At 35.4% G+C, this 111,997-nt stretch overlaps 2 protein-coding genes across 2 annotated transcripts; both read left to right on the top strand.

Annotated features, from left to right (window-relative positions):
- Window positions 1-11,585: 11,585 nt before the first annotated feature.
- Window positions 11,586-90,909, top strand: LOC148277647 (uncharacterized; the record flags this gene model as incomplete). The annotated part of the gene is made up of 30 exons (XM_088232601.1): window positions 11,586-11,802; window positions 13,375-13,590; window positions 16,780-16,962; window positions 20,557-20,717; window positions 21,381-21,516; window positions 22,697-22,876; window positions 23,084-23,199; window positions 23,976-24,189; window positions 25,465-25,599; window positions 25,983-26,186; window positions 29,702-29,832; window positions 32,731-32,859; window positions 34,588-34,734; window positions 35,127-35,278; window positions 36,621-36,730; window positions 38,222-38,461; window positions 41,894-41,983; window positions 42,141-42,277; window positions 44,232-44,379; window positions 51,145-51,292; window positions 53,363-53,577; window positions 54,701-54,857; window positions 70,870-70,998; window positions 73,110-73,216; window positions 74,300-74,447; window positions 75,210-75,353; window positions 78,474-78,596; window positions 81,379-81,522; window positions 82,605-82,793; window positions 83,894-90,909. Coding segments are annotated over 30 exons (4,690 nt in total), but the record flags the coding sequence as incomplete, so codon positions are not given.
- LOC148277648 (uncharacterized) lies at window positions 62,540-70,530 on the top strand. Its single transcript, XM_088232600.1, has 2 exons — window positions 62,540-67,223; window positions 70,526-70,530. Exons 1-2 carry the CDS (start codon window positions 63,782-63,784, stop codon window positions 70,528-70,530), a joined length of 3,447 nt encoding a protein of 1,148 aa, XP_088088726.1. The 5' UTR covers window positions 62,540-63,781.
- Window positions 90,910-111,997: the final 21,088 nt, after the last annotated feature.

Below are 111,997 nucleotides of genomic sequence, written 5' to 3' on the forward strand. Positions count from 1 at the left end.
TCGCTGGTTTAAAGAAGAGGCAACTTGGGTTTCCCTTCTTCTGAGGCATGCGCAGCACGTGTCTTAGCATGTTTTTAAGCATGTCGATAGTTATTTGTGATTGAGCTACAGGGCTACCGTTTTGCGCGTCCATCGTAAATATTTTCAGCCGTTCATTCTTATCTTTTGTTTTTTCTTAAGGAATTTAATTTACAATATTTTCAGTATGTTTGTCGAGAATGCTGGATTCCGCCCCCTATGGAGATCTCAAGATTGAAATTTTTTGCAACTACGAAAACATGTTTACTCTCAACAATATTTTGAGTTTTCCAAATGTTTTTAGTCTTCTCAGAATTTCCCCTTAGCTTTGCTAAACGCTGTATAAAACAAAATACGCAGCAGCGTTGGGAGGATCATTACCGCGCTTCTTCTGCAGGTAAAATCACTAAAATGTTTTTCGCAACGCTGGCTGATGCAGCAAACTTCCGTCATCATCACCAAAGTACTTTCGAAACGACCCAAGTTTTTACCGGACACGGAGCTATGAGAAGTTACCTATATAGGTTTAAATTAAGGAATGATGACTATTGTCCATGCGATGATATTTCTTCACTGAGTATAGAACATCTGTTATTTCAGTGCCCATTTTTCAGTTTGCAACGCCATAATCTTGAAGCAGAATGCAGGAAAGATGGAATATCCTTAACAGATATCCACACTGTAGTAAAAAGTAGTTATCACGCGCCATTGTTCTTGAACTTTGCAACAATGGTGATTGGACTCATAAAGGTAATAAACCAAAATCAGTGATCGAACAGCCCATTTCCAAGACAAACAAAAACGATTTTTTACGAGTACCTTAGCCTTGTACATGACACGTAAGGCTAATAAATACAGGGGTCCAAATATATAAAAAAAAAAAAAAAATGTTTTTAGTATTGGATTTCCGAACCACAATATTTTATTTGAAAAGATATTGAAAACTCAGTCAATTTAGAGACTTTTTATTTTTAAAATAGGTGCGAAGGCATAGAATTAAGAATAGTCCAGAAACCGCATACGCACATCAAACAGAAGGCGACTCAACTACTCATAAATGAGTAGGTTTACGTTTTGACCCATTCGTTTCTTTGTAGACGTCGCTCAGTACGCAACTCCTGATTTGAATTCAACTATGCCGTGTCGTGTCCTTTTAAAGTGTAGAAATACTGCAAGGACCTTAAAAAAACAGGATAAGATCAAATTTCACGTGTACTTAGCAAATGAATGTGTAAGTAGCAAATTAATTACTTAAAAACTGAATAATTTTTCCATCTGTCAGATTGTCGAAGAAACAAAATGGAAATTTCGTTAGTGTTGCCAGGGTAGTAATTTTTTTTACTCTACTTTGCTCATTTAATAAGAGAACTTATGAAAATTTGACCTCGGATTAAACAACTCTGTGGTGGACATTAGACCGACATTATCTTTAAAACATCAAATATTATTTAACATGATATAAAAATATCCGTTTTATGTCAAATAAAATTTGTTTTAAATTTTAAGTTTAAAGTTCATTAATTCAATTACTCTTATGGTGCTGTATAAGAAACTCATAATTGTTGTTTTTACATACCAAAAATGAAGATCCTCCAATTGTTGGTAAAATAAACATGCTCGTTGAATGCAGCCCTGGTTTAAACAAACAAACTCAGCAACTGTGGGTACGTTTTTACGTCACTACTTTTAAAAACATTTTTCTCTATGGGGTGCGTGTGTATTTATATTTATTTATTTATATATACGCCCAATGGGGCATAAGGGCATATTTATGCATAGAAAATTATTATTAAAAAAGAAGAAAGACTCAATGGTATATAGTAGACTTTGTGGGAATGGAAGCGGAAGAGAGGTGTTTATAATTAAATTTGATTCAGTGATCGTTTGAAAGAAGACAACTTGTTATTAAAGAAATCAAGACTGGTATGTTTGTTGGCAGACCTAAGAATTCTGGGCATAGGGGAATGAAAACCATAGTTAGTTCTATGGTTATCGGTATGAAAGAAAAATTTTTGTCTGAGGTTTCTAGTTGGGATATTTAATTTTACCAAGCTCAGTAGTTCAGGCGCACGAAAGAGTGAGTTGAGAATTTTACACAGGACTAGAAGGTTGGATTTATTTCGACGGTCTTGAAGAGAAGATATATTGAAGCTAGTTTCTAACTCATTATACGTGTATTGGTCTCTGGATAAGCCCAACCTCCAGCCTATCTTTCTCAAAAATCGATGTTGAACTGATTCAATATTCTTGATGTGAACATCATTATATGGAGTCCAGATAACAGAGGAATACTCTAGGTGCGGGCGAACTAGGGAACAGAAGAGAGTTTTAAGGGTATTGATATTTTTGAAGTCAGCTGTGCTTCTGTTAATACATCCAAGGAGTTTTAAGGATTTATTGATAACACGTTCAATATGAATTGTAAAAGAAATTTTAGTGTCAAGTATAATACCTAAATCTCGTATACTAGACACAGATGATAATATTTCATCGTTCAGTGAGTAGTCGTATATGATTGGATTTTCCAGACGAAAAAATCTCATACCCTTTCACTTACTTAAGTTGAGATGTAGATTATTGGATGAGCACCAGGTGCTAAAAGACAATAAGTCAGATTGTAATAGTGAACAATCGGAAGGGCTGTCAATCTGTTTGAGAATGTTAGTGTCATCAACAAACAGCCAAATTGATGAAGGAAGAACAGCATTTAAAAAAAATATTTTTATTTAAATTTCATTGATAAACCCTTACGGGTTACATACATTAAACAAAATATTTTCACTTTTAAAATTCACATTCTATTGTTAATAATAATATTTTCAACATCTTTTGTAAAGGTTGTCTGAGTCTTTTGTTTAGTTTTGTCTGGTAGTTTATTGTATAATTTCAGTCCATGGTTTATTAGACTTGATTGTCCTTTTCTCGTTTTAAAAGGTTGTATATGATATTTTTGTTATATTCTCGTATTGTGTCCATGTTTACTACAGTTTTTTTAAAGTTTTAATTCTTCGTCTACAATTACATCAGTGGCTAATTTATGAATAAATTTTAAGGATTCTAGTTTAAAGAGTTCAGTTACATTTGATTGTTTAGTTTGTTCAAAAAGTTCTTTAGTTGCTGTTAGATAGGGAAGGTCGTACACTAACTTTAATATTTTATTTTGCTGTCTTTGTAGAATGTTTGTCATTTTGATTTTCTGTTCCCCATAGTAGTTGCATATAACATATTTTAGTTTTTACATAGGCTTCATACATTTTTTTTTCCTTTATTGGAACAAAGTTTTTGATTTTAAAAAATTGACTCGATAAAGTCGCCACTTTGCTAATTAAATTGTTGATATGAATTGTCCATGTCAATTGTCTGTCTATTGTTAGTCCTAAGTATTTAACATGTTCAATTTCAGTTAGTCGTTCATTATTTATGTAAGCATTTACTTTGTATATATTATATATATTTATTTATATATATTTATTTTTCATATTTATTTATTTATTTATTTATTTATTTATTTATTTATTTATTAACGGACATTGTCCATGTATACAATTTATAAGGTTTAAATATTACAATAAAAGAATAGTTTAAAACATTTTTTTAAAAAAGATAGAAGCATTGACAAACATAAGGGAAATCGAGATAAGATCTGGACTATTTATTTAGTGCTCGTTTAAATCGTTGTAAACTTAAACCAAAAAAGTCCAGATCTTGTCTTGAGTTAACAATACGACAAAGGCGGGTCATTGGAGAATTTAGGCCATAGTTTGTTATATGCTGATCGATGAACAGTACTTCATTGTTTCTCAATCTACGAGTCGGAATATTGAATTTTACTTGTCCCAGTAATGATGGAACATCGATTATACCATTTAGTATGCCGAACATATGTATGGAGTCAATATTAGTTCTACGTTTTTGTAGACTAGAAAATAAAATATGCCAATTTGATAAAATGCTTGCGTAGCTTCGAAACCGGTCGCTGTTTAAATTTGAACTAAATCAGCAGTATCTTGAGTACGTCCTTATCCTCGTAGACGCGGCACTAAAGAAACTCCTTCGGTGTGCAGATTTCTAATCTTGCGTCTGGTGTCCCCAGGCACACACGCCAGTCGGCAGGTAATCCGTCCGCGGCGATAGCGGGACCTTGCCCCATATGTTGGGACCCGATGTCCTCAGGCGAGCGTGGTCTGATGTCGTCTCAGCGTGGGCTATCGTATTGACCTAGACTACATCGTCATGCTGTTGCTTTTTATTTGCATAGATTACGCAGAAGGAAGTGCATTGTTAGATTATGAGTAACCATAAAAGTTTGTTTGAAATGAGGAACTTTCGCCCTACGAGAAATAAGATACAAAACAGTGTGTATATATATGTATATGTATATATGTATATATATATGTATATATATATATATATATATATATATATATATATATATATATATATATATATATATATATATATATATATGTATGTATGTAAGAGAATTAATAGGCTTGATTCATGCTCTTCATTCATAATTCGTTTAATCATTAAATCAAATGCAATTTTCCACTCTCACTTTCCTTCAATCATCCTTTACCACTCCTTATCAATTGCCTTCTTTTCCTTTCCACTATCTCCTTGTTTTGTCCATATTTATCTTATTTTAATATATAGTATATTTATTATTTATATAGTTTAAACTTCAAGCCGTCGTCGCTTTATTACAGTATTATTTAGTGAATACATGTAATTGGATGGCAGGCCCTACTATGTATACATTTTATATATTTTTATTTTTTTTAAATATTCATTTAACCTGTACATCTGTTTGTATTCGAAATAAATAAAATAAAAAATAAAAAAAGTATATATACAACAGAGATGAAGAACATTTAAGAAAAGGTAATATGGAAGTCCTAGCATCTACAGGGCTTATGACCTGTCAATGGCTGGTTTAAGTGGCCGCTTTACACACTGTGTAACATTCACCATTCTGCCTATATTTGAACATCTATATTCCTTAAATTCTTTCATCTGTTGATGTTTGTGAAGTTAAAGAGCTGAAACCTTTATTTATGCGGGTGAGATTCATCTTATTGAATTATTTCACCTACATACTAGGCAACGCCTGAAAATGTTATTTTTTCAATTTCTATACTTCTTCATGGACCAGGTAATTTATCAACAATATTTTGAGTTTGTCCAAATTTTTGTATTTACAAATATTTGGACAACTTACATACTCAAATAAATACTAAATAATTACTACTTACATAAATATTTGGACACCTCAACAACCCTACAAAAATAATAAAGTAGACTCTTTTAACCTACTATCCAAAATTATTTTTAATGTCCCTTTTCACTTGACAAGAAATAAGTATTTATTCCATCTGCCAGTCTGTAGCACTAACTATGCACAACACTCTTTCCTCTATTGTTCTTGCTCTAACTATAATCCTTTTTTTTCATCTATTGATATATTTAACATGCCCATTAATTTATTTAAAAATAAATTAAGACTCATTCTTTCTGGCTGCGATACGATCCCACTTGCTATTTAATGATGCTCACACTTACACACACCTGAACACTTACTCTCACACAAATACACACCAACACTCCTCTGCACTTACTCTCATACAAATACACATAAAATTCTGAAATTCCAAAAGCGATTCGGATGATCAGTGATTCGGAATTCGGATAATTGGAGTTCTTCTGTTATATTAAGTGTAAAATACTTTATTTTAACCCTTGACAAAGGAACTTTTTTTTTCATTATTCCATGTCCGCTCCCTAGTTAGAGCATATGGTGTCCACAAAGATCCTCTAAGGATCTCTGTCGGCTGCCAGCTCCTGTGCATCCTCCGAAATCAGGTTCGTGTTCCGTAGTTTCGACACGAACTGCCTACCTGTTACTGTTTTGACACGAACTGTTGACTTTATCACCTCTGCTTGATGACAGTTGTCACCGGAGTTTGCTGCGTCTGTTCTCTTATTACTTAATTCCTCACAAAGTCAAACCACCGCACACCCAAGATTCTCAAAACTCAGAATTTTGCTGTTTTGGCCCCAGTGAGGTGTCACGATTCGCATCCGTAGAGGAGAATAGGTGTTATAAGAATAGGTGTTAGGCGTTATATATGCGGCATTTGGTTTTCACTGAGTAAATTTCCGATCTCCAGACAGCCTTCATACAGTTAAATGTGGCGCCTACTATTCCTAATCGCTCTCATAGTTCTTTTTGAAAGCTGCCATTTTCCGTAACATATACTCCCAGGGGTGGTATCCTGAACCACTCTCTTGGCACGAGAGAGCAGTTTTTCTCAAAAATACAAAACACACGAGATAAACAGTTTTCTCGTACCACGAGAGTGGTTCAGGATACCACCCCAGATATTTAAAACTCTCGACCCTTTCGATGTCTTGGTTTGACAGAGTCAGGGGATTTTGGGCATCGAGGCATGAAGTGTTACACAGTACATGGGTTTTTTTATTTTATTAATTTATAAATCATATAACACAAAGTATTTTACAAGTATAATACATTGAATTACATTCCCAGGAGTTACAACAACTCAATTCGGGACATAAATAATATTAACATTTAGAAAATAACACATATTGAGAACAACAAAGAAACAAAGCAAGTTTAGCACCTTTATAACGAAATATAGCACAACAATAATTACTTTTCTTACGCAAGCAGAATAAGTATATATATAAAAAAAACGCTTTTAAGAATACAAAAAAAGTAGTGAATCTACTAAGGGAGATAAGGTCACATGCCATGCAGATGATGCTGCCATAGTGATGATGAGAACATATCCATCTCAGTTAGTAAACATCTGGATGCCTAAGAAATGTCGTATAGTACAATGAACACATGATTATTGGAAACATAATTTGGATATACAAAACGTGTGTCAGACCAAATCATGGTGTATACAACAGAGGTGAGGATAGATAGAGAAAAAATAAAAAATACCAAACAACTGCTCAGAACGTCAGAGATGAAAGTACTAAAGGCAATCGCAAGGAAACCCAAAAGAAGCAGAATCTAGAGTCAAGAAGTTAGACTGATTTGCGATACTCATTGCATTGTAAATACGAGTATATTATGGAGAGATTACGTCAATAATTCTATAAATGGACAGCTCCAAAATCCCTCATACCATTGCCCACGAAATCCCGGCCGTTTGCCGTCTGCCCGGAAGACCACCGAGGAGAGGGAAGAACATCTGAAACTCAAAATCTCAGGAGTTAGCTTTTAGCTGATACCAAATTAATCGATCTTAACCGAGAAGAAGAAGAAGATTGAACTTTCAGAAATAATTTTTACTTACATTTTGCCAGATTTTTTGCAATAATATGCTATTGTATGACAAAGGAACAGACATGTTCTAAAACCGGTCCGCTGATTAAATGTAGTATTGATTTTACACAATGAATCTTCTTCTAACAAGTCGGTCCCTCAATGCTGAGGATCGTGATCACCATGAACACTTCTGATTAGTCTGTTCCACTCCAGTCTGTCCTCAGCCCGACGAACTGACTCATCAAATTTTAGCCCCGTAGCCTCCTTTATTTGGCCAGTCCATCTGCATGGGATCCTACCCCGGCTTTTCCTACCTTCAACTCGGCCAGACATTATTGCCTTCTCTAGATTGTTTGGCTCACGTCTAGCAACATGTCCAAAGAAAGACAGTATCCTCCTCAAACACACCACTGACAGACGAGTTGTAATATGGAGCTCTTCCAGTATCGATGCAATCGTCCTTCTGGCTGTTCAAGACACACGCAGCAGCCTTCTTCAACACCACATCTCAAATGCATCGATCCGCTTCTTCTCATAAGCACGCATTGTCCACGTTTCAGCTCAGTTATATTATTCAACATGAAAAAGCACTAAGTTAGTGCTTCAAATATTAATTTTAGAATAACAATTATCTTTTTACGCTGTCCAGATTTTACAAAAACGGCAAATCGATTGAAAAAAATAATAAAGCCATTTGCAATTTATGGCGTACGCCCATTTGACGAGGGCGCCGAAGTGTCTACAGCAGGCGACATGTAAAAAAAAACGAGTTATTGTTTTGTCGATAACAAAAGCCGTGTTTTTTCTCACTCCCCTTTTGACACTTTTCCAGCGTTCAACGCCTTGTGATAAATATTTATTGTCGCATAAGGTAATTTAGCTGCGTCTATATTGCGCAATTTTTCGCCAAGTCACAAGTCTTTCATTATATACAAATATGCGTATAAAGAAGGCAATGTATACACTTTTATACGATCTTTTGGCTCGGTATTTGTTTGGATATTTAAAAAAAGACGGAGAGCTCATTGGAGAAGGAAATTAGGCATTCACAAGGCAGACATGTTTTTTTTATGTACCGTAGAACGTAGAACTGCGATTGTCCATCCGGATTGGCAAATATCCGGCTAAAAAATGTTTCTTCGTCGAAGCTATTAACTTTTCTGGACACGTTCAACCCTCGAATGCCCAATTTTTTAAATTCTAACAAAAAAATTTTTTTTTGTATTTTTTTGATGCAACATACTGGGAAAAAAAAAAAAAAAACAACTTTTTTTTTTCAGTTTTATTTTCATTATTTAGGTATGTGGATGCTACATCATGCATCGAAAGGTTAAAAAATACAATAATGTAAAGAAAACAAAAAAAAATAATTATGAACATCTTTTTGTATAGTAATGAAAGAAACAAGTGTAACTTCAAATCTTAAAAAATAACATCAAAGTAATCACTACTACTACTACTACCATCACGCCATTACCCTGTAGGGGTAGGCAGAGAGAATAGACGTATGTGGACCGCCACACACGTCTATCCTGGCATACATTATTGGCTTCTTCCACATTCATCCATCTTGTCAAACATGCCCTTCGGTTCTGCCCGCTTTCGACATGACCAGACTTAAGATTTTGGTTTATCTGATCATGCAAGGAAGACCTCGGTCGTCCTCGTCTCACGTTATCGTTCATTTTTGCCATATATATACCTGTTTTACCATTCTTTTGTCGTCCATTCGTTCTACGTGACCAACACATCTTAGAGACCCTTTCTTAATCTTGTCAATTATACTTGACACAGATTTACACTCTCGCCTGATTTCATCATTTGTAACCCTGTCATACATTGATTTTCCACACATGCGTCTAAGAGATCGCATTTCAATTGCTTTCACTCAGCTATTAGCAATCACCATTTGGACTTGAACTAAATTACAATTTTGATATAATACGTACAACTGACTTTTTGTTTCAAACTTTATCAAAAAGTTTTTACACTTGTGGCGAATTTAAAAATAAATTATAATGGCTTGTATGTTTACAATATAAAAAACTATAGTCCTTAAAATATAGCTTGATTAGAATGACAGATGTTAACAAAAGTGACGACATAACTTTGTAGTAACGTCTAAGGAGTGATTTATATTGACACAAATTTTGATATCTGGTATGTTAATATATTTTTTTAATACAATGATTGACATATAAATCAACAATATTATATAAAATCAGCTTTAAAACTATAAAAAACTACAACAAACCTAATTATTAACGACGTTTATTTATTTTATTTATTTATTGACACTTTATATACATATACAATAAATATACATATAAGGGCGGGCATATTGCCTTAAGGCAATTTCTTCCTACCTACCCAAACCGTTCAGTTTGAGAAAATTATAAATACATGGACATATTGAATCTTACAATTTTATACAAAAATTAAAAGCAAAGATTAACAAAAATAAATATATGTATAAAAAAAAAAATACTTTACTATGAAGAGAGGAGAGGGGATGGGAAGGAAAGAAGAAGGATAAAGGAACAATTTAAATATTTAGATAGTGACATTTCAATCTCGACTTAAATGTAAATAAAGAAGGGGCGTCTCTAACATTAGTGGGTAGATTATTCCACAATCGAGAGGCTACTACTGTGAAAGAGGAGGCAAAAAAATTAGAGCGATGACAGGGTATTAAAAGGGTTCTCTCGTTACTAGAACGAAGAGATAGTCCGTGTTGTGAAAGAGGTTGGATGAGCTCTCTCAGATAAAGAGGCGAAGTGGGATTATTTAAAATATTGTGAAGAAGTGATAGAATGTGAATGTTTCTTCTATGCCTGATACTGAGCCAGTGTAGTTGCGTGCGATACTCGGTTATGTGGTCAAATTTGCGAAGATTAAAGATATAACGAATACAAATATTCTGCAATCGTTCTAACTTATCAAGCAATTCAGAGTTAGCATCTGGATAACATACATCCGCGTAGTCAAGGAGTGGAAGAAGTAAGCTCTGGACTAATGTTTGCTTACGTTCGCTTGACGTTCTTACGAGGTTACGTCATTTTGCAAAAATGTTAGAGATGGGACAAATTGATCAATGTAAATCGATTGAATTAAAAATAATTCATTTGTTGGTGTTATGGTTGTATTTAATGTCATATTTTTTAGTAAATAATTGTCAACAATATTTTGAGTTTGTCCAAATTTTTGTAGACAAGGACTGGATTCAACTCCCTGGGGAGCCGTTTATATCAATTTATATTATTATTACAACAGAGATGAAGAACATTTAAGAGAAGGTAATATAGAAGTCCTAGCATCTACAGGACTTACGAGTATGACCTGTCAATGGCTGGTTTAAGTGGCCACTTTACACACTGTGTAACATTCACCATTCTTTCTGCCTATATTTGAACATCTATATTCCTTCAATTCTTTCATCTGTTGATGTTTGTGAAGTTAAAGAGCTGAAACCTTTATTTATGCGGGTGAGATTAATCTAATTGAATTATTTCACCTACATACTAGGCAACGTCTGAAAATATATATTTTTTTCAATTTCTATACTTTTTCATGGACCAGGTAATTTATCAACAAAATATTTTGAGCTTGTCCAAATTTTTGTAGACAAGGACTGGATTCAACTCCCCGGGGAGCTGTTTATATTAACATACTACAACAGAGATGAAGAACATTTAAGATAAGGTAATATAGAAGTCCTAGCATCTACAGGGCTTATGACCTGTCAATGTAGGCAGAATGGTGAATGTTACACAGTGTGTAAAGTGGCCACTTAAACCAGCCATTGACAGGTCGTAAGCCCTGTAGATGCTAGGACTTCTATATTACCTTCTCTTCAATGTTCTTCATCTCGGTTGTAATATGTTAGTAAATAATTTTCTTTAACACACTATAATAGGCTTGTTTTTGCGTTTTTATATCAATTTTCGGAAACAGAGTCGCATGTTTGCTGCATGATATAACTGATAGAATCGATTTGATCGGTACATGATCACTCATCAGTAATTTCCTATCACTAGTAACATTAGTTTGACAGCTGTCATTTAATCAAGCTATATTTTAAGGACTATGATAAACATGTTTGAAATAACTTTTAGTGCACAGCACAACACAACAGCTGCGGGTGGATGGTGGGTTTAAGGATCTCCCTTCAATGTACCTCCTTTTTTGTTTACAGTACCTACTTTCTTAATTTGACATTTTTCTCCAACTCCGGTAAAATAAATAAATGTTTTTGTTCCCGCAGGTGCACCGTGGTGCTGTACAACACGCGCAAGAACCGCCAGAGCCACATCCTCAACGCGTCCCGCAAGACCATCACGTGCCTGGCCTTCTCCGGCTGCGGGCGCTACCTGGCCACGGGCGAGTGCGGCCACGCGCCGTGCGTGCGCATATGGGACCTGCACGACGCCGGCGCGCAGCTGGCCGAGTTCCCCTCGCACAAGTACGGGGTCAACTGCGTGGTGGGTGCCCTTTTGTTATTTTGGGAATTATACGTTATTTCGAATGAAGTTCGTTATTTTGAATAAATACGTTATTTTGTACGATATACGTTATTTTGTACGATATACGTTATTTTGTACAAAAATATATTATTTTAGAAAAAAATATGTTATTTTGTATAAAATACCTTATTTTGGAAAAATACGTCATTAATACGTTATTTTCGAAAAAATACGTCATTTTCGAAAAAATACCTTGTTTTTGAAAAAATACGTTATTTTGTGCAAAATACGTTCCTTTTTACAAAATGTTTCATTTTGTGCAAAATACGTTATTTTGTACAAAATGCGTTATTTTGGAAAAATACGCCATTATGGAAATAATACATTATTTTAGAAAAATATCTGTTATTTTTGAAAAAAATACCTTATTTTGGAAAAATACGTCATTAATACTTTATTTTAGAAAAAATACCTTGTTTTTGAAAAAATACGTTATTTTGTGCAAAATACGTTCCTTTGTACAAAATGTTTCATTTGGTGCAAAATACGTTATTTTGTACAAAATGCTTTATTTCGTTCGAAATACGTTATTTTGTACAAAAATGCGTTTTTTTTTTTTTTTTGAAAAAAAGAAATATTTGCGTTCTTATGATTTACCCAAATATTTAATTTTGAGGGCCATTCTCAACGAGTTGTAAATAACTCACTATTAGAAAATGGAATCAAGTTGGGGTAGAGTGGGATTCGAACGACGGACCTTTGGTCCGTGAGTCCGAGACACTAGCCACGGGACCACAACCCGAATAAACCCGTTGTTTTGTAAAAATACGCCATTATGGAAATAATACGTTATTTTAGAAAAATATCTGTTATTTTTGAAAAAATACCTTATTTTGGAAAAATACGTCATTGATAGGTTATTTTGGAAAAAAAAAATATTTTTATAAAAATACGTTATTTTTGATAAAATTTTATATGTAAAGGATAAAATGTTATTTTAGTAACCGGTTTATGATCGATAATTTGACAACCTGTTATTTTAGTTATTAAAAATCCAATTAAAATTAATGGTTATTTTTATGATCGATTATTTAATAACCGGTTATTTTAGAAATTGAATATCCAGTCAATATTGATGGTTATTTTTATAATCGATTATTTTAGAAATTTCATATCCAGTTAATATTAATGCTTATTTTTCTGATCGATTATTTGGTAATAGGATTTTTTAAAGGCTTAAAGAAAGAAATATTTGCCTTCTTACGATTTACCCAAGTATTTTGATTTCGGGGGCCATTTTCAACGAGTTGTAAATAACTCACTATTATAAAATGGGAATCAAGTTGTGGTACAGTGGGGTTCGAATCTCGGTCTTCTGATCCGCGAGACCACTGGGACCACTAACCGGTTTTTAAAGATCGATTATTTGATAATTATTGATTTTAGTATTTGAACTAAGTAACCTGTTTTTATAAATGAAATATCCATTTATCGGTTACTTGTTGAAGCTCGAAAAATGACATGTAACTCCATTTTTGACTTTTTTTCTCAAATTATGTCACTTAATTTGTCACGATGTATCTCTTCCAGTCGTTCTCGGTGAACTCCAAGTACCTGGTCTCCGTCGGCTCGCAGCACGACATGATAGTCAACGTCTGGGAGTGGCGGGCGGGACTGAAGCTGGCGTCCAACAAGGTGTCGTCCAAGGTCAAGGCCGTCAGCTTCGCAGAGGGAGGAGGCTACTTCGTCACCGTGGGCAATCGCCACGTTAAGTTCTGGTACCTCGAGTACTCCAGAGGAGCCAAGGTGAGGTCCATTCTACTCTACTCTATTCTTACAAATGGGATTCAGCTTATTGCTACTTTAAAAAAACCAAAATGCCTATCTCAAATCCGAACAGGGTTTAAATTTGGGTGTTTGGACTGTCGAGGTCTTGCTGTATGTTATTAATTATTTGACAACTTTTATTGACAGCTGATTCGGTCTGAAGGTAGACACGAACTCAATGTGCTCAGTGTTGCCAACTCGTCACGAGCAAATGTCGCTAAACGGAGGTTCAAAAGTCGCTAGAAGTCGCTAGATCTTAAGATGCTCGACGGAGGGAGTAATGGCGACGAGCGGAGGGCGGGGGTTGGTAATGGAAGGGGGCGCAAGGATTTTTGGCGGTAGTTTGCACGATTACCTTCAAGTATAATTAATTCTTTTTAGTAATGAGGAAGTTCAGTGTTTTTTTTTGAATTTTTTATTTGTTAATAGACTGTTAAACTAAGTCAAATTTTTTTTTTTTAAATTTTTATATATCGTATTATCGGCGCTACGATTTTTCAAAGTTTTGTATTTCTGAAATAACTCCGCGTGGTAACGTCAGAGGTTCATTTCCGCTTATTCTCATTCAGTTCTTCCTATTAGTCCAGAACCGACAAGCAGACCGGAAATCTTCCATAGCTCTCAGATCATAGGTTGATTCACATGAACCAGTGACGTCATTTAAAGTAGTGCGTTTTTATCAAAGTATTTTTTACTATTTTTTCTGTACATTTTCAAGAAACTTTGTAGTACAATTTAATGCTCTAATTTTTACCCCGCGTAAGAAAACATTTTTTGTATCCAATTTCCCGTAGGGCTGAAGTTCCTCATTGAAAAATAAAAATATGATTAGGTTTTTTTAAAAAGAAATTAAACAGATCAAAATATTGAATGTATATTTTCGGTGCTACTGATAAAAAAAAATAGTAATTAGTAAATGATTATTACCTCAATATTAATAACAAAATATTAAATTATGATGAAATATTCTAAAATAAAAAAAACAGACACCATATATTATATTATATTCTCCAAAAAAACATAAAAATACGGAACACCTTTTCCAAATACATAATTTTATTTTAATACCAGCGTAAAATAAAACAAAATAATTTTTCCTCTTATTAAAAGTTAATCATGTCACTTAATATCAAAAAACAAAAATTACTTTATTCTTAGTGCCCCTGAACAATGTTATAAGGAATTACATGTCAAATTAATGTCAAATTTTTTAAAATTTTAATAAAATAAACTTGAAATGTCTGTCTTCCTATTCCTTCCTATATTTTTAGGAGTAAAATTTCTTCATCACAAGTGGTTCCATTTTTACTATAACTTTTGACAGCTTGCTTAAAGGTAGCTAGAATTTATTTGTCGCTAAAAAAACAAAAAAAGTCGTTTTCAATGTCAAAATGTCGCTAAATTGGCAAAACTGAGTGTGCTCAGCACAAAAAATATAAAAGTAAGTTTTTATTACAAAATCCATCAACGGGCGCAGCCTGAAAAACCATAATAAGCTCATTAATGAACGTACAATGTAACTGAATAAATAAATTTATAGAACCGTGAGCAATGAAACTGGGATTTTATTCAATATTTAACCATCTCAGGCGTACGTGACACCTTTCCTATATTTCTCAACCCGACAAGTTTAGCCAGTGGTTTCGTTAGACGCCAGTAAAGTTGTCCTTTGACCGCACTACCTGTCGGCATTACCATACTGGAAACGCTTATCACTATAAAAATATCAAATATTTTGAAATCCACGCTAATTAATGCAAAGTATGCCGATTGCAATACGACTGAGGACACCGTGTAAAATTTAACAAGTCGTTCCTCTACGAGAACAGCAAAAATACATACCCAGATCGCCCAGCTCATCAGCAAGACAATATTATACCGTAGAACTCCAATAGGGTATTATCACTCGGGAGGAATATCGGATTTAACCTACTCTACAAATAAAAGATTTTTTAATGATCCTCCTAGTGTTTATATAAACCCTTATAATGAATATTTTCATTCATTAATTTCGTATCGAAAATAAGGTATTTTGAAAACGATCGTTTGGTAAGTTGGTAATAAATTTAGTCACAGAAGTTCACGAGTAATGCGTTCATTTTAATGCTGGTAATGCCACAGGCCACAGATATAAATATAAGGAGAGTTTTCTATGCATATTAACTAAAGCCCCCCCCTTATCCACTCCACATTCCAGTTCCAGGCACTGACAGATGAAAGTGAAAACGGATTACATCTTACATCTCAAATTAATTATTATTATTTTATGGTTTTCAACGTCTTCTAAATATTAATTTATTATGATAATGATAAATCACAATTAGTATCGTTTGATAAGTGACAGGACGCCGTAAAAGTAAACAAACGACACATTGAAAAAGGAAGCTATCTACAATACTCTATAAAATCCCTAGACATTGATGGAAAAAAATCCGATGACGTCACAAAACATCCGAAGACGTCATACTTGATGACGTCACGAATTGTTTGTTTTTGACACCATTCAAATGACTCGAATTTAATCCTTTATATCTCCCTTATTTCTTAACAGATTTTAATAAGAATAGAACCGGTCGGCTTGTGATTTTTTATATTAATTTATTAGCTAATAAAAAATCCATGATAATTGTCCATTGGGACCCGACCCCATTCGGATAGTTGGATGTTTTTCGAAGAGTCTTTTTTTAAATTTACTGTATGAATGTGCTCGATTGTGGAATCATCTACCCACTAATGTTAGAGACGCCCCTTCTTTATTTACATTTCAGTCAAGATTGAAATGTCACTATCTAAATATTTAAATTTTTCCTTTATCCTTCTTCTTTCCTTCCCATCACCTCTCTTCTCTTCCTAGTAGAGTGTTATTTTTTTTTATGTATTTATTTTTGTTAATCTTTGCTTTTAATTTTTGTATAAAATTGTAAGATTCAATATGTCCATGTATTTATAATTTTCTCAAACTGAACGGTTTGGGTAGGTAGGAAGAAATTGCCTTAAGGCAATATGCCCGCCCTTATATGTATATTTATTGTATATGTATATAAAGTTTCACATAAATAATTATGTTGAAAATGGGAGAAAAAAGTTTTTTTTGGAAAAAGATTTTATAGTTGAGTCGTTTTCGTCCTAAAGGTGCAATATGTGAATTTAATTTTTGATCCTTTTCAGTACAAGGAGCCGGTCCCCCTGATGGGCAGGTCCGCCATTCTGGGCGAGCAGAGGAACAACGACTTCTGTGACGTGGCTTGCGGCAGGGGCGCTTGTGCGGACTCCACGTACGCCATCACGCGCAGCGGTCTGCTGTGCGAGTTCAACAACCGCAGACTCTTGGACAAGTGGGTGGAACTGAGGGTAAGTCGAGGAACCAATATTACAATACAGTAAAACATCGTTTTTACGTTCCTCGATTTTACGTTTTCCGCTTTTTACACCGAAATATTTAGGTCCCATTTTTTTCCATACATTCTCATTCAAATATTCCCCCCAATTAACGTTTTTCATAACCCCGGTTTTACGTCGAAATTTTTTCATAACTCATTCGATCTGTCAAAAGACGAGCCGCGTGCCGCCGCGTGAATGGAAAATAAAATCGAGGTAAATAAACAAAAAGTGTAAATTATTGTCTTAAACTAAATTCAAAGTAGGTGCAGTGTATTTTTTTTACAATATACATAAGAGGTAAAACAGAGTTATAAAAAAATAAAGGATAATAATTTTATTTTTATCAAACAAAGAAAACATAGATAAACTAACTGTATTACAAAATAAAGCCTTTAGAATCATTTTGAAAAAAAACAGATACACGAGGGTAAAGTCGATGGTAAATGAAATGAAATTATTAACATATAAACAAAGAAAATATTACAATACAATGATATTTGTTCATAAAATTATAAACTCTAATAAAAAAACAGAATTTTGGAAAAAAATTGATCGGAACCAGCATGAACACGATCACAATATTAGAGAAAAGAACAAAATTAGACTTCCATTTAGGAAAAAGGCAAAGTCACAAAATTCCATTTTATTTAAAGCAAAAAAAAAATATTTATTAAAAAAAAAACATATCAAAATTAAAAATAATGGTCAAGACATATGTGATAAACAATTTATAAATTAAATATATTTGCAATGTTATTATTAGAACACACATAACAATATGTATGATATGTGTGCCCTACTTTCAGATTTAAATAAATAAATAATTACATAGCAATGAAATACATATTAACAGTAAAAATAGTAAACAAAAAATCCCACAAAGGCATAGCCTTTTCGTGGGTATACAAGAAATGTTTATGAACTTTTGCTCCTATAATAAATATACAGTTATTTATTTATACATTAACGGTTCAAAGAACCTTTTACAATAAAAAGTTTTACAGAAATAATCACAGCAGTGAACAATTCATTATGTAATATACAATATGAAATATAACCTTATAATTCAACTAAATAATTAAAACTAAACAAATTAGTTTTTTTTTTTTTTTCAAAACTGCAAAAAAGTAAAAAAAAAAACATACAAATATAAGATGACAAATCAAAGATAACAAAATTAAGTGAGAAAACCTTATGTTCTAAATATAAATTAAGAATAATTTAACATAAACATAAAGTGACTAGTATAATGAAAAAAATAAATAATGCTACAATAAGATTTTATAAATAATACGTTTTTTGGATCAATGTGAAAGCTTAAATAATCTTAATAACACCTTTATTTTATCAGTTGGTTGGAAGAAGTTGGAATTTGGCAATAAAAGTTATAATATTTTTATGTAAGAAAGAGAAAAATAAAATATTCTGTAAAGGATTATAAGGTATTTTCTTTTTTTTTGTCGTAATTAAAAAAGGAAATAAAAAATATAAAAGAACATAAAAATATTCCTTATTATTAAAGGGCAACAAAAATAAATCATAGAAAAAAAGAATTCGTATCTTTTGTTTGAATCCAGGATAGTGCGTGTTTTTCAAAAGAAGAATTGACCATTTTGTTCAAGTGTCTAATTTTGTCATTTTACTAAATAGTGACATGCCGTTGACGCATGTTTAGGAAGAATAAAGTCTTTTCATCAATAAATTACAATGCAGAAAGTTTAAAAATTTGGCAATATAAATATTATTTGATGTTATAAACATAACGTGAAAAGGAGAAAGTTTAAACAGTTATCATAAAAGTGTGAAGCAGTTTTGCCGCGATGTAAATGACAGTTGAAATTTTGTGGTGCCATACTAAAAAAAGTGATACCATTTAAATAAAATTTCCCAATATTTGGTGAAAAAATAGTTGTATGCGTTTTATGCTAATTCAAAATTTTATTTTCGTGTTTTCAAGGTTAAGTATCTAGATAAAATTATTGAAACATGTATTTTTTTAAATTATGTGTTTGTATTAGATACTCCGTATTATTTTTTTATAGTAAACGCCTGTTTTTCGCCAGTGAACTGTATTTATTTACGAGGAAAACAAAAAGCACACCGACACGAGCGTTGATTTAGAGATTATACACGCGCTGACTTATGACTGCGATAACTTAAGCATGTTCATTATTGTTCATTGTGATCACTCAAATGCTTAGCATGTTTTTAAGCACGTCGATAGTTACTTGGGTTTGAGCTACTGACGCCTTTATATCCATAGTGAAAACTTTTTGACTTAAAATTCGGGAAAACAGTACGAGCGTAGTTTCTCCGTCAACAATCCAAGCGCAACAAGACTGCTTTTGCTGTGCGCAAGATAACCTAACTTTGCGAGCATGCACGGACTGTTGTGTTGCTTCCAGTAAAAACACTCTTATGACGCATTTGTGCGCTGGTTTTTTATAAACGTTTGAAGACAACACCTAACCCTATTTTTGTCGTTGTAATTTACATATTCGGTCTTATGTGGGGCGGTATAATTTCAAAATTAAAAAAAAATCATAGCGATGATACTCGTAATCTTTATATATATGATTCTTCTGTACGTGTGATGTCACTGAACTCCTTCTAAACGGCTTAACCGATTTACGTGCGGTTTTCAGTGAAATGTAGATCTTTGCGCTGCGCGTGTTCGTAGATATTAAAATTTTCAATCGAATATGTAAAAAAAAAAGCTAGAAGCATAAATCTTTTTTTCATCGACCTACCAGGGTTGCAAACTCAAAAACACGAAGAATGTTGTTTTTTTCTGTTAAAAAAGGTTGTTTTTGAATGTTTACAAACAACATTCGCTTTTTATGGATCGCAATCAGGTTCTTTCATTACATTCCTTGTAATTTCTTCCCATTTATTTAATTTTATTGGCTTTTTGGTGGTACTAAAATAATATTGACTGACATTCTATACATTTTTGAAAATCGCATGAATAAAGTGCACCCCTGTTGGTGAGAAGAGCTGAGTTTGACATTTGAAAAAGAATTCTTTATTTGAAAATGAATTATTTTTAGTTTTGGAATTTTTATTTATTTTATTTTTATTTATTTAATGCACAAAATACACAATTTTACATAGACACAGTTATATGTTTTTATGTCCCGACTTGTTAGAAAATTCCGTGTTAAGTCGGGAGTCTTTTCGACATATAAATAAAAAATATTTATTTACAAATTAAAACAATATACAAGTAATCAAAACAATATGCAAAATAATCAAAACAATATACAAAATAATAATAGAAAAATATAAATAATAACAATTTATCATATTCATAATTCTAGACATAATTCAATCATAAACAAGTACCTAGGTACCTGCTTATCAATAAAAAGTCTTTTTCCAATGTAATAGCAGGCAAGCCAACGTTCTGGCAGGACAACGTCTGTCGAGTCCGCTTTATAATTATTTTGAAAAAATTGTCTAAGTTTGACAAATCTATTGACAAAAAAAAATTGTAAAACATTGGACTTCATAAAATTTATACCACTCTTCTAAATTTTTGATACGATTCAATTGTATTTCCAGACTCCTTCAGCCAACTGCATGTCCCTAGGAACAAACTACATATTCGTGGGCTGTGCGGATGGCATAGTCCGTTGCTTCAGCCCGTCGACCCTCCAGTTCGTTACGACTCTCCCCAGAACGCACTACCTCGGCGTCGATGTCAGCCAAGGTCTAAATATAAGGTCAGTTCGAACAATCTTTGTATATTTTGGCCCCAATTTAGCTAATGACTTGAAACTAAGATAGTGTATGGACTCACAGAACAAAGGTCCAAGGTTTGAACCCTGCTCTCCCATAACTTAATTCCCATTTTCTAATAGGGAGCTATTTACAACTCGTTAAAAATGGCTCCAAAATTGAAATGTTTGCGTGAATTATAGGAATGCAAATATTATTTTTCTCTCTCACACAGAGACAATTTAAACAAATAAAAAATAATACCACTTGCGGACAAAGGGATTTTGAGTATTATTCAATCAAAATCTATAACCTACTTCCGCTATGTATTAAAACAATTAGTAACGAGAAAATGTTCAAAAAGGCTATATAAAAATGGATAGTGGGGCTGGGTAGAAGTAAAATGGATTGTCTCATTCGCCCGAACCAATATTGAATCGAATGCTCCACAAGTGTATAGCTTATGTTATGTTTTTGTTCTTTCATTGTGCGTTTTGTAATATAAATAATATAGATGTACATCAGTTAATTATAAACATAAATATGTAGTGTTTAAAATCATAGTTTATAATGGAAAAAAATATGAATAAATAAAATGCAGTTGCTTTAAGAAATGTCAGTAAAGAAACTCAATCTCGAGGGAATATTGACGACGTTTTTTATTCCAGCCATATGTTCTCCCACCCGCCTAATGCCAAATATCCTGACGCCATAGCGCTCACATACGATGAGAAGCACCAGAGGCTGACTTGCGTCTACAACGATCACAGCCTCTACGTGTGGGACGTCCGGGACATCAAAAGGGTAAGAGCTATTCAGAATAATAATTATCAAGTCACCAGCCGTAATTGTCCCCTGGGGGGAATGCGTGAATTTAATTTGACTCCTATATCTGACGTGTCCACTGCAAAGAGTCGTTGTAATGCTCAGTGGGAATTGACTTTCATTGAGTTTCTATAAACTCCAAAATCTCTTTGGTACCATTGAACAAACCTCTCTAAGTCTAATTATGATTATTTGTTATAGGTAGGTAGCCTTTGCTAATGACAATTGTAAAAAAAAATTTTTTATTCTTCTTCCTTGCTATAATAGACCTATGTGGTCTGTTCTCCAGAGGGTCGTTTCTCCTGTGAGGTGGATTCCCAGCTGTCCTTCCATCTTTTGGGAGGTCTTCCACAAGGCCGAGTTCCGTGAGGCTGAAAATGCAGTGCAACATAAGGGAGTCTGGTGGTGTCCATTCTTTGGATATGACCGTATCAGTCCCTCCATCCCTGTCTACACCACCTTACAGTGTCCTCAGCTTCACATCTATCTTTTTCTGGTGTTCTTCACGCGATCTCTTAGAGTTTGCCTTCTATTATACTCAGAGTCTTCATTTCAGAAGTCTTCAATACTTGTTTAGTCCTGACTATGTCTGCCCTTGCATCAACGCCATATGTCATATTTAGTCTTACGCGTGCTTTGTAGATTCTCATCTTACTTTCAATGTCCATGTCTTTATTTTTCCATTTTGTTTATTTTAGAGCACCAGAGATTCTTCTTGACTTGGGAAATACAAGCCCAAGTCAACAAGGCAGCTGCCATCTCTGGTGTTCTAAAGGAGGAGGAAGAGCAGTCGATCACACAGATCGGCTCCTCCTACAAGGTCTATGCCTAAATATCTGAAGGTGCCGACCTGATCTATGGGTTTGAGCTACATCTTTTTGGCATTTTGGAGAAGGTCATTTTGTTTTTTCAATAGCTTTCTTGAATCATGTGTTGAACAAAGTCCTCTCATTTGGATCTCCACAATTTTTTCCTAAAAGGTGCTAGTGAAAGTTTCATTTTATGCCAAAAAATAATAACGTTTCTGCATTTTTTTAATATGACAATTTGCCGGGGATGATGACTCCTGCCATGAAATCTGTAGCGTATTTTTATTTCGGGCTGGTGGCTACTGCCCAAGGAGCTCAATGGGTTAATCTAAAATTATTTTATTATTCAGGTTGGCAAGTCTCACTCCTCTCTGTACCACTCGGCTTGCATCTGGGGCGTGGAGGCTCCCCCGGACGAGGGCCCTGAAGGCACCCTGCCCCCGGGGGCCTTCCTGACCTGTTCCAGTGACGACACGGTCCGGGTGTGGACGCTGCCCACTGGCAAGCAGACACCCAACATCTACAGCGACGTAAGCGATACTTTATTCTTGTAGATGGGGGTCAGTGCTATATAAGCTCCTGATGTCACTGCGAGGTGTGTACATCTATTGTGACGGATCCCTGTAAATTAGTTCTCACCCTCCAAGCAAGAGCCTGGCTTTGACTAAATCTCCCCCTCCAAGCCCAGATCCTTAAAGTATCTACTTTAACTATTTTTCTTTTTTAATTCCTTACAGGAACTTCAAAGGGTGTTGTACATGGATCCTGAGCTGACTTACTTGAAGGACGTGGATCTATCGTCAGCAGGGGAAAAGGATAAACCAGTATCGTACGATGGGAAGAATGGTGTCAGGTTAGATTTATTTACTAATAATACCAATGCATCCAAATTTTTGTAGATTGGGAAATCAGTCTCTTAGGATTTCATTTGAATACATTGATATCTCGGCAGAAAGAAAATAATTATCATTTATTGTCTCAAACAAGATGAAGGAATTATTAAGGATGTGAAATATAGGCACTAACTCCTAGTCACCGCAGATGGGTCCGATTACACCCAACAGTATTAAAAATTATCAACATATTCTGATAAAATAATATTGGGACACACAAAAAAATGACAGAAAGGCGACTTTTAAAACTGGGTCTTATATGACCCACCACGCCACACCACACAACGCACATATTTTTTCGAGCCAGCGGGCTTTAAGAGTTGACAAGCCCTAGATATTAGAGACAGGTAAGGCCCTGTCACCGAGAGGATACGTATTATTTGATCTGATCACCAAAGTTACAGGATCTTTTAAGTAGTTTAATTGAACTAATGTATCACTAGCACATTTGGCTCATTTAGGTATTTGTGTCTCCGTATCTTTCGCATCTTTGTATTAAACGACATGAAAGATACAAAAATACATTTAGTTTGGTGCCCTTTTTGTTCGCAAACTAGATGCTTTAAACCTGATGATGAGTAATTCAGAATACTCGAAACTAGTAGTTTTATTATGTTCAAAAGTTCACAAAGTAAATGCTGAATGAATAAATACTCGTATGTAATGACATTAAGCTTCTTTGAAAATATATGGCAAATTGTATGCCAACCTAACCCAACCTACTTATGTCTCTTAGATGTATCCGGGTTTCGTGTGACGGCCTGCACCTGGCTTCGGGGGACCGCGCTGGTAATGTACGCATCCACGATCTGCGCAGCATGAGGGAGACTTGCCGGCTAGAGGCCCACAACGCCGAGGTTCTCTGCCTCGAGTACTGCTCGGGAAACGGGAAGAGGCTGCTGGCTTCAGCCTCCAGAGACCGCCTCATACACGTCTTCCACGTCGACGAGGTAAGCAAAAAGTCCCGAGAAATTATCTGACAAATTAACTTTAGTCTAAATTTAATTTCAATCTAAGTTAATAACTATTGAGTTCAATTTTTCGTGCCAAGGTAAAATTAAGAACATAATTCGTGTGTGTCCTTCTGGACACAAAGTCAAACTTGGTAAAGATAACCAGATAACGGAGTTACCAAGAAGAATAGGGCTTAGTTGGGCTGTTTTCGACAAACTAAAATATATTTTTGAAAATAAAGAAGTCCCTATATGCTTAAAAAGACAAGTATATGAATCGTGCATATTGCCGGTGACAACATGCGGACTAGAAACCATGTCTGTATCACAGAAAAGTAGCTAGAAATTAAAATGCACGCAATGATCCATGGAAAGACAGATGCTCGGTGTATGTCTAAGAGACAGAGTAAGAAATGAAGAAATAAGGCGCCGAACCGGAGTCGTGGATATCATGGATTGTGCAGCGAAATTGAAATGGCAGTGGTCAGAACACTTGGCGAGAGAAAATGATGGCAGGTGGACACCCAGAATAATAAAGTGGAGACCATGGGCAAACAAAAGAAGTCTTGGAAGGCCACAGAAAAGATGGGTCGACGACATTGCCTCTATTGCCGGTAAAACGTGGATGATGAAAGCGGGTGATAGGAAGAAATGGATACGTTTGGAAGAGGCCTTTATCCAGCAGGGAAGAGAACAAGGCTGAAAAAGAAATGAAGAAAGTGTCTTGAAGGCGCTTCCGCGAATGAGTCCTGCTAGCAAGACTTATTTGTGGTATGGTTTGTATGACTGAAGGTCGTCCGGCTGGCAGTATCTAGACATCCACGCGTTTTCGCCATTTTGTTAGTAAAAAAATGAATCTTTGGCCCGTATGCGGTTACCATGTCTTATACTCACAGCCATTTTGGCTAGACTGGCCGTAGAAGCATGATTAAAATACTCGCTAAGAGAGAAAGAGACGCACTTCATATTAAATTAAACTGGATCCTGCTAGCAGGACTAGAAATCCCCATGTAACGAAACAGTGTGTGACTACCGGTAGGTCGCGAAGTCTCGGTGGTAGGACCTTGGACATTCTATCACTAAGAGTGTTTTCGACTTACCTATGTATAGTGCATTACTTGTCTGTTTTTATGATGTCGATAGCGATGTGACTAGTGTTTCGACTCGATACTGAGTTAGGATAAGTCCGCCTCCTTATACAGTGGTTAAATGGAGTCTGGTGTATGTAAATCATTCTTTGTTTGTTGTAAACATGTTTAATGTCTATTCCAGGATTACAACTTCATGCAGACATTAGATGACCACTCTTCTTCAATCACCGCCGTCAGATTCCTCACATCGGAGAACAGTTTACAGATGGTGTCTTGTGGCGCTGATAAGACCATACTCTTCAGGAGTCTTGTGGAGGTGAGTTTAAATCACAAGAATCGTAATGTGTCTTTAAACATTTATTTGTTAACTCTATGAATGAAGACACTATGCTCTGATACAAGCATATTCACCGAAAGGTCGTTGGTTCAAAAGGGTTGTCCTCAGTAAACAGAGAAAAATAAAACTTTTTCTAAGGCTCTTAATTGGGCCCATTGCTTTTTTCATTTTTCATTAACTACATCAAATGTGTTCATCCTTATGGCGTATTAGGTAAGACAGTTGCTTCACACACAAAGGGTTCTGGGTTCGATTCCCTGTGAGATCCTAATAATTCAATCTGGTTATTTTCAAGCCTTAGTGTTCTGCGCTGTGATTCACCACCGAGTATTCTGTACTTACTTGATCATGTTTTGTTTCAGTCCCCCAACGGCGGTCCCGGGCAGTTCGTCCGGGGGCACAACTGCTCCGCTCGCAGCACCCTGTACGACATGGAGGTGGACAGTGGGGGGCGCCACGTGCTGGCCGCGTGTCAGGACCGCGCCGTGCGCGTGTACAACACTCGCTCCGGGCGCCACACTAAGACCTTCCGCGCCAGCCTGGGCGACGAGGGCAGCCTCATCAAGGTGTGTCGGAAATATTAGTTTATTCCACTCTCCCGACTACTCCACCTGCAGCACCCTGCACAGCACTGTCCGATATGTAGGTGGACAGCGAGGGGCGCCACGTGCTGGCTGCGAATGTGGGAAACTCTTTTTATATTCCGGACCAAAAAAGTGATCTACAATCGCTTTGAAGTTGTAAAGTTGTTGTACCAGCAGAACATCACAGAATCTAAAATGTACACTTTCGCCTATAAGTTTTGCCTCTCTGGGTTACGCTAATAGGCGCCTGAAGCTCACCTCTCATCTCCTCATTATTTGCTGTGATCTGCGCCATGGGTATTTTCATAAATCGGTAATAACATTGAAAACATTAAATATTTAGAGCAGATTTTTACGATTCTAATGGTACAACTCATATAATCAATCTATACAAAACAAGTTTTCATGAATAATTTTCGGGTTTAAAACGACTCACAGTTGGCATCATGTCTTTTTGAAGTCACATCACCCGCCGAGTGCGCTTCTAAAAATCGTTGCGTACAAGTATGACACAGTAGAAGAGATTTTTACGGTTTCTCTTCATGAAGGAGAGCAGATATTATCCATGGTTTTATCCCACTGAGTTCCTCCAGGGTATGCTCAGTTACAGCAGTTTGAAGACCAGAATGAATGTGTATTAAACTACCCACTTCTTTTGATTGTTGTGCAGTATTATTCACAACCCTGAAATTAATTTATTTATTTATTTACACTGTTTATCAAAATACAATTCCATGTTCACTTTGCCCAGCTAACAAGGGTACATACCCCGTTCCAAGCTAGGCAATTACATTTTAATATATTAACATTTTACAACAGAGATGAAGAACATTTAAGAGAAGGTATATAGAAGTCTAGGCATCTACAGGGCTTATGACCTGTCAATGGCTGGTTTAAGTGGCCACTTTACACACTGTGTAACATTCACCATTCTGCCTATATTTGAACATCTATATTCCTTCAATTCTTTCATCTGTTGATGTTTGTGAAGTTAAAGAGCTGAAACCTTTATTTATGCGGGTGAGATTCATCTAATTGAATTATTTCACCTACATACTAGGCAACGCCTGAAAGTATTATTTTTTCAATTTCTATACTTCTTCGTGGACCAGGTAATTTATCAAAAATATTTTGAGTTTGTCCAAATCTTTGCAGACAAGGACTGGATTCAACTCCCCGGGGAGCTGTTTATATTACCACCCGCATAAATAAAGGTTTAGCTCTTTAACTTCACAAACATCAACAGGTGAAAGAATTGAAGGAATATAGATGTTCAAATATAGGCAGAATGATGAATGTTACACAGTGTGTAAAGTGGCCACTTAAACCAGCCATTGACAGGTCATAAGCCCTGTAGATGCCTAGACTTCTATATTACCTTCTTTTAAATGTTCTTCATCTCTGTTGTAAAATGTTAATATAAACAGCTCCCCAGGGAGTTGAATCCAGTCCTTGTCTGCAAAGATTTGGACAAACTCAAAATATTGTTTTAATATATTATAATAGTTGACAAATTTATATAGAGCACAGACAAACAAGATATAAACTTATTCGTATACTCATTTTGATACATATACATACAGACATACACATTTATACACACACACAGGCGGCCTCCGTGGTGTAGTGGTCAAGACGCTTGACTCACAGACGGAAGGTTCCGGGTTCGATTCTCGGTGAGAACACAAAAAATAAATAAATGTGATTTTTCTCAAGCCTGGGTGTTCTGTGATGTAATTCACCGCTGTTATTGGGCCTCCTGGCCTATTGTGGTGCAAAAATAAAAAATAAAATAAAAAAATATATATATACACATATATACACATGTACATACACACACACGTACATACATAAATTATGGGGAGCATTAGCTTTTATGTTCCGGATAATTATCTTAGACGGCGTCGGCATAGACTGTTTTATATTTCAATATATGTACATGACATGGCGGCCTCCGTGGTGCAGTGGTCGAGATGCTATACTCACACATGAAAGGTTCCGGGTTCGATTCCCGGTGAGAACACAAAAATTAAAATGTGATTTTTCTCAAGCCTGGGTGTTCTGTGATTTAATTTACCACTGTAATTGGGCTTCCTGGCCTGTTGTGGTGCAAAAATAAATAAATAAAATTAATAAATGACTATCCTACCGATGGAAGGGCTATCTCTATGTTGAACAATATTACTTTGGAAATTGTCATTTTTCATGTCTCTGAGGGGGTTTTTCATTACTAGATTCTCTTACTTTATTAACATGTTATTCTCTGGATATTATGTATACTTATGTGTTATTTATATATATATATATATATATATATATATATATATACCCAATTTTACCTTATTATTTTAATTATTTCTATATGTATAAATTAAGATAAAAATTAAATGGTAGCGTAATATTTATTTATTTATTAACGGACATTGTCCATGTATACAATTTATAAGGTTTAATTATTACAATAAAAGAATAGTTTAAAACATTTTTAAAATAAAGATAGAAGCATTGACAAACATAACGGACATCGAGACAAGATCTGGACTATTTATTTAGTGCTCGTTTAAATCGTTGTAAACTTAAACCAAAAAAGTACAGATCTTGTCTTGAGTTAACAATACGACAAAGACGGGTCATTGGAGAATTTAGGCCATAGTTTGTTCTATGCTGATCGATGAACAGTACTTCATTGTTTCTCAATCTACGAGTCGGAATATTGAATTTTACTTGTCCCAGTAATGATGGAACATCGATTATACCATTTAGTATGCCGAACATATATATGGAGTCAATATTAGTTCTACGTTTTTGTAGACTAGAAATATTTAGCATTGACTCTATTTCAGCATAAGAATAATTATCTCTCTCTAGTCCGAGCATCCACGCTATTTTTCGAAGCAAGCGATGTTGGACTGATTCAATGTGATTTATGCGATTGACATGGAATGGAGACCAGACCACGGAGGCATATTCTAGAAGAGGGCGAACAGTTGAGCAATACAGAGTTTTGATTGTACGGACATGAGTAAAATCAGAGGATATTCTGTTAATGAAGCCAAGTAATTTCAGTGATTTATTTACTGTATTATCTATATGCTCGTTGTATGTCAGTTTATAGTCCAAAACAACTCCTAAATCTCTGATGGACTTGACTACATCAATTTTGGAGTTTTCTAATAGGTACTCGAAGGAAATTGGTTGTTTTGTTCTATGAAATGACATTATTTTGCATTTTTTAATATTTAGTTCTAATTTGTAATATGTGCTGTTTGTCCCATAGGGCGTGAATTTCCTGTTTTCAGTTAATTTAAAATATGCGTATTTTAAACCATCGTTGAAAATATATCCAATATTGCGCGGAAGTAATAATACTACCTTTACCATCGTAATTTTTGCTTATGTAACAATAATATTTTTTAAAAGTAAAAAGTCCCTCTTTCACGAAGTGTATCCAGCCGCAAATATGGCTGTGCCAAATAATGATGAATGTGATTTTGCAGGTTGTTTTGGACAAGAGTGGCATATACGTGGCGACATCGTGCACCAACAAGTCTCTGAGCGTGTACGACTACTACTCGGGAGAGTGTATGGCCACAATGTACGGCCACTCGGAGCTGGTTACTGGACTAAGGTGAGAAGATGTAACGCAATTGCTGGAATTGACCCGGAGACACTTTACTTAAGCAGTTGGATTTTATTATTGTGGATAATTTATATAGTGCTGTATTTGGAGGATATCACCGCCGACCCAGCCAGAGAAGTCTATCTCATCCGAGATAGCCGGTCAATAGCAGCTGCAGAGCCACCCCTATCTACAGTTCAACTATACACACGGCGAGGTGTCGTGTATAAGCACCATTTTTTTTTTATATCACCTCAAGGGCGCTTTATAGTTAGATTGGCTTTAATTTTTTATCCCCGATATTGTTAATAAGAGGCTATAATTTTATAAATTTAACTTTTTATCAGGAGAATGTTTGATTTTTAAAAAAATGATTCCTTAGAATCGAGAATTTTTTCTTTTATGTTGGCAGAATTAAACCGAGCTCCCTTTGATTTTGTAGAAGGAGAAAGTGAGTTAGTTTCTGGGTTTAATGTAGTTTTTTGTTTGTTTGTAGTTTTCTTGTTTCAACTTTTTTTCTCCAAGCGGAATACATTCTCCGCTTTCTTATTTATTTACCTTTTTCATTGGGGTCTTCGAGTGAAAGAACTCCCCTCCTCATGCTTGAAAACAATATTGAAGACCGAGAATCTTCCTATCGGTTTTGCTCATATTAAAGAAACTCATTTTTTTGTCAAAAACTGTGTAACTATTTGTTTAACGATACCAACTTGTTGGAAAGAGTCCAAAGACGGACTACAAAGTCGCCAAGCCTGAAACAACTTTCGTATGCGGAGAGACTGGAAACTCTCGGTCGCACAACGCTGCAGGAACGGTGAAAAAGGGGTTACCTGATAGAGACATACGAGATACTTAAGTCACTATAGTTGCCCAAATTTGGATCCCACGGTCAAGCTCAAACGAGATGCTCGTCTTGATAAAATCAGATTAAATCTGAATGCACCGAAGCATTTCCTGAGCAATAGGGTCTTCGATGGTAGGAATATGGTCAAATTGGCATAAAAAATGAGTGCTTGTTGTTTTTTGAAAGTTACTTAGCAAATAAACTGCAATGCACCAGGATCGGAATTAACGTTAGTAATACCAAGACCGTTATACACGGAGTCCCACAAGGAACGGTTCTTGGCCCTTTGTTGTTTCTTATATATATATTAATGATCTTTGTAATATAGCTGTCCCTGGTAAATTAGTTTCTTATGCAGATGATACTGCAATATTTGTAAAAAGTGATACCTGGGATAATACTTTCAAAAAACCAATATATGTATAACTTGCTATGCTTGTTATTCCTTCTTTATTTTTTCTTTTTCCTCTGCTGCCATTGGCATGTTTTTTTACTTTTAAACTACTTTTAATTACTTATATTATATGTGTTAATAAAATCAATATATTGCTGCTTTTACTATAATGTGTCATTAATTTTGAAGATGTTTTTTAAATTGACCTAAATTTAAATTTATTGTCTTATATTTCACTTAAAGATTCTTCTCATCGTTTCTTTGAATCCCTTAAAATAAATATGTGTATATTTTGTTTTTCCTTTTAAAAAAAAATGATATTACTATTTTATTTTATTTTTACATCTGAGCATGTTTTTCATTCTTTATTTCCATTCTTAATTTTTAATTACTCTTACAAATTTTCTTCATTTTTAATATCATTTCCATTTGTAAATACTCACTACAAACTACAAACCTTAAAATATATTTTTTTCACTTAAATTTTAATTTTTAAACAACTTTCATTTATGTTTTCTTTTTCCTTCTCTTTTTTATACTTTCATAATTAACCTTACATATAATTGCTTTTTAATATGGAAACTTCACTGGTCCATTAGAATTAAGTCTAATTGTGTAAAATATTAAACTTTGTAACTGTACTGTATGTTTCCTGAATAAAAGAAAATAAATAAAAATAACCTCTCTCGCTAAATTGTAATAAAACACTGTTTATTCCATTTTACAACTCAAAATCATCTTCCCCTTCTTCTTCCCTTAAAGTAATGTTTCATAATAAATATTTATTTCCTTGTTTCATGACATATATACAAAAACCAAAAATGTCACCGATATGGATATTCGCTAATAAGCGGAATGGGGAATGTTGTAGAATTCTACATAAAAGTGGCCACTTGAACCCAACCTATGACAGGTCATAAGCCCTGTAAACGCTCGAATATCCATAATCTTGAAACAAAAATTCTACCCATCTCTGTAGTGATATAAATAATAATAAATATTGTCATCTTGACATATGAAATAACTGCGAAAACATGACGTTTACGTTAACGTTTGCCACTGACGGCCCGTTGTATCGCTGTAATCTGTAGCTAACTTTGTGCTCAATAATCATAGAATGGTTTTTCTCCTTATGGGCGGCTCTATTAGTTTATTAGTATTATCACTTATAAGACACGGGTAAAAACTTTATAATCCCAAGGGTCCAACAATATGATTCCCATGTTATTTCGCAACCGGTGGATTGGAACATTGAATGCCACCTGTTCCAGTAACGATGGCACATCAATTAAGCCATTCAGCAAATTTAACATAAATTTGGAGTCAATGTTATTTCTACGTTTTTGTAGACTTGAGATTTTGGCATTCAATAGTGTTTTCCCTTTAACAGACTTTACAAATAAATAAATATATCAATTTTGATGGACTCCATAGTGGGCAAAATCCAGTACAGACGTGTGGATACACTAAAATATTGTTATATTTTCAGGTCGTCCTATTGCATTGAGTAAAGATCTTTCTTCTTCTTCCATTTCAGACGTCCGCCCAGCTCCAACGGAGTTCCCTTAGATAGTGAGAGTGATCGTTGATCGATGATTCCCATTCAAATAAGTTATAGCTCCACCGACTAATGCAGAGAATCCTTTCAAAGTTTTAATTTCTTTTGTAGATTTACAGCCGACTGTCAGCACCTGATATCCGCCTCTGGTGACGGCTGCATATTTATATGGAAGGTCCCCCACGACATGGTGGTCACGATGAGAGCCAGATTAGCCCAACAAGCCATACGCCAAGGAAAGTAAGTTATACATATTTATTTACTTATTTACGGACTTATTGAGTCCATTTAACAATGGTAAATAGTCTAGGCATCTACAGGGCTTATGACCTGTCATTGGCTGGTTTAGGTGGCCTCTTTACGCACTGTGTAATATTCACCATTCTGCCCATATTTTATTTATTTATTAACGGACATTGTCCATGTATACAATTTATAAGGTTTAAATATTACAATAAAAGAATAGTTTAAAACATTTTAAAAAAAAAGAAAGAAGCATTGACAAACATAAGGGACATCGAGACAAGATCTGGACTATTTATTTAGTGCTCGTTTAAATCGTTGTAAACTTAAACCAAAAAAGTCCAGATCTTGTCTTGAGTTAACAATACGACAAAGACGGTTAGGCCATAGTTTGTTCTATGCTGATCGATGAACAGTACTTCATTGTTTCTCAATCTACGAGTCGGAATATTGAATTTTACTTGTCCCAGTAATGATGGAACATCGATTATACCATTTAGTATGCCGAACATATATATGGAGTCAATATTAGTTCTACGTTTTTGTAGACTAGAAATATTTAACATTGACTCTATTTCAGCATAAGAATAATTATCTCTCTCTAGTCCGAGCATCCACGCTATTTTCGAAGCAAGCGATGTTGGACTGATTCAATGTGATTTATGCGATTGACATGGAATGGAGACCAGACCACGGAGGCATATTCTATTTTAACGCCTATATTCCCTCAATTCTTTAGTCTGTTGATGTTTGTGAAGTTAAAGAGCTGAAACTGATGAGATTCATCTAATTGAATTATTTCACCTACAAAAATTTGGACAAACCCAAAATATTGTTGATAAATCCACCTGGTCCATGAAGAAGTATAGAAATTGAGAACAAATTTTCAGGCGTTGCCTAGTATGTAGGTGAAATAATTCCATGAAATGAATCTCACCTGCATAAATAAGGGTTTCAGCTCTTTAACTTCACAAACATCAACAGATGAAAGAATTGAAGGGATATAGATGTTCAACCATGAGCAGAATGATGAATGTTACACAGTGTGTAAAGTGGCCACTTAAACCAGCCAATGACAGGTCGAAAACCTTGTAGATGCCTAGACTTCTACACTTCTTTCTTTCTTTCTTTGTTGATAAATCCAGTCCTTGTCTCCAAAATTTGGACTAACTCAAAAAGTTGTTATACAGGTACAATTGAAATAAGATACAACTAAAGAAAATCAAAACTAGGTCTACAAATCTAATAATAATTACTACCTCAAGACAAGATCTGGTCGATCTTAGTGACTTTAAATCTAGAAAGACTTGCACCAAAAAAGTCCAGATCTTGTCTCGGGTTTATAATGCGACACAATAGGGACGTTGGTGCATGCAAGCCATAGTTTGTGCTGTTGATCGAGGAACAGCACATTATTATTTCGCAACCGGCGGATCGGAACATTGAATGCCACCTGCTCCAGTAACGATGGCACATCAATTAAGCCATTCAGCAAATTAAACATAAATATGGAGTCAATGTTACTTCTACGTTTTTGTAGACTTGAGATTTTGGCATTCAATAGTGTTTTCCCTTTAACAGACTTTACAAATAAATAAATATATCAATTTTGATGGACTTCATAGTGGGCAAAATCCAGTACAGACGTGTGGATACACTAAAATATTGTTCTATTTTCAGGTCGTCCTATTGCATTGAGTAAAGATCTTTCTTCTTCCATTTCAGACGTCCGCCCAGCTCCAACGGAGTTCCCTTAGATAGTGAGAGTGATCGCGCCGGTTCGCCCATGTTGCAGAGCCCTAGCATTGCAGAGGATCCCCTTGTGCTGGCCACCAGAGACACTCCATCCAAAGTGGCCATTCCACCTTTGGAGTAAGTTTTGATAATTTATTGCTTAAGTGGCCACAATTCAAGGAAGTTCTGATAATCACCTGCCAAAGTTGTCTGATCTTGACTGTTTTTCTTCTATTAACCTTGATTGTCTCTAGTCTGACTGTTGACCCATTTTTTTCCAGACTGATTAGTGATCTTGACTGTTTTTCTTCTATTAACCTTGATTGTCTCTAGTCTGACTGTTGACCTATTTTTTTCCAGACTGATTAGTGATCTTGACTGTTTTTCTTCTATTTACCTTGATTGTTTCCAATCTAGCTGTTTACCTGTTTTTTCAAGACTGACTGTTGATTTTAATTGTTTTTATCTTAATCATTTCCACTCTGACTTTGCTGGTTTCTAGTCTGATTACTGACCTTGCTTGTTTCCAGTCTGGGCCGACTGCCTCCTTGGGCGCAGAAGACCATCGGTGGAGAAGCAGCTTCAGCCGGAGCGCTCAGTCCACCTCAGGCTGTGGTGAGAGGCAAATGGGCTATGAGAGCTGAGAAGAATGACTACCTTCCTGACTACTATATGGAACCAGGTATAATTAAAACCATTTTAAAACCAGAATCCTGGACAAGAGTTTTCCAGACAGTGGCTACTCTTAGGTAAAAATCCTGAAAATAGAAATCGAGTGGAGATAATTCCATCTCGTAGTGTATTAGTTGACGCGTTCGCCTACCATGCTTGAGGTACCAGGTTCGATTCCTTGTAAGGTCGACATGAAATATTGGTTTAAAAGATGGTTTCACACTGCAATATTTCTCTGTCTTTGGACCGGCACCTGAAGAGTAAGCCTGATTGCCTTATCAACAGATGATCGAGATATGCTGCATTCGTTGTACTTATACGGTGCTGTGAATTTATTCTATCCATAGGCTAGTGCCACACTCAGTGGAAATTCCGCCACTGATTTTCCGTTGTGGGAAACCCGCAACCGAACAAGCAGCCACATTACGTATTCCGCCGTGGGTTATCAGTGAACTACCGAGCCTTATACGGTCGACACGAGATGTCCTCCAAATGCGATGCGTCCCATTAGAAAACATGCGATGCAGCATTACCGATTAGACGCTGTCGGAAGATCCGCACACAAAAAACGGAACAGACGCCGAAGTCCAGCGGTCTGCCCAGATTCTATCGTGGAAGATCGGCGATGGAATTTCTGCTGAAAGTGGCGCTAGCCTATTTTTTGTAAATGGGGTCAGTGCAAACAAGATCTCACTGTGACTTCTGTGTAGATCTATTGTAATGGATCTTAGTAAATTAATTCTTGCCCGCCAAGCCTATGTGCTTGAAAAGTTGCCCTACTCAGTGGAGGGCGAGTGCTCTTGTTTGGTCAGTTCAATGCCTTTCAGGCATTGAGCACTGATAACGGAGGGAATTAGAGTTAAGTGGACTGTATGAAAATTGTTACTCACTTTTAAAGTTCTTCCGATTGTTTCTAATATGGAGCACTTCACTTTTGATGCAGCATGGAAACTGGTATTGCGTAGATGTCTATGAACTGTATAATTTAGCTATTCATATAACACTAAACTTCACTTTGTACGAATATGCTGACGCAGTATATGATAAAGATTTATCAGAAAGGCAACTTTTCACACGTGACTCGCTAACAGGACGGTAGAAGCACAAGAATTTGAAATAGGAAGGATTTGGGAAGGAACGGGATATCTACAGTCTTATATGAGTTAACAGTATAGAAAATGTAAAATCAGTACTTAACAGCTCTCATATCTATTGCTTAATCTCCTCCTCCAAGCCTAATCATCCTTGGGTTTAACCTGTGGGCCCGAGGATGCGTATTCTTTTGTGATGTAATAGCTGATTTAATAAATAAATAATCTGTCTCACAGATATCTTCTGTTTTTTTCTCCCAGAACGTCCCCTGGAGTCCGATGGTTCTAAAGACAGTTCTCTTGACAGCGGTACTGATACGAGGATTTACTCCGATTCCAAGCAAAGCATGCTAGATTTGAACAACAAGCAGGTAAGAACAAATACGCTACTTGTCGCTGTAATCATTCTCAGGTACAAAATTTGGAGTTTCTGATTTCGAGGTAAAAGATTGTAAATCTGTTTTTCTATAACTGATTACTGACGACTGTTTCCACTCGATGGCAGCACCGGATCTAACGGGATCTAGCACCTCGTCACGTACTGAAAAAGGACTGGAATAAACAAGTTTGTAAATTAATACGAGCATATTATTCTCCTGTCCCTTGTTCACAAGTGTCTGGTTCTGTGTGCCAACTGAAACTGTGGTTGGTCCGGCTCTGCTCGGTGGTTGCTCTTGGATAAATGCACAATAAATGACAAGTCCGCCTCGTAGTGTAGTTGCTTGCGCGTTCGCCTATCGTGCTTGAGGTCTTGGGTTCGATTCCCAGCGAGATTGATTTCAAACACATATTTGAAATGGTGATTTGAATGAGACAAGATTGAATTCTACTTTTCCGCTTTTTATTTATGAGTTCTGTGTTAAAAATCGTTTTCGTTCTCTGCACTGTTTTTTTTTTTACTGTAAATAATATCATTTGACTGTTTTTATCTCGGAGTAATAAGGCGTCATTAAGTTAGCTATAGTTTATATCAAAGCAATGGGCCGGGGTACTCAGATTGAGATTGCAAATGCAAACTGAAACCGTCTGTTACGCGTTTGTTGCTAAACCAAAAATTTGCTACGCTCGTGTTCTATGCAATAGAGCAAAATGTCGTCTCTACAGCTGTGTCGCCTTATCACTCTGAGGTTTTTATTCATCAACTGTGAACACTGTGCTAATTATACAAGGACAAGAATAATTAGACAAGGACTGAATTCAACTCCCCGGGGAGCTGTTTATATTAACATATTACAACAGAGATGAAGAACATTTAAGAGAAGGTTATATAGAAGCCTAGGCATCTACAGGGCGTATGATCTTAATGTTAATGGGAATGTTACACGGTGTGTAAAGTGGCCACTTAAACCAGCCATTAACAGGTCATAAGTCCTGTAGATGCCTAGACCTCTATATTACCTTCTCTTAAATGTTCCTTTATTTATTGTCAATTTGCTGCATACCTTTGCTGTAATTTCTTGTTTCATTTTTCCTTATTTTCTGCTAATTTTATTTCATGTACATATGTACTATATTTTCTATTCTAGTTCAGGTGTTTTGTTTCACTATAATTGTTTTTCAATATTATTTTATACTTTGTCAAAGGCATAAGCCGTCGAAATAAATAATCCTTGTAAATGCCTAGACTCTTAATATTCCCTTCTCAAAAATGTTTTCCCTCTCTGTTGCAACAAATTGTAATATTTCTTAACACGCTGTTCACGGTTTCTTGTTTTTATTTCGCGAGTATTTTGCTTATCTTTTGTTTTTGTTTCTCTTCTCATTTGACTCCACCTAACCTTGTCCAATGGTGGCGGTCTTCCCAATAACACGCTGTAATCAATAACACAACGCGTGGACGAACGCGTCCCGGCACAAACAAGGTGCAACTGAGATGCGGCGACCGAAAAAGGTCAGAGAGACCCAAGTCGTTGAATCTGTCGATGCTCAGCGACATGAAAAGGCCGTTCGAGCCGAGGCTGGCGTTGCGATCGCCGTACTCCCCGCTTCGCAAAACTCCGAAGCCCATGAGAAACTTCGCGTTTGTCGAAGAAGCCATCGACTATCCTTGGCTTCCGAGAGATATTGTCAAGATGGCGCCGGCGGAGAAGGATTTCAATGAGGTTTTTCGCACTGTTTTGCTGTTTTGTTTGCGTGTGTTTTGCTAGTAACGCATGTATTTTGCCTTGCTTTTTTACGCAATTCATCCTGCTTATTACGTTTGTTAAGTTATATGCATTTTTATTTGATTATTTTTTTGGAACAATAACAGATTACCAGTAAATCTTACATAGACGCACAAAATAAAAGATTTCCAGGTCGTTAACTGTCCACAGCATGCGAGTATCAAGATAGATAAAAAATTAAGAAAATCTCACGAGGATTAATAATAAGATACGACGGGCGTTCAATATATTCTCAGTATGGGTATTTATTTATTTATTTATTATATAGACGGCCTAAGCCAATTACAACAGTTACATGAAGAAACATAAATGCAAGAAACTGAACAAAAAGAACATAAAACTATTTAGCAAAGACAAACAAGGGCAAAACAATAATTGTATACAATATATTCATAAAAACGAGCTAAACCATGCCAATCCAACTTCATCCCACACTGTTTAGTCGCGAAGAGATTTACGAAAAGCCGGAAGATCTATCCCAAAGAATTCCAAGTCGTGTGATGAATTGACTAATCTACACATTCTGGACATTGGGGCATAAAAACCAAAGTTGCTCTTAGAAAATTTTATAAATAGCAGATTTTGAGTTCCGGTGACACGGTTGGGAACATGAAAAGAAATTGATTGCAACAGAGATGGGACATCACTTATAGAATTAATTATTTTGAAAATGCATATAAGGTCCATCTCAGTTCTACGTCTCTCCAATGAAGACAGATTAAGAGATTGCTCTATTTCAAAATAGGAATAATTACCCCTTTGTAATCCGAGCAACCATGCCACTTTTCTTAGAAAACGGTGTTGGACAGACTCGATATGGTCAATATGAGTCCTGTAGAATGGAGACCAAATAGGAGAAGCGTATTCTAGATGGGGTCGAACTAGTGAGCAATAAAGAGTTTTGGTGGTATTAATATTTTTGAAGTCCGCCGTCACTCTATTGATAAAACCGAGAAGTTTGAGAGATTTGTATGAAGACTTAAATATCACACTGTTACAATATGGGAAAATATGACCAGCGTGGTTTCCCGTCGCCTTCTCTGGTGGATTTTTCTGTCGGTGTTACCTTCCCTTAGCTGGTCGATTTTGGTTTGGAGGCGCCAAAAACTCGCCTTTCATGAAACATAACACAGCACAAACTATGGCTCGCATGCACCAATGTCCCTATTGTGTCGCATTGTAAACTCGAGACAAGATCTGGACTTTTTTGGTGTAAGTCTTCATAGATTTAAAAAATCACTAAGATAGACCGGATCTTGTCTTGAGATAGTATTTATTTATTTTTTTGTTCTAGCTTTAATTTTATTCAGTTGTATTTTATTTTATTAGTGCCTGTATTTATTATGAGAAATTGTATTTACCATCGTTAGAATGGACTGCATAAGTCCGTCAAATAAATAAATAATACAGAGAAATATTGAAACATTAAAAAAAAGACATTACTTATTTTTCATCAATTACATGTAAACACTAATTAAATACATAATTAAATAAAACGGGCAAAATAAATCATTAAAATTGAAAAAAAATATTATAACAAATTTTAAATTTTAAAAAAATTGACAAAGTTGTACAAATTAATAATAAAATAAACATGAATAAAATACGCATTTAAATCAAATTAACAATATAAATTATTAAAATTAAATTATTTTTAAGAACTCATCCATTAATATAACAAACAACAAACAAACAAACCATCACGCCATTTCCCCGTAAGGGTTTCATGCCGTTTCCATTTTTCCAGGACAAGTTTTTTACGACTTTTAGGAAATGGTCTGAAAATGAAAATATTTATTTCAAACAACAAACAACAAATAAACCATCACGCCGTTTCCCCGTAAGGGTAGGCAGAGAGGATAGAACGCCACAACACTCTATCTTTGCATACAGATCTCGCTTCCTCTACATTCATACATCTTCTCATGCACGCGCGCCGATTATTCCGACTTTTGACATGTCCATCTTTAAGTATTTGTTGGATTTGGTCATGCCATGTCTTTCTCGGTCTTCCTCTATTTCTGCATCCATCAACATTCGCATTGTAAATATTCTTAGCCGTTCTCTCGCTGTCCATTCGTTCTACATGTCCAAACCAGCGCAGAGCTCCTTTCTTGATTTTGTCGATAATGCTTGTCTCTTAATGCTTGTCTTAATATATAACTAATTAAAACAATCCGTAAAATACTAATCAACAAAATATGCATCGAAACAAACCAGAAATGTAACCGATTAAAATTAAATGTAAAAAATAAATATATATTAACAATATAAAAACGCATTTTGTATACATTTCTTAAACCTAAACAATCCAGTGTCAAAAATGTCAATATCTACGTTTTCAATGGTGTTGTATAATCTGCGCATTCTTGACACTGGATTGAAGGACACATTATTCTTAAATGAATCTATGTGGAATGCTTTTGGGTTCCTTAAAATATGACCATTATGAACACACATTTTTTACTACTCAAAGAGCTTGAACTTTCCAATTTACCATTAACAATCTTATATAAATACATCAAGTCATTTACCTTTTTTCTAGTTTCTAACGTTTCGAAGTGAAAGAAGTCTCTTTTCGTAACTATTTAGTGTGGAACTCAATTGACATTTCTGTGATAAAAGTCTAGGAATTTTTTTGTTGTATAGATTCAGCAATACATATATATTTACCATAATGTAGATTCCAAATGGTTGATCCATGTTCCATTTTACTTCTTACCAGAGAGTTTTACAATGTTATAGATTGGTGGTTTTTCAATGGTTTTTTCTATGGACGAATCCCAACATTTTTAACAATTTATTTTTCATGTCAGTTATGTGATTATCAAACACAAATTTTGAGTCTAAGGTAATTCCCAGATCACGTATTGTCTCCACATTTTTTAACAGAAGATCTTTATATATATTTCTTCTGTACCGATTTATGTGCGGTTTTCAGCGAAATGTAGATTTTTGCGCTGCGCGTGTTCATAGATAAAATTTTTGATGGAATCTTAAAAAAATATGTTAGAAGCATAAATCTTTTTTTCATTGACCTACCAGGGTTGCATTCGTCGAGAATGCATATACAAAAACAATGGAAGGATGTTGTTTTTTGTGTTTAAAAAATGTTTGTTTTTGAATGTTTACGAACAACATTAGCTTTTTAGGGATCACAATCAGATTCTTACCTTACATCCCTTATAATTTCTTCTCATTTATTTTTTAAATTTTTTTATTGGTAGCACTGAACTTCTTCATTCACAATTTATTATAATTTTTGCACGATAAATTATTTTTTTTCCATTTTCCCGCCATTTGCATGCTTGTCGCTCATTTGTTTTATTTTTCGTTTGTTTTTATTTCTGTTCCCTTTTTGAAATCCAGAATGTGTCCAATGTGTCCAAACTGTCCCGCCGACTGGACAGGGTGCGCCATCACACGGACGATTCGTCGCTCGGCAGTTTTAAATACGAGGTAAATTGATAATCCCACAGTGTGTTTAGTCTCACTGACGTTGTAATTTGTTGGCCTTAGAAAATAATTGTTTTTTTTTAAATGGCGCTATTTAAGAACATGAACCCGAGGAACGAAAGATAGAGGCTTTACTGTATTTATAATTATTGTGTTACAGGATCACGAGTCCACAGAACATGACGGCGACATTGAAGACATTTCAGACGGCGAAAGGACATCGTCTTCAGACCACAACACTCAAGCATCGGACAGAATAATCTACTATCCGGACAACAATGATGACAATACTCCGAGGTAAGTGATACTCAGATGGTTCCAGATACATTTTTTTTAAAATCTGATGTATTTCCTTAAGGGGACATCGCCCCCCCGTGAGAAAATTTATTTCGTCAAAATGGTTCCCGGCTACTAACGCATACAATTGCAATTTTTTAACACACACTGTTTCACGTTGCACCGAGGGTCGCATATATATTTATCTGGAAAATGAATCATTTCTAACTCAGAATGAAATTGGACCCCACCCCTCAAGCGATGCTACAACATTGCTTTAGCTTCCTGGGCCGTGATTATAAAGGCTATCTTCATCGGTACATACCGAGACAGTATACTTAACTTCTGTACTATCTCTATCTACCTCGGTATGTTCTACCGACTTGTGATCTCGACATATCCCGAAAAAATTTAGTCCGCGTTCTTTACTTAATTAAAATTAAAAATATTTCTCATTTTTATTTATATATATACATATAAGCTTCTGTGATAAAAAGTGGCCACTTCAAAGCGATTATAATAATCTCCAATAAATCCAAGTTCAAGCAAAAAATGCTCACATAATTTTTATATGACCTTTGACAATTACCAGGACGGTATGTTAAACGATCGTCTGTATTTATCTACTGAGCGATTACAAAGCTGGCTCCTTTAACGTCTCGATACGTACACTCAGAAGATAGTAAAAGATAGTAAAAATGAACTGAATTTGTTTTTTATAGTGGCAACATTTTTACGCCTAGATGCTTTTATATGTTAATAGGGCAGAATCTAGCCACATTATCTGTGCATCTAGGCGTTCGTTTTCAAAACTGACAGTTATGTCAGAATTTAATTCGACTTCATATTACGACGACAACTTAAATTATTTCTTTCTCATATTTTTAATGGGTTTTTAAAAAAAACGTGCCAACCTCAGAACGATTAAAAATTTCAATAAATCGAAATTAAAAGAAAAATTGCTTGGTGGAGTCAAATTTTTGTCGTATCGAGGGGTACTAGACCTGTCGGTACATGCGAATCCGAATCTGAGGATGCACAGGAGCTGGCATCCGACTGAGATGCCTGGAGGATCTTTGTGAACACCATATGCTCCAACTAGGTAGCGGACATGGCATGATGATGATGACTTTTAATAGGTCAACTGTCAAATAATTAGTAAAAAGTTAGTGCAAATAGCGCTTTTCCGCTATTTTGATAAAATGTATTTGATGTTCAAACGTGTATCTTGGAAAGTATTGATCCTACGAAAAAAAAAAGTATTACGTTTTTTAAGTAAATTTATTTTCTCAGACTTTCGTATATTTTTTTCTATAAAATCTTCAGGGATGTAATTATTCACAATAAACTGATTTTAAGCACCATTTTTTCAAAATCGCGGCATGAGCGGTGGTCGTTCAAGGTCACAAACTTAAGGTTTTACCAAGGACCCTATGTCCACCGATCCTATTAAGTTTCAAAACATAATAACCTTTTTTTATAAAAAAAAGTAAAAAAAGTACATATTGAATGACCTTGAACGTCCCATACTTCTAATAAATCTCGACAACCACCCGATGGATCTAAACCTGGTTTTCGCAGCCATGTGAAGTGTCCTAAAACAAAGCTACTCGTATTTGTAATATCTTTGAAAAATAAAAATTAGTACGTCAAATTCGTTTTTTACCGAAAATTACCGTAAAATACCGTAAATTACGGTAAATTACGGTAAATTACGGTATTTTACCGCGACTTTTGGTAAAATTACGTAATTTTACACCCATAGTTATGATCCCGTAAATTTGTATTGAGGTTTGATTGATTGATCTCATGCAGAGGGCAGTCATAGTAACTATTGCGTATCTTATAAGTTTCTATCTAGTCCCCATACAAGGAACACTGTCCACCTTCCTGCACGGAACAGCCCCCGTGTAATAAGAAATACCGATGTATTCATATTGTAATCCATGGGAAAACGAACTGATTTGTTTTCTAGTGAATATACGGTGAACGCGATGGATGTAGAAGAGCTTCGGCAGTCGCAGAGGAAGGCCAAGAAGCCCGTGCTTCCCATTCCCCTGGTCACCGTGTCGGCCACTTCTGTCTCCGGCTCCGGCCAGGACTCGGACGAAGATGACGATGAGGTAAGGCACACAGTCTACAGAGATTTTTTTTTTTTTTTTTTTTGTAGTTGCAAATTATTTGTACCTTGCTTTTGTTATGTGCAAGGTTTTATCGAATACATTTATCTTTAAATTATATTTCGTTGACTTCAACATTTTTTACCGTAGACTTACAATAATAAAAATAAAGCAGAATCATAATAAACAAATAATTCTAGAAATATTACATTAACAAATAATAAAAAAGAAAAAATCGTAAAAGTTGGACACAAAAAAAAACAAATGGAGCTAGATACCACCATTGAATAACTTAGCCTGCTTGATCGTCCCTGTAATGAATTGAACAGTCTCTCTTCGTGTATCATTACAGTTCAGGAGCTCAGCTAGGTTATTAGTCGCAGCAATCCGAGTGTTTATTTTGCATTCAAGCTCCTACCTCGGCCTATCAAACATTGGACAGTATACAAGAAGATGTTCCACAGTCTGCTTAGTGATGCCATCACATGGACAGCAACTATCGTCTCGCAGCCCAAAGCGATGCAGATATTCCCTCATGCATCCATGTCCCGAGAGAGCCTGAGTTAATTCATATGTAGGCGTTTCATGCTTCCAAAATGTTTTGGCCTCGTCTGTGCTTCTCAAAAGTTGCTTGATCCACTTATTGGCAGTTTTTTCTTCATAAATTTTCCTCCACTCATTTAATTTATCTTTTGAAAGGGACCACCTTACATGGCTTATTGGGACTTCATCAAAGTTCGGCCTCACTTTTTTGACTGTAGCAGCCTTGGCTAGCTCATCTGCTCTCTCATTTCCGATTTCTCCAACATGAGCTCTAACCCAGCAGAATCGAACATATATGCCTTGTATGCTGAGAGCATAGTGAAGTTTTTGAATGTTGCTTATAATGGCATTCGTGGAGTAAACAGATTTGAGCGCGAGCAGTCCAGACATACTATCGCTGTGAATTGTGATAATTGCGGGACTAGTTATTTTTCTTTGTATCCATAATATTGCACTTTCAATACCAATCAGCTCTGCCTGGAAGACTGAACACTCATTTCCAAGTTTTAGTTTTCGCTGGTCTATCTCCTTTTGTTCCTTGTATACAACAAAGGCCGCTCCAACATGCCCATTCAGTTTGCTGCCATCAGTGTAAATATGGATAAGACTAGTTTGAGTAAGTGATAGCGTATTTGTATTTTCCACTAGATTCACTTGTATATTAGCACACTTAGCGGGATGTGGTAGTGAGCAATATTCAACTCGGCGCTGACATACACGGTCATTTGGAAGTAATTCGCTTACTCCACTACGTTTCGTTTCATCCAAAGACACGATTTCAGCAATTTTGAGATCTATGGGCTCAAGATCTGCAATTATCAGAGCTGCATAAAAAGATATCGTTCTATATCCCTTGCATATTTGTATAGCAAATAGTCTTTGTAAGGATCTGAGTTTTGAAATGTTTTTTTTACGTTTTATCGCAGAACCCCATACGGCAGCTGCGTACGTTATTACAGGAACTATTATCATATTATATATACATCTTAAAATATTCGGATTCAAACCCCAAGTAGATCTTGTTGCTCTTGTCAACCGCTGAAATAAATTTGTAGATTTGCATATAAGGTATTTAATATGTTCATTCCATGACAATTTTCTATCGATCTCGACTCCCAAGAATCTGAAGTTTGAGACCGTTTGTAACACTTGTCCTTGCATGTAAAACTTAGGCGTTATACCACATTGTCTCGTACAGATCATGACATTTGTTTTTTGCGGTGCAAAGTTTAGTCGAGCTCGATGTCCCCATTCAACTAATTTATTAAGAGTGTCATTACCCGCATATTCCAATTTGTCAGTGTCATTGCCAGATATGAGAATAATAATGTCGTCGGCATATGCCTGTATGTGAACATCTGGATTTTCACTGTTGACTTTCAAGGCTTTGTTAACTACGGCGTTCCATAGCAGTGGTCCGAGAACGGAGCCTTGAACACAACCTATATTATTTTTCTTAGAGCATACACTATCAGATATACTCAATGTGATATTACGATCCCCAAGGTAACTAATAATTATATTATACAAGTTTTTAGGAATTTGAGCTTCTTTCAATTGTTTAATAATGTAGGGCCACCAAGCATGGTCAAAGGCTCCTTGGATATCCAAAGATATCACAACAGTTAATATTTTGTTTTTTGTATTGCTATTTATTCGTGTAATCACCTCCATTAGTGCATCCGTTGTACTTTTTTGTGGCATAAATCCAAATTGGTATGATGAAATGAATTCTCTTTGATGGAAGTGCCATAAGATTCTTTTGGAAATGATTTTTTCAAAGATTTTCCCAAAAATTGATAATAGCCCAATAGGGCGATATGATTTCGGTTCGCTTGGGTCTTTTCCAGGTTTTTGGATAACGATGATTTTTGCGATTTTCCATTTTCTCGGAAAATATCCCAAAATCAGGCATTTATTAACAATACTGTGATAAATGGATAAATCCGTGTTGATGGCTCGATGGCAGATATCTGCAGTAAAGAAATCTTCTCCTGGTGCCTTTTTAGCATTGAAAGATGACACAGAGTTCGTGACTTCTAATTCTACAGAGATTACAAGTCTTGATATTAATACCTCTCTAGTTGTTTCACATAACGAAGTCGTATTTTGCTATGACAGGCCTAAATGGGGTAATATCATATACTATGAATATGCGAAATGGATTTAGAAAAATGAATTGTATTTTTAAAATCAATATGGATATTGTTGAAAAATGTTTTCATTCATAATTTTTAAAATTAAATTGTTAAAAAAATTCCTTATTATATGATTATTTTTATTAACTGTAGAAAATAGATTAATAACCCCGGTGGAAAGTTGACAATGACAGGTTTTAAGCTCTTGGAATGCCGAGACTTCCATTTTATTTTCTCCGTATACAAATTTGTATCTAAATACCAATTTTCAAAAATATTTTATATACGAGGTCTGTTTAAAAAGTATTGCGAATTTTGTGTTTTTTCATTTTTTTAAATTATTTATTCGTGAATATATATTTTGTCCCCTTTAAAGTGATCTCCACCAGATATTATACACTCGTGTCAGCGTTTTTTTCCAATCCTAGAAGCACTTCAAAAAATCATTTTTTGTGATCTTGTTCAGCTCCTCCTTCGATGCCATCTTTATCTCCTCAATCGCAGCGTAGTGTCGTCTTTTCATGGGCCTTTTCAGTTTCGGGAACAAGAGAAAGTCACTGGGGGCCAGATCTAGGGAATACGGTGGCTGCGGCATTATTGGTGTGTTGTTTTTGGCCAAAAATTCGCCCACAAGCAACGATGTGTGAGCCGGGGCGTAATCATGGTGCAAAAGACAATTTTTGTTCTTCCACAAATCCGGGTGTTTCTGGCATATAACTTGCAGGTAGTATTCCCTATTGACCGTTCTACCCTGTGGCAAGAACTCATCACACCACATACACGACGGCCCTGCAATGAGGAATTTCTGCCCAACCCGGAATTAAATTTTAAAAATGTTTTCGTGAATAGTATTCATTTTAAAATCGTAAATAATGACGCCACTCCTTATATCTACGTGTAGTATTTCCGGTTTCCGCTTTAAAGCCCCCGCACCTTGTAAGGAACGTTTTGACCATAGAAAAAAAAGAGTATAATTTGTGATTGGTGATTTGGCGGCGAATAATTCGATTACGATCTACGATCTACCTGAAATCCGGCAAATAATATTTTGTTGACATTTCAACCAGAGATTATGTCAACTTTCTAGGTTTTTCTAAATCGAAACGTTCGTAAAAACAACTATAGCATAGAAATGAGGAAATTACGATCAACTAAATGAAGTAATCAAAGCAATATTCCATAGATTCTTGTCAGGTCAGTGAAAGTAAGAACGCCAACCGTTTCATGACGTCACTACTGAAAAGTGACACACTGATTACAGTCATTTGGCGCGGTATTTGATAAATGTAACTTTAAAAAATCATATCTTTGTAAATAACGCACAAAAAAAAATATATATAAATATATATTTTTGCTTAGTTAAATAGTACGCTAATAGAAAATAAATAAATTAGAAAACAGTGGAATTCCTCATTGAAGAAAACTGTAAGCAAAACCTTCACATTCGACCAAACTTTGCGCGCTTTTTTCGGTCTTGGCTCGTGCGGCAGCTTCCATTAGGATGATTGAGCTTTGGTTTCCACGTCTTAACCATAAAGCCATGATTTGCCACCGGTTATGACCCTCTGGAGCAAATTTGGGTCGTCGCTGACAGAGTCCAATAGCTCCTGAGCAATGTTTTTGCAATGGTTTTTTGGTCGAAATTGAGCAATTTTTGTACAAATTTGGCGGCGACCCGTCTCATGTCCAAATCATTGGTAAAAATCGAATGGCACGAGCCAATCGATATGTTTAGGTCCTCAGCAATTTCTCTAACAGAGATTCGATGATTGGCCAATACTATTTTCTTCACTTCATCAATGTTTTTGTCTGTTTTTGACGTGCTCGGGCGTCCGGCCTGCTCTTCGTCGTTCACACCTTCTCGGTCCTTTGAGAACATTTCGTACCACCGATAAACGTTGCTTCGGTCCAAGGTAGCTTCACCATATGCCACAGTCAACATTCGAAATGCGTCCGCGCACTTAATTTCGTTTATCACACAAAATTTGATACAGACTCTTTGATCCATTTTTTGGAATAGGCAAAATCGAAGACGAGCCAAAACACGTACAAGCAAAGCAGCTGTCAAAAATTAACTGAACACTCAAAATGGCCAAACTTGTCGGCGTAAGTTCGACACAAAAAAAAACACAAAAAAATCGAAAATCGATTATGCGTACCCCGCGGAAATTCAAAATTTGCGACACTTTTTGAACAGACCTCGTACATATATGAGTTTTTTAATGTATTGTTTTTTTATGTTTTGATTTTATTTTCTTTGTTCATACTGAAGATGTGGATTTACCCGCGAGTTCATATTATGGTATTTAATTTTTTATTTTTTGTGTTCCAAACCTTCACCATTGATTTAGAAAATTTTCATTTGCTTTTAATCACTTATTTGTCATCACCGTTCCCCTATTCGCATACAATGGAGCATAGGGCACTGCATTAAAAATACCAATAGTTGCGTATTTCATCATGGGAATGAAGAATTCAACAAAAAAACAGTAAATAACGTATTCTCCTTCATTATTTTACAACAAATTAGTTAATAATGTATTACCCTTCATTATTTTACAACAAATCAGCCAATAATGTATTCTCCTTCATTATTTTACAACAAATCAGTCAATAATGTATTCTCCTTCATTATTTTACAACAAATTAGTTAATAATGTATTACCCTTCATTATTTTACAACAAATCAGCCAATAATGTATTCTCCTTCATTATTTTACAACAAATCAGTCAATAATGTATTCTCCTTCATTATTTTACAACAAATCAGTCAATAATGTATTCTCCTTCATTATTTTATAACAAATTAGTTAATAATGTATTCTCCTTCATTATTTTACAACAAATCAGTCAATAATGTATTCTCCTTCATTATTTTACAACAAATCAGTCAATAATGTATTCTCCTTCATTATTTTACAACAAATCAGTAAGTAATGTATTCTCCTTCATTATTTTACAACAAATCAGTCAATAATGTATTCTCCTTCATTATTTTACAACAAATCAGTAAGTAATGTATTCTCCTTCATTATTTTACAACAAATCAGTCAATAATGTATTCTCCTTCATTATTTTACAACAAATCAGTAAGTAATGTATTCTCCTTCATTATTTTACAACAAATCAGTCAATAATGTATTCTCCTTCATTATTTTACAACAAATCAGTAAGTAATGTATTCTCCTTCATTATTTTACAACAAATCAGTCAATAATGTATTCTCCTTCATTATTTTACAACAAATCAGTAAGTAATGTATTCTCCTTCATTATTTTACAACAAATCAGTCAATAATGTATTCTTCTTCATTCTTTTACAACAATAATGTATTCTCCTTGTTTGTTTCCTCCTTTATTAATTACATTAATTTACACAAGTAAAATAGTATGTGTAACGTAAAAGCAAACACAATGTCTTGTAGAGCAGAAAGTATTCTTTCAAGATTTTATTTTTGGTGCTTATTTTTGGAACAAAAGGGCACAAATTGTGTTAACTTCTACCAAAAATGGACACTATTCCTATTCATATTTTTTAATGGGGGTCGGTGCTATATACGCTCCTGACATCACTGTGACCTATGGGGATTTATTGTGACGGACCCCCAAAAATTAATTCTCGCCCTCCAAGAACAGGTCTTTAAAGCGCCTGACCACTGTGGGGAAGGCGAGAGTTCTCATTTTGCTAGATCTCCCCCTCCAAGCCTCTTGGCTTTTTAAAGCATCGGGCTATTAGGTAGGGGGCGAGTTCTCTAATACCCTCGGGTTAGCCGGAACTTTCACTAACTAACGTTTTTCATTAATCTTGTTTTGTATTAAAACTTATAGTATTAGAAATCAAACACTGATTTGAGTCTACGGAACACCTTATTTTAGTTTTACAAATATAAATTGTTTCGCCTTGTTAGGGCATTTTCAAACGAATGTAATTGTAATTGCAATTATTGTTTTTAAATTTTTTATATTCGTAAAAATAAAATAAAGCGTTCAGTAGACTCAAATCAGTGTTTGATTTCTAAAACTATAAGTTTAAATATGGAGTTCTACAAAACAAACACCAAATCAATCAATTGTTTTGTATTGTTAAGGTGTCCACTCCCAGCGGCGACAACAACGATAGGAACCCACTGTCTGGGAGCTGTGAGTCTCTAGAAAGGATCGCCCAGAGGACCAGCTTCCTCAAGTCTGCCTTCGAGAGCCTGAGCGGAGCGGAGATGGAGTCAAATAGTGCTGGAGGTAATATTTTACGTAGTACAATGAAACAAACGTACAATGTTTTACAAAATAAAAGAATTCCGAAAAAAATACCCGTGTACGATATCCGAAATTAAAGTCCATTTGACAGATTAAAAACAATAAGTACTATACACTTGTGGAGCGGTTGATTCAATATTGGTTTGGGCGGATGAGACAGTCCATTTTACTACTACCTAGCCCCACTATCCATTTTTTATAGCCTTTTTAAACATTTTATCGTTACTAATTGTTTTAATAGATAGTGGAAGATGGTTATAGATTTTAATTGAATAATACTCAAAATCCCTTTGTTCGAAAGTGGTATTAGTTTGTATTTGTTTAAGTTGTTTTTAAGTTGAGGATTTAGTGACAATATACTATAGTCCTTAAAATAAAGATTGATTAGAATGACAGCTGTCAAACTAATTTCATTAGTGATGGAAAATTACTGATCACTAATCAAATCGATTTTATCAGTTATTTTATGGATTCATGAAACTCTGTTTCCGAAAATTGATATAAAAAACGAAAAAACAAGCCTATTATAGTGTGTTTAACATAATTGTTCACCAAAAAATGAGACATTTATACTTTTTTCATGAACAACATCAAACAAAGAATTTTTTTATTCGATCAATTTGTCCCATCTCTAACATTTTTGCAAAATGATGTAACCTTGTAAGAACGTCGTTAATAATTAGGTTGATTTTAGTTTTTTTTTTAGTTTTAAAGCTGATTTTATGTATTAATGTTGATTTATGTTTCAAGCATTGTAATAAAAAAATAAATTAACACGCCAGATACAAATGACGTTACTACAAAGTTATGTCGTCACTTTTTCTGACAACTGTCATTCTAATCATGTTACATTTTAAGGACTATAAGTGCCATTTGACATTGAGATCGCAGCGCGACCTACCGCGTCCGATTGTGTCGTGAAAGCGTGCAAAAACTGTCCGGATTAAAGGAAAAAGAATTTTCATTAATAATTAGGTACCTAGGTACTTGTTTATGTTTGAATTCCAAAACATCAAATAAATATTTTTCAAATATGGAATTCTTTTAGCAAATGTCAAACTCAGCTCTTCTCACCAACAAGGGTGCACTCATGAAATAATACGATTTTTTTTAATGTATTGAATGTCAGATAATATTATTTTAGTACTAACAAAAATCCAGTAAAAAGAAATAAATGAGTAGAAATTATAAGGAGTTTAAGGAAAGAATCTGATTGGGATCCACAAAAATCTAATGGTGTTTGCAAACATTCAAAGACAAACTTTATTTATGTACAAAACACAATATCCTTCCATTTTTTTGTATGTGCGTTCTCCTCGAATGCAGCCCTGGTAGACCGATGAATAAAACATTCATGCTCCTAACTTATTTTTTTACTTATTAGATTGAAGATTTTAATATCTACGAACACGCGCAGCGCAAATATTTACATTTCTCTAAAAACTGCACGTAAATTGGTTAAGCCGTTTACGAGGAGTACGGTGACATCACACGTACCGACGAATTATATACAGGGGTTCTTTAAACCCTGTCACATCCAAATCCACGATGATCAGTATGGGCAAGAAGACATATTGGCATATTAAAAAAAATATTTATAATGAATAAAATTTGTAAAAATAAAATATTAAAAAGAACGAATGGTTGCTTACTTCTGCAGGGGAGAAGCGAGGGGGGCGTGGTCGCGCGGTTAACGGTGTGTGAGACTCCCTTCTCCTCGTTTCTCCCCTGCAGAAGTTAGCAACCATTTTTTTTTTAAATATTTTATTTAAAAAAAATTTGTTTGTTCTAAAAATTTATTTTAATTTGCCAATATGTCTTCTTGCTCATACTGATCATCGTGGTCTCGGATGTGACAGGGTTTAAAGAACACCTTGTATATAAAAATAAAGTTTGCGAAAAAAATTGAAAATAAAGTTAATCTGATTATTCTATTCTTCCAAAGGACACATTGGTTCGGAGAGCCTATCAAATGAGGCCCGAAAGGTTGAATCAACACTTTGTTATTTATACTGACAATATGCATTAATCCTGTAATGATTATCTTTCCAGGCAATACGTCCATAAGTTCTCAGCACCACAAGTCCGCCCCCCCCTTGTCCCTGCCCTCGCCGGCGAAGCCCCCCGGGCCCGGGGCGCCCGCCGTGCCGCCCCGGAACGCGGCCCTCATCAGCGCGGCCAAGCAGGCCCTCCACGACCCCGGCGCCCTCAACCGGAGGCAGGAGCTGACGAGGAGGATCGAGGAGACGAAGAAGCAGCTCGAGAGTGTAAGGGATCGATCAGATAATACTTTCGTGGTTTTGGTTCGATGACGAATGAGAAGCGGGATGAGGGTGAAATAAAGGAAACTGAGAAAGCAAGACAGACTTTTGTTAATAATGCGCCAAGCTATAGAGGAGCCCAAACGTAGGAAAACCATTCTATGACTATTGAGTATTAAGTTAGCTACAGTTTGCAGCAAAACAATAAGTCGTACTCAGGTCGAGAATTGCCAAATGGATATCAATTTGCATTGTAAATACGGTTAAATATGTTCCTGTGTATTTATTATTGCAGGGTTATTCCATTTTATTTTTCTATAATTCGCCTACATTTATTTTATAAAATTGAAAATACATGTGTGTAATTATTTTTTTATTTATTTATTAATTTTATTCACAATATACTTATGTTACATTTATTGAGTCAAAGTCCCGTGTTGAGTTTGTTTGTTTGTCCGTCACATCTCCGAAACGGCGAGTCGTAGCGCCCTGGAATTTGGCCCTGTTAGTTTAGATGCGATTTCAAGGTTAACGTAGCTATTTTCGAGTAAAATTTGAATAGAACTCTACTCGATAAAGACTCAAACATTATATGGATGCCTAGTGCAGCCCCAACATATTGCCCGTAATCAACTGTCATTATCAACAGTAAACATACTTTAATTCACAAATTTATCCCCTAAATTGAGAAAAAATAGTATCTGAAGTAAATATGTTGATATAAGGAAAGTTTTTAAGCAACATAATACACGTGTTGGGACAATAAATGCCAAAAGTCAATGTAAATCATGGGAAAATATTCAGAATCAATTACCTGTGAAAACTGATTCCTTTAACAGCTTTGACGCTCCTACTGCTGCAACCAAACATACTGCAATTTACCATGTCAATTTTTATTTATTATAACGTTAATATCCAAGTTATTTATAAACAAAGCCAAGCACAGCGACAAAAGCATCCGATAGAACCGTTATGCTTTTGTTGTCAAACAAAACAAAATGGCCGCCAATTTGTTGCTAACCAACATCGCTTCCGTTCTATGAAACATAGTGATAGGGCTTCTCTTTAGGTTGACGCATTATTACTCTGAGTTCTAGACGGTGTGATGTCATACGATTTCTCTTTCCAGGTTGGGTACCGATCGAAGCTGAAGGCCAGCCAGTCGACTATGGACCTCAGCTATAGGAATGGCGAACGAGATAATGATTCTAGGCCTCCGTCATCGCGCCAGAGACCGCTGTCGCAAAATATTACGCAGGGCGGGAACGCAAGAAGCTACGCCTCAGGTGAATATCGATCGAACCTGCTCATATTTTCTGTACGCAAAATGGCCGACAGAGATTGGTAACTCCATCAAATAAATGCATTGGTAATGGAACAAAGTAATGGAATTACGACTTTTTGACATATGATAATTTTCTTTTTTCCTTGACTGTATTTTATAGACCCTTACTACTTTAAAAATGTTTTTAAAAAAACTGATATTTCCCTATTTATTTAAAGACGAAATTATAATATTCTGTTTATTTTTTGTCAAACCTCGTAAATTAATAAAGTCATCTAATAAAAATAATAAATACTTTGGTACGAATTACCTATTATTTCATTTGTTGATGGAGTTATTATTCTTTTAATATGGTTTTTATGTGTTGTTTTTTAAAAAAATATTATTGTCAATGGTTTTGGGATATTTGAAATTATAAAAAAAAAAAAAAACCGAAAAAATCTCTACTCTACCAATTGAGTGCACTTAGTTACAATTCGTTATTAATTGCAGTAAAACCTCGTTTTTACGTTCCTCGATTTTACGTTTTCCGCTTTTTACACCGAAATATTTAGGTCCAATTTTTTCCATACATCCTCATTCAAATATTCCCCCCATTAACATTTTTTACGTTTTTCATAACCCCGGTTTTACGTCGAAATTTTTCATAACTCATTCGATCTGTCAAAAGACGAGCCGCGCGCCGCCGCGTGAATGGAGAATAAAATCGAGGTAAATAAAAAAATGCGTAAATTATTGTCGCAAACTAAATTCTAAGTAGGTGCAGTGTAATTGACCATTTTGTTAAAGTGTCTAATTTTGAAATTTTACTAAATTGTGACGTGCAGTTGATGCATGTTTAGGAAGAACAATGTTTTTACATCAATAAATTACGATGCAGAAAGTTAACATAACGTGAAAAGGAGATAATTTAAATAGTTATCATAAAGGTGTGAAACAGTTTTGCCGCGATGTAAATGACAGTTGAAGTTTTGTGGTGCCATACTAAAAAAAGTGATACCATATAAATAAAATTTTCCAATGTTCAGGGAAAAAATCGTTGTATGCATTTTATGCAAATTCAAATGTTTATTTATTGTTTTTAAGGTTTAGTACCAAGATAAAATTATTTATTCATGTATTTTTTTTAATTAAAAAAAAATAACACACTGTAGTATTGTTTGAAGAAATCATTGGTAAATATGAATAATCTCCAATTATGACAGATCTTACAATTTTTCTGCAGTATATTTAGTATAGTCTTGTACAATAATGATATTTTAATGAAATTTAATTTTTTTCATACAATTTTCATTTCCTCACTTTAAAGTTTTCCCCAGTTTTACACTTTTTTTGTTACCTTGAAAAACTTAAAATAGGGGTTTTACTGTATTATGAAATTATAAATTATCAATCTACTCATTACAGCAACATCTGCGGCCACAAAAAAAATGATACGAAAGTTAGGTAATTTAAAAAACCTACGAACTCTTTCAGTCTGCGTCTGGGCGGGTGAAGAAAACAGTTTTGTGTGTGTAGTGTAAGCAATGCCTCGTAGTGTAGTGGTTGGCGCGTTCGCCTACCGTGCTTGCGGTCCCGGGTTCGATTCCTAGAAATTTCGACCGGGACCGTTTCGATCGAGATACATTATATCGAGGTAAATCAACACCGTTAAATATTGCACTGAGGCTTATCAATAGAAAGCCGGGTAAATTTTTTTACTACCCTGGCAATACAAAAAAAAAATGTCCACCTTGTTTTATCTAACATTCTGACAGACGGTAAAATTATCGAATTCTTAAATAATATGCTACTACTGCTACTAACATCACGCCATTTCCCCTAAGGGGTAGGCAGAGATAATGGCCCGCCACACACGTCTATCCTGGCATACATTCCTAGCTCCTTCCACATTCATACATCTTGTCATACATGCCCTTCGGTTCTGTCCGCTTTTGACACGACCAGACTTAAGACTTTGGTATATCTGATCATGCCACGTCTTTCTCGGCCGTCCTCGTCTCACGTTACTTTTATTTGTGAATTTGCTACTTACACGTGATATGTGATCCCACCGTGCTCATTTTCAATTTCAGCAGTATTTTGACACTTACAAACGACTCAACACGGCATAATTGAATTTAAATCGACAGTTGCGTACTAAGCGACGTCTACATAGTAACTAATAGCAAAAACGTAGAACTACTCATTTATGAGTTGTTTAGTCGGCTTCTGTTTGATGCGCGTACGCGGTTTCTGGATCTTTATTTATTTTTAGATCTTTCTTATTTTAACTCTATGGTGAATTCTATTCGTCGATTTTGCCGGGTATCAAAAAGATATCGTTTTGAGTATTGGTAATCTTTTCTTTGTGGTCGCAGATAATTTTGTTACATTCCACTTCTATATGCACAGCTACGCACCGCTTTATGCTAAAGTTACTGTAGGTGGGTGATTTTAAAACAATAACTACCGATGAATCATATTGTTTTCAAGAAAATTTGCTATACCGAGTATAATTCTGGTCAATAACTAAGTTCTATAAAATAGTCTTGTAAAACAGGAATTTATTGATATTAAATTTGCACATTCCATTAAGGCTGTTGTCTGGCAAAACGCACGCAAAATGAGGAATACATACGATTTTGCCATTTTAAAACGATTTTTTTTTTTTAATCGCGCAGTAATAAAAAAATAAAAAAACATAAATTAGATAGAAACAATCATTTTTAAAGGCATTTCTGTTGTTATTTATCATAAAAACGTTAATAAGATATTGTTATAAATTTATTATTTAAAAAAAATAAAAAGAAAAAAAAATAGTATGTGTATTTATATATATTATTATATTTTTTTAAAAAACAACTTAACTTCTAAACACAGTTCTATATTTTATTACTTTATATTTTTTTAAATTTATGTTGTTAATACACTCATCTTTTTATTTTTATACCAACTTTACTTTTTTTTAATTTTTTTTTTATTAAATTGAAAACATATTATACATAATTATATACAATATTCCCAAGGAGTTTTTTAAAAAAAAAACTCATTTAGGGACATACAGATAGCAAATTTATTTAAAGACGTTTTTAAATTTTAAACTATAATATTATTTACAAAAGCAGAAAAATTAAAATTATGATATACTACAAATTAAAAAGGGTATGAAAAATACTTGAAAATAACAAAATAAACAGAATACTAGGCATGGAAATAAATTCAAAATAATGTTTACATTATGCAATCTGGGAAAGAAAATTGAAAAAGTTTAAAAATTACATGTTTGTATATATACATACTGAACTAGTACAAAATAAAATCATTTTTTTTAATTAACAAAATATGCGCACACCCAATACAGGTTAATTTTTTTTAATCAAAAACGTATTGAAATTATGTATACAAGCCAAAAAAAGTATTAAAAAAAAACACAAATAACATTTAAATAGTATTAAAAATTACATGTACAAGCAAAAACGGTAAAATATCAAAAGATATATGTTAAAGATGCGCATTCTCTGGATAAACTAACATTATTTATTCAAAGTACTTCTGGAAAAAATAATTCTTCGATTCGCACGTCCTGTTTCTATATTTTGAAATAGGTACTTTAAATTTTTGTGGCAATTTATTAAATTCCTTGAAACCTATGTATTGTAAAGATCTAGTACCAAACTTCGTAGACTTCACAGATCCAATATATAAATACTTCTAAATACTTCTAAACACTGTTCTATCTTTTGTTGCTTTATATTGTATTTTTTAAGTTTAATGTTGTTTATATACTTATATTTTATACAACTTTCATGTATGTTAAAGCCTTATGGGCGTGAAAAATTAATAAAATAAATAATACAACCAGAATTGAGGACTGTTTTAACAAAGCGAAATATTTGATTTGATTTAAGGTAATTTATAAACAAATACGTTTATTTATATTTTTATATATCTTTAGCTTTTTAATCTTTTTTTTTTCTATTGAATATGTTCAGTAACTTGAATTATAAAAAAAAAACTTTTATTTTATTGGTTGGTTAGAAGAAATCGCCATTTGGCAATAAGCCCGCCAATGTACAAATAACATTATGTACAAAAAGTTAAATAAATAAATACATATCTACAAAATGTTAATTTTTCATGTTAAAAATAAAACTATTACGATTTTAAATAAAATAAAAATTACATTTCATAGTTTATTATATAAATAAAACACGAGTGATACTTTAATCCGCAAATTTGGAATGTCCAGTGACCGGTTTCATCGCTTTCGCGACATCTTCGACACCAGTCTCGAAGATGTCGCGAAAGCGATGAAACCGGTCACTGGATATTCCAAATTTGTGGATTAAAGTATCACTCGTGTTTTATTTATATAATAAATTACAATGAACTTCCATCAAGAATTTTCACTTACAAACTTAAATGTTTTAAGTTATAATGAAAAAGAAAAATAATGCTACAATAAGATTTTATAAATAATTCGTTTTTTGGATCAATGGGAAAGCTTAAATAATCTTAATAACACCTTTATTTTATCGGTTGGTTGGAAGAAGTTGGAATTTGGCAATAAAAGTTATAAATTTGGAAAGAGAAAAGAAAATATTCTGTAAAAGATTATAAAGTATTTTCTTATATTTTTTATCGTAATTAAAAAAGGAAATAAAAAATATAAAAAACATAAAAATATTCATTATTATTAAAGGGCAACAAAAATAAATCATAGAAAAAAAGAATTCATATCTTTTGTTTGAATCCAGGATAGTGCGTGTTTTTCAAAAGAAGAATGGACCATTTTGTTCAAGTGTCTAATTTTGTCATTTTACTAAATAGTGACATGCCGTTGACGCATGTTTAGGAAGAATAAAGTCTTTTCATCAATAAATTACAATGCAGAAAGTTTAAAAACTTGGCAATAGAAATATTATTTGATGTTATAAACATAACGTGAAAAGGAGATAGTTTAAACAGTTATCATAAAAGTGTGAAGCAGTTTTGCTGCGATGTAAATGACAGTTGAAATTTTGTGGTGCCATACTAAAAAAAGTGATACCATGTAAATAAAATTTCCCAATATTTAGGGAAAAAATAGTTTTATGCCAATTCAAAATTTTATTTTCGTGTTTTTAAGGTTAAGTATCTAGAAAAAATTATTGAAACGTGTATTTTTTTTAATTATGCGTTTGTATTAGATACTCCGTATTATTTTTTTATAGTAAACGCCTGTTTTTCGATTTATAAAATCCTTACACATGTACTAAAAATCAACAGTGTAGAATCAGTAAAATTATTTATAAAAATGTTCTTAATTCACGAATTTTCAGAAAAAACAAATATTTACATATTTTTGTGATAGGAATCTATGGAAAATTGATTTATGTTTTGAATTAAATAAGTTTACTCTTGCATGAAATCATTTTAAACTGATTTTTGTAAAATTATATGTCCACTGACCTATCTAAGTACCTATGTAAATATACACATTAAGGTATTTAACTTTTCTTTTTACATATTTTTTTTTGCACTACAACAGGCCAGGAGGCCTAATTACAGTGGTGAATTACATCACAGAGCACCCAGGCTTGAGAAAAATCACATTTTAATTTTTGTGTTCTCACCGGGAATCGAATCCGGAACCTTCCGTGCGTGAGTCAAGCGTCTTGACCACTACACCACAGAGGCCGCCAATTTATTTATTTATTACGTATTTACCCCCTGTATATTTTTTCCATACATAATAGCACAAATAAAGTGAAAACAAAATATATTTCAAATAATATTATTTTATTTTTATTATTATACTTCTTTTTCTCGGCCGAAATCATGTTTTGTTTGTGATTTTTTTTCGATTTTAAAAAACTTAACACCACAAAAAATATGTAGATATTTCGCTTTGTGAAAACTCTATGTAGTGTAGTTATTTCGTTTTGTTGAAATTCCCGATGTTTGAACCGCTACAACTTTGCATAAATATCGTTTTGTTAAAGTTTCATTTCACCAATCGATAAAGCTCACACACAAAAGGGATGAAAATATAACTAAATGTGAGATCAGCGTGAACGGAGATATTCTGAATCAGGTAGAAGAATTTGTGTACCTGGGAAGTATGTTTACTAGGGACGGAAAGGCCGATAAAGATATTGAAAGGAGGGTGAGTGCCGGGAACAGGGTGAACGGTGCACTAAAATCTACTTTGGCAAACAAATGTTTATCGCAGGAGGCTAAACTAGCAGTTCACAACGGAGTTCTAGTTCCAACTCTAATGTATGGGAGCGAAGTATGGAATTGGAAGAATAATGATGAAAGTAGGTTGAATGCTGTCGAAATGCGATCCCTCAGGCGAATGTGTAGTAAAACGATGTATGATAGGTGCACAAATGTCGAGATCCGTGAAGTGTGTAAGGCTGAGACATGCATTATTGACAGAATCAAGAAAGGGGTGCTGCGTTGGTTCGGACATGTAGAGCGAATGGACAGCGAAAGAACGGCTAAAAGGATCTACGATGCAAATGTTGATGGATGCAGAAAACGAGGAAGACCGAGAAAAACATGGCACGATCAAGTCCATTAAATACTTGAAGATGGACATGTCAAAAGTAGGAATAATCGGCGTGCGTGCATAAGAAGATGTATGAATGTAGAGGAAGCGAGGTCTGTATGCCAAGATAGAGTGTTATGGCGTTCTACCCTCTCTGCCTACCCCTACGGGGAAACGGCGTGATGGTTTGTTGTTGTTGTTGTTGATGAAGCTCACATGGAAGAACCCATTTCAATAATAAAACACTTTTTTTTTTTTGTAGAAATTCCACTTTGTGAAAACGTTCCTCAATTATCTTCTTTAAAAAATAAGGAGAATACAATTCTACAAAAAATGGTTTCAACTAAAATATTTCAATAAATATATTTTTTTAAAGTATTACCGAAGGCAAAATTTTACGTAGAAATAAAGGAAAATGTCACAAAAATGTATGTGATTTAAAATGCTTGTATTTCTTTTCAAAAACAAAAAATTAAAATTTTGCATCGGCCATTTTCATGTTCAATCTATTATCTTCAAATTATTCCAACAAATTTTTGTTCAATACTTAGTCTTTATTGAGATCCCAGATACCTAAGTTTAGTCTAAATTTAAAATGGCGTAATCTGCCGGTCTAAAAGTAATTATATTTTAGTTATATAAAACTTAGTATATTTTTTGACAGAAATACCTTTAAAAAGAGTTTTTTTTTAAATCTAATTTATGTTATTTTATAATTTTTATTATTGCGCGATTAAAAAAAACATTCGTTTTAAAATGGCGAAATCGTATGATTTCCTCATTTTGCGTGCGTTTTACCAAACTACAGCCTTAAAAGTAAGTTTAAATCTCAAAGAAATTATACGCCACTCGCTTATAGAGCTGCCGATACGGACGAAAACTATTCTATGGTTATCTATCAATCACGAAGTTATTGCTACAGTTTACAGCAAAACAACGGGCCTTAGGTACTCAGATTGAGAAATGCGATCACAAACTGAAACAGTCTGTTACACGTTTGTTGTTAAACCAAACACCTAACCAAAAATTTGGTACGCTTTTGTTCCATGCTATAGAGCGAAAGGTCATCTCTACAAGCGGGTAGCGAATTATTGCTCTGGGGTTTAAATATTTGTATAATTTTTTTTTTCTTTAATGTAACTAAAATTTCTCGATTTTCAGACATCGTTGATGTGAAATACTCGTTTAAAAAAGTGTTGTTCATTAGAATATTTCACACTTCCTGGACTTGCTTACGTAGTGTAAGACTAAGACGCTTCGGTTGGTATATCAAAGCGGTGCCCTATGCACCATTAGGTGCAGAAAGGGAATGATAACGATTCTCTACTTGGTCAAAACTGAAATTAATCCAGCCGAATTTGTGAATATTTTTACGGTTTTTCTGTGCATGTTTTAACTGTGATAAATTGTGATTTAAAAATATTAAAAATGATTTAAGCAAATTTTTCTTGAAACAAATTGATCTTTTCTCTGTCTTGAATACGAAATTATTATAAAACTGAGAATATGTAAGAGATTCAAAATTTTCAGTTGGGCCAATTTATAATGTGCATGCGTATTATTTATATGTCCGTCACTTGTACTAGGATTGTTTGTCGACTAACTGAGGTTTTGGGTTTTCCTTCCCAGAAAACAATCCGAATAACATTCTCCACGCTTCCACTAACAATAACAAATACAATCGAAACCAACCGTTCAATAACAAAAAGCAAGAAACGTACTTAGACAGCTTGACCGCCGATATCAATAAAAACCAAAGACAAATTTCTAACTATTACGAATCGAAGTTCAAAAATCCTTACGATATTCCGGCTAATTCGAACCATAGACATTATGGGTTGAAACTCGACGATCTTAACTGCACGGCTTCCGAATTCATTAGAAAGAGACACGAACAATTTGAAAAGAATTACACAGATAAATCGGGCCAGTATGTTTCCAGTTATCAGTCAGATTATTCCAATAAAAATGTGGATGCTCAGAGAAGTATCAATAAAGACACGCAGTTTATTCCTAAGGCCAATAGAGGATTCGCTTTTTCTGTTGACTTCGGTAAAAATTCAGCGAATTCACAAGGCGACGAAAAGAAACCCAGTAAGGTGTTTGATAGGCTATTTCCTCATGCCAATAAAACTCCACAAAATAGAAATTTCTCTCTGAATCTCAATTCTAACCTCGACACCCAGAATAATTTAAAAGTCCCAGAGAGGGGACAAAATACTTCGAAATGTCTCAAGTCCAGGAGCATTTTAAAGAATTATAAATCTTGTCCCGTTTCACCGGTCAGCGAAGAATGCAAATGGGGAGACTCTACGCGAATCGTAGAGAGCAATCGAGAAGCTAAGGCCGACGCTAAATCCTCTTTTCCGAGAAGTCAAACCGTCAAAGACGTGAGGAAGCGAAATTCGATGAGCTATTTCATGGATTTCGAAACCAATTCGCATCTTATGAAGGACAATGGCAAAAGTTTGGTCGATTCCATCAAAAGTGATACGGAAAAGATGATTGCCGAAATAACAAAGAAATACGGTGATCTAGATGATTACGAGCCCAGTAGCGGCGCTTCCGATTATAAAGTCGACGAGAAGATGTTTGACAAGTTTGGCAAAGGCCAAGAAAAAAAGACGGAAGTCGTACCAAATCTGCCGCTTGATATCGAAAAGGACGATGGGAATTTCTCTTCCGATTCTCTGGAGGATTGCAGCCTAAGCCAAGAGGCGGGTAAAAATAAGGTGTACACTAAAAAGATCTGCAAAAAGCACCACAAAAACAACCCTCTTTCCTCCATCGCAAGGAGATGTGTCTCTGACTACGAAATATACGCGGGACTCGACGAGAGTAACGCGAACTACATTGCTCAAAATACGAATTACGTCGCTCAGATCAACGCTTACGTAGATAGAAATCAAAAGAGCTTTACTTTACCTAAAAACATGCCGTCCAATCTAGACGAGTACGCGGACGCGTACTATTCCAGTGTTAGCCAGGAACAGTTGAACAATGCCCAAAATAATAACGTACAAAGATGTTATAGCGCTTTGACCAAACGATGCGTTACTAGATCCAATGAATCTGTTCTAAGCGATGAAAATTCCAACTGTTCTAGCGTATCTAACGAAATATTTATGAAATATGGAGATCAGAATGCATTTTCCCAGCGGAAAATAACCGACAAACCATTCTTGGACAACTCTCAAAACTGTTCATTTGAAAATCTTTGCTACGAAACTGAAGCGGCATATTTAGAAAAGCATCGCCACAGCAGCGCGAGCTTCTTCCTTAACCAAAGGCAGTTCATGAAAGCGAGCGAGAGTCAAGAATCCGTCTTATCTGATGACCTTCTGCAATCCGATAGCGACAATCAGATGATGTCAAAGACCAATTGTAACTCTCTCGAAAGTATTTTATCCGACGATTCGGATTACACGAAGAGTGCTCCTTTAGAAATGTTGTTTGAACATCGGAAACACATTAGGAAACCAGAGCTCGCTTCCGGTAACCCGTCGGGGATTTGTATCCCCAAATCCAGTCAGAGTTGTTACGAGTTTGAAAACACCTCGAAAAGTTACGGATCCAGTCCGAACAACAACACGCCACTCGGAACTTACATGTATTATAACGCATTCCGGCAGAGTGAAGGTATGGGGTACGGTCCGCCGAGGCACGTGTCTGCTACACAACGAAATGCAAACGTCACGACTGGGTTCGATATCCCTAAAGAAGACGCTGCGCATAAAGCTGTCACTAGATCTATCAGCCTACAAGACTCTACGAATAACGCTTCTAACCCTAAACGAAACATCGCGTACTATTTCGACGGAAAAGAAATCAAAGAATACGGACAGCAGAATGCGGAGAATAGAAGAACCGACGAGATACCGAGCATGAAAAGTAAAAATGAGGAATACAAAAATAACCAACGGAGATCGCTTTCCACATATTGCGAAGACAAGTATAAATATGTCTGCTCTGTGGAAGGTATGGAGTCCAACTGTGTTAGCAAGTCTAAGAGTTGTAGCTTCGAAGTCTTGATGGAACCGGCCACTTTTGTGAAAAAACCGATACCGAAAAGACTAGCGGAGAAATCGCACGTCCAAAAGAATTTGGAAAAGTTCGAGAGTCAGATACGAAAACACGCTCAAAATAAAATGGACAAATCTCAAAACAACAGGCAAATTAATAACGGACATCACAAGCCCGCGGGGAAAGCGATCGCTACGAAAAGCTTGGAAAGGAATTCGGGTCTCGGTAGTAAAAATATCAACGGGAAACAAATCGTCGATTTCGTGCCTCACAAGCCGCCCAAACCTGTCAAAAGAACTTCATCCGTCAAACTTACAAATAGAAATCGCATCAAAAGCTGTATGGAGAAATATCCTAATCTAGATTCCGGACTGGGACCGACTGTCAGAGCGAAAATAGACGGGCTTCAGTTGAAGAGTTCAAACACATCGAAAAAGGTTCTCAACTATGGCGATTCCGATGAGAAAAGTTTCGAGGGGTATGTCGCTGAGAAAGAAGTGTCTGATAATAAATCCGAAATCCAAATGGACAGCTTAGAATATCCCAGTCCGAGGAGATCCGACAGAGCTTCCGATTTTAGTTTAGACTCCTTAGATAATGTCTTAGATGAAAGATCCCACGAAAATTTCGCCAAAGACTCGTTAAATTACGACAGTTACACAGACAGTCCGAAGTTTGATTCGAACAACAGTAATTTGACGGCGAATAACCATATAAAAAATAGTGTATCCGATAAGAATATGCCTTTTTTGAAGACGTCACCGAAAGACGGCGAAATTCCTTCCATCAGTGGTATGCACGCTCAACACGAAGGGAGTTTTAATTTAGGTTCTGTCGTCAGACCGGAAGATGTCAACATGTATAAAGACATAGAAAGGAAAATAGACATTCTCAACAAATTAGTCGAATTGGAAGAAAAAAAAATTCTCCACGAGAAATACTTGAAAGAGTGTCGCATGAGACCTTTGAAGGCCAATTTTAGTGACGGGAAAGGTACGGTTAAGATTCTTTCGAGGAATTTCGAGAAACTCGCTTCGAAACACCAAACAAAAGGAACCCTCGACGCCTCTGATTTTTTCAGCCTAACCTACGACGATTTCGAAAGCGACAAGGAAGATAATAGCGTGAAGTTAGCCATAAAGAGGAACCTCAGTCTGCCCGACGTATTGGACGCTGAAAATTTAAATTTAGATTTGGCGAATCTGACGCGAGACGAAACGAACGAAATTGAAAACGCCGCGTGCGAAACGAACGCCAATCAAGACGGCGATGAAGATCAGAATTGCAAAACCGTAGGATACTGCCACGTCGAAATAGACGCGGAGAAGACTGCCGTAATGTTGAATAACGCGAAACACAACGAAACAGACACGACGAAATGCTTCGACAAAAGTAAAGATCTCAAACAGCGCGTGTACAATATCACGGTCATTCCGAAAACCGATATACACATAGATAGCGAAAACTACGAATCGTCGACGACTAGCTCCAGCTGCACGAATTCTCCGAAGCGCCTCTTCGCCGCGAAGCACTGCGATCTGAAACCGAAGACGTCTAAAATATCGAGTCTCTTCCGCAACAAGTTCGACCGAGGCAGGATCCAGTCGGGCTTCCAGATCAGATCGAGCGCGCTGTCCGAAGCGAACGCTTGCAGCTCCATACCCGCCGTCCACACGAAGCCGGTCATCGCGTCGGAATCGTTCGGGAAAAATGTCGGTTCGTCGAACGGGAAGACCAGCACGTTGGCGAGAAAGCTCTTCATGCAACAGCCGCTGACGATCGTGAAGCTGGGGCCAGCTCAAGGTTCGGAGATCACGGCATGCTCATGTAAAATAAATACATGTGTAGAATTAAACTTATTTTCAACGTCTTTTGTTACATTGACGATTTTTAATCGCCGCTTTTTATTTGTCGTGTATTATTTCGTAGACATTTTTAATCATTTTTTTCAGCTGTTTTTTTAGTACTACGTAGTGTGAAGATGCCAAGTTATGAATAAATAAAATTCTCAAAACGAGGCAACATTTTCAACTGCAATCCGACCAACCGAAATTGGTGAACTGTCACTTTCAGCACTAGTTTTAGTTCGTATATTTTATAAGTAAAATGATACACTAGCGCCTTTACTGCTTCGCTGATTAGCATTGGTCGGACTGTGATTGTTCCATAAGTGTCACACGCTAAAAAATGATAAAACTATTCTTGACATTTCGTACTTTTTTTGATCAATTTTCTTACGTATTCTCGTAAATAATTAACTACATAAAATCACGTGTGGTTTTGGAAATTTTTGGTTTTCATAGAAATTACCACTGGAATATGAAACATGATTTTTTTAAAATGTATTAATTCGTATTGTGAGGCGTACTTTCATTTCAGTCATCTGTTCTATTCTTTGAAATGGGGTCAGTGCTACATAAGCTCCTCGCGACCTGCGAAGACCTATCGTGATGGGTTCTCGTATATTAATTCTCGCCCTCCAAGCCCAGATCTTTGAAGAGCCTGGCCGTTGCGTGGAGGGCGAGAGTCCTCATTTTGCTAAACCGGGATATCAGGTAGGAGGCGTATATAATCGATAAAATGATAAACAATCGCGGTGAGAAAATTTTATCGCGTCGGTCATCACCAACAAGTACGGCCATTTTGCTGGTGCAACTAGTTTTACCAGTGGCTTTCGAGGATGCGTCTTCTTTTACGATATAAAGCATCACTCTGACATAAAATGTTTATAGGTGTTTCCTTATCTGCACTGCAGAACCTACGTCTAGATTCCATCCATTATCTACACAATTTATAAATCCGTGTTCGACGAGTGTTTCGCACTCGACGGTGACCCTCGGGTGCGAATCTTGAAAGAGGAAATCGAGCGAAGATAAGTACGCCTCGTAGCGTAGTTGGAAAATGAGACCAAGTTGCGGCAGAGCAAGTTTGAACCTCGGACATTTGTTGCGTGAGTCAGCGACAGAACCACGGGACCACAACCGTCTTGTTGTTGTATAATTTTATGTTTCATATTTCAATGGTGGTTCAATATAGCCTTTTCAAAGAATCACGGTCACGTTTTGTTCTTAAATTATTGGTTTATTTTTAAACATTTTTGCATGGTTGTTTCATAGATGTTATTTGAATATGTTGTGTTCTGGTTTAGGATTTTTATAAATAATTTTTGATGTATTGCTTTTAAAAAATTTACTGTTCTGTGCATGCATTTTTTCTTGAGTAAATTATATTTTCTATATAACTCAAAGGACATGGCTAATTTTTAAAATTTTTCCATATATCTGCAAAATATTTAATAGCCCTATTAATAAGTGAATTCTGACTGTCATTTGTATGGCTTCTGACGCTTATTTAGTAAGTAACGCGCTATTCTGCGCTATAATTGTGTTCGGAATACCAGCCCCGGGTGCGTAAAACAGCGCGTGAGATCTCGCTCTAGTATAATAGGAAAATATGACTTTTTTAAAAACAATTTTTAATTTACAAGGGTCTATGAAATACTGTCGAGTAAAAACCAATTTTTTACTACTTATTAGTAGCATAAAATATATTTTTAAATTAATTAAAAATGTGTAAATATTTTTTTTCACATTATAAACAATAATTAATAATAAAAATAATATGACCTCACTGGGGGACTCTTTACAATATACTTTTAAAAAATATTTTAAACCCTTACGGATTACACATCTCTTTACATCATTATTTACACATCTCTACAGTCCTTAAAATATAGCTTGATTAGAATGACAGCTTTCAAACTAATTTCATTACTAACAATATTTTGAGTTTGTCCAAATTTTTGTAGACAAGGACTGAATTCAACTCCCTGGGGAGCTGTTTATATTAGCATATTACAACAGAGATGAAGAACATTTAAGAGAAGGTAATATATTAGTCTAGGCATCTACAGGGCTTATGACCTGTCAATGGCTGGTTTAAGTGGCCACTTTACACACTATGTAACATTCGCCATTCTGCCCATATTTGAACATCTATATTCCTTCTTTTTAGGTTTATTTCAGTTTTTCTTTTAGTTTTAAAGCTGATTTTCTATAATTATGTTGATTTATATGTCGGGCGTTGTATTAAAAAAATAAATTAACACGCCAGATACTAATGATTTTTCGTGTGTCAATATAAATCACTCCTTAGACGTTAGTTACTACAAAGTTGTGTCGTCACTTTTTCTGACAACTGTCATTCTAATCAAGCCATATTTTAAGGACTACAGGTAAGTGGTTATATACTAATATATACTGACATTAGTTATTATGTTTGACCACAAATTTAATGCTTTAAACACAAATAATATTATATAATTATTTAATATTTATTTCCCTTATTTATTTTCAAAAATCGTCATGAGTCCTGTGAACAGAGTAGAAATTCGGCCTTCAGGGTCTCGTTAATTGGCCCTTTGGGCCATATTCAACAAACTGTTGACCGGTTTTTTCATAGTCTCATTCCTTCCAAAGCAATATTTGAACCATAGAATTAAGAATAGTCCAGAAGGAGCGTAGAATCATATTTGAATACATCGGACTGTGTCCAATAATTCCCCCACTTGGACACACTTTCGCCGCGCGCATACTTGAAGTCACCGAGTAATATTGCCAGATCGCGAAGAATATAACCATAACACAAATGTAAGGTAAAAAAAAAAATCTGTTAATTTTTCTAAAATTTTATTCTGCGCGCGGAAACATTGATTGACACAACAGAGTAGATAAGTAAAGGGTCATTTAATAAGAGTAATTGAATTAATGAACTTTAAACTTAAAATATTAAATAAATTTTATTTTACATAAAACGGATATTTTTATATCATGTTAAATGATATTTTATGTTTTAAAAATAATGTCGGCCAAATGTCCACCACTGCGTTGTTTAATCCGAGGTTCAATTTTTATTATTTCTCTTATTATATGAGCAAAGTAGGGTAAAATTTTTTACTACCCTTGCAACACTAACGAAATTTCCATTTTGTTTCTTCGACAATCTGACAGATGGAAAAATAATTCAATTTTTAATTAATGCATTTGTGACAAATACTTTCATTTGCTAATTACACGTGAAATGTGATTGCATCCTGTTAGCAGTATTTCTACACTTTACTTTAAACTCAGGTTAAATTCACATTAGTTGCGTACTGAGCGACAATTACAAAGAAACTAATGGGTCAAAACGTAAAACTTATCTTTTAAGAGTAGTTTAGTCGCCTTCTGTGCGTTTGTGGTTTCTGGACTTTTCTTAATTCTATGATTTGAACCTTTTAAATTTGCACGTTTAAGAACATTTATTTAATATATATATTTTTTTCTTTTTTTTTCCGTTAACAACAATAACATACCCCAACGCGGCTACGCCTGGTGACTATACAAAATGTCCGTCCAAATTAAAATGGCCGCCGCCGTGTTCCCTTACCCGGCATGCTGCACGCCCATGACACGGTTGTGTCGTCGCGCTAAAGGTTCGAGGAATCGTTTAGCGCCGAACGACTTTAATTCGCTTATCGACGACGAAGGGTCCGGGCTGCGGCGAGCGATATCGCTATCCGATCTGGCGTTTAAGCCGAGCCCCTCGCCCAGAGCCAACATAGGTTTGTATATAAACATTTATTTTGTATCTTGTTCCACCCCAATTATAACAAATATTATTGTTGCAATGGAGAGGGAGAACATTTTTGAGAAGGGAGTATGGGAGTCTAGGCATTTACAGGGCTTATGACCTGTCGTTGGCTTGTTGAAATGGCCACTTAACACAATGTGTAACATTCACCATTCTGCCTATGTTTGAACGTCCAAATTTCCTGAAACTGAATGGTTTGTGTTGGTAGAAAAAAATTGCCTTAAGGCAAAATGCCCCCTATATATGTATGTAAAGTGTTAAATAAATAAACTTGATTCCTATTTTCTAACTGTGAGTTATTAACAACTCGTTTAAAATGGCCCTCACAATGAAATATTTGGGTAAATCGTAAAAATGCAAATATTTCTTTAAAAAAAAAAGTTGTGATAGTACGAAGTGTGAACCACAGACCCCTGATCCGTGATTCCGCGACGCTAACTACGGGACCGCTCGCGGTACCAATTATTGATCAAAATGAGATTATATAGAACTATTTAAATCTGTTGCGACAGAGAGGGAAAACATTTTTGAGAAGGGAATATGGAGGTCTAAGCATTTACAGGGCTTATGACCTGTCATCGGCTGGTTTAAGTGACCACTTTACACACTAACATTCACCAGTCTGCCAATGTGTGAACGTTCACATTTCCTCAACTCTTCCATCTGTTGACTTTTTCGAAGTAAAAGAGCTGAAACCTTTATCTCGTGGGTGAGATTCATCCGGCTGAACCAATTCACCTACTAGACAACGCCTGAAAACAATTTGCCAATTTTTTATACTTCTTCTTTTACCAGGTAGTTAGTTCAATGATGTTTTGAGTATGTCCAAATGCTTGCAGACTGGCTGGATTTTCTCCCTAGGGACTTGTTCATATTTAAAATTGTTGAAAAGTTGAGGAAATGTGGACGTTCAAACATATACAGAATAGTGAATGTTACACAGTGTGTAAAGTGGCTACTTAAACCAGCCAATGGCGGGTCATAAGCCCTGTAAATGCCTAGACTCCCATATTCCTTTCTCATAAATGTTTTTCCCCTCTGTTGCAACAAATTTAAATATGAATAACTCCCTAGAGAGGAAATCCAGCTAATCTGCAAGCATTTGGACATACTCAAAACATTGCTATATGCAACACTTTAACTAACCAAATACCTCCATTCTCTACATATTTTTTTTTTCTCAAAAAATAGGCAGATTTTGCGTCTCTGAAAAATCTGTCAGTATTGATATAATTAATTTTTATTTATATTAATATTTTATACAATATACATTTTTTATATTAAGTGACATTGAAAATATACTCCACTTAGTTCTGTATATTTTCAATGTAACTTTTATAATTTATTTTTTTGTTTGGCTTAGTTTATTCGTAATATGTTGTTTGTGTGTATTGATTTTGAATTTAATTAAGTTAGAATTTACAAGCATGAATTCAGTAGAGTTGTTTGGTAGTAATTTTAACATATTGAAATTCATTTTTGTATAAATATTAATTTTAAATTAACACATTTTAGTATCGATTTTTTAGAATTTAAATGTGGGTATAACTGATCACCTTATCCTCAACATCCGCTGCATTTAGTGCAACAATGCTGTGGCCTATGCACCACCCAGTGCGGATAGGTGTGTGCTGATTATGACGAAATAAGTTATTTACTCATAATCTCTGAACTTGTAATCAAAAAACGTCTTAAATTATGGTTTCTTAAGAGAGCGGTGCCCTTATCTAGCGACGCTATCTATCTATCTAAAGCTAGGGTTTCCTAGGACAGCGGTGCCCGTATTTTAACGGCCGTAGTGAACGGTGATGCAGTGGACAGCTGTCGTAACGGTGATTAGAGAGTGGTTTCCTAGGAAAACGGTGTTAAATGGTGTTGATAACACCGTTTTCTTAGAAAACCACACTCTAGTCACCTTTACGACGGCTGTCCACTGCATCACCGTTCACCACGGCCGTTAAAATGCGGGCACCGCTGTCCTAGGAAACCCTAGCTTAACGGCAACGCCTTTTTAGGAAACCACTCTCTGCTTAAATGTATAATTTTTTGTGTCTCGGCTAATAGTTTTATTTGTAACTCAAGGCGGAAGCAATGCGAAGCTGTCTGGAGCGCGCACACAGTCCGGGAGACACTCCAAACAGTTTTCTTCCAATATGACGAGGAGCAGCAGTGTCGGAGTACTGAACCAGGTTTGTGTCATGGTTCAATTATTTTCTATAGGGCGTGTTGTTGACGGTTGGTGCTCAACCCCCTTTGGAGACTGACAGAAGACAAGACGTTGGGGTTTAATGTTGGTGGTTTTTTTTATAAAATTTGTAATCAGACATATCTTGAACATCTTTTAAAAATGAAATTTAAAAAAAAAATCAAGTTATGATGTTGTGCCTTGAATCCGCAGCCTATATTATGCAGGTTGGTTAGGCCGATTGAAAATGTGCCACAGCGTAAATAAATTCCTATACCCGTCTCCTTTTCTCTCGCCCACTTGAATCCTGTCCCCTTTGCACCTTTACAGTCCTAATAACTATTGAGTTAACATATTACAACAGAGATGAAGAACATTTAAGAAAAGGTAATATAGAAGTCTAGGCATCTACAGGGCTTATGACCCGTCAATGGCTGGTTTAATTGGCCACTTTACACACTGTATAACATTCACCATTCTGCCTATATTTGAATATCTTTATTCCTTCGATTCTTTCATCTGTTGATGTTTGTGAAGTTAAAGAGCTGAAACCTTTATTTATGCGGGTGAGATTCATCTAATTGAATTATTTCACCTACATAACTAGGCAACGCCTGAAAATGTTAGTTTTTCAATTTCTATACTTCTTCATGGACCAGGTGGATTTATCAACAATATTTTGAGTTTGTCCAAATTTTGATGATGAATTTTAATGAATCTCATCCGCATAAATAAAGGAACGCTGTTATTCATGTCAGCGTACCCCGACATCTGCCCAGAACTTTGGTGTGAGGGAGTATATAAAGTCAGGCTATAAAAAATATTTGTCATTGTGTGAAAAGAATAGTCATATTTTTTTGCAAGTTAAAGGGAGATGTAAGTAAAGCGTTCGAAGTCGGGGAATGACGGGGAATCGAGGTAGTATTCTATTTCCCTGGCTGTCAGCGATTTGATATCCGCCATTTATTTTGCCATTAGTAATTTTGATTAGATATTGAGTGGCGACTATGCATTTTTGGGTGAGTCCCACATATTCAAACGCAGATTTGATTTCAAAGCGTGTCTTAAAAAAAAAATGATGTTTCAGAGTGATTCAGAGTCCGAAGCTGGGAACGCCAACGGGAGGAGTAATTCTTCTAGAATCGGTGGTCTGATGAGGCCGACTATCAGCTCGCAGAATAAGGTGGCTCCGGCAGCCGCTCGGAGACGAGGTGTCCAAGCGGCTTACAGCTCCGGTAATTTCTTTAACCCTCCCTTTCCCGGTGTCGAATTTGACTGTAACAGGCATCAAATGATTATCAAACATTTATTACTTTTGTTTTTTTATTTAAAATGAATCGGCGCATGGCCATAGTAGTGAAGCATTTGCGGCGCGGCGCGGGCGCGGTGCGTGGCGCATGGCCGCCATGTGATCAATCAAATACACATGGTCAGCACAATCACCTTTTTCTAATTTCCCAGTATGACAGTGAAGGAATACAGTGTTAGTTCCAAATTGAGGCCGCGGCCGCACGCTCCAGATCCCGCCTCGGAAAGGAAGAAGAATGTAGTAATACAAACAAATCAAACAACGACACAAAACCCAAATACATATAGGAAACATTAGAATGATTTGCCCTATACAACATGCACTCAAGCAACAGAAGAAAATCAATACGTATCTATACCAAATCACAGAGGAACATCAAATTATCAAGACGCTTACTGGCAAAATCTTAACACAGATCCTAAAATGATCCCTATCGAACTCAGGCGAAATTACTTCTCGTCATAGTACTGAATTCCTCGCAAAAACCATTATCCTAATACCAACAGTAGAAACAATCCTATGCTAAGACCCCAATCGTCCCAACAATCTCTCAGACCTTAGAGCAGACGACACGGGTCCTAAAGCATGGTCGGCGCGTGCTCCTCTCGAGTTAGTCTACTATTTAGATTTTAAAGACTACATTTTAGCACAGCCTTTTAACAGCCAACAATGTTTTGTTTGTATGCAGTGAACCTCTCCACCGTGGGTCAGGAGGATTCCAGCTCCGAGGAGGCGGGCGGGGAGGGCAGGGCGGGGGCGGGGGGCAAGCCCGCGGTCCCCCCCCGCCCCCCCAGATCCCTGGTCGACAGTGGCGCCGACAGGAGGAACGTTGGTCAGTGTGCTCTTCGAAATCAATAAATTACAACTAATTTTTTTATTCATTTTTTTATTATTTTTATTTATTAATTACATTATACATACATTTGTTAAGGACAGAGACACAGTTTATCGCGACACAATCAGGAACGACCCATGCCTGTGAACTTGCTCCGACTCGCTAGAAAATCCGTGTTGAGTCGGGGCACTTGTAATGCATTCATAAACATACATTCACACACATATATACATATATATATTCGCACATACATATTTATATTATATTTTATACATACATATATATTAAGTTTATACACATCATTGATACTTTATACATTATTACATTTTACAATAATTAATTAATTGATCTGCTTTCACCTTTATTTTTTCTTTGTAATAACAGTACGACCCCAGTTTTACGTTTTTCAAGGGAGCAATAAAAAAAGTGTAAAACTGAGGAAATGAAAAATGTATGGAAAAAATTAAATCTCATTAAAATATAATTATAGTACAAGACTAAGTATGCTGCAGAAAAATTGCAAAAACTGTCATGATCGGGAGTTATTCATAACTACCAATAATACATATAATTAAAAATATTTTGTATTTATTCAAACAATACTACAGTGTATTATTTTTAATTGAATTTAAAAAAATATATGCACAAATAATTTTATCAAAGTACTTAAAACACGAAAATAAAAATTGGAATTTGCATAAAATGATTGCAGTGATTTTTTCCTAAATATTGGAAAATTTTATTTATATGGTATCACTATTTTTAGTATGGCACCACTAAACTTCAACTGTCATTTACATCGCGGCAAAACTGTTCATACTTTGATGATAACTGTTTAAACTATCTCCTTTTCACGTTATGTTTATAACATCAAATAACATTTATATTGCCAAATTTTTAAACTTTCTGCATCGTAATTTATTGATGTAAAGACTCTATTCTTCGTAAACATCCGTCAACTGCATGCCACCATTTAGTAAAATATCAAAATTAGGCACTTAAACAAAATGGTTAATTACACTGCACCTACTTTGAATTTAGTTTGCGACAATAATTTACACATTTTTTTGTTTACCTCGATTTTATTCTCCATTTAAGCGGCGGCGCGCGGCTCGTCTTTTGACAGATCGAATGAGTTATGAAAAAATTTCGACGTAAAACCGGGGTTATGAAAAACGTAAAGAACTTTAATTGGGGGGAATATTTGAATGAGAATGTACGGGAAAAAAATGGGACCTAAATATTTCAGTCTAAAAAGTAGAACACGTAAAATCGATTAACGTAAAAACGAGGTTTTACTGTACTATAATGGCCGTAGGCTATTGCGATACAAGTAAATAAAGTTTTTGCAATATGGTCGTGAGGATGAATGACAATATCCGACACAAAGACCCTCCACGTATCTTGCTAAACTCGCTGTGAAAGTAGTAGAGTTAAATTTAATTAGAATGGACAATTATCATGGATTTTTTTTATTAGCTAATAAATTAATCTAAAAAATCGCAAGCCGATCGGTACTATTCTTATTAAAATCTGTTGAGAAATAAGGGAGATATAAAGGATTAAATTCTAGTCATTTGAATGGTGCCAAAAACAAACAATTCGTGACGTCATCAAGTATGACGTCTTCGGATGTTTTGTTACGTCATCGGATTGTTTTTCATCAATGTCTATGGATTTTATAGAGCATTGTAGATAGCTTCCTTTTTCTATGTGTCGCTTGTTTACATTTACGGCGTCCTGTCACTTATCAAACGCTACGAATTGTGATTTATAATTTTCATGATAAATTGATAATTCAATTTATCATTATCATAATAAATTAATATTTAGAATAGGTTGAAAACCATAAAATAATAAAAGAAATTCGAGATGTAAGATGCAGTCTGTTTTCACTTTCATCTGTCAGTGCCTGGAACTGGAGTGTGGAGCGGGTAAGGGGGGCTTAAGATAATATGCATAGACAACTCTCCTTATATTTCTATCTGCGGCCTGTGGCATTACCAACATTAAAATGAACGCATTACTCGTGAACTTCTGTGACAAAATTTATTACCAACTTACGAAACGATCGTTTTCGAAAGACCTTATTTTCGAAACGAAAATAATGAATGAAAATATTAATTATTAGGGTTTATATAAACACTAGGAGAACCTTTAAAAAATCTTTTATTTGTAGAGTAGGTTAAATCCGATATTCCTCCCGAGTGGTAATACCCTATTGCGATAAATGAAAGTGAAAATTTTGAAAGTCTAACTGGTTTATTGACAAAAAAACATTGCTTTTTTGTACGAGTGAAACCGGTCTTTAAAATAGTTTTGGGTATGTAGAGAAAGTACTTTCAGCAAAAGTTAAAAAAATTGTTTATGTATTTAATACTGTAAGAAACATTCTTGACAAATAACCTAAAATCAAGTATACTACTCAATGTGTCAAACCATTATAGATTACGGAATAATTGCATGGGGTGGAGCCAGCAAAAGTGCTATGCATACCTTGGAAATAGCACAAAAGCATGTACTCAAGGCTCTGCTTGAGGTCCCTGTCAGAACACCCACAACGGAGGTGTTTGAACGAGTAGGTGTTCTGGACGTCAGGCAACTGTACACTAGGGTACTTCTCGTTCACACACATAAAAATGGTGGCAGTAAATAGAATACAATCTATGAAACAAGATAAAAAAAGAGACAACTATTTGTGTCTCTTAAAATGGCAACATCGTTTGGTCAGAGGAGTCACATGTACCATGCTCCCAAAATTCTCTCCCTACCTCTTGATTTAAAATCGAATACAAATAAACAGAAATTCAAATTGTTAGTCAAAAAATGGCTTTTGGATTTGAATCCCGAGAACTGCCTCGAGATGGGCACCCCACCAAAACAGTAGTCTTTTTGAACTTGGAATTATTGTTGCATGTCTGCTATTTATATTTTATGTTTATATCCATACAGTGTTTTTTATTATATTATATTTATTTATTATGTATTAGAACATAATATAAAAATAATGTAAATGAATGCCTCGACACGGGTTATGCCCAGTGAGGTGTTCATATAGAAAAGAAAAAATATAAAGTTTTGTGAAATAAATAAAATAGTATTTCATGTTATTTTCAGGTCGAAGTGGCAGTGAAAGGGATTTGTCTTCTAAAGCGCGCGAAGTAACACACCGGCTGACGGCACCTTCTAGAAAGCACTCCGCGCCCTCATTACCTAGTATGGACCCTAATACTGGACAAGGTACCTTTTTACTTATATTCTATTCTAAAATATTAAAGTGACATCATCCGAGTTACAGAAAATAGCAGCTTTCAAAAATAGCTGGGAGTGCGGTTAGGAGTAGCAGGTGCCGCATTCAACAGTATGAAGGCTGTCTGGAGATCTATTCTCCTCTACGGATGCGAATCATGGCACCTCACTAGGGCCCAAAACAGCAAAATTCTGAGTTTTGAGGTGTCTCGGAAGAATCTCGGGTGTGCGGTAGTTTGACTGTGTGAGGAATGAAGTAATAAGAGAACGGACGCAGCAAACTCCAGTGACAACTGTCATCAAGCGGAGGCGATACGGCTGGCTAGGCTATGTGCTGCGGATGTCTCCTAAGAGCCTTAACCACGCTTGCCCACTTCTTAAGGCATCAGGTTCTCGACATTCTGGACGTCCACTGCTGACTGTTTGTCGGCAGTTTATGTCAGAATTTCAGTCCGAGAACCTGACTTGGGAGGTCGCAAAGGAGTTGGCAGCAGATAGAGATGCATGTTGGCTCTTCGTGGATACCAAATGCTCTAAATAGGGAGCGGACATGGAATGATGATGACATCCCCCATGTCACACCCAGTGGTGCATAGGACATTGCGTTAGTAAACCAAATGCGTACCTTATTTTTCGGACCATAAGATGCACTTTTTTACTCAAAATTCAACCGAAAATTGGGGTGCGTTTTATGATTTGATGAGTCTTATCGTCCGCAAAATACGGTAATTAATTTCCTGACGAAGAGACGGGTACGTTTCGAAACCGGATCGCAAATATTGAATTTCCGCGGGTCACGTATATTCAATTTTCGATTTTTTGTGGCATTATGTTGGTACTCATGTCTCTAACTTATGCCGACAAGTTCGGCCACTTTGAACGTTCAGTTAATTTTTGACAGCTGCTTTGCTTGCACGTGTTTTGGCTCATCTTCGATTTTTGCCTATTCCAAAAAATGGATCAAAGAGTCTGTATCAAATTTTGTGTGAAATACAAAATGAAGTACGCGGACAAATTTTGCGGAAAATTTGCTCCAGAGGGTCATAACTGGTGACGAATCATGGGTTTATGATGACGTAGAAACCAAAGGTCAATCATCCTAATGGAAGCTGCCGCACGAGCCAAGACCGAAAAAAGTGCGCCAAGCTCGGTCGAATGTGAAGGTTTTGCTTATAGTCTTCTTAGATCGCAGGGACGTGGTGCATCATGAGTTCTTGCCACAGGGTAGAACGGTCAATAAGGAATATTACCCGCAAGTTTTGCGCAATTTCCACGAAGCAATCCGCCAGAAACGCCCGGATTTGCGGAAGAACAATAATTGGCTTTTGCACCATGATTACGCCCCTGCTCACACATTGTTGCATGTGTTAAATAAATAACAGCATTTATCGATACTATTCCTGGCCGATTACTTTTCGTTCCCATCCTTATGGTACCTACCTACTATCAAGATAGAAGATATTCAAAATAAGAAGATTCGGACTTAGAACAAAAACCAAACAACATTTTTGACTACACATAAAATCGGATAAAAAAGTGGTTGGAATCGTCGCGCGTTGTGGAAAAAATTGTTATATTTTATAGTTTATTTTATCATTCAGTGCCAGAAATTGAAGAACATTCAGATCATATTAAAGGTAGGTTTCCATTCCATGTTCCTATCCTTTCTCAAATATTTCCCAATTCACACAACTGAATGAAATTCGATTTTCATTTACAGTCCAGTCCGCCTTTTCGTTAACAGCATGTGGGCGAAGTTTTGGCCAAAAACATCCCACTAATACTGTCGCAGCCCCCGTATTCCCCCAGATCTGGCCCCCTGTGACTTTTTCTTCTTCCCGAAACTGAAAAGGCCCATGAAAGGACGACGCTACGCTACGATTGAGGAGATAAAGACGGCATCGAAGGAGGAGCTGAATAAGATAACAAAAAATGATTTTTTAAAGTGCTTCGAGGATTGAAAAAAAAATTGGCACAAGTGAATATCTGGACTATCTCTTCATTCTAGCAACGAGAGAACCCTTTTAATACCCTGTCATCGCTCTAATTTTCTTGCCTCCTCTTTCGCAGCAGTAGCTGCTTGATTGTGGAATAATGTACCCACTAATGCCATTAATACTAATATTATATTTATTTATTTTTGTTAATCTTTGCTTTTAATTTTTGTATAAAATTGTAAGATTCAATATGTCCATGTATTTATAATTTTCTTAAACTGAACGGTTTGGGTAGGTAGGAAGAAATTGCCTTAAGGCAATATGCCCGCCCTGTGTATATATATTGTATATGTATATAAAGTGTCAAATAAATAAATAAAATACCCGTTCTTTTTTTACATTTCAGTCAAGATTGAAATGTCACGATCTAAATATTTAAATTGTTCCTTTATCCTTCTTCTTTCCTTCCCCCTCTCCTCTCTTCATAGCATAGTGTTATTTTATTTTTTAATATATTTTTTTATTTTGTTAATCTTTGTTTTTAATTTTTGTATAAAATTGTAAGATTCAATAGGTCCATGTATTTATAATTTTCTCAAACTGAACGGTTTGGGTAGGTAGGAAGAAATTGCCATAAGGCAATATGCCCGCCCTTATAAGTATATTTATTGTATATGTATTTAAAGTGTCAAGTAAAAATGAAAAAATATCTAGTGGGGATTGCTTTCAAGGGGACAAAATAGATATTCACGAATAGATAAATTATTTTTGAAAAAACACGAAATTCGCGATACTTTTTGAACAGACTACGTATAATTAAACGTGTGTTTTTCCAGTGACTCCCATGGCGTGTCAGCAACTGGCCCAACAGCTGACCAGACTCACCGCTAAGATCGTCCACATGTACAGTAGTCTCTCCGGAGGACCCAGCCAGACCAATCTGGCGGACAAGTTCCCCGACAGTGCAGACATGCTACAAGGTAATTATCAAACTTTTATAACTAATGTTGGTAAATTATTATTATTATTAATAATTCACTAGCAGCCGTCAAGCTGATGCGTGTATATCAAGTGTACATGGTCATTGAACATTATACATTGCTGCGTGCATCTAGTTAACATTCACTTAACTATAACCAATCACTTTCTCGGGAAGGCCATTCCATTTCTCCACGACTCGGTTTTTCCAATTTTTATATTTCTTTTTTTACCAGGTAGTTCTTTTACTTCACAAAAGTCAACAGATGGAAGAGTTGAGGAAATGTGGATGTTCAAACATGGGCAGAATGATGAATGTCACACAGCGTGTAAAGTGGCCACTTAAACCAGCCAATGACAAGTCATAAGCCCTGTAAACGCTTAGACTTCCATTTTCCCTCTCTGTTGAAATAAATTTAAATATGAACAACTCCCTAGGGAGGAAATCCAGCCAGTCTGCAAGCATTTGGACATAATCAAACATTGTTAAAATAAACTTATTATTAACGATGTTCTTACAAGGTTACAACATTTTGCAAAAATGTTAGAGATGGGACAAATTGATGAAAGTAGAAAAATCATTTGTATCTGGCGTGTTAATTAATTTTTTTAATACAATGCTTGAAACATAAATCAACACTAATATATAAAATCAGCTTTAAAAGTAAACTAAATCTTATTATTAACGACATTCTTACAAAGTTACATCATTTTGCAAAAACGTTAGGGATGGGACAAATTGATGAATGTAAATTGATCGAATAAAAAAATAATTCATTTGATGTTGTTCATGAAAAAAGTATAAATGTCTTATTTTTTGGTGAATAATTGTCTTAAACACACTAGAATAGGCTTGTTTTTGCGTTTTTTCGGAAACAAAGTTTCATGTTTGCATGAAAAAACTGATAAAATCGATTTGATCGGTACATGATCAGTGATCAGTAATTTCCCATCACTAATGACATTAGTTCGACAGCTGTCATTCTAATCAAGCTATATTTTAAGGACTATAATCAAGCATAAATAAATAAATATCGAATGATTCCTAAAATGTCTCTATTCTATCTGTCTTTCCGTCGTCCAGGTTTGGAATCAGCCATGGTGGAGGCCCAGAAAATGCTGTCACTAGCCACGGGCCGGTCCGGAGCCAACGGGACCGGCTCCCACCGCCCCGTTAGCCACGCCTCTTCCCTCGAGGACGACCGCGTCGACAGCCACGTGTCCCTTCCCATCAACACCATGTCCCGGACCCTGGATGAGCTCGTCAGCAAAGGTAAATATCCATCGTCCATTCCGGCCAGACATCTCCGCACCGCAAGCTTAATGGTAATGCATCATCATATACAATACTAGCGGACCCGACAGACGTTGTCCTGCCCGAACGTTGGCTTGCCTGCTATTACCCTGGCAAAATACTTTTCATTGATAAGCAGGTACCTAGGTACTTGTTTATGGTTGAATTCCAGAACTAAAATTTATTAATTAACAAATATTGATTTTAAGTAAGTACCTAGGTACTTGTTTATGTTTGAATTCCAAAACATAAAATAATTAATTTTCAAATATAGAATTCTTTTTGCAAATGTCAAACTCGGCTCTTCTCACCAACATGGGTGCACTTTATTCACGAATGCGATTTTCGAAAATATATTAAATGTCAGTTAATATTATTTTAGTTTTACCAAAAATCCAGTAAAAAGAAATAAATAAAAGAAATTACATGAAATAATTCGATTGGAATCAATAAAAAGCGAATGTTGTTTGTAAACATTCAAAAACAACCTTTTTTTAAACAAAAAAACAACATTCTTCCAATTTTTTTGTAAATGCATTCTTGTTCAATGCAACCCTGGTAGGTCAATGAAAAAAAGATTTATGCTTCTAATTTTGTTTTTACAGATTGGATTGAAAATTTTAATATCTACGAACACGCGCAGCGCAAAGATCTACATTTCGCTGAAACTCGCACGTAAATCGGTTAAGCTGTTTAGGAGGAGTTTAGTGACATAACACACACAGAAGAATTATATATATAAAGATTAAGAATAACGTTTCTCTGTTTCCGTGATCGAACGACCGGCCATACAAAAATATCGCATAAATTGTACTCGCTGAAGTCAAGTATTCCGAACGATTTTAGATTTCGTACACTCGGAGACATCTGTTAGAAGCTTGATGAATCACTAGGACACGACAATTTATTTAAATTATCAAAACGACAGCTTAATTGCTCAAAATTTCGCGGCCTGCCGTAGCAATATTTAGCAGCACAAAAAAGGTTAAAAGGCACAATTTTTGCTTCAGAGTCCCTTACATGAGTATTGTTCTATAAATTAAACATGTTTCTGATGATTCATGTCTTTTATTTTTCAGCGTTGCCAGCTACAAACGGCGAGTTGAATCAGGGGCAAGCAATGTGCGTAATGGACAAGTATTCCGACTTGCTGTACGATATGGTCAACAAGTTTGGTTCCAGCAACGGCCAGGCGTACACCAACGCGCAGGATAGCTAATACATGCACTAACCAATCCTAAAACCAGTGTCATATTAATCATTAAAATAACAATTCCCTGAGGACATTTAAGTGCGTCAGCAAAAGAGACTTTTTCGTGAATCTGACGAATATGCTTTCGGTGAATCTCTCAGATATTTTTGAGCCTTTTCTCGATGAATCTGTCAGATGTTTTTTGGTAAATTAATAATATATTTCTCGATGAATCTGTCAGATATTTCTCGGTGAGTTCGTCGATTGTTTCGCTGCAGATTGTGAGGTCACGAACGTGTTTGAGTTTTTTTATTGTTACCTATAAGTTTAATACAATGTTACCGTAATACGATTCATTTGAAGTTTATTATTATTATTATTATTGTATTTTATTATGTCGTTTAGTCATGTGACGTTGTCTCCGTGTGAGACGGTTTGAAACTGTTGTGTAGAATAGAGGAGATTGCGTTTGTTTTTTAACGTTCCTGTCACATGGAATTGATTTTAAAATAACATTTAATATTTAAAGATGGAGATGTTTAGTATTGGAAGTGTCGTGAATTAGAAGTAATGTGTTGAATGAAATTAGATTGTTAATGGATAACTTTTTAAATGACTTGTTTCAATGAATTCACGCGAAATATTCAAGTGACAAGCATAAAAATGATGCCCGGCATATTTTAAAGCATTAACATAAGAAGGCATACCTGAAAATGACCCCACTAATGCCTGAAACATTGAATATTAAAATAACAATGCTTGTCATACCTAAAAATGTAAACACGCTTATGCCTGACTGTCCTAAACATGTTAACACGCTTTTGCTTGACTGACCTAAATATGTAAACATGCTTATGCCTGCCTGACCTAAACATGTGAACGTGCCTGTGCCTGATTGATCTAAGCATGTGAACATTCTTATGTCTGATTGACCTAAACATGTAAACATTCTTATGCCTTACTGGTCTAAAAATGTACACATGCTTATGCCTGTCTGACCTAAACATGTGAACATGTTTTATATGCCTGTCTGACTTAAATATGTGAACATGTTTTATATGCCTGACTGACCTAAACATGTGAACATGCCTGTGCCTGATTGATCTAAGCATGTGAACATTCTTATGTCTGATTGACCTAAACATGTAAACATTCTTATGCCTAACTGGTCTAAAAATGTACACATGCTTATGCCTGTCTGACCTAAACATGTGAACATGTTTTATATGCCTGTCTGACTTAAATATGTGAACATGTTTTATATGCCTGACTGACCTAAACATGTGAACATGCCTGTGCCTGATTGATCTAAGCATGTGAACATTCTTATGTCTGATTGACCTAAACATGTAAACATTCTTATGCCTAACTGGTCTAAAAATGTACACATGCTTATGCCTGTCTGACCTAAACATGTGAACATGTTTTATATGCCTGTCTGACTTAAATATGTGAACATGTTTTATATGCCTGACTGACCTAAACATGTGAACATGCCTGTGCCTGATTGATCTAAGCATGTGAACATTCTTATGTCTGATTGACCTAAACATGTAAACATTCTTATGCCTTACTGGTCTAAAAATGTAAACATACTTATGCCTGTCTGATCTAAGCATGTAAACATTATTATGCCTAACTAGTATAAAAATGTAAACATGCTTATGCCTATTTGACCTAAACGTGTAAACATGCCTACGCCTATGTTTACATAATGCGTGCCACATCTAAAGCTTGAGCACATTTATTATGCCTGAAAAACACAGCATATGAGTGTGAATTCATTGGAATTAGTCAATATTTATTTTACAAGAATCGTAGTCCAATTTCAATTACTGATTTTATCTAAATAATGTTCATCATATAATTATTAATTTTAAATCAATGGTTGAGCTTTCAACAAAAATTACCTCGAAGTGTGATTTGTTGAGTTTACAAAAGTAGATAGTAACGTTGATTTTTCCACTGCCCTTCTGAAGGGCGCAATATCGAATTGTTAACATTGTAAGTGCGTTAGTTTGTTTTGTTAGTAGGATTAGTGTTAGCGGTATAAGCAAAGCCAAAACGCAAGGATTACGTCCTTCTTAGATTAGTTGCAATAACAAAGATATTAAACAGTAACTTTTTACTTAAAAATTGTTATTACTAATTTTAATTAATGTTAATTCCTAAGCTTTGCCATTTATTAAAACATACTATTGTATTAAAACATATTTGGTTCGTAAGACACTAATTTTAATAACATTATATGAATGACTCTTATCACGCTTAAGTAACACTGGAAAAATTACATAGATAAATCATTTTTTACTAATAAAAATATTGTAAATAACTTTGGATAGAAAAAATGTTAAAATCGAATCTTAAGGCCATCAGAGTTCTGTGTGTATTTTTGTGTTTAAAAGAAATATTTTATCTAACAATGTTTGAATATGTCAAAATACTCGCGGACTGGCTGGATTTCCTCCCTGGGGAGTTATTCATATTTAAATTTATTGCGACAGAGAGGGAAAACATTATCGAGAAGAGAATATGGAAGTCTAGGCATTTACAGGGCTTATGACCTGTCATTGGCTGGTTTAAGTGGCCACTTTACACACTGTGTAACATTCACCATTCTGCCCATGTTTAGACATCCACATCCACATTTCCTCAACTCTTCCATCTGTTGAATTCTGTGAAGTAAAGGAGCTGAAACCTTTATCATGCGGGTGAGATTCATCCAAAACAATTTTCCAATTTTTATACTTCTTCTTTTACCAGGTAGTTAATTCAACAATATTTGAGTATGACAGGTCATAAGCCCTGTAAATGCCTAGACTGCCATATTCCCTTCTCAATAATGTTTTCCCTCTCTGCTGCAATAAATTTAAATAGTAATATTTTATTTTCGCTGATCATCGTCATATCTTTTTATGCCCTCAGTGATGCATAGGGCACTGCATTTGTAAACCAGATGCGGCATATTTCGATCATCTGTTACATGGAGGTAAGATCATTAGACTTACACTTTAGGTGCCAGTTCATTAACAATGATATATCGAGTTTCAAAAAACTTAAAAAACAATATTTCACGTCTACCCTGCCGGGAATTGAACCCAGGGCCTCAAAGATGGTAGACGAACACGCCAATCGCTACACAACGAGACGGGCTTATCTCCACTCGATTCCTTATTCAGGATATTTACCTGGGAGCAGCCGTCGAGTCAAAAACACTCTTCCACCACATTCTTCATCCACCTGGATGTACCATTTTTTAATCACGTCTTTCATCACATGAAAATATACACATGTCTTTGCATAAGATATATTTTTACAACTAAAATCATCACATTTTAATAAGAAAAGCCTGGATTGGTTGAATGACTGTGTTGTGCAGATCTGAAATTTACACATTACCATTCGAAAATATGGTTACAAATGGAAAACAAGCTATGTTAGGCATACCCTAAGTCCAATGTGCTATAACTTGACATAGACTTTGAAAAACATTGACATAATTATGCCAAACACAGCTAAAATTGTGAAAAAGAAATATGCCTGGAATATCTCTTCAAATAAATCATGGTGATTGCATACTGATGTTAAAAGCATGGACATTAGCAATGCTAGACTCATCTAAAGATCTGAACATGCATATTAGGGTGGGCTGATATTTTTTTTCTTCTGAATTTTGAAATGAAAGTGGTCTAAAAAGTTGCCTTTTGGATTATTCGAAGTGCAAAAAATATCAAAAAAAATATTCGATACTACTTTTAGCCCTCAACCAGAGTTTGAAGTTTTTGAAAAAGTCGATTTTTTGCTCAGAACCGGCTGTCATTTCGTATTTAAGTAAGAAAATCAGTCCAATTAAATTTTATAATGTGCATTAAACCTGATTAAATAAGCATCTAAAGGTGTGAGTTGCACTTTGTTTTGTAATAAATGGGCAGCATTGTTTTAATGAGCCATTGTTTTCGTCAATATTCGCCAGGCGCTCAACGGAATCTGTTCCGGGGAGTGTAAACTTTTTGCATTTCGGTAGTTTTAAAACGTGTTTGAATTTGTTATGTGATTAAGTTATATCTTTACTTACTAATTTTTTATTTATCAATATAGATAATTAACAAAATGTTCAGACAGTTATAAACTTCAAACCTCGGTGAGGGCCACAAGTAGTATGGATTTTTTTAAAAATAATTTCTACGCTTAATGTGATCCAAAATGCAACTTTTTAGACCCCTTTCAATTCTATGTCTAAAGAGAAAAAAAAAACTTCCTACATCATCAGCTCACTCTAATGCATATGCCTGACATACCTCAAAATGTGAGCATTCCATCTTCTTTAAGAGATATATATTTTGACCTAGGTATCAAAAGAAAACACGAAACATAGCTAAGTTAGTCACCAAACAATGTTTTAAACATGTATATGCCTAACATACCTAAAAATATGAAGACATTTCATCACCAATTGGCACCGTTATTTAAAAAACAGTGTTTTTTTTTGTGCCTAAAATTCACACTGTAGTTTTAGATAATTTAAAAACGCCAATACAGTGATGCCAGATATGGTGAAACATAACGGCCTTAAAATATTTATGCCCGAGATACCTAGAAATTTTATGCCCGACACAGCCGCAGTTGTGAAAATACATACTTATGCCTGACGCTTAAGGTCTAAACCGTCTTATGCCCGACCAACCTCAATGTGAACATGCTTGTGCCTGGCACACCTCAAATACATACACAACATACCAGTGTTAAATCATTTGTAAGATGACTCAAACATCGAAGTAAACGCATGTATTAATCTTTAGAATGTCCAAAAAATACATGCAAATATAATATTGTAGGAATTGAGAACGGTGAATTGTAAACTTAAAATTATTGGAATTGATTTTAATTTACAGATGTTTTTTTTATATTTCTCTGACCTATTTTCTACAGAAAAAAAGTATAATGTTTTTATTGTATAGATTAATAATCGATGCACAATTAACTAATAGATTGATAATTGTTTTTAAATTGTTCACTGGGAAATTAAATTACTAATTGATTACAAATATATGAGAAAAAAACTAACTCTTGTATGAAAAACAATCTAATTTGCTGATTTTTACACTTTTGTAGTTTGGTGAAACCCGTAAAGATCGGTAATTTTTGAAGACTTGTAAAAAAGTCCGTCCTATTCAATAAGTGCGATCATGTCTTTTATAGTTAAAACGGTTTTCTTTTTACTTATTCCCGTGAACAATGTAGAAACTATTATTTAAAAAATGCTTATTATATAAATTATTTATTTACTGTCTGAATATATTGGTGACTCGCAAGTGAATTTCGTAGAGAACATGTAAAAATGTATTTATCGTAATATAAATAGTTTTTTTTCTTCTGACATTTGATTTGCCTTTTTTTAAAAGACGAAATTTTGCTTGACTCTCGCTTTCGATCCAAACACTTTTTTGACCTTAGAATGTTTTTTAAAAATTTGTTTTGTACGGAAATCATTTGTGAAAATCCTCAAACATATTAAACCATGCCATATTAAAAATTATTAATAGAAAAATAATACCTTGTATTTATTAATAATCTTCATTGCAAAAATGATTGTGGAAAAAAATAGTGAAAAAAGCGATTGCAAACATACGCCCTGTTGGGCAGAACGAGAACATTAAAGTGGTAAAGAACGACCCGGATTGTGGTCCCATGGCTAGTGTCGCAGACTCATGGATCAGAGGTCCGAGGTTCGAACCCCACTCTACCACAACTTGATTATCGTTTTTTAATAGTGAGTTATTTACAACTCGTTTAAAATGGCTACTGAAATTGAAATCATAAAAACGCAAACAAAAGTAAACCCCGGGTTCAATCATCCATATTTATTTGATTCATTCATCTGTTGATTTTTGTATGGTAAAACAGCTGAAACTACTGTTGATGTATGTGAGATTCTTCCGAATCAGTCCACTTAGAGATATTTGTTTTGATGGTCAAACTTGGTCTACATTTTCTAATAGTGATATTTAAAATGACCATCAAAATTTAAATATTTAAGTTAATCATCAGCAAAAATTGGTAATATGGAAGTCTAAGCATTGCGGGGCCTGTCATTGGTTGAGTGGCCACTTTACGCACTGTAACATTCACCATCTGTTGATTCAATGTGCGGTTAACGAGCCTTTATTGATGTGGGTCAGATTCATCTGACAACTAGACAACGCCTAAAATATTTTAAAAATTTTGTACTGCAGGGCCTGTCATTGGTTGAGTGGCCACGTGGCATGTGCCGTGAAACATTTATTGATGTAGGTGGAAATATTATTGATTGATTTTGTGTTTATTTTGTAGAACACCATATTTAAACTTATAATTAGAAATCAAATACTGATTTGAGTCTACTGAACACTTTATTTTATTTTTTCAAATATAAAAAATATAAAAACAAAAATTTCGAATAACGAACGACATTCGTTTGAAAATGCCCTAACAAGGCGAAACAATCGTCACGAAATTTTTGTTTTTATATTTTTTATATTTGTAAAAATAAAATAAAGTGTTCAGTAGACTCAAATCAGTGTTTGATTTCTAATATTATAACCTGAAAATATTTTCTAATTCTTCTCCATTTAAATTCTTATACTTCTGTCCATTTTGTATCTTTTGGCCAAAACAAGATATTGATTCAATTTCAAACATTTTTTGATGCAACAAACCATTCACAATATAAATCCACAATCATTTTTGCATTCTCGTATTTCTGACTGACTGTGAACTAATTTGCGATGTAGGACTGTCAATTGTCTGTGTGAATGTACCTACGAATATAAATAGAAAGCAATGGGTAACTTATTGACCTTTTCGTAAACTACTAATGTTATTAATTATGTATTTGTATAATATAATGCGAATCGTGAGAATGGACTCAGCTTCATCTACTTATTTACTCCCCAACATTCCCCGTAATGTCCCTACAGAGATCGAAATAACAAAAGGTGTGCCTAATTTTGCAAATTTTTCTGCTATATTAATAGCAATTTATTATTTTTTTAATTTTTACTGTGGATAACTCCCGCCCTCAGAAGTAACTGTTGCAATTAAGCTGTTTTGAGTTATAAATGCAGATTAACCAAATTTTTATTTCTTTTAGAAGACTACTGGCGTTTATTTACGTTTTTTTTTAGCAAGATATACCACACACCTCAGTAATCCTTGAAATCAATTAGGTGAAAAAAATAACATGTGTAATATCGAGAAGAATGATAAAGATCGAAGATTTCCAGCTGAAATTGAAACCGAATTTTGGTTTCTGTTCTAGTTTTGTCAAAACCGAAACTTATTCAACCTAGCCGGACCGAAGGGGGGGATTCGAATCCCCCATAGACCGATTTTAATTCGATAACTCGAGTATTATTAAAGCTATTTGCCGTATATTTTTTGTAATCGTGAAATTAATAGAAAGAAGCATTTTCCTGTTTTTGTTTTTATATTTTGAAAAAGTTGTTTTATTTTTTTTTTTTAAATATTAAATCAATAAAAGACATAAATAATACGAGGGTCAATTTAACTTTATGTACATAAGCATTCGGCAAACTAGCAAAAATGAATAAAATACACGAATGAGTAAAATATGTGTACGTGAAAACATGAATAAATTATTGCACGGTCATAAACACCTCCAATGTTTTATTCTCCTGACGCCATATACGAGTAGGCGCTGGGGTCGTTCGGTCCCCCCGTTCGGATCATGTGTAATTTTGGGATGCTTAGTGAGGGAAAGGTTAATATCTCGCTTTCCTTCAAATTATAGTTTTCTACTTCCGACGACTCCCGATCTTCCAAATCAGTGAGTAAAATTAGGTGATCAGGGCCGCTCTCTTAAAGTTGACATCTCTGGTCACCGTCTTGTTACGCCTACCGCATTACGGCATATCGTGGTCAATAGACAACACCGCCGCTTTCTTTGGAATCGACAGCTTAAGCGAGGTTCCACTATATCGCTAATTCAATTAAAATTGCTCTATTCTATTTATATGAAGTCCAAAAACATGTATTTTAATAATAAAGAATTCATTGTTTTATTTGAAAGAATTGAGCTGTTAACGAATCAAGACATAACTAAGTTTTCTATTTAGTATATCTTGTTAGCTTGCTTCTATTCTTAAGTCAAACATTCCTGGGTATAATTTATTCCAGCATATTTCTGCATTCTAAATATTTTCCGATTGTTTGATTATTGCGCGTCAATTAAATAAACACAGTTAAACAATTTTTGAATAAAGGGAAATGGAAATATTTGAACGAGTTAGAGAAAAGCCTCATTAGTGCGTTGCGTTGCGTCGTCTCAGTGTCGTTTTACACATATTTTTTAGTGACATGCCACATTATGCATTGCATCGTTGCAGGCAACGTTTCAACGGATCAACGGACGAGAGACGAAGCGGGGGAAGGTTGATGAACACGTTTGTTCCGATCCATTGTCGAATGAAGACTGAAATCCACACTGACTGAGACGCAGCTCTGTGACGGGTTCCAAGTACTTTAAACTAAATACTCTACAAAGGTTCTAAATACTCTAAACTGGCCACACTCAAACGCTCAATACTGCCTCATAAAAAACAAACCATCAATATTTTTTTGTTGGTTGATCTCTTATGAGAAAAGATTTGTATCGATCGACCCAGTTCATCAACAACACAAGTCACAAAATTGAGATATAGTTAAGTATGCAGATTTGTATCAAATCATTCCATGTCTGCTCCCTAGCTGGAGCATATGGTGTTTACAAAGATCCCCGGGCATCTCTGTCAACTGCCAGCCCTGTGCATCCTCCCACGTCAGGTTCGCGTTCCGTAGATCTGACACGAACTGCCGACGAACAGTCGGTAGCGAACGTCCAGGACGTCGAAAACCCGATGCTTTGTAAAGTAGGCAAGCTTGGATAAGGCTCTCGGAAGGCATCTGCAGTATATTGCCCAGCTGACCGAATCACGTCCACTTGATGACAGTTCTCTTTCTTCATTCTTCGCAAAGTCAAACTACCACATACCCAGACACCTATTCTCAAAACTTTGTGTTTTGTTGTTTTGGGCCCACTGAGGTGCCACAATTGGCATTCGTCTAATCTGCATCATCCTATCTGTTGATAAAATTGATAAAACCTGCCACAAATCAACAATATTAGATTTGAGCATTAATTGTAAGAGTCCCAGTTCCTCTCTAGCTAAATTGACATCGTTTAACATTTAAATCTGTTATATTGTCATCAGCATAGTAAATATTATTTAGAGGAGTTTTCAATGGCTTTCCCAAACACAATATTAGAGAAAAATTGTATACTGTTAGTCTCTTCTGTAAGAGACAGACTGAATCCCCAATGAACACCACGGTCAATAGGACCAGACTCCGCTGCCGCGATCTACGCTGCCTAAAACCAATATATTTTTAAAAATGAAATTCAGGTCCTCGGTATCGACATTGCATTCCTCAGCATTCCTATCAACTCTATATGCTACACCCTACCAAATGCCTTCTCATAGTCAATAAAGAAAGCAAAGATTTCTTTGCGTTGGTCACAGCATTTTTGAAGTAATACATTTACACACCGTGGTGTAGTGGCCAAGACGCTTGACTCATGCACGGAAGGTTCCGGGTTCGATTCCCGGTGAGAACACGGAAAATAAAAATGTGATTTTTCTCAAGCCTGGGTGTTCTGTGATGTAATTCACCACTGTAATTGGGCCTCCTGGCCTGTTGTGGTGCAAAAATAAATAAATAAAATCAACAATATTTTGAGTTTGTCCAAATTTTTGTAGACAAGGACTGGATTCAACTCCCTGGGGAGCTGTTTATATTAACTGAGATGAAGAACATTTTAGAGAAGGTAATATAGAAGTCCAGGCATCCACAAGGCTTATGATCTGTCATTGGCTGGTTTAAGTGGCCACTTTACACACTGTGTAACATTCACCATTCGGCCCATATTTAAACATCTACATTCCCTTAATTCTTTCATCCGTTGATGTTTGTGAAGTTAAAGAGCTGAAACCTGAAGAAGTATAGAAATTGAAGAAATAAGATTTTTAGGCGTTGCCTAGTATGTAGGTGAAATAATTCAATTAGATGAATCTCACCCGCAAAAATAAAGGTTTCAGCTCTTTTACTTCACAAACATCAACGGATGAAAGAATTGAAGGAATGTAGATGTTTAAATATGGGCAGAATGGTGAATGTTGGTGTTACATAGCTTGTAAAGTGGCCACTCAAGCAAGCCAATGACAGGTCACAAGCCCTGTGGATGCCTGGACTTCTATATTGCCTTCTCTAAAATGTTTTTCATCTCAGTTGTAATATGTTAATAATACATTTATAACCATTAGAGCTTCTCTAGGTGACCATTCAAACATTTATTTTCTCATTGGCATCTCTAAACTTGTTTAGTTATGTCTTACAATAGTAGTCCAATAGAACTGGACCAGCAACATGTTGATTACGAGTCCAGGGTACGAACCCCGCTAAACAGAACTCAAATTCCATTTTCTGCTAGAAAAATGTCACAAATGTTGTGCAGGAAAAATTAGGAGAGAAGCCATTTTTCAGAAACCTTAAACCTGTTCTCTAAATCATTTAAATAGACGGGTTGTGGTCCCGTGGGTAGTGTCCGAGGCTCGAATCCCATTAGTTAAAGATAATTATAGTCCTTAAAATAAAGCTTGATTAAAATGACATCTGTCAAACTAATGTCATTGGTGATGGGAAATTATAGATCACCGATCAAATCGATTTTATCAGTTATTTCATGCAATCATGAAACTCTGTTTCCAAAAATTTATATAAAAATGCTTTTGCATTGCATTATTTTTACAAGCCTATTATAGTGTGTTTAACATAATTATTCACCAAAAAATACGACATATATACTTTTTTCATGAACAACATCAAATGAATTATTTTTTTATTCGATCAATTTACATTGATCAATTTGTCCCATCTCTAACGTATTTTCAAAATGATGTAACCTTGTAAGAACGTCATTGATAATTAGTTTTAAAGCTGATTTTATATACTCATATGTCAAGGCATTGTATTAAAAAAATAAATGAACATGCCAGATACGAATGATTTTTCGTGGGTCAATATAAATAACTCCTTTGACGTTACTATAAAGTTATGTTGTCTCTTTTTCTGACAAATGTCATTCTAATCAAGCTATATTTTAAGGACTATAAATTTAGATATTTCTCTTCGAAATATTTATATTGGCGGTGGAAAAGCAAAAATTCCTAAATGACATGAAGTCGACTTCACAAAAGAGCCAGTAAAACTTTATTACATGCCAAAATAAAAAAACAAAAAACTTTAATTGGCTGTTCTGTAAAGCTGCTTTGCTTTCCACCGTCCACCGACATAAACCAAGTATCGAACACCCCTTTATTCAAGAATCGTTGTTTTTATTTAATAATTGTTTTAATATCAATAAAATGGATAAGTTTAGAATGATTTGAGATTGTTGGGAAAATGAATTATTAATTCAATAATTGAATTTGTCATTTTTGATTACTTAAAAAATTAGTTGTCGAAATGCGATCTCTCAGGCGAATGTGTGGTAAAACTATGCACAATAGATGCACAAATGTTGAGATCCACACATTACGTAAGGCTGGGACAAGCATTATCGACAAATTATTTTTAGTCTTATTTTATCATATTTTATTTTATTTTATCTCTAATTCTTAATATTTTATATATATTTATATTTTCGACACTTGACACGTGTGCAATATTTACACACATGTCCACCCTCATTTCAATATAACACCCACTCACCCACCCTCTCACTCACTTACACTCACACAAACACACTAGCATGTATTGTACGTGTATTTAATGTATTTCTGTGGATATCTGTCATTGGTTTTATTCTCTGTAGATTTTATTTGTTATATTTTTGTTACATGTATTACTGTTGATATCCCCAATAAAAAAATAAAAAAACGAGCTCTGCGCTGGTTTGGACATGTAGAGCAAATGGACAGCGAAAGAACGGCTAAGAATATTTACAACGCGAATGTTGATGGATGCAGAAATAGAGGAAGACCGAGAAAGACATGGCGCGACCAAATCCGACAAATACTCGAAGATGGACATGTCAAAAGTCGGAATAATCGGCGCGCGTGCATGAGAAGATGTATGAATGTAGAGGAAGTGAGATCTGTATGCAAAGATAGTGATGTGACGTTCTATCCTCTCTGCCTACCCTTACGGGGAAACGGCGTGATGGTTTGTTTTTTTAATAATTTTTTTTTTATTAAAAATATTTTTGTATATTTCTATAAAAAATATACAAAAATATTTTTGTTCATGTGTCAAGTGCGCCACCACAAAGCTAAGGTTTGTATGGAAAATTAACCAAATACTAATATTAACTAGCTTTGCTACTAAACATTTCTGGGAGCTGTTTATATGAGCCAATCGTACCTAAAACAGTTAGCAGTCATTGCGTTTTTGTCAAAATGAACAAAATGGGTCGCATGGAAAAAGTCAGATTAAACAAGCGAATTTGCCCATTTTGGTGGAAACGTAACAATGAGGAATTCCACTGTTTTCTAATTTATTTATTTTCTATTAGCGTACTATTTAACTAAGGCAAAATATATATATTTTTTTGTGCATTATTTACAAAGATATGATTTTTTAAAGTGACATTTATCAAATACCGCGCCAAATGGCTGTAATCAGTGTGTCACTTTTCAGTAGTGACGTCATGAAACGGTTGGCGTTCTTACTTTCACTGACCTGACAAGAATCTATGGAATATTGCTTTGATTACTTCATTTAGTTGATCGTAATTTGCTCATTTCTATGTTATGGTTGTGTTTACGAGCGTTTCGATTTAGAAAAACCTAGAAAGTTGACATACTCTCTGGTTGAAATGTCAAATTATACAAATTATCCTCTTTTTTTTCTATGGCCAAAACGTTCCTTACAAGGTGCGGGGGCTTTAAAGCGGAAACCGGAAATACTACACGTAGATATAAGGAGTGACGTCATTATTTACGATTTTAAAATGAATACTATTTTTAACATATTTCATCCTACTCCAAATTTTTTAAATATTCACGTGTACACGAAAACATTTTTAAGATTTAATTCCGGGTTGGGCTGGAATTCCTCATTCTAGGTACAATGGGCGCTAAATCACTAAAATAAATTCTACGTCTAGGTGGTGAAAAGACCAAAGATAAAAAATACCTAAAATCTTTTTTGTGGCAAAATTTTTCAAAACGTTTTCTTTTGAAATTTGTGGTATTTAGGTAATAAATAAATAAATGTTCCCCTAAGACGTATCTGAATTAATGTTGGTATTGTGGGACTCTACTACTGTCACTCAACCTCGAGGTGAATCATGCATTTCCTGTACGTAAACAACAGAATAATCAAAACATCCAAAATGCTGGTTACCTAGCACGGATGTCAAATTGCTGACAGCAAGGGAAATAGAAGATGACCTCAATTCCCCGCTCGGAAGAAGAGATAACAATGAGGTCTCTCTAAAATATGAATTTGTAGACGTTTCATTTTCAGCCTCACGGTGTAGTGGTCAGCGCGCTTGCCTACCATACAAGAGGTCTCGGGTTCGATTCCCGACACGGTTGACATGAAATATTTATTTCAAAAGGTGTTTTTACACTAGAATATTTCATAGTCCCTAGACTGGTACCTGAAGCGTAAGACTGATCATCTTACCTTCATGTTACAAAAAATTTCAAGATACAATTGCGATTGGTGTATCGATGCAGTGCCCTATGCACCATTCGGTGCGGAAGGGGAGTGATGATAATTTTTATAACGCCACAATGTGGCCATTTTTGGCATTATTCATTTTTAGAAGGAATCGGACGGACAATCGTAATAGAAATTTTGGAATATAATCTCTACTAAATGCTGTTTTTTTTAAAAAAACAAAATAGTTAAGCCACAGAAATTGTGAAGCCAATAATTGTCGGTTGAGTTAAATTGATAGATTATTGGTTTTTATTAAAAATAAGTATTTCATCTTCAGAAGCAGAAAGATGATATTATAAAATATATCACTGAAAAAATATCCATTTACATAAATGTATAAATAGTAATGACTGACCGAAGTTTCGGTTTCAATTTCAGCCGAAAATTGGCCGACACCTGCGGTCAGCACGTGTCGGATTACGTTCGGCTGTACTCGGGTGCATCTTGCGGCTCGTGACTCGGCGGCGCGACCTGTGATCTTTAGCTTGTTCGGCTTTCAGCCGGTGAGTGCTGTTAGCCGTCAGTCAGTCAGTCGAACCAAAAAGCGCTAAAATAAACTAATTTACGCATTTTATTTGATTATGTATTTTATTTTAATGAACTCGCAAGGCAACAATAAAAATGCTTAATTTTGGGCATTTCGGCTGAGACTCTTGTTTCGGTCGGTCACTTACAAATGTTCGTTCAGTTTCAGTGCTGCCTCTGCAGCGTTTATTTTATAATTAAAAACTACATATAAGAATTTGTTACCCACTAAGTCTAAAGACTTTTCAGTGAGACACATTTTTTTTTTATATGACAGGTTTATATTACATTTATTTTATTTATATTTTACAAATTTATTCATAAACAGGCACTATAAAGTATCTAGAAGATATTTCTTCAGTTCTTTTTTTTCAATTAAAGATCTTTCATGCTAATGATGGTTTGTGGGAGATCATTGAACAATCTTGGAACAACGCAATTTAATGTTCGCTCTCCGAAGTAATTTGTAATTCGGGGAACAAACAGGGAGCCCATTAAAAAATCTAGTGTTGTGAGTGTGGGAAACTCTTTTTTTATATTCCGGATCAACAAAGTGGTCTACAATCAATTTGTAGTCACATAGTTGTTTTACCGGCAGGACATTACAGAATTTAAAAGTTTATTGCGCACCTTCCAGGCTTTGTACACTGATAACAGAAGGAACGTTGTGGACTGTATAAAAATTGTACTCACTTTTAAATTCTTCCGTTTGTTTCTTTTATGAAGCACTTCGCTCTTACTACTGTACAGATACCGGTATCGTGAAGTTGTTGACGAGATGTATATTTTAAAGCATAATATGAGATTATGAATATTTTTTGTAGCTTACCTATGAAAACAGTTACCGCTCGCCACTGCTCGAGAATAGAAAGGAGATGTTTGCTATACATCATATTATATGACCGGTCAAAGGACGGTACAGAATGGAGAAGAAGACGAGAGTGGGCAGCAGCAGGAATGAAAGTCTGAGGGATGGAAGTAAGAAAGAAGAAGTATAAAAATTTAAAAATTGTTTTCAGGCGTTGCCTATTAGGTGAAATAATTCAGCCAGATGAATCTCACCACATCAAGCTATTTTACTTTACATCAAGTAGACGTATTTTGAAGCGACAGTGTCACTTAACATTAGCCCGACAGAGAAACACCTTGGAGAGGTCCTGGACTAGTATTATGAACGCATTTATAGCCCAGGCTAAACCAGCCGTTCACAATGGAGTTCTAGTGCCAATTCTAATGTATGGGAGCGAAGTATGGAATTGGAAAAATGATGATGAAAGTAGGTTAAATGCTGTCGAAATGCGATCCCTCAGGCGGATGTGTGGTAAAACGATGTATGATAGGTGCTCAAATGTCGAGATCCGCGAACTATGTAAGGCTGAGACATGCATTATCTAGAGAATCAAGAAAGGGGTGCTGCGTTGGTTCGGACATGTAGAGCGAATGGACAGCGAAAGAACGATGCGAACGTTGATGGATGCAGAAAACGATGAAGACCGAGAAAGACATGGCAGGATCAAGTCCATCAAATACTTGAAGATGGACATGTCGAAAGTCAGAATAATTGGCGTGCGTGCATGAGAAAATGTATAAATGTACAGGAAGCGATGCAGGTCTGTATGCAAAGATAGAGTGATATGGCGTTCTATCCTCTCTGCTTACCCCTACGGAGAAACGGCGTGATGCTTGTTTGTTTTGTTTGTTTTATAGCCCAGTATAGCGCTTATTTAGGTTCTAAAAATGCGTTACACCACGCTATAAATGCGTTCATAATACCGCCCAGGCACAGCAGAAGTCAACAGATGGAAAAGTTGAGGAAATGTGATGTTTTAACATAGGCAGAATGGTGAATGTTACACAGTTTGTAAAGTGGCCAGTGACAGGTCATAAGCTCTGTAAACGCCCAGACTTCCATTTTCTTTTCTCGAAAATGTTTTCCCTCTTCGCAGCAACAGATTTGGGTTGAAAGTAGGTTTTGTGAATCGCTAATTATTATTATTATGGTACAGTAAAAATAAATATTTAACCAGAACATAATATAAATATTTGTACTATTGATTATAATTGCAAATAATTGTAAATTAATTATGTAAAAAGTATTGAAATAAGTTTGTAAGGGAAATAAAATGACTGACAATAAAAATTATGTATTCTTTTATTTGTTATTTTTAGTAATAACTGTTTTATTAATACAAAAATAATTTTAAACGACACTGTTAGACAAGTGTCAAAAAGTAAAAAACAAACCCTTCCACACGTGTCGTTCCGATCGTCTCTTATGTTGCGCAGCTGAGACGTTTGCCTTCTGCCGGGTCCACGTGGTCCTTCGATCTTCCCCTTGCCAGTTGGTGCCGCCCGTCAATTAATAAATGCGTTTGTAATGTCTAGAGCCGATAATTGAAATGGTATCTACGCAGGTCTACCAATGAACAAAATGACTCGCCCACAGTCTGCATTGAATGCCGCAGCGAGACTTATTTTTGGAATCTCTAAGTTCAGTCATATCACTCCGCTACTTCGAGAATTACGCTGGCTACGTTTTCCACAGAGGGTGGAATACAAACTCTGTCGGCTTATGTATAAGTCACTGCACAACTCTGCTCCGGAATATCTAAGGGAACTCTGCGTTCCAGATGAACTAGCTGACAGACGTCTTACGCTTAGATCAGCTACATCTACGCAAACAGCGCACTTAATTCGGCGAATGCGAATTTGCGGTCGCAGGACCTACGACATGGAATGATCTCCCAGCAGAGGTCCGAATTTGTGAGAGTGAAGTTATGTTGCGGAAGAACCTTAAACCCACTTGTTCTCTAAATCATTTGAATAAATCCTTAGCATGTGGTGATAAAGTACATTATTTTTCTGAAATTAAAAAGTTAAAATTAAATTTATATCTTTATATAATCACTTTGTAAAGCGCCCTTGAGGTATTATATTACGGAAATGGCGCCATATAAGTTATCCATAATAATAATTAGTAAAAGCTGGAGGACGGATGGGAGACCTTACGGACCAAATTGTCTGTGTCTCGCTTAGAGTAATAATGCGTAACCTAGAGAGAAGCCCTATCACTATGTTTCATAGAACGCAAGCAATGTTGGTTAGCAACAAATTGGCGACCATTTTGTTTTGTTTGACAACAAAAGCATAACGGTTCTGTCGGATGCTTTTGTCGCTGTGCTTGGCATTGTTTGTAAATAACTTGGATATTTACGTTGTAATAAATAAAAATCCACTATGGGGAATTGCAGTATGTTTGGTTGCAGCAGTAGGAGCGTCAAAGCTGTTAAAGGAGGCAGTTTTCACAGGTAATTGATTTAGAATATTTTCCCATGATTTACATTGATTTTTGACATTTATTGTCCCGACACGTGTATTATGTTGCTCAAAAATTTTCCTTATATCAACATATTTACTTCAGATACTATTTTTTCTCAATTTAGGGGATAAATTTGTGAATTAAAGTATGTTTACTGTTGATAATGACAGTTGATTACGGGCAATATGTCGGGGCCGCACTAGGCATCCATATAAAGTTTGAGTCTTTATCGAGTAGAGGTTGATTCAAATTTTACTCTAAAATAGCAACGTTAACTTTGAAATCGTATTTAAAATGACGTGTGCGAATTTCAGGCCGCTACGACTCGCCGTTTCGGAGATGTGACGGACAAACAAACTCAATACAGGACTTTGGTTCCACGGAGTTAGGGTTTATGTCTCAATAAATGTAACATAAGTAAATTGTAAATAAAATAAATAAAAAAATAAACACACACATGTATTTTCAGTTTTAAATAATAAATATAGGCGAATTATAGAAAAATAAATTGGAATAACCCTGTAATAATAAATACCCAGGTACATTTTTAAAAGTATTTATGCAAATTAATATCCATTTGGCAATTCTCGACTCAGGTCAGGTCCATTGTTTTGCTGCGAACTGTAGCTAACTTAATACCCAATAGTCATAGAATGGTTTTCCTACGTTTGGGCTCCTCTATAGCTTAGCGCGTTATTAATCTGAGGTCTCTCCATTGTCCGTCATCCAAACCTCTACATTGCTGACCGAATCTGTCCACGGTATACGAAGCCTTCTTCTGTGAAGTCACGTACTATTTTTTTCATATCATATAAATAAAATAAAGGAATAAACAAAAAATATTCATTTATTTTATTTTCTTCTTATACAACACAAATATAAAATTCTCTTTTTCATATTTACAATATAAATAATCTCCGCTAAATATTCTAAAATAAGATTTAAAAAATATTTATCTGTACATAGAATATAATAAAAATATACTTGTTAATAATTGTGAATAAATTGGTCCCTTTGTACAGAACAGAAATAACATTATAAAATACAAAAAAAATATTTATGTTATGTTTGTTTAATAGGGGTGGAAATACTGAAAAATATATCGAGTGCCGGGAACTCAACCCTGGCGAATAGTTCTTTGTAGTGCAGGCGAAGTCAGCAGTTCACAATGGAGTCCTGTTGCCGACCCTTGCGTGGAATTGGAAAATAAAAGTAGGCTGAATGCTGTCGAATTTCTAGCTGGTCAAACTCGGTACGGTGTCGAGGTCGTTAGTCAGATGGTGGAAAGGACCATATATACATTTTTGGTTTTCTTGTTTCCAACAGTTTCAATAACTATTTTAGTAAACACACAGAAAAAAACGGTTGTTAAAAATATTAACATGGCACAACAGAGATGAAGAACATTTTAGAGAAGGGAATATAGAAGTCTAGGCGTCCATAGGGCTTATGACTCGTTGTCGTTGGCTGTTTTAAGTGGCCACTTTACATACTGTGTGACATTCACCATTCTGCCTGTATTTGAACATCTGTATTCCTTCAATTCTTTCATCTGTTGACGTTTGTGAAGTTAAAGAGCTGAAACCCTTATTGTTGATAAATCCACCTGGTCCAAGGAGAACCACAAAAATATAGGCAGAATGGTGAATTTTACACAGTGTGTAAAGGGGCTACATAAACCAGCCAATGATTGGTCATAAGCCCTGTGGATGCCTAGATTTCTAATTTAAATGTTCTTCATCTCTGTTTTAATATGTTAATATTAACAGCTCCTTAAGGGGTTGAATCCAGACCTTGTCTACAAAAATTTGGACAAACTCAAAACAATCTACCTGGTAAGAAGTATTAAAATTCAAATATTTTCAGGCGTTGCCTATGCAGGAGAAATAATTCAATTAGATGAATATCACCCGCAACAATAAAGGTTTCAGCTGTTTAACTTTACAAACGTCAACTGATGGAAGAATTGAAGGAATGTAGATTGTTCAAATATGGGCAGAATGGTGAATGTTACACAGTGTGTAAAGTGGCGACTTAAACCATCTAATGACAGGTCGTAAGCTCCGTGGACGCCTTAATTTCTATACTCTCTTCTCTAAAATGTTTTTTTATCTCTGTTGTAATATGTTAATATTTACAGCTCCCTGGGGGGTTGAAATTGCTCACTAGAAAAACTAAGACCATTATTTACAAAACTCTCATCAGACTGGTCATTGTATATGGTGCCGAATGCTGGGTTATGACCAAAAGAGGTGAAAACATGGTATTAGCATTTGAAAGAAAAATATTCAGGTAGATGTTTGGTGCTGTCAACCAAAGCGGAGTGTGGAGAAGACGGTTTAATCATGAATTAGAGGCACTGTATGGCGAACCCAACATTGCACAATTCATCAAAATAAGATGATTACAATGGTCGGGCCATGTGCACAGAATGAATGATAACCGTACCCCAAAAATTATTCTTTATACCACTTCGGAAGGCAAACGAAGTAGAGGCAGACCAAAATTGAGATGGCTGGATAATGTGGAAAGTGACATTAGAGCAATTGGTCTGACGAACTGGAGAAGAGCCGCAGGGTGCAGGGAGGAATGGAGACAGATTCTGGGCCCACGACGGGCTGTAGCGCAACTGATGATGAGAGGGTTGAAAACAAAGACAAACTCAAAACATTTGTGGATTAAAGTCTTGAAATTGAGTCTTATCAGCTTTCCTGAACATTTAAAAAAATTAAAGATGGTCCCTTCTATTTGACTATCGATCTCGGACTACGTAAATCATTAAATGAGTTCTGCGTTGGTTTGAACGTGAAGTGACAAACACTTGAAGATGGCATGTCAAAAGTTGGAATAATCGGCTGAAGATGAACGAGTGCGGAAAGGCAGAGCGATATGGCGCTCCATCCCATTGCCTTTCCTATGCGGAAACAACGGGATGGTTTGTTTGTGTATTTGATATTGATTACCAAGTTCCCCGATTCGTTTCAGATGAGATATTAGAGAGTAAATTCCAGTATTGGTGTACAAAGATTTAGACTTATTCAAAATATTAATAACAATGTTTTCAAATCACAGTATTTATTTCTTGTGATCATTTGAGGGTGTTAGAAGAAAACTTAGAAATCTCCACCAAACTTGTCGGCCTCGTGGTGTAATGGTCAGTGTATTTGTCTACCATGCAAGAGGTCTCGGGTTCGATTCCCGACACGGTTGATATGAAATATTATTTGAAAGGGTGTTTTTACACTAGAATATTTCATAGTCCCTGGACTTGCACCTGAAGCGTAAGACTGATCATCTTACCTTCGTGTCACAAAAATGATCAAGATACGCTGCGATTGGTGTACCAATGCAGTGCCCTACGCACCATTAGGTGCGGAAACGGAATGATGATGATGATTTTTTCGTGATCATTTGAGGGTATTAGAAGAAAACTTAGAAATCTCCACCAAAGACGGAAAATTAGTCATTGATGCCATAAAAACCTACCTACCGAAATAATAGCGTAATTCAAAACCATCTCTAAATCTTGCAAAAACAGATTTCAATTCTTCTAGACACCGCAAACTAAGCATTCTCCATTGAGTTGGTGAAGCAAAATGAGGAATTCCACTGTTTTCTAAATTTTTTTTTTTCTATTAGCGTACTATTTAACTAAGCAAATATATAAATATTTTTTTTTTGTGCGTTATTTACAAAGATATGATTTTTAAAAGTTACATTTATCAAATACCGCGCCAAATGACTGCAATCAGTGTGTCACTTTTCAGTAGTGACGTCATGAAACGGTTGGCGTTCTTACTTTCACTGACCGCGGTAAGTTGTATATCTCCAGCCAACAACAAAACTGACAAGAATCTATGGAATATTGCTTTGATTACTTCATTAAGTTGATCGTAATTTGCTCATTTACCGAAAAATCGGCAGATCTGTCAACGCTGTTGAAATGTCAAAACTTTTCAATCACAAATTATACTCTTTTTTTTCTATGGTCAAAACGTTCCTTACAAGGTGCGGGGGCTTTAAAGCGGAAACCGGTAATACTACACGTAAATATAAGGAGTGACGTCATTATTTACGATTTTAAAATAATTACTTTTTTTAACATTTTTTATTTATTTTTGCGTGCGTTTTTGAGATATTTCATCCTACTCCAAAATTTTTAAATATTCACGTGTACACGAAAACATTTTAAAAATTTAATTCCGGGATGGGCTGGAATTCCTCATTACAAAACTCACAAAGCTTGTTGCAAATATCTCGGTAACTCGTACAATGGAGATTTCTGAGTTAGCTTCTAATACACTCATTTGTCCTCAGTTTCATGTGATTATTTAATGTCTAGAATTGTGATCACGTTGGATCACAGAACATTATAGTCCTTAAAATATAGCTTGATCAACTCTTACGTGGCTGTGATGTCACGGGACATGGGATACAATACTTGATATACTCAGGTTTCTGGGCCCCAAAATATTTAATATGTTACCCGAACATTGTAAAACCATGACCCGAATCGCATGCTCAAATTGAGGGATGTCGTCGAGCTGGACTGAAGTGGACTGAACTTGTTGGTCCACCTTAATTGGCTGCATCCTGTGATCTCTTTATATACTACGTTCCTTTGTAGTTCATTTTTTCATGGTAGGGACGATGTGAATGTACTGCCGAAAAATAAAATGTGATATTGGATTCTACAGAAAATGATGACATTGCTTTCTTCGGTCGTCACACTATTTTAGGTGAAACGTTTTAGCACGTGTGTGTCTTCGATTATGGGCTATAAACCCTACAAATCTTTGCTAAAAACGACTGGTTTTCAACCCTAGGGAGTCATTTAGAGAAACATATCGCCACAGAGATAGAGAAAGATAAACGCATGACAATATTTTTTTGTTGATTGTTACGAGAAATTATTGAAGATTGTTGTATTCATAACAAGAAATTTGTAAAATAAAATTCATATTTTTGAAATTCGTTCTTAGGTGTGATCGGGTGTGGTTGGTCACATTGTTTTCCATATGTCAGTTTGACCACCACAACACTAGTTAACATTTACAATAGACAAGAAGTTACTGAATTTAATGACCATAAATTGTGCAGAGTACGTTTCAAAGATAATCATTAAATTATAAACTATTTAATTATTTCATTCAAAAGGTTTGATATGAGAACTATTAAAATAGGTTTGGTAGCTGGAGAGCTGTATTTTTAAAAGTTTGTTGTGTATCTGAAAAAAGCTAAAATAATTATGTTTTTGTTGATGATGTCAGCAGGAGATTCAAAAAGTGACACGACATTTTTTATGAGAAATTCATGGCGTAGCCGAAATACTGCAATAAAACGAGAATGTTTGTTGAGTGACGTGAGCAGGCGCTACCCAGGGGCGACTTTGTGACGTACGAAATTATTTAAAAAGAAATTCATGGCGTAGCCGAAATATTGTAATAAAAACGAGGATGTTTTTGTTAAGTGACGTTAGCAGGCGCTACCCAGGGGCGAGTTTGTGACGTGAGAAATTATTTAATAAGAAATTCATGGCGTAGCCGAGATACAAATTTGCGTGGTGTTTCGAAATTTAACAGTGTTGGTAGCTGCCTAGTTACAATTTTTTTTTGTATATTTGTAATTTTCCTATTTTAAAATGAAAATAAAATTATCGGTATTTTTTATTTTTAATCGCTACCCGTTTTTTATATTTGTGTTATTTTTGCATTTTAATTAATATTGTTATTATAAAGCATATTATGATTTATTCTAATTTACTGTACTGTTTTTATTACAACAAATAAAAATGCGTATTTCTCGATGTATTTTTTCCGTAGTAGACAATCTATTAAAATAATACTCATCAAATTTCAATTGTCTGTTGCTTTGATTTCCAATCTTCTTTTTTTTCGATGGTTAAAACTCTAGGAAGTTCAAAGACAATAATTTTTTTACTGTCATGTATTGGCGAGCTCACACGCTATACATAGCCCGTCGTCACTTTTGCTGACAACTGTCATTCCAATCAAGCTATATTTTAAGGACTATAATAATAATATTTCTTGATAGTTTATCTAGTAGTGTAATGGTTGGCGCAATCGTCTACCATGCTCGAGGTCCCGGGTTCGATTCCCGGGAGGTCGGCATTAAACGTTTGTTTTAAAGGGTGGTTTTACAAGTATTTCGCCGTCCTAGGACAGGCGCCTGAAGCGTAAGAGTGATCACCTTGCCTTCCCGTAGCAGATGATTGAGATTCGCTGCATTTTATTTAAGAACCATCATGGGTGGATAAGAGATTTATGATTACGATGATTTTATAATTATTTTGATTCACGTTTTATTTTATATAGAAATAAAGTTTAAAACGAATCTCATAATCACCATCATTCCCTTTCCGCACCTAATGATTGGTCATTTCGATCATTTTAGTTACATGAAGGTAAGATGACCAGTCTTACGCTTCAGGTACCAGCCCTTCTAGTATAAAAACACCTTTTTAAATAAATATTTCACGTCAACCGCGTCGGGAATCGAGCCCGAGGCCTCTTGCATGGTAGGGAAACTCGCTGACCACTACACCACAAGGCCGACAGATAGTAAAAATACTCCATAATTAAAGATAATAATATTAAAATTAAATATTTAAACAGGGGACAGAAAGAACATAATTTGGAATAAAATAATTTAGTATTCCGGACTTTTAAACTTCCCAACCATCAATTTGAATTACAAATGTTAGTTAACTAATATAATATCAGTTGTTTTGTATATCACTATTTTTATTCAAGTCACAGATATGCATGTAGAAGTTTTTAGTCGCGTAATGACACAGCTTGTGCCACTGAAGAATGACATGTCTTATATTACTGTAGAATGACACGTCTGTTGCCAATCTTGTACCACTTTAGCATGACATGTCCAGTGTTACTGTAGAATAACATGTTTAGTGCTACTGCGGAACAACACGTCATTATAATACTAGTGCAGAATGATACGTCTGTCGCCACTGCTGCGTCATTCTAGAATGACATGCCTAGTGTCGCTGCAGAATGACATGCCTAGTGTCGCTGCAGAATGACATGCCTAGTGTCGCTGCAGAATGACATGCCTTGTGTCGCTACAGAATGACATGTCTACCGCCACTCTTGTAACACTTCATTATAACATGTCTAGTGGCTCTGCAGAAGTATGTATTTAGTGCTACTGCAGAATGACATGTCTAGTGCTACTGAAGAATGACACGTCAATTGCCACTCTTGTGACACTTCAGTATAACATGTCTAGTGGCTCGGCAGTAGGATATATTTAGTGCTACTGCAATATGACATGTTTAGTGCTACTGCAGAATGACATGTCTAGTGCTACTGAAGAATGACACGTCTGTTGCCACTCTTGTGACACTTCAGTATGACATGTCTAGTGGCTCTGCAGAAGGATGTATTTAGTGCTACTGCAGAATGACATGTTCAGTGCTACTGCAGGATGACATGCCTAATGCTACTGTAGGTTGATATGTTTAGTTCCACAGCAGCATGAAGGGTATTGCCACATTACTCTGTACAACTATCGTAAAAAAATACATAATACATTAAGAAAACTATTTTATACAAAAATATTTAGCCTTTCATACTTCGAAATTTATGAATCATCGATTTAAATTACGAATTAAATTATTGAACATAATATCAGCTGGTTTATATATCGCTGTCTACTAATGTCACAGAGATGTATCTAGTGTCACTGAATGACACGGATTGTGCCACTGCAGAACGACATGTCTAGTGCTACTGAATAATGACATGTATTATGCAACTGCAGAACCATATGTCTAGTTACTGCTGAAAAATTACATGTCTAATGGTACTGTGGAATGACATGTTTAGTGCTACTGAGGAACAACATGTAATACAACATGTATCGTCTTTTTTGGGTAATACCGAGTGGATTCGATTCGTTCTGACGTTCGGCTACTAATAAACTCCTGAAGATGGCTCCCGTAACGGTAGCCAAAATGTAGTTACGAATTGAATACATAAGGGATTACCCTAAAGACTATACATGAGTGACAGTGAAAATCTACGCAGTTATTTAACGTGTCATACTATAGAATGACACGTCTGTTGTCACTGCTGTACCACTCCAGCATGACATGTTTAGTTTCGCTGCAGAATGACATGCCTAGTGTTGCTGCGGAATGACATGACAAGCCTAGTATCGCCGCATAATGACACGCCTATTGTCGTTGCAGAATGACATGCCTAGTGTCACTACAGAATAACATGCCTAGTGTCGCTGAAGAATGACATGTCTCTAGTGCCACTGCAGTACGACATGGCAGACCAGCAGGTAGCCCGTGATGACGGTGATAGATCCCAGCATAAGAGGGAACCCAACTCGGAAGTATTCCATAAAGGAGAACCGGTAACCATGTTGCTCAGCCACTCCAGCGCAGACTACATTAGCTGATGCTCCAATAAGTGTGCCATTTCCTAAAAAAATAAACATATATATTCTTATGTGTTATTTTTATATATTGAAAAATACTAATATCTTGAGCAGGGTGTTTTTAAATAAAAAAATTGGGGTCATATTTAAACACATCATCATCATCATCATAATTCCATGTCCGCTCCCTAGCAGGAGCATATGGTATCCACAAAGAGCCTCCATGCATCTCTGTCGGCCGCCAACTCCTTTGCGTCCTCCCAAGTCAGATTCTCGTCCCGGAGTTCTGACATAAACTGTCAGTGAACTGTCAACAGTGACGTCCAGGACGTCGAAAACCTGATGCCTTGTAAAGTAGGCAAGCGTGGTTAAGGCTCTCGGTGTCTCGATTATGAACGCTATCTTCATCTGTATATTTCGAGACGGTATACTTAACTTCTGTACTATCTGTATCTACCTCGGTATGTTATACCTACTTGTCATATCCACATCATATGATCGAAACGAGCCAATGGAACGACCGCAAACAATTACTCCGCGTTCCGTCATTAACATTTCAAATAGTTCTCATTTTTATTTTAAATAGGCTTCTGTAATAAAAAGGGCTCACTTCAAAGCGATTATAAACTCCAATGAATTCCATTCAAGCAAAAAATGCTCGCTTGAACATGAATTTTGCATGACTTTTGGAAATCACCTAGACGGTACGTCTGTATGTATCTACCGATCTGTACCGATCGACTACAAAGCCGGCTCCTATAACTTCTCGATACATGCAATCGGAAAGATAGTAAAACAGATGGAAACAATATAATAACAAAATTATTTTTTTAAAGTGGTAACTTTCTGACGCATTTAATCTGTGTCTGACGCCTAGATACTCTTATGTGTTAATAGGAGAGAACCAAGCGACATTATTTCCACATCTAAGCGTTCATTATATTAAAGTGACAGTTATATCGGAATTTAATTTGACTAATTTCTCTCTCATATTTTTAATAGGCTTTTAAGAAAAAAAGTGCCAACCTCAAAACGATTAAATTTTTTAATAAACCATAATTGCTCGGTGGAACAAAACTTTTGACACTTTTAATGCGTAGATAAACGTTTCGAGGGGTTCTAGACTCGTCGGTATAAAATGATGTACTTACATCAAAACTTGATGGTGGGGGGTATCGATCAGGGGCGAGCTCTCCCAATAACCGATTATTTGCAGCTTACCATATTTTTTTGACATCGAAAGTAATGTTTTATATTACATTATCAATAGGAAAAAAATATATCACAGATATTGTATTAATAATAATACATTGCATTTCTTGGGTTAATCAATTTTCATCATATTCAATACAGCGAGCAAGCTACACCTCTATCGGCCAAAATGATTACTACCGGATTACAGAAGATTATAATTTCCACAATGACATGCTTTATCTGTGGTTAGTTCGGTTTGCTTTTCGTGTTGGTTTTGTAGTAGGATTTTTGATTTGTGGACAGAATAACGATTCTACGTCACCATAGGCTAATGGATTATCGTATTTCTTTCATGGCGTTAGTTGGAAAACCAAGCTTCTTTCAATCCCGATAAAATATATCATTCCATCGGGAAAATTCTTATTGATAAACGACACAACTAATTCATTACCTAAATAATTTCTCCCTAATACCATGTGAGCGAAACCGCGGGTAAAAGCTAGTTAAATATAAAATAGACCTTTTTTTATGTGCCAAACTGCCGCTATAGACATTTTATCAGAATTTTTGCAGCTTACCAATCTAAAAACTCACCGCTCGCTACTGGTATCGATACTATACCTTTGTAGTCGGTCGGGAGACTTTTATCTTCAACTATGACGTCATACTGAAGCTATGTCATTTTAGAGCGTAGATATGTGTAGATATGTGATATATGTGAGGTGATTTTCACAAAAATGGCGCTATATAAATTATCCA

Source organism: Micrasema longulum, unplaced genomic scaffold (genome assembly GCF_059751315.1).
Source record: "Micrasema longulum isolate JH-2025_06_02 unplaced genomic scaffold, ASM5975131v1 h1tg000999l, whole genome shotgun sequence".
NCBI lineage: Eukaryota > Metazoa > Arthropoda > Insecta > Trichoptera > Brachycentridae > Micrasema > Micrasema longulum.

Coding starts and splice junctions, on each gene's coding strand:
- LOC148277648 (XM_088232600.1), top strand. CDS start 63,782: ATGAGCTATTTCATGGATTTCGAAACCAATTCGCATCTTATGAAGGAC.